The 144,179-nt window shown below is 34.2% G+C and overlaps 7 protein-coding genes, 3 long non-coding RNA genes, 2 other non-coding genes and 2 pseudogenes across 14 annotated transcripts in view; 3 read left to right on the forward strand and 11 right to left on the reverse strand.

The window, feature by feature from the left end:
- Positions 1-4,673: 4,673 nt before the first annotated feature.
- Positions 4,674-6,262, reverse strand: LOC105779964 (probable E3 ubiquitin-protein ligase RHC2A). Its single transcript, XM_012603995.2, has one exon. The coding sequence runs from the start codon at positions 6,026-6,028 to the stop codon at positions 5,030-5,032; it is 999 nt and encodes a 332-aa protein (XP_012459449.1). The 5' UTR covers positions 6,029-6,262; the 3' UTR covers positions 4,674-5,029.
- A 12,444-nt stretch (positions 6,263-18,706) lies between these two features.
- Positions 18,707-20,442, reverse strand: LOC105779963 (glycerol-3-phosphate acyltransferase 5). Its single transcript, XM_012603994.2, has 2 exons — positions 19,829-20,442; positions 18,707-19,756 (listed from the first exon to the last, which is right to left on the reverse strand). Exons 1-2 carry the CDS (start codon positions 20,375-20,377, stop codon positions 18,839-18,841), a joined length of 1,467 nt encoding a protein of 488 aa, XP_012459448.2. The 5' UTR covers positions 20,378-20,442; the 3' UTR covers positions 18,707-18,838.
- A 1,655-nt stretch (positions 20,443-22,097) lies between these two features.
- LOC128040364 (uncharacterized) lies at positions 22,098-23,028 on the reverse strand. The gene is made up of 2 exons (XR_008194986.1): positions 22,743-23,028; positions 22,098-22,299 (listed from the first exon to the last, which is right to left on the reverse strand). It is a non-coding gene; the product is annotated as an uncharacterized LOC128040364 (long non-coding RNA).
- On the reverse strand, positions 22,847-22,949 carry LOC128040696 (U6 spliceosomal RNA). Its single transcript, XR_008195502.1, has one exon. It is a non-coding gene; the product is annotated as a U6 spliceosomal RNA (small nuclear RNA).
- Positions 23,029-26,091: 3,063 nt separating the features above from the next.
- Positions 26,092-26,194, reverse strand: LOC128040707 (U6 spliceosomal RNA). Its single transcript, XR_008195513.1, has one exon. It is a non-coding gene; the product is annotated as a U6 spliceosomal RNA (small nuclear RNA).
- A 1,477-nt stretch (positions 26,195-27,671) lies between these two features.
- LOC105779962 (pentatricopeptide repeat-containing protein At3g58590) lies at positions 27,672-30,382 on the reverse strand. The gene has a single exon (XM_012603993.2). The coding sequence runs from the start codon at positions 30,073-30,075 to the stop codon at positions 27,877-27,879; it is 2,199 nt and encodes a 732-aa protein (XP_012459447.1). The 5' UTR covers positions 30,076-30,382; the 3' UTR covers positions 27,672-27,876.
- Positions 30,383-38,245: 7,863 nt separating this feature from the next.
- On the forward strand, positions 38,246-42,386 carry LOC105779966 (uncharacterized). The gene is made up of 3 exons (XR_008195312.1): positions 38,246-38,424; positions 41,783-41,989; positions 42,248-42,386. It is a non-coding gene; the product is annotated as an uncharacterized LOC105779966 (long non-coding RNA).
- A 3,831-nt stretch (positions 42,387-46,217) lies between these two features.
- LOC128040575 (uncharacterized) lies at positions 46,218-47,449 on the reverse strand. The gene is made up of 2 exons (XR_008195313.1): positions 46,763-47,449; positions 46,218-46,486 (listed from the first exon to the last, which is right to left on the reverse strand). It is a non-coding gene; the product is annotated as an uncharacterized LOC128040575 (long non-coding RNA).
- Positions 47,450-48,616: 1,167 nt separating this feature from the next.
- Positions 48,617-53,766, reverse strand: LOC105779908 (protein INVOLVED IN DE NOVO 2). 2 transcript variants are annotated; one of them, XM_012603906.2, is made up of 8 exons: positions 53,600-53,765; positions 52,416-53,352; positions 51,760-51,941; positions 51,193-51,282; positions 50,812-51,099; positions 49,962-50,177; positions 49,233-49,491; positions 48,617-48,999 (listed from the first exon to the last, which is right to left on the reverse strand). In XM_012603906.2, exons 2-7 carry the CDS (start codon positions 53,338-53,340, stop codon positions 49,255-49,257), a joined length of 1,938 nt encoding a protein of 645 aa, XP_012459360.1. In that variant the 5' UTR covers positions 53,341-53,352; positions 53,600-53,765; the 3' UTR covers positions 48,617-48,999; positions 49,233-49,254. The 2 variants fall into 2 exon arrangements, with proteins under 2 accessions (XP_012459360.1, XP_052485564.1); XM_052629604.1 differs by lacking the exon at positions 48,617-48,999 and having other exon boundaries at positions 49,232-49,491; positions 53,600-53,766.
- A 7,558-nt stretch (positions 53,767-61,324) lies between these two features.
- Positions 61,325-89,400, forward strand: LOC105778741 (AP3-complex subunit beta-A-like; annotated as a pseudogene).
- A 5,613-nt stretch (positions 89,401-95,013) lies between these two features.
- Positions 95,014-144,179, reverse strand: part of LOC105779987 (uncharacterized) — a 54,012-nt gene continuing 4,846 nt past the window's right edge. Inside the window, exon 6 of the mRNA XM_052629607.1 lies at positions 95,014-95,031. The gene's annotated coding sequence lies outside the window, so the exon portion shown is untranslated. The remainder of the gene's footprint in view (positions 95,032-144,179) is intronic.
- Positions 95,671-96,543, reverse strand: LOC105781056 (uncharacterized). Its single transcript, XM_012605628.2, has 3 exons — positions 96,346-96,543; positions 95,871-96,230; positions 95,671-95,736 (listed from the first exon to the last, which is right to left on the reverse strand). The coding sequence occupies exons 1-3, from the start codon at positions 96,391-96,393 to the stop codon at positions 95,695-95,697; spliced, it is 450 nt and encodes a 149-aa protein (XP_012461082.2). The 5' UTR covers positions 96,394-96,543; the 3' UTR covers positions 95,671-95,694.
- LOC105779985 (probable serine/threonine-protein kinase PBL9) lies at positions 128,043-131,098 on the reverse strand. Of its 2 annotated transcripts, XM_012604031.2 has the most exons (7): positions 130,885-131,098; positions 130,699-130,792; positions 130,280-130,596; positions 129,761-129,896; positions 129,517-129,659; positions 129,063-129,186; positions 128,043-128,746 (listed from the first exon to the last, which is right to left on the reverse strand). In XM_012604031.2, the coding sequence occupies exons 2-7, from the start codon at positions 130,748-130,750 to the stop codon at positions 128,283-128,285; spliced, it is 1,236 nt and encodes a 411-aa protein (XP_012459485.1). In that variant the 5' UTR covers positions 130,751-130,792; positions 130,885-131,098; the 3' UTR covers positions 128,043-128,282. The 2 variants fall into 2 exon arrangements, with proteins under 2 accessions (XP_012459485.1, XP_052485565.1); XM_052629605.1 differs by having other exon boundaries at positions 130,699-131,098.
- The window catches only part of LOC105778944 (AP3-complex subunit beta-A-like), a 9,282-nt pseudogene continuing 2,932 nt past the window's right edge, over positions 137,830-144,179 (forward strand).

Raw genomic sequence — 144,179 nt, forward strand, 5'->3', positions numbered from 1 at the left:
GTGGCGTATGACCAAAGCTTTATATGGACTACGTCAAGCCCCACGTGTTTGGTTCGATAAATTGAAATGTTTTCTTCTCTCTATTGGGTTTGTCTTGTCCAAATCTGATGTCTCTTTATTTGTTCGTGTTACGCCTGCCTCCACTTTGTATATTTTGGTTTATGTAGATGATATTATTGTTACTGGAAGTCTGCCAGAAAGCATTAATACCTTTGTTCAAAAATTACATAGTGAATTTTTGCTTAAAGACATGGGCGACCTCTATTACTTTCTCGGTATTGAAGTTACACGGTTCTCTACGAGATGTCTACATCTATGTCAGCACAAGTACATTCGAGAACTTCTTGACAGAAGTGGTTTGGCTAATGCAAAGGGTGTTCACACGCCGATGATTAGTTCTTCTATTTTATCAAAGGATGAAGGAGATTGTCTAAGTTATCCCACTGAGTATAGGAGTCTTGCTGGTGCTCTACAATATATAGTCTTAACTTGACATGATATTGCCTGCGCTATAAATTGGGTTTGTCAAGTTATGCATGCTCCAACTACTGTGCATCTAGTTGCATTCAAACGAATTTTACATTATTTACATGGCACTCTTGACTATGGGCTAGTTTTCCGATCATCTGACAGATTGTCCTTAGTGGGTTATACCGATGCCATCTGGGGATTAGGTTTTGACGATATTCGGTCAACGACAGGGTATTATGTGTATTTTGGACATACACCAGTCTCATGGTCATCTAAAAAGCAACAAGTAGTGTCTTGATTTAAAACTGAGGCTGAATATATTTTCTATTACCCAAAATAAATATCACTTAAACAATTAATTAAATTCAATTAATTAATTTCTCAATTAAATAATTTTTCAACCAAATTCTAATTCTATTAAAGTCATAACAACTTTACTGTAATAGAATTTATGAGGAAATATATTTAATTTTAATATTTAATAAATTCATAATGACTAATTGGTTTAATTTCATCTTGAACTCTAATTATTTAATTATAATTAATTAAATGATAATTAGAAGAACCTTAAATTAATTCCTAAGTCATTTCTTTACTTAGTAAGAAAGAGCATTCATTGCGGGTAGTGATACATACGATTTATTTCTCTTACTTTATCATTTCTGTTTTTTTATATTCATTGGTTCTACATGCAATTTGTTTCTGGTTATCTTAAGCTAGTGGGGGGATCGATTGGACATATATAATTAAGGCTAAAATACTTTTTAATTAAATTTCAATTTTTTGTATATTAATTATAACATTATTTAGTCACGAAATCATTCCACTAAAGTATTGTGGCTGAGCTTTCCCTTTTTTATATACCATTACGAAATCTACTTAATAATTGCTTGGTTAACGATCTCATTAAAGTGTGCTACCCTCATAGAATATCCTTAATCTTTTTGGGATGAATTTGTTTTACCAATATGATCCTATCTTATCTTATGGTAATCATTACATCTTCTTCATGAAAAGTCAATTACTATCACATATTAATTAAATCATTTATCATAAATACAAATGACCCGTGACCACATTTACTTTCAATCTATCATGTAATGCTGATGAGAGGATATCATTTACGCTTTATAGGGCTATGAATTCCATTATTGTGAAATGATGCTATATACTGCAAAGATCGTATACCCAACTTACCAATTTTCGGTTCCTTATTAGTTTAAACTCAAGCTTTTGTTTATATCAAAGTATGTGAGTCATGCATACATAGTCTATCATCCACTCAAGATTAAGGTATGTCTCACTATGAACGTCACAAGTGAATAAATCCATAAACAGATCTAGGATTTATTCTACTTAGGTCCTGTTTGATGTATTATTAGTTTAGTTAGTCACATCTATGTCTTTATCTATGGAAGTCATATGCTCTAATACCCAAGACAAGGTATCTCCCTAATTGGACTTGATAGACGATGTATTAGTCTTTTAATCAGTTTCTTCATTTTCAATTAGACTAAAGACTTGTTTTGGCACACCCTCGTTTGGCGAGCCGATTTAGTTTGGGAGACTACACTGGCGAAGACCTCCTAAGTCGCGAGACTTAGACTAGATGAGGATGGTAACTTCATGGCAGAGTTCTTGGTTGTAGTGAGAACCTTATTAGGCGGAATTTTCTGCTAATAAGAATGCCACATGTGTTTTTGTGTTGTTGCTGATGTAAGTATAATAGTTACTGGGACACATTTAAGTTTTCCATTATCCTAATGGAGGTAACGTGTCAACAATTATGATACATGGGGAGCCTTGCAAGATGTGATTAATTAGTGGAAGCGTGTGAGAATGATGACTGATTAGATTTAATCTTGAGTAGGATTTGGGTGTGAGTTACCTATAAATAGGATAGCCTAGTAATGGGGAGAAGACTTATGTTTCATCTTTGCTGCTAGTCTTTGTTATCATCAAAGAAAACTAAGAGAGTTGTTCGTTGTTAATGAATGTGTTGTCTGTTAAGCTTAAGAGAGCATTTGACCTAAGTCATCTACTGGTAAACTTTTAAACCTCCCTTTAAGTTTTACCAGATAGAAAAAAGTTGTTGTACGAGAGGTTCAGTAGGATTTTCATTTGAATACTAGATAAGAAGGAAACTTATATCCAGGAACTGTTTGCATGTCTGCATATTCTTGCTATTTTGTAAATTTTTGGTTTTTTTTTGTATATTTAAAGAAGTCATTTTATTTTGTTTTAGCCAAAGAAACATGAAAAGGTCCTAGTACCAAAGGGAAAGAACCCGTAGAGTAGATAAAACTCGTATGATTGGACTTTATGCTTCTTGTTCTATTTCGACAGTAACTGAAATTGTTGTTAAATTTGGAGCACATTCATCGACGTTGACAAAGTGGGTATATAACTCTAGTATAACCGATCCACTAGAGTAATATGAATTGAGAATTACCTCGACCTCCATGTCACTTCTAAGCTTAATTAAATCATATATACTTGATAGTGGTTATACGATCACCGGTTCAAGTTTAATGCCACCAGAAGATGATGCTTTATAAACCCCATAACTTATACCATAATATAGGGAAAAACTAAGAGTTTTCCAGTATAATCAACTTATTTTTTTGTCAGGCTCTACCAAAGTAATATCATTAGCCTTATTGTTTGCTACTTGTGACAAATTTAGGGGCAAGAAGACTTTCAGGGGGAGGAATGTCTGTGGCGCTGGAGATGGGCAAAAAGAATAAGTTGATTTTACTGGAAATCCTTTTAATTTTTCCTTATGGTTATGATCTTAAACTTTTTTATGGGGTTTATAAAGCATCATTTTCCAATATCATAAAACTTCAACTCGTAACCACATAACCACTGTCAACTAGGCTCCCGAGTCATATTCCAACTCGTGACCGCATAACCATCGTCAATTAGGAGTCTTAGTTATACTTTAACTTGTGACTGTATAACCGTCGTAAATTGGGAGCCTAAGTTGCAATACAACGGGCTTCTATGGTGATGGTTCCATCCTGATACGATAGATGAAATGAATGACTTTTCGCGCTATCGCATCACCTTGAACTCAAATATACCTTAAAACTATCACAATATCAACCTCAAACACAAACACAAATAAATTTTTCTCCTTAAATATTCAACACCCAACAAAAAAAAACACGCATTTTATGTTTCTTTCCTAAAACACCCTATTTCTTTAAATATGAAAAAAAAAACGACCTAAAACATTAAAAAAAAGTAATTGGTATTTTTTTATCAAGTTTGCCCAATTTTTATTTACTTTATTGAAATTTGATGGAGTACAGACTATTCATTAAAGTAATTCAATTAGACTTGATTACATATTTAAAAGGTGACGACATCAAAATGTGTCTTACAATTCAATCTAGCCTCTAGGCTTTGTTTAGCATTATTTTTCAAAAGTATTTTTGGAGTCAAAAGCACTTTTCAAGCAAGAAGCAATGCTAAACAAACAATTTTTAAAGTCAGAAATGCTTTTGAACCTAAAAGTAAAAGCAGTTTTGTTTTAGCTTTTGCTATTGAAAAAAGTATTTTTGAACCGAATGATAGTTTTAACCCTTATAATGTGTTTTATATAATATTTATATTTTGTATGTAATTAGTTTCTTATTAAAATTTATTTTATATAATATAATATTTTAAAATTTTTATTGGTTATATTTTATTATTTAAAATATATTTATTTATATATTCAATTAAATTTTATGAATAATTAATATTAATTTTTTAAAATATTTAAAACTTATATTTCATATATTAAAATATTATCAACAAATTATAATAAATTGTTTTTTTATATTTTTACTAAGATACCATGATATTAACTAATTTAAATATGATTTAAATGCATATTTATTATTTTATAACACCATGTCTAAAATAGATATTTTATTTTTCAAAAGCACTTCTTGACAACAATACTAAACACTTAAATGTTAAACTAAACTTTTTAAAAATTATTCTTAAAATTACTTTTTCATATTACCGCTTAAATGCCCTTCTCAAAAAAGCAAGACTAAAGTAGCCCAAGTCAATCATAAGTCATACCATTGGCTCGCCCCACTGTAAGTATTCATTTTGTCTTATCCCAAATGATTCATTTTGTCAGTAATTGGGTTATGTAATAGCGCAAAGGAGTTTCTTTCTCTATTGCAAGTCAAAGGCAGTGGTTGAAAAGTTCCCACACTATCAATAACAACAGTGGGTGGATTCAAGGATCATGACATTCCCCAATAAACCTCCACATTCACTCCAATAAAGCTAAAAGATGACCCTCACAAGGGAAATGAAAATACACATGCTTGATCATTTGCTAAAAAAAGAATCCATCTCCTTTGCATTTATTCTTCTTATCTCAATCTACTACATCATAGCTGAGTTAATTATCTTACCGTCTATTGCAGCAATCTGAACCTCATAAGCTGGTATATCTACTCCTATTATATATCCAAAGATATATAGAACCCGAATCCTAATCAAATACGATATCATAATTTACAATGATTTTGTGATAATTGAGAAAAAATTACCATATTCTTCTTCTGTCATGATCAACTTCAACAGCCCAACCTCTTCTTCTCCTTGAAGTAGCATTAAAGGAAAGCCTACTGCTTCTACTTATCCCTGAATCCAGCCTTGTTGCAGCAGCTGAACTTGACCCCCCAAATAACCCCACCATATTCCTCCACACCCTTCCCAGAACCCCTCCTCTTTCCCCTCCGACGCTCACCTCTCTATTCTCCCCTCCCATTCTTCCGCCTGTAAACCTCCCCACCGCGAACCCTCCACTCGGTAGCCTCCAAATACTCAATCCCTCCTCCGCATACCTACCACCGGTTTCTGCCGGCAATTCATTCCGGCAAACGGGGCATGAGTTTCGTAACTCAAGCCATGGGAGTATACACTCCGAATGGTACAAATGATTGCAGGGCATGTTTCGGACTTGGGTTCCCAACTCGAATGGCTCCTTGCAAACCCCGCAGTAAAGCTCGTTGAGAATATGGGTTTCGTTTATTTCCACCGTTGCCATTGCTTCCACCGCCGCTTTCGAGGCCGGCGGGTTTTCGTAACGCCCGATGTTCTGAATTTCCATTTCGGATAACTGGTCAAGTAGTCTCTCAAACCCCGAACCTAATAGAATCTCCGACATAGTCGGGGGTAAGGGTCGAAGACCTGCCCCACCACCGTCGTCGTAATAAAGGTCAAACCCTCTCCCGTTATGCTCAACATTAGAATTCTCCCCAGCGGCTGAGGAAGTAGAGGCTCCGCCGCGTAAGACGATGACGGGATTGAAAGGAGACCGATCGCCGCGGTTACGACGGCTTGTGGAAGCAGGAGTAGAGCTGGTATGCCTGGAGACAGCTTGGAATCTATCGGTGCCGAGGCGACGGGATTCGGCGTGAGGATGGTAACCGATCTCTTCGATGAATCCGCCGTCGCAGTCGGGGCAAGCGATGGGATCTCGGTTAAAAATCCGAAGGAATCGACTGCAACGGTAACACCAATACGACGTCGTTGATTCCATAGTAACAGAAGTAAAGGGAAATTGAATACTAATTTCCCAAAAGAGGAAACATTTTGGGGGCAGAAGGAGATGAGAGTTGATGGTGATTCAAAGAGAGGAAGAAATACTGATTTATATGTACAATGGTGAAGGGAAAACGGAAAGAGCGCGTTGAAGTGAGAGTTACGCTGTAAACGTTTGCTAGCATGAGGTTTTAACTACATTACAAACTGTTAGCTTTGTGTTAGTGTGGCGGAATAAAAGAGGGAAGTTTTAACTTCATAACAGAATTTGGCCCCCTACCACCCCATAATTAAACCATTTGTTTACGCGATGATCATCTAAAAAGCATGCACCACGTCATCAATCAATTAAGATACGTGGCACGCTTTTCCAATGGTATCCTTACCACGTCAACATCTATTTAATTAGGGATGTATATTTAATTCATTCTTTTTCCACCATAGACTTTGAATATATTTTTCAATGTACTTTACTCGGTTACAATGACTTTTCATTTACCTTTTTAATATTCTTTATAATTTACCAAAATAACTTCTTCTTCTTCTTTTTAATTTCACTTTGCATGTGATGCTCAAAAACAATCCAAATTCTCTGAAACTTCCAACTCAATTACTTTAGGAATATTAAAACTTTTAATTTTTAAATACCATTTATATCATACCAAATTTTAAAGATATAAAATATTATTATCCACTAATTTCTCTATTTCAATTTAATTTTAATTAAAGTCTTTAAAATTAAATCATTACTCTTTTGATATCTAGAACTAGTTATAGTTCCTCCCAACCCTTAAATAGGAAAAATGTACTCCAATGCTAATGTTAATCAAACCAAGACAGACTCAATCGGTATTTTTTATATCTTTAAAACCATTCACTATTGAAACTAAAATCAAATATTTAAAAGTAAAAAAGTTAACAACTGTAAAAGGAAATAGTTTATTGAGTAAAATTTAAAACTGAAATATTGTTTGTAAATCAAATCATCGTTTTAATTTTTTAAATATTTTAATCGATTTTTATTTTAGGATTTTCAATCCATGGTTTTCAAGATACAAAAAGAATTTCTTAAGGTTACAGGACTTTTGGGTTTAAAGATATAAGTGTTAGAGTTAAGTGACCCAAATCCTTATTTAAATAAAATACGGTGGTAAAATAAAATAAAAATAAAATCCTATAGAATTATACTTCTTTTATTTTATTTTATAATAATGTTTTTTAAACCTTATTAAATTTCATCTATTTGATATTGATTAGAATAAGGTGTTTCAATCTTACTACACTCTTATTAGAATATGGTTTTACAAGCCTATAAATAGACATAGTCTACTCCTCTTGTAATTATTCGAATTCGACAAAGTGAATTATCATCTCCTCTGCCCATGGTCTTTTTCCCAAAAGGGTTTTCACGTAAAATCTGTGTGTTCTTTAATTTTCTCTCTTTTTCTTTGCGATAAATTATCATTACCGACGTTCTATTTTTTAAAAATTGGTATCAGAGCTTCCGGGTTGTTCATCTCAATCACAGTAATTACGTCTTTGAAGCATGAAATTTCGTTGTTGGATCACAACACCAGATTCGCGTTGTGGCAGATAAAGATGCAGGCAATTCTTGCACAGATGGACTTAGAGGAAGCCCTGCTAGGAGTAGATAAGATGCCTTCAACATTGACGGAGGAAGAGAAGAAGGGCAATGATCGAAAGGCATTAACACAGTTACATCTGCATTTGTCTAACGAAATTTTGCAGGATGTGATGAAGGAGAAGACCGCCGCTGGATTATGGAAGAGGTTGGAACAAATATGTATGTCGAAAACTCTAACTAGCAAGCTCATATGAAGCAACGTCTTTATACTCATCGTTTGGAGGAAGGTGCATCTGTGCATAAACACTTAACAATGTTTAAAGAAATTCTCTCAAACTTGGAGGCCATGGAGGTTCAGTATGATAAGGAAGATCTAGGGTTTATTCTATTTTGTTCATTACCCTCGTCTTATTCAACATTTAGAGACACAATTTTATATAGCCGCGAGTCTCTCACAGTTGATGAGGTTTATGATTCTTTAACCTCGTATGATAAGATGAAGTATCTTGTGGCTCAAACTGACTCTCAGGGAGAGGGTTTCATTGTTCATGGAAGATAAGATCGAAATGCTGATGATGGTCATGGAAGGACACAGGAACGGAATCCTCGCGGTAAATCTAAGGGTAGATCGAAGTCTTCAAACAAAGGTAAAACTTGTAACTTTTGCAAAAAGAAATGACACATTAAAACTGAGTGTTATAAGCTACAGAACAAGATCAAAATGGAGGCTTCAAATTAAAATGGAAAATAACCAAAAAATTTCAGTAAAGCCGATGTTGTAGAAGACTACAGCGATGGTGAACTTCTAGCCACTTCTGTCAACAATTCTAAAGTGAGCGAGAAGTGGATCTTTAATTCGGGCTGCACCTTCCACATAAGTCCCAATCGGGATTGGTTTACAACTTACGAAATAGTGTCTGAATGTGTTATTTTGATGGGAAATAACGCTTCATGTAGAATTGCAGGTGTTGGAACAATTAAAGTTAAGATTTTTGATGGAGTTGTCAGAACACTTAGTGACGTACAACATGTTCCAGAATTGAAGAGAAATTTAATTCTGTTGAGTACTCTTGATTCAAAAGGATACAAATACACAGCTGAAAGTGAGGCTTTAAAGATTTCCAAAGGTTCTCTCGTTGTGATGAAAGGGCAGAGAAAGACTACTAAGTTATATATTTTGTAGGGTTTTACTGTTACTAGTGATGCAGCTGTCGCATCCTCTTCCTTGTTAGATGATGATATTACTAAACTTTGGCATATGCGCCTAGGGCATATGAGTGAGAATGGTATGGCAGAATTGAGCAAAAGAGGACTTCTTGATGGGTAAGGAATTTACAAACTGAAGTTCTGTGAGCACTGCGTTTTTGGGAAGTAAAATAGAGTTTCATTCACTAGAGGAACCCATAACACGAAGGAAACATTGGAGTATATTCATTCTGATCTGTGGGGGCCATCCAGAGTGCCTTCGAGAGGTGGAGCTAATTATATGCTAACTTTTATTGATGATTTTTCTAGAAAAATGTGGGCATTCTACCTGAAGCAGAAAAGTGATATGTTTTCCTCGTTTAAGTCTTGGAAAATTACGATTGAAAAACAGAGGGAAAAACAAATAAAATACCTCCGCACAGACAATGGCTTAGAGTTCTATTCTAATGAGTTTAATAAACTGCGCAAGTCAGAAGGGATCGTGAGACATTTGACAGTTCGATGTGTGTTGTCAAATTCCAACTTACCAAAGTCATTTTGGGCCAAAGCAGCCTCTACTGCATGTTTTTTGATCAATCGATCTCCATCCGTTGCCATTGAGAAAAAGACTCCATAAAAGGTATGGTCTAGTAATCCTGCTGACTATTCTGATTTAAAGATCTTTGGGTGTCTTGCGTATGCTCATGTTGATAATGGAAAATTAGAACCAAGATTCATTAAATGTGTTTTTCTTGGTTATAAAATTGGTGTAAAAGGGTATAAGTTATGGTGTCTTGAAAATAGAAAAGTTGTGATTAGCAAAGATGTTGTTTTTGATGAAACTGCTATGCTACCTAACTTTTCTTTTAAAAACTCTTCCAATAAAGAAAATTAAAAGCAGGTGGAGCATCAAATTAATTCAGAATCTACAACAGAGTCGACTCCTTAAGTCAGTACAAAAATTCAGAATAGAGTTGCTTCTTCACCATAATACTCTATCACCAAAAACAGAACTAGAAGATAAATTAAACCTCCAAAGAAGTATGCCGAGGCTGATCTAGTTGTTTATGCTTAAACGTGGCTGAAGATATAGATGCAAACTAAGAGCCATCTAATTATTCTGAGGCGGTTAGTTGTGAAGACTCAGAAACGTGGATGTTTGCTATGTAAGAGGAGATGGAATCACTCCATAAAAACAAAACATGGGATCTTGTGAAACTTCTTAAAGGTAAAAAGGTTGTTCGTTGTAAATGGGTGATTAAAAAGAAAGAAAGGACTCCAAGAGTTGAAGAACCTAGATATAAAGCAAGGCTTGTTGCAAAGGGTTACAGTCAAATTCCAAGAGTGGACTTCACAGATGTGTTATCCCTAGTTGTGAAGCATAGTTCAATTCGAGCTTTGCTTGATATTATGGCCATTGCATGATTTGGAGCTTGAGCAGTTAGATGTAAAAACTGTATTTTTGCATGGAGAACTTGAGAAGGATATTTACATGCAACAACCAGAGGGTTTTACAGTCTCAGAAAAAGAGGACTATGTTTGCTTCATGAAAAAATCCCTTTACGATTTGAAACAGTCACCAAGACAGTGGTACAAGAGGTTTGATTCCTTTATGACTTCTCATGATTTCAAAAGAAGTAGTTTTGACAATTGTGTTTACTTTAAGAAAAACAGTGATGGTTCTTTTGTGTATCTACTCCTTTATGTTGATGACATGTTGATAGCAGCAAAAGATAAAGGAGAGATAAGAAAGGTCAAAGCCCAACTAAGTGAAGAATTTGAGATGAAAGATTCGAGACCAGCAAAAAAGATACTTGGTATGGAGATTCTCAGATATAGAAAAACAAGTAAATTGTACCTAAGTCAGAAAGGGTACATTGAGAAAGTTCATTGCAGATTTAATATCAGAATGCTAAGCCTATTAGTACTCTTTTAGCAGCCCATTTTAAACTTTCATCGGCTTTGTCTCCACAATCAGATGGTGAGATTGAGTACATGTCACATGTTCCATACTCTAGTGCAGTGGGATCTCTCATGTATGCTATGGTTTGTTCACGTCCAGATTTATCATATGCAGTCAGTGTAGTTAGCAGATACATGGTGAATCCCGATAAAGAATATTGGAAAGCAGTTCAGTGGATTTTAAAATACTTACGAGGTACTACTGATGTTTGCTTATAGTTTGGAAAAACCAGAGATGGAGTCATTGGGTATGTTGATGCTGATTTTGCTGGAGACCTTTATAGAAGAAGATCTCTCACAGGTTATGTCTTTACAATTGGAGGTTGTGCAATCAGTTGGAAAGCCACTTTGCAAACTACAGTTGCTTTATCTACGACTGAAGCTGAGTACATGGTGATTACTAAGGCTTGTAAAGAAGCTATTTGGTTGAAGGGACTCTTTAATGAACTCAATGAAGACTTTCAAATCAATGCCGTATTTTGCGACAGTCAGAGTGTTATATTCCTTACAAAAGATCAAATGTTTCATGAGAGAACAAAACACATTGATGTTCGGTATCATTTTGTTCGTGATATTATTGCTTGTGGTGATATTGTTGTGAGCAAAATTAGTACTCATGAAAATCCTACAGATATGATGACTAAGTCACTTCCTATAACCAAGTTTGAGTATTGCTTAAACTTGGTTGGTGTTCATTGTTGAAGTTAAACCCTTAAGGGGTTTTATGGAAAAGGTGGAGAACTTGTTCGTTGGGAGTTCGCGATGAAGAGCTTGTTCATTAAGCATTTGTGTCAAGGTGGAGATTGTTAGAATTAAGTGACCTGAATCCTTATTTAAATAAAATACAGTGGTAAAATAAAATAAAAGTAAAATCCCTATAGAATTACACTTCTTTTATTTTATTTTAGAATAATATTTTTTAAACCTTATTAAACTCCATCTATTTGATATTTATTAGAATAAGGTGTTTCAATCTTACTACATTCCTATTAGAATATGGTTTTTCAAGCCTATAAATAGACATAGTCTACTCCTCTTGTAATTATTCGAATTTGACATAGTGAATTATCTTCTCCTCTGCTCGTGATTTTTTTCTCGAAAGGCTTTCCACGTAAAATTTGTGTGTTCTTTATTTTTCTCTCTCTTTTTCTTTGCGATAAATTGTCATTACCGAAGTTCTATTTTTTACAATAAGAATATTAGTGATCTTAAACAACAAAAGCAGAAGTATTGCAACATCATTCTATTTTCAGTAAAGAAAACAGAAGTAAAACAAAAGCAAATCTTAGTTCAACCATGTAAAATTCTAGGAAAAACGTCAACGACTGCTATCTTATTTATCAAAGACAAATAAAATACGTTATAAAGAATTAATTGGTGAGTTAGATCTTCGGGAATAAAAAAATCACTAATTTGCAAATTTTGAATTAGTCGATTTATTAGATTTTCATTTTGATGTACTTATGAATCTATCAGCTACAGAAAAAGACCTTATGATAGTCAATATGGGGCCTCACCACCCATCAATGCATGGTGTTCTTTGTCTCATCATTACTCTAGATGGTGAAGATGTTGTTGACTGTGAAACAATATTAGGTTATTTACACAGAGAAATGGAAAAAATTACAGAAAATAGAACAATTATACAATATTTGCCTTATGTAACGCGTTGAGATTATTTAGCCAAATGGACCAAAATAGTTAGGAAATATTTAAATCCCTAAAAAGGATAGCTATATTAGAGTAATTATGTTGAAGTTGTATCGTATAACTTCCACTTGGAATATTGATACACAGAACCCTTTTCTATATTATAGAATCCATCATAAGTAAGTTTTTAATCTAAGTAGGAGATTTCTCCAATAAACACCATAAAAATTCGAACCTAACGCAAATTCCAACGACGACCAGTTTCAGACATTGTTTCTTTTTAACATCATTCTTTCAGAACTTTGAATGATCATTATTGTATAGATATGGGTTTTGATTTTAAGTCATTTATTTTATTTTAAAAACTCTTTGAATGTGAACTCAATCAATTCATCATAATATTGCTTTTGCATTTACTAGCTTTGACCGAATTTTAGGATTTTGAATATTTTAAGGATGACTCGTCTTTTGTTAGCATTTGTCATATCAATAAAAACACACAACACGATTGTCATTTGTGTATTAATTCTTTAATGTAATAAATAGCAATTTTTCATAGAAAAGGTTAAGTTTCATGAAAGTCAAGTATTATTAACAATCTCATAAATAATAATCCAAAAAAAAAATCTCATTATGTACAACAAAAGGACATTATTTAATTCAATTTATTCCATACAAAAAAAAAGAACAAACAAATTTATTGAAAAGAGGGTTTAAAAGTCCTCACCACCTTCTTAACTTGATTAACGAAGGAAGTGCGTGAAACTGTTCCATCATTCCCAGCCAATATTTTGTATTTTTCTTTCCTGGTTAAATTTGTACACTCAAACCCTAACGTAGCAGCCAAGATTCTTTGCACATAATTAGCCACATCTTCTGGACTCTTTCCCGATGAACATGTCGCTTCCATCGGAAGTTGGTTTAAGAACGTTACCTCGTAAACCGGTCTAGGGTTCATGAAGAAGAAGATTGGATCCAAAGCTTTCCACCCACTTGCTGTTGTTGCATGGAAAAACCCTACCCTATAGTTTATGGCAACCGGGACTATTCGATCAGTTAATTCAGCAAATAGGGCACTAAACCTTAATAAAAAGGGTTCCCTACAAGTTGTTCCTTCGGGACAAACTACTAAGTCACCTTTAGCTAATTTATTTTTATTTTTTCGTCCACTTCTGGATTCTAGTTAATCTAATCGTCGGTATTGGCGATAGGATTTTAAATCCGTGAAATGGAATATGTATTCTTTGGGATTTTGCGCATTAGAACGTTGGATAAGATCACAGGGTCCATTAGGGTTCTATGAGTGCAAACGAATAGGACACCGGGGCTGTTACGAGAGGCGGGTGGTGGTGGTTTGCCTTTGACGACGATTTTGCCACCGAATAAGTGAGATATGTAGGGAATGACTTGCATTGGAAGAATTAGTCCTATGACAATCCGGATGGTTGCTAGTAAGATGCCTAATGGAAGCCATAGGAGGATTAAGAGAGCGGTTGAGGGTGTCGGCCGCTTGACAAGACGGCCATCATGGAAGATTACCGGAAGTGGTCGGAGGAGCTGTTGATCGTTGAGGTTTTGATTGGTTATAAATGGTGGATGCACTTTTTCCTGCATGGTAATCTTTAATTAGCAAGTTAACAAGTTTTGAAATTGTTGTCAATATGGGGCCTCACCACCCATCAATGCATGGTGTTCTTTGTCTCATCATTCTCTAGATGGTGAAGATGTTGTTGACTGTGAAACAATATTAGGTTATTTACACAGAGAAATGGAAAAAATTACAGAAAATAGAACAATTATACAATATTTGCCTTATGTAACGCGTTGAGATTATTTAGCCAAATAGACCAAAATAGTTAGGAAATATTTAGAGCATGTTTGGTTGGGTGTATTGGCATAGCCAATACACCCCTAATCAGTGGGCCCCACTTAATACTCCTTTAATCCATTGTTTGGTTCAGTGTATTGTTATTACAGGTCTAATCCATTACAGACCTAATCCCCAAAATCTACCGATTTCTATTCCGGATGAAAAGCTCTGTTTTGCTGCGTATTAAGTTCTCCCCATTTTTCTACCCTGTTTTACCCTCCTAATTGCTTCTTCTGATTTTTCTGATTCCATAACTTTTTCCTTCCTTTCGGCCGCCACATTTGCTTCTTCTTCATCACTCATTAGCAGACTGCTTCTTCTTCTTCATCCGCTCGACCCTGTTGCTGTTTCATGGTGGTAACCGCTTGATTCTCAACTTATTGGCTCTCCAACAATGGGAACAAAGACTCCAAACTTCGCCACTTTACCGGAAATGATATTCGGTGAAAGTTGTTTGATTCTCTTAAAGACGTTGCAAGCGGCAACGATATTCGTTTCAATGCATTAGATGCTTTTTTCGATTGGAAGCATGAAGGTTTGCCTCCTGTTGAAGTTCCTTCTGCTGCTCAATGGAAATTTAGAAGGTAAAAGAAATGTCGATTATTTTATTTAACGTTTTTGGTGATTTAAATTCAGTTTTACGATCATTTATTTCTTGAGAACATCCGTCTGGGACTTACATCCGAAGATCTTTGAAGTTCGAGTCCATATTTTTGTCGAATAAGCTCGAGGAGAAGCCCGTAAGCACCGTAATTTCGGATATATATATAGAGTTTCAAATTTTCAGTTAAATCATCATTATTTATCGTAGTTCTAGTTATAAAATTGCAATAGAGTAAGACCTTGCGACCTATTAGCTAAGCTAGTGTAGTTTATCTGGTTTGGTTTGAAGCTTTGTGATAATGCTAGCTTTTTATCATACTCCGGAAAACAAGTTTTTGAAGTTTCTAAGTTTTATGTGGAACCCATTATCATGGGTTATGGAAGTCAGAAGATGATGGCCATTGTCTTTGCCAATGGTGGAGTAAGTTATATATCTTTCCCCATATACTTTTCAAAGCTTGAATGGTCACCCCGATAGCTTTCTGCGGTTTGTTTTGTTTCAGGTGAGGGTCCCTGATGGCGGACTTTGTAGGGATTATATGCCTTCGATTATCAATTCAACAATCGGTTTCATTGAGGAAAACAATCTTTGAAATCTGCGGCCGCACTCATGGCTCGTCGGCTCCTAAAACAAAGGTCCGCAACTCTCTTCAAGTTTCTTTAATGCCTTTGCAAATACAATAATGTCTAAATTTTCATAATCATTTTTCTTTTATGCAGTTCTCGAGATGGTCGGTGGCAAGAGGCAGATCTTTGCTATTTTAGTACCGGAGATATAATTAGCATAAAACTTGGAGATATCATCCTGCAGATGCTCGCCTTCTTGAAGGCGATCCACTTAAAATTGATCGAGCAAGTGCTCTACTTGATAGTGATAAAAGTCAATTAAATAAGCGAAGATATATCATGTAAAAATTCTTGTATTATCATTACTCTTGCAATCGGTTCTCATCGATTGTCTCAACAGTACAACTCTTATTCAATGCACATCATTTTCCAAGAAAATAAGCTAAAACATCCAAAACAACACAATGACAAATGAAATACTTATTCTACATTGTTTACAAATCTATTGTTTGGTTTGTTTTTTAGGGTGCCATTACTAAAAGGATGACTACAATTGAAGAAATGGTGGAATGGATGTTCTATCACGGTGACAAAGCGGAACTCGACCTTGAATCGTCTAACAGTTGATCGGAACCTTGTTGAGGTACAATAGTTGGACTTCAAAATTTGAAACTCCTAGTTCTTGCAATGACTCAATTTTGGATAAAGTTTAAATAGCCATGTTCACCTTTTTCTTAAGGTTTTAGCAAAATATGGACAAAGACTTGGTTGTTACGCTAGCAGAAGAGCCTCCAGATGGAAAATCGGGATGCTATTGATGCGACCATCATTAACATGCTTGCGAGACGAAGGAGGTAATACAACAACAAAATGTTCAATTTCAAGGTTCTCTTTTTCATTTGATTCTTTTAGATGTTCATGTCAAATAATGAAAGAAACCTTGCATATTCAGGCTCGTGCAAACATCAAAGAGGTTCACTTTCTTCCATTCAACCCAGTCGACAAACGTACCGCAATTACATACATTGACTCTGATGGTAATTGCAAAGGTTTATTTTTGTGTCCCAGGATATTTAGGATAGTGATTGATGATGATTTTGTTGTCATTTTAAATTGCAATCAGAACCCAAGGGAAAAAATTTCAAAGGGGAGCTCAGGCCTCCATTGGGAGGATTGCACACTGTGGCTTGCTTATGCAAATCTATGTGGTTGACATTTTCTTAACCATCTCTTCATTTTTTTCACTCTGTATCCTGAAAGAAATGCTAATTTCAGGTTCATCTGGTTGCTTGAAAAAATCTTAATACATAAGCCACTGCACTCTTTTTCTCTCCTGAATTGATTGAATCAATCTTTATCTACTGTAAGTATATAATCATTGACTTCCTCTCTGGTTTTTCGTGTTTGCCTATGCCACACTAGCATGTTCACTTTTATATGTGTTTACTTGGGAATATTATCATCATACTTGTTAATTTCCTTGTAAGTTAAAGTGACAAATCTTATTTCCTTATTATGCAACTTTAAAATGTACCATTTCAAGTAGCTACTCTCCCTTCTCCTTTTGGTGTGATTAGAGTCGAAAGATTGTTTTTCCTGATTTATCAATGCATCATATAAATCCGAATTGGCGAGATTGCTTTTCCCTTAACTTGTGGAATGGACACATGAAGTTGGAGGTTATTTTCAATGGCAACTTTGGACGATGATTCGTTTTCTGCTAGATTGGTGAGCTATTTTGTTTGAAGTGAAGAATTGGTTTCATGGAAGGCCAATTGGAGTTGAGAGCAGGGTGAAAGAGATATTGTATCAGCTTGAATTTCTTCTATTGAATTCTAAGTTTATATTTTTAGTTGAAGTGAGATATTGAGGCAGTACTTCCATTTAATTCGAATTGTTGTAAATTCAATCGAGTTGTTGATGATAATTCGATATGGTTATGTTTTTATTTTATTTTTAGAGTTCAATTCTATATGGTTATGTTTTTTTTTATTTTTAGAGTTCAATTCTTACTCACTTATTAAATTTTATTAGTTATAATTATTTTAAATTTTATTAAATCATATATTTTAATTAAAATATATTTAATATTAATTATTTCAAATTATCTTTTATAGTATAATATATTATGATTTGAGTAAATTCATATAAGAATATTAATTATTAAGAATTTTATTAAATTATATATTTTAATTAAGATATATTTAATAATAATTATGTTAAATTATCTTTTATAGTATCATATATTATGATTTGAGTAAATTCATATAAGAATATTAATTATTAAGAATTTTATTAAATTATATATTTTAATTATAATATATTTAATAATAATTATGTTAATTTATATTTTATAGTATCATATATTATTATTTGAGTAAATTCATATCGAATATTAATTATTAAGAATTTTATTAAATTATATATTTTAATTAAAATATATTTAATAATAATTATGTTTAAATATGATTAAATTATTTATTATTGATAATAATAATCTTATTAAAATTTAAATAACAATAACAATAATCATTTACCAAAACAAATTTATGCTAAGGGTATTCTAGTCATTTTAGTTTTTTCCATTATGCTATTACACCTCTATTCCATTCAACCAAACACAAGATTACTATTACGCCTCTATTCCATTACATTCAACCAAACAGTTGATTTGCTATTACACCTCTATTCCATTACACCTCTAATCCAATACATCTCTAATCCAATACAGCGAACCAAACGTGCTCTTAAATCCCTAAAAAGGATAGCTATATTAGAGTAATTATGTTGAAGTTGTATCGTATAACTTCCACTTGGAATATTGATACATAGAACCCTTTTCTATATTATAGAATCCATCATAAGTAAGTTTTTAATCGAAGTAGGAGATTTCTCCAATAAACACCATAAAAATTCGAACCTAACGCAAATTCCAACGACGACCAGTTTCAGACATTGTTTCTTTTTAACATCATTCTTTCAGAACTTTGAATGATCATTATTGTATAGATATGGGTTTTGATTTTAAGTCATTTATTTTATTTTAAAAAACTCTTTGAATGTGAACTCAATCAATTCATCATAATATTGCTTTTGCATTTACTAGCTTTGACCAGAATTTTAGGATTTTGTATATTTTAAAGATGACTCGTCTTTTTGTTAGCATTTGTCATATCAATAAAAACACACAACACGGTTGTCATTTGTGTATTAATTCTTTAATGTAATAAATAGCATTTTTTAATAGAAAAATGTTAAGTTTCATGAAAGTCAAGTATTATTAATAATCTCATAAATAATAATCCAAAAAAAAAATCCCATTATGTACAACAAAAGGACATCATTTAATTCAATTTATTCCATACAAAAAAAAAGAACAAACAAATTTATTGAAAAGAGGATTTAAAAGTCCTCACCACCTTCTTAACTTGATCAACGAAGGAAGTGCGTGAAACTGTTCCATCATTCCCAGCCAATATTTTGTATTTTTCTTTCCTGGTTAAATTTGTACACTCAAACCCTAACGTAGCAGCCAAGATTCTTTGCACATAATTAGCCACATCTTCTGGACTCTTTCCCGATGAACATGTCGCTTCCATCGGAAGTTGGTTTAAGAACGTTACCTCGTAAACCGGTCTAGGGTTCATGAAGAAGAAGATTGGATCCAAAGCTTTCCACCCACTTGCTGTTGTTGCATGGAAAAACCCTACCCTATAGTTCATGGCAACCGGGACTATTCGATCAGTTAATTCAGCAAATAGGGCACTAAACCTTAATAAAAAGGGTTCCCTACAAGTTGTTCCTTCGGGACAAACTACTAAGTCACCTTTAGCTAATTCATTTTTTATTTTTTCTGCGTCCACTTCTCGGATTCTAGTTAATCTAATCGTCGGTATTGGCGATAGGATTTCGGAAATCCGTGAAATGGAATATGTGACTGCTGGGATTTTGCGCATTAGAACGTTGGATAAGATCACAGGGTCCATTAGGGTTCTATGAGTGCAAACGAATAGGACACCGGGGCTGTTACGAGAGGCGGGTGGTGGTGGTTTGCCTTTGACGACGATTTTGCCACCGAATAAGTGAGATATGTAGGGAATGACTTGCATTGGAAGAATTAGTCCTATGACAATCCGGATGGTTGCTAGTAAGATGCCTAATGGAAGCCATAGGAGGATTAAGAGAGCGGTTGAGGGTGTCGGCCGCTTGACAAGACGGCCATCATGGAAGATTACCGGAAGTGGTCGGAGGAGCTGTTGATCGTTGAGGTTTTGATTGGTTATAAATGGTGGATGCACTTTTTCCTGCATGGTAATCTTTAATTAGCAAGTTAACAAGTTTTGAAATTGTTGTTAATTTTATTGAAAGAAACTTACTTTGCATAGAGAATAGAATTGAAAACTGGATGTAGCTCTTCCGAGTCCTAAAATAGGCTCATCGTCTACAAATAGCTTGGCGACTCTCCTTGAGATAGAAGCGATATCACTTTTAACAAAACCCGTAGCAAATCCGAACCGAGTTACTACAAGTTCGGTTCCGATAACCTCATCAGCTCGTAAATGCTCCTTGGCAAACCTTTCCACCATAACCCTAGGCGTTTTGGTCACCACAACTCTTCTATCATGCGAGCTAAACACTTTCCAAGCCTCCATATCAACATCATCCATGTAAAACTTAGGTAAAACAGCTCTCGAAACCGATTCAATCTCCGACACCCGAAGCCCTACCGTCGCGAAAAAGACCATCAACTTCAACCGAGCATCATCCAACCCTAGCATTTCCAACAATCGAATCACTGGCCAGAACAACAACAACAATGCGAACCGGATTAAACCGGAGGCCTCAAATGCCACCAACATGAAGTAAGAAAAGGGATCTGGGTCTTTCAAAAGAGTGCCCTCAAACTCAGAAACAACAGATTCCATCACTAAAATTTTCCTTTGTGTTTTTTGCTTAAAATATCAAAAAAAAAAATCTGGTTTTTTTTTTTTTTTTTGGCTTGAATGAAAGAAAATGAAAGGATTTGAGAATATATGGTTAAAGAGCAATGGTTTGGATTGACTAATCTCTAATGAAAGAGTGAGGCAGTTTATCAGTTTTACAACAACTTGTCTTATATACTTTCTTTTTTCGTATTTTAAATTTTCTTAGCAGCCAAACAAGTTGATAAATCTGCAAAGAATAAAGGACTATACGCCACGTTAACATACGAAGATTGATCACTTAACTTCACCAAACTTGTCAAAATTTATGAAGATAGAAACTTTTTTGTCTTTTGTTTTTCTGGGGAACAATTTTTGAATTAAAAGTAGGTGAGTGAGCCATCGATTTATGACCCTTAATTAGGTTACTAACTTTGGGTTTACCGTATAGTATGAAGTTATATATATATAAATAATAAGTAAAGGTATTAACTTTTCAGAATGTTCATACCATTGCTTAGCAAAATAAGTAGATGGTATTCCTTAACTACTTTTTTAGAAAAAAGTCATTGTCTTTGTCACAATTAGCTCCTTGGCTGGACTTGTTGAATTGTTCTTGGTATTTGATTAAGTCAAATGAATGTTAAAACTTTTATAACTTTGTTGGGTACTAGAGAATATGTGTGTACGTATACTTCTAATTAAACCCCCATGTGTTACGAGTAATCCAACTTCGATTAGTAAAATTATAAAAAAGTTTTTTCGTATTTAAAATGTAATTTAATCTTTTTATATATAATTTTTAAAATCCAATAAAAATTTGCATATATATTTTGAATTGTTAAAACCTTTATTTTACCAATAACATGATTTTTAAAAAAAAAATTATTATGCATACTTTATCACCTTCATCAAATATATATATTAATAAAGTTGCCGATTGAGTTGATGTCACAAATTAACTTCACATTAACTCAAGATTGATGGCAGCACCACCAGGATAATGCATTTAATATTCTTAATATGATGTATTTACGTGTTTAAATTTCGTTTTACTCACAATTTATTCAATTTTTTCATTTGTTATCATTAATTAGTTTGAAACCATACGCTTCACTATTTATTATATGTTATTTTTAAATACACTTCGTGTTCTAAATATATAATTTCCACATGCGTGCTATTGAATTTCTAATACATATAACTTCGTAGTATCAAAAGGAGAAAGAGTTGTTGTTACGATAAAAATCATAGTTTGAGAATAAAAATAAATGAATGAATTGAGTTTGAATTAAGGGTATTATAATAGAAATGGGATTTTTTTTGCTCTTTTTAAATTGGTTGAAAAATGAAAAAGAAAATGGTGGTTTAATTGGTCTACTTCTTATGGAAAACTTTTCTTGCCTAAGTTTAGGTAAGGTTGGTTAGAAATATGAAAGTGAAAACCCTTAGTTTTCATTTTCTTGAAATTTGAATGTTAATGGTGGGAGAAAACATATATTGTTTGTCAATGAGGTTATCCATAAGTTTTATAGTAGTATTTCAATGGAGATCACTTTGTATTCGCATAAGTTACCTCTCTTTTGTACAAAAATAAGACATCATTATGTACCCAATACCCCCTTATTTTTTGTTCATAAGTTTTGTATTAGTATTTCAATGGAGACTTTATATTAGTATTTTTGTTCATGTCCTACATACTCATGTCAGATGTATATCTATGTTAGGAGGAGTACTCGGAGTTCCATTAAAAAAAGATAAAAACAAGACAAGAGGATGAATGTTGTACAATACCAAAAAAAAAACATCTCAGTTACAATCTTCTTTGTGGACCTTTTCAAAGGAAGCATGTCAACTGCATATCCAAATTCAATCCTCAATGATACCCAATTCCACTCCATCTTGTAGCATTTGGTACTTCAATTCTGTTAACACAAACCACAAGGTTATCAGCAGTGGCAGCAAAAACGATGCTGCTCTGACTCTTCCCATGCATATCCTAACACAAATATGAAGATAAGATGATTTTAAACATATGAAAATCTTGTAAAAAATATTTAAACAGTAACCACATCGGACCCAAACACGAGTCTGAGTAAGATAGCTACAAAATATTAGCTCCATGTATAGAAATTCTGGTGAAGAGCAAATTCTCCAATGTGTCTTTGTCAAAACCCAATGTTTGTCATCGGCCAACCCGGGTCACTCAAAAGAGAAACTTTTTGATAAATTTACAGAACAAACTTTAACCCTAAAAACGTAAGGCTCCTCTTAAGTTTAAACACACCTAAATTACAAGTAGTTAGTGTTCAGTATCAACAATTACCAGCAATCAAAATACTTAGTACTATAATTGTATGGAACTTACAAGGAAAAACCCGGACGCCAAACTTCCTCAAATCTTTATATAATGAATATCGAGACCAAACCCATATGAACTAAAATGCGAAGCAAACTGAGAAAAGGATGAAAAAAAACTTGGACCATTTCTCGATTTGTGCGTGTCATCCTTGCGCAGGGGCCATGCTAATCTTCTCTGTATCATTCCAATTTTATCGGATGTCCCCGAAGGGACAACCCTTGCGGGCTGCTGCTTCCATATAAACGCTTTCGCTGCTATGTTCCTAATTGATGTGGTATATCTAGTTGGTACGCAATCATCCTGACCAAGTCACGTGGGCTGGTTTAGACATCAAAATAAAAGCCATGGGCTTGTGGTGGTAGAGTGGGACCCTTTTGTTTAAACATGGGCTGCTCACTTAACCTAAGAGAGGAAACTTTAATGGTTGCATTAGTAAATAATATATAGTGTGGCTTAGGTTACTTTTTAACCATGATTTGCTGGTATTGCTCATGGTTTGATACATCCCCAACTAGTGCCCTCCTAGGAAAAAAAATGAGAATAAGTTGATGGCGGGTTCCCAACTATCCAGTTAAAATAATTAAGACAAAAATAATCATTTTATGATAATTTTGAACAGATGTATTTAGGGAACAATTCATTTTTACATAATTACAAACTTAGCATATTGGGTTTGATTTCACAAGTAGAAAAAGTGAAAGACAAACATTGATGGCTTAGTCACTTGCAGTGTTTTGGGTCTTCAATTCCTTTGGATGATGAACTCACTCAGCTCATCTGCTTCTTTTTGACTGCCGTTTCTTCCTTCTCTCTATTTCCACAACAATGCATTAATCGGGAACACCTTAGGATACAGGATTACTGATTCGGTTCGGCCACAGCAAACCATCTTCAAAATATTTCACCTCATTCAGACAGTCAATCCCTCTTTTTTATCTTCGCCTTCTGTTGTTGCATTGTGTATTTCAGCCGAAGATTTTATCTTCAATCTGTAGCTTGACTGAGAGTTCTATTGAGTAACAAAACAAGAGGATGAAGGTTCTATCATAACATGTAATATCTCAACTAACATCTTTCAGGTCTTGAAAGGTTCTTTTTTTTCTCAAGTAACCCTGTGGGACATCCATGTCCAATGCATACTCAAACAGGCTTTATGGGGATATAACCCACTAAATGCACACAGAAATTAATATACCTGTTCACCATTCATAAAGGTTCATGCCTCACACTTATGCAGCAAGCATAAACCAGCTACAAACTTGTAATTTATTTGATCAAATTGATTAGAATGAAAAAAAAAACAAGGCAGAGGCTAATTCAGAAAACACAACTAGAAACATTTCAAATGTAATTTACTGTTTAACAGAGTAAAACAGACTGAACCCATAAAACCACTCTATGTTGCAATATTAAGTGAGCGTAATCCATAAAGCAAACAGAGAAGGAACCCCACCTGCAAACGTTCACAAGAAAAATGGGGAAAAAATGAGTGAACCATTTGTCCATTTTCCCATCATGCTAATCATTTATGCTGTATTTGTTGGGCCGCGGGTGGTCCCGGGAGCCCACCCTATATATATATACATTTGTGGGGTTGCTGATAAAAAAAGTGTGTGCTGCAAGTAAAAGAAAAAAAGAGAGAAAAATTTTTCTTTGATAGGAGGTCCATTTGGTGTGTGTTGGTGCTGAGTTTTTTTAATGGTAGTTACTAGTTAGTAGATATCTTTAATGTGCATGGTCCATTTTCGTTTGGGATATTATAGCTTTCAAAAATAATCTCAACTTTTCTCTTAAAGTTTGTTTGAGATTATTTGTTGATAGCTTTATTTGAGTTTTATACTTTTTCTTGTAGTTCGGTTGTGATCTTATAGCAAAACTTTGATTATAGTAGAATTTTTGGTGAACTTTCAAAGTCATATGGTTTTTACCATTTGCTTTAAATGAGTTTTTCACGTAAAAATTATGTGCCTCGATTTATTATTTTTACTTACAATATTGTGGTTTATTTGTATTGATTGTTGATATATATGTGTTATTTGGTTTACCATAATTATTTAATTGACTTTCCGGGGTGAAAGAATATCAATTGTGCTTCCACGGTATTTCCTCAGGTTTAGATTTGTCCCAACAAACTGGTATCAAAGCTTGGTTCTCGTGTTAGATAATCATGGAAATTAACACTAGTAAGATAATTATGTTGAAAGACACAAATTATCAACTCTGGCGAAACAAGATGAAAGATCTTTGATTTGTGAAGGCTTTGCACCTTTCTGTTTTTGCTACTCAAAAACCCAAGTCGAAAATTGATGAAGAGTGGAAATTTGAGCATCAACAGATGTGCGATTTTATTCGGCAATTTGTTGAAGAGAATGTCTATAACCACATTAATCAAGAGACACATGCGGCCACATCGTGGAACAAGCTTGAAAAATTGTATGCGTCGAAGTCCAACAATAACAAGTTGCTCATGCTTAAGAGAATGATGATGTTGAGTTACAAGAAAAAAAACTTCTACAACCGACCACTTCAATGAGTTTCAAGGTTTGTTGACTTAACTACAACCGCATGATTTCTTTAATCTGCACCAAAACAACATTTTCAATCAAGAAAGATGTAACAAAATACCTTTTGTTTCTGTCTTCATATCACGTATAAATATGCATTGTCAAGCTATTTCATGCCATATTATTTTTCAATTTAATCCCTTATTCTTTCAAGTATTACAGAAATTTTCCAATCTATTTAATCCTCTTTTTTTTTTGTTTTTGTTTTTCCTTTTCAATTTAATTCTTCACTTCAGTATATATATATATATTGCAGTTTCTAAATTTTCCTGAGGCTTATTAGCTTATTATCATATGGATTCCAATCAGATGGGAGTAGTAAAAAGAAAATCAAAGATCAAACACAAGAGGTTGCATTTTTCTGAGAAATTGTATTCTGAGTATCAAGGAGTTGATTTTATTCCTTATTAAATTTAATCTCATTTAATAGTATAAAACATAAAAAGTTGATGTATAAAATCTGCTTCTCACTTTTAATTTTTCTATTGCCATATCTTTTTTTTACCAAATTTATATTTTCATTTTACAATATTATATAGATACACTTGCAAAAATTTATTTTCATTTTCTGATATATAGTAATATTTTGTTATAATTTTCAATATTTTAATATGATAAAAAAAATAGACCTCAACAATGATTTATTTACTAAAATTAATGCTGTTAAGTTCATCTTTTGGTAACACAAACCACAGGGTTATGAGAAGCTAATTCACCAAACTCAGCCTTAAATCGAATTTGGAGGCCAAACCCACATTATAACTCTCGATCCTAATCCAACCCTTCAAAAAAAAAATTTGGACCATTTCTCGATTTGTGCGTGTCATCCTTGCGCAGGGGCCATGCTAATCTTCTCTGTATCGTTCCAATTTTATCGGATGTCCCCGAATGGACATTGCTAGCTGCTTCTTAGTATATATACGCTTTCTGTGCTTTGTTTCTAAATGATGTGGGATATCTAGTTGGATCCCAACCAAGTCAGGAACTAGCCTACCTCATCCTATGTCCCCAGGCGCGGGCTCGTTTGGACATAGGCGTGGCCTAAAATAAAAGCAATGGGCTTATGGTTGTAGAGTGGGACCCTTTTATTCAAACATGGGCTGTTGACGTGCCTCAACTCCCTCAACTGGATAAATGGGTCCGTGTCAGCCCAATTGGTCAAGGAGGAACATTTCACGGTTGCACTAGCATATCAATATATTTAGTTAGACTGGCTCAGGTTACTATATTAAGCTTGATTTGCAGGTATTGTTCATGTTTTTCAGTTTTTTGTTACACTTTAACACCAACTCAACTCTCGTAAAGCCTGAATAGAAGAAAAAGGGGAGAAAATTTGACAATAATATGATGATTCCCAGCTATTGGACACAGAAATATCATTTTCAACAGTTGCATTTAAGGATCAATTCTTTTACATAATTACAAATTTGTACATTGTTTTTTATTTCACTAGTAGCAGATGAGCTGGAGTTGAGGCCAATAGTAGATGGCTCAGTCACTTTATTTGCTTATGAGACTTAGGGTTCTTCAATTCCTTTGGATGATGGAACTCACTCATCAGCTCAGCTGCTTCTTTTAGACTGCCTTTTCTTCCTTCTTTCAACTTACAGAACAATGCATTCACTGGAAACACCTTAGAAATGTTGATTCAGTTCCACCAAAATAAATGTTGTTCAAAATATTATACCTCATCACAGACAGTTCGTTTGATTGCTAAGCTTTGTTTGCTTCCTGCAAACATGAACATGGGGGCATGAGTACGGAAAAACTTAGCAAATATAGAGAATACCCATGTCAAACACATATCAACATCTAACACTCACCCCGAGTCCAAGTAACATATGTCTCGATTAACATCTTTCAGGTCCTGCAAGGACTTCCTCAATAGAAGCATGTCAAGTTGTCAACTTGTGCTTAATCTTTGGGCCTTCCTATTCAAATTCATTTCTCAATTCTTGTAACTATTAACCAGAAAATGAGCACTAATGACTACAAAGTTGTTATGACTATATATAGAAATGAGATAAATGATAAGTCCAATTCCCACACAAAGAGATAATACTCGGCATTCATAAAGGTTCATGTTTTACTCTTTGCAGCAAGCATAAACCAGCTAGAACCTTATAATTTATTGGTAAAAATATCTCTTCTTTGTCAATACCATAATTTTCCAGTCACTCAGTTGACTAACAAGGGAATTTATTTGATCAAATTAATTCCATAACCCAATTATGAAGGATAAGTTTTAATTCTCTACACCACAAAAGGCAGAAGCTAATTCTGAAGCACCATATAATTTAATCATTAAAAAAGATCTCTTTCTTCGTCAAAACCCAAAATTCTTCCAATCATTCTCATTGGCCAACTGGGATTTTTCAAGGGAAATTTTTTGATCAATTATTTCACAGCCCATTTATAAAGATATCAGCTATTGAATTTGTTGACGAGGGGTATTAACAAGGGAGGTATGAAGCCAGTGACCGCAGAGATGATACAATAGGAGGTATGCGGTAAGACATGGCCCTGATTCACTAGCAGAAATCATTTCAGTCGGGGTATACAACACCATGTCCAGTTCAGAGATTTTCTCCAGTTGTATGTCTCTTCAATCCTTCAAGGAAATTACGCCATATAATGGCATCAGGTGGGAATGGCATGCTGGCAATAATCTGCTCTGCTTCCCCGAGTTTTCCATATCTAGCCAGTAAGTCTACCACACAATAATAGTGTTCCATTTTGGGTTCAAACCCATAGTCACTTTCAACTCTCCTGAAGAATTCCATGCCTTCTTCCACTAATCCAGCATGCCTGCACACGGTCAAGATTGCAATTAAACTGACCCCATCAGGCTTAAATCCATGAAACTCCATTTCTCGGAATGTTTCCAAAGCTTCATGATAATAACCATGGACTCCAAGGGCTGAAATCAGAGATGTCCAGGTTATGAGGTTTTTGTCCACCATTCCACCAAAGATTTTCACTGCACTTTTGATGCATCCACATTTTCCATACATATCTATGAGTAAATTGCAAACAAATGAGTCACAGAGACTGTAATCAGTCTTTATAATGAGACCATGAACAGAACTACCCAAAGCCAGGTTACAAAGTTTATTGCACACAGATAAAAGGCTTACAAATGTGTAATTGTCTGGATATATTTGAATCATTTGCATGTGTTTAAATAGTTCGAAAACCTCTTTATAGTGGCCAGTACGAGCACAAGCTGCGATCACGATATTCCAAGATACAATGTCCGGATCTTCAAGAATGGAGAGCAGCCTTATAGTTTCATGGTATTGGCCTACTCTATAATAAATTCCTGCAGCAATGTTAGAAGGCACTGTGGAGGGTGGTCTTCCAAAATCTGTAATGAAAGTAAGGGCATCGGACAGGAAACCATTTTTAGCATATGAAGTCATGAGGGAGCTCAAAACATATATATTATCTTCATGGCCCATTCTTATAATCAAACAATGAAGCTGCTTTAGCTCTATGGTCGCTGAAGATTTAAGAATTGCAGAAAATGTAAACTCGTTAGGCCGGTAACCTTGGTGTAGCATGTCTAGCAGTAAAGAAGCGGCAGTACTCGAAAATTTACTAGCATAGCCCAAAATTAAAGCATTCCAAGAAACTACATTCTTCTCACGTATACCATCAAAACATCGATGGGAGTCTTGCAATTTATCACATTTAACATAAAAGTCAACTAGTGCACTACCTACAACTACATCAGATTGGAAGCCCTTCTTGATTGTTTTAGCATGAATGTATTCCCCTAACATTGGGATCCGCAAATTACTACAAGAAGCAATTATAATAACGAAAGTAGTATGGTTTGGCATCATTCCTTCCCAGGACATTTGGAAGAAGAAACCTAAAGCTTTTTGAGGATGTTCATCCTTTTCCAATGCTCCAATAATTGTATTCCAGGACACAACATCAGTAATACGCATCCCCTCAAAGACTTTTTCTGCTAAGCAGATTTGCGCACATTTGACATATGCATTAATAAGAGAATTTGTAACAGTAACTTCATGATCAAAACCACATTTAATCACTAAACCATGTATCTGTTCTCCAAATTCCAAATCAAGCTCACCTTTCAAGCCAGACAAAACGCCCACAAATGAAGAGTCAGACAAAGAGGCCTCCACCCTCTGGAGCTCACGAAACAAAAGCATACAATCTTTAACCAAACCATGATGTGCACACAAAGAAATAATTGAGTTCCATGTTACCAAACTCTTCCTCGGCATGTGATCAAATGCCTGGAGTGCCTCGGAAACGCACCCGTACCTTCCATACAGACCTAACAAAGCAGTACCGACAAAGGAATCTGCGAAGAACAATCCATTCTTGACAACCAATGCTTGTAATTGAACCCCACCAGAGAGACTCAATGCCTGAGACGATAAGAGTCCCGCCAACACATAGGGAGTAGGCAAAAAACCATAACTCCTCATCGAAGAAAACAATTCGCAAGCGGCCCAGAGGTCCCCAGATTTACCATAGGCAGTGATCATCGAACTAAACGATACTGTATTTCTGTTGGTCATATTGTCAAACACTTTGCGTGCCACTGGTAAATGCCCGAGTGATGCATACAGAGAGATGATATTGTTGAATAAAAAGATGGGTTGGGAGGCGTAAGGGCCGAAGGTGATGGCAAGGGCGTGCAGAGACTGGGTGGATATAAGGGAAGGAAAAGCTGAGCTAGATTTGAGTAATTGAAGGAGACGGTGTTGGGTTTTTAAGAAATCGTAGCAGCTCATGCAGGCGGGAAAAGGTGGTCGAGAAGCACGTTGAAGGTTTTCCGGTGTTGGTCTTATCGTAGTAGACCAAGCACAGACAGCAGGCTATTGCAAATCTCTACATAATACATATCGAGACATTCACTGTTCAACAGTAAAAAAAACAAACCAAACCCCGACCAAAACTGTAAATTGTAATCCGTTCCGAGCAAAGCCGAACATCAAACCAAGGTTTTTTTATATAAATAATCTAAAAATATTAATTAATTACAAGAATAACTATATACAAAAATGGTACTAGTTGGTGTCACTTCACTAACCAGCAACACCATTCCTTTTACCCTTATCATGAATTTTTTGGTATAATCACTATTATATATTTTTTAAAATATCTGTGAAAATATGAAATTCACGGTGGAGAAAAATAATATATTTTAAAAAGAAAATGATCAGTTAAAATCAATTGAAAAAAAATGCTAAGGGAATGAGTATCGCATCAGTTAATTTTTAAAAGAAAATGGTCAGTTAAAATATATTAAAAATATTTTTTAATGTGCATAGACGAGGATTTAAAAAAAAGTGAAATGAAACAATTCAATTGGGTATTTTACTAAAATAATATTTAAAAAATAAAAAATACCAAAATAGTATAACTTTTTTTTACTTACTAAAATCGTGCAAAAAAAAAAACAGTTAAAATCTGAATGAAGGGCCTACCACAGGCGGCGCCAATGGTGCCTGTGGCAGAGGCGACACCAACATGTTCGTATTTCAGCTATTTGTTCGTAATTTTTTCCTCGGATTTTATTACTTTAAAAAAAATACTATTTTCTAATTTCATTATTTTACATTATTTCAGTACATTATGTTTGAAATGTATTCATTTAGTGTGTGTTTTAAAATTTTTTTTAAAACCCTTATTTCGACCCTTTATTCGTATTTTTCCCAAATTTTATTATTTTAATAAAAATATATTATTTTCGTATTTTATTATTTTACATTATTTTAGTACATTATGTTTGAAATGTATTAATTTACTGTATTTTTAAATAAATTTAGTAAAACCCTTATTTGCCCTTTGTTCAGTATTTTTTCGGATTTTATTACTTTAAAAATATGCTATTTTCTAATTTTTAATTTTACATTATTTTAGTACATTATGTTTGAAATGTATTCATTTAGTGTGTGTTTTAAATAAATTTTAAAAAACCCTTATGTCGGCCCTTTGTTCGTATTTTTTTTCCGGATTTTATTACTTTCAATAAAAAAACACACTAAATGAATACATTTCAAACATAATGTACTAAAATAATGTAAAATAATAAAATTAGAAAATAGTATATTTTTTAAAGTAATAAAATCCGGAAAAAAATAGGAACAAAGAGTTGAATATCTTAACATGTTGGTGCTTTGTGGCGTATGTGCCCTCCATTCAGATTTTAACTATTTTATTTTGTTTTTTGTACCATTTTGGTAAATAAAAAAAGTTATACTATTTTAATATTTTTTTTTATTTTTTAGTATTATTTTAATAAAAAACCCAATTCAATTAGAAAAGAAAAAAATAAAAAAAAATAAAAGGAGAGCCCATGACCGATGTTTACTTCATAAGTGCTCCTTTCCTTTCTCGTATTTGACTTTCTCTCTCTCATCCCTCTATTTTTGTCTCATATTTCTTTTTTTTCACTCTCATCTAATTATTTTATATGAAATAATATTTCATCTATTTAAATTTAATGTTGACAGCTAGCTTCCACTATATTTCTCTATTATTATTTTTTCATTTCAAGGTGTCCCATAAGAGCAATCGTATCATCACCATACATTTTTCAGTTTTCTAAGAGTGGATTTGGATGGACGATTAGGTGCGGTGCGGTGCGTTTAGCTTACTTTTTATCTCACGCTACAGTATTTAATCTCACCGCCATCGCTGTTTTTACACTAACCACAGGTAAACGCACCGCCCATCTAAACTCACCCTAAGTTTTATATTGTTATTTTTTCAGCATTTTTTTGTTTCACCTGTATTTTTTTTAATTCTCACCGATGTCGGTTAATATACCGGTAACGCCCATTAAAAAATATTTTTTCTATTATGAATTCTTATATTTTTTATAGATATTTCAAAAAATACATACGAGTCTCAGACGACACTGAAAAAATCATTTCTAAACATTGATTATTGCATTATGATTAGGAAAAAATAAGAGATGCCGCCTACTGAAACTATAAAGTCATTTTCGTATATAATTTTTTACTCCAAATTATTTTCGTAATTAATTAATATTTTTAGGAAATTTATATAAAAAACCTCAAACTAAGAACTAGAATGCAAAGGAAACAGAGAAATGGATGGTAAATGGCTTGAAAAATACTTGGACCGTTTCTTGGGATGAGTTGTGCCGCCTGCTGCTTCCACATAAACGGTTTCTCTGGTCTATTCCTAATTGATGTGGGATATTAGTCGGATACCAACGAGCCTACCTCACCATTTAGACATAGGCCATGGGCATTCACACGTGGCCTGTAGATATGCCTTATTAATGGGAAGATTGGCTCGGGTTACCATTTAAGTTGGATTTGCAATTGCTAAAACGTAACATGAATTAAATAAATTTAAACATATAACATTGATTATAATTAGTAATACAAATATAATAGGAACGTTTAGATTATCAAAAATAATTACAAACTTGCATATTGGGTTAACTCATAACAGCAAAAGTGAAAGACCAATTCCTATACGTCCATATTTAAGAGCAAGGAAAGCTTTGGATGAGCACACAAAAGGCTGAAGCAGACATTTTGATATTCTAAGCACCAGAAATTAGTTCCCAAATCGATTAGCAGTCATAAACCTCGCAACTCTTGGTAAAAAACAGATTTGAAGTAACCAGATATGAACATTTCCTTTTAAATGGTTATAAAGCAAGCAGATCATCTCATACAAGGCATGGAAATAGGACTGTGGTATTCCTGGCAAAAACCATTTACACAATTAAAGGAAGTGTTCAAGCGGTCTAAATATTAAAGTTGGAATGCTCCACCAATTCCCGATTGATTTTAGGTTCCAGGTTCTGTTATGTGTAGGCCTAGTGAGCTACACGTGAGAGGGATCCTATCCCATATTTGTTTAAGTAAGGTTAATGCAGTAAACGTCAATAGCACTTAGAAAAATGAAAACAACAAAAAAGAACTCACCTAAATCTGTTCTTTGCGAGCATCCTTGAGGTCATTGTTGCTCTTATTCACCCTGATAAGATAATAACTGAATAATTCTTCTACTTCCTCAAGCTTAATATCCATTTCTCTCAACTTCTTAATACTTGCCTCAACCTGCTTCAAAACAGTCAATCTCTTTCTTAGTTGCTGAAGTTCCAATTCTAATGCCCGTTTTCCATCTAATTCTTTCTCCATTTGAATTATCCTATTATGGAGTTCCTCTGTATAAACGATGGTCAAGCCATATTGTCAATTCTCGCAATTCCGAAACCAACAAGAAACTATGTAGAATTGAAGATAAAGGCATGAGCAACAAACAAACCTTGAGATCATCAGCCAGTTTCCTTGCATTTTCATCAGCTTTTGCACTATTTTCAGAAGAATATGTTAGTTTCTCAATAGTTCTTTGAACAATATTCCTTAGCAAACACGGAACCAGCACAAGTAACCTAAATTGTTATTTCTTTATACAAAACAAATTCATTGATTGAAATCATCAATGGTAGACTCCTAGCCTGCAAGTAGGAACTTGTGCTTACCTTAGAAATATATGCACTACATTTATATTCAAGAGAAGAAAAGATCAACTTGCAAAGCCTACATAAAAACTACAATCTATATTACTTGGAATCAGATTTGAGTGTCGGATATGTTTAGCAATCACTTACCCCGCTCGCCTTGCTGTTAAGAACATCATCCGCTCCTTCTTGAGGCCGCCTATGACTGCCTGATTTGAGTTGTCGAGGCACACTGGTCTTTGATGTTGTTGCCATGGAAGGATCCTCCCCTTGGATATGAGCTGCAGTTGCTTCAAGAACCACTTGGCCTAAGCTCGACTGCGCCCAAGGCAGAGTATTGGAAGTGGCAGGATCTGAAGATAGGGCTGCAATTAGAGGTGCAGCTCAAACGACGACTGTAAGACTGCGAAAGACGCTTACACACATGCACCACCACACCAAAAACATTGATTAAAACATCTCAAATATGACACAAGTGATTTACGTATCAAAATATTAATATTTTAAACATGATTTTTATATTAATAACACAAAAATACATAAACTGTTCCATCAAAAAAATTTCCAGTTTTTTATTTATTTATAGATGTAGTCACTTATCTGTAATTTAAATTACCTTTTAGTTATTAAATTTTGAAAATTTATAATATAATCATTAATGTTTTCGAAAGTTATGATATGATTACTAAATATAACAAATCAATGGCATTACCTAGTGACCATATTGTAACTTTCGGTTACATTAATGACTATATCGTAACTTTTTTAAATTAAGTGGCCAAAACGTAATTTAAAGCATATATAAGTCACTAAATCTATCATTTATCCCTTTTTTTACAACGCAAAAGCATAAGCCGAAAAGGTAAGGCCCATTAATTGGTGTGGGTTATGGAAGATTGCTTAGCTAGTTGAACAGTTTCTTTGAACATGAGGTGTGATCCATGTGTCACGGGACACACAAAGAACGATCAAGGCACACTTTGTTGTTTTCTTTTGTTTATTGGAGATCATTTGGCCTAATAAGATTTGATACATTACTTGGAAGAGATTCGAGGCTCGTTTATTTAGATCATCGCTAAAATATATTATATTTTAGCAGGATAACTATTGTAAATTCTTCTGTAGATGGGAATTAATCTCCGCCATTGAAGTAATTTAATTTGTACCGTTGGATTTGGAGAAGCTCAATTATAAATAGAGTCATCCGCTTTCATTTGTAATAATTTCATTCTTGAGATATTTAGAGCATTTACTCAAATCCTTGGAGTGCGATATTTTCCTTTGGCTTTTCTACTTCTCATTGCTCTTTTTTGTGAGTTTGCTTCCGCTTTGTTTAGGTGCCTTAAAGAAAAAATGAATTCTCATTGTTCTAGAGTAGGCTAACTTAGGCAGAATTTGAATCCAAAAAATGACTTGACTGCGTTGTTTGTCAAATTAAAATTCTAATCCCGTGACACATGCTCCTTGTTAATATTGATGTCACGGTTCAAGTGGTCAACGTTCGATCAAATTAAATAAATAAATAAAAATTTAAATTAGTTGAGTTAGCAAGTCTTATTTTACTTTTTTTTAATTCATTTTAAAAAATTTAATCTAGTCCTATTATTTTTAGTCCGATTTTTATAAAATTATGATAATCTTTGTTGTTATTAATATTTATATATTATTAAATAAATATATGGTGTTGAATTAAATTTATAAATAATTCATTAAAATTATCACAACTAATTAACTTTTAAATTGGTTGAAAAATCATTTTAATAATATTAATAATAAACAAATTGGTTAAACAAAATTTGAAAGTGAACCTTCATTGAATTCAACATATATTTTATTTACATAAAAATGAAAGTGATTAAAATAATAAAAAAACAAAAAGTTATTCAAAATTTAAGAATTGCCAAGATATAAGATTTTTTTTATCAAAATGAGCCCAAATGTCACTACCTCATATTAACAAGCATCAACAAATACAAGCCCATAGATACCTCTCATATATCCATATTAAAAGGGAAGGTACAATGTTTATTAACATTAAGTTTACAAAGACAATCAGCCACTCTATTGCTCGAACGATCTACCCACTCAATCTTAAAATCAATGAAAGCATCCAACAAATCGAAAATTTCCTTCAAATGAAAATCAAATATCGAAATGGCCTCACGATGAAACTTAAACCGATTGACTAAACTAGCACAGTCAGTCTTGAAAAAAGACCTTGTGATATTATTGTTATGAGCCAATATAATCCCTTCCCTCATCGCTTCCGCCTCAGCCCATTCAACATCCATCCTATAATCCAAAATAATCACACGACCACATAACACAAAACCATCATGATCCCTCGCAATAATTCCAATGCCCACCACCAAGTCAAGAATCGCCACATCAACATTAACCTTAATGGCATCATTTGAAGGCCTGATCCACCTATGAGACCTAGGGGAGCTAGGGTTCATCGGCGCATGCAAAAGATTAAAGATCCTAAAATCATCCCCCCAAGGTTCTGGCCCACTTCCAAACCAATCGAGGATCATCCTCTTTACCCTGAAACAATGCATTGTTGTGACCATTTCATACATTCCATAAAACTGTGATGAGATTCTCAAACGCCTTAAGATCCAATAAGTGAGTAGCGTCCTCGAGCCAATCAATACAACTCTTATAAGAAGAATTAAGTAAACGTCCGTCAAGCCCTCCAAAAGAAAGAACCGCACGGGCCTTAAAACAATCTCTAAAAGCATGGATAATAGTTTCATCCCTAAGCCTGCACCGGTGGCAAGCCCGATCAAAGCCTTAAAAAACCTAGCCTATCTTGACATTAGTCAAAAGTAAGTTATGACCAACCCTCCGTGCAAAGATACATATTTTAGGAAACACATGAAGTTTTCAAATAGTCCTCCAGAATAAACAATGTAAAACATAACCCATCTTCTTGAGAATAAGCCAAGAGCAACCAGATTTTGATGAATAGCACCTGAACTTGTTGTGAAACCAAACAATCCAATCCGGTGGACCATGCTGAACAATCAGTAAGGTCCATATATGATCACTTAACCCTTCGCATAAAACTCCTCCACCTAATCTCTAAACCACTCACACGAGTTAGACCTCCACAACTCACTCACCAAATCATCCAAAATGCCATAAATTATCAAGACCCTCAAAGCCCTATCTATCAACGCCGAACCTAGCAGTCATGCCATTGCTTATTTGCCATCCAAACTCGGTCTGAAGTGCTTTAACTGCATGCAGAATACTCATCAAGAGAATGAGGGTGTATCAACTGCTTTAGGGTGGAGCACATCCCTATTCGGAAAGCACTTAGAGCATAGAACACGATAATATAAAGTATCCTTATTGTTGATAAGCCGCCACACTGTCTCCCGAGGAATGCAATGTTGAAGAGCCTCAAGTCCTTAAAATCGAAACCACCCATACCCTTAGATGTACATAGAGAGTCCCATGCCATCATATCCCAACCAAGATCTTTGTTTTTTTTGCCCACCAAAAGCTCCTTATTCTCGAGATCATCACATCAAGGGTGCCCCTAGGAGTAAGAAAAACCAAAAGCACACAAGTAAAGATTGCAAAACCGATTTAATGAAAATTTTCTTACCACCATAAGATAAAAGACTTTTAACCTTCTATCCTAAGAGAAAACTGATCAATAATGTGCTGAAAAACCCTCGTCCATTCTTGCCAATGATCAAAGGCAAGCCTAAATAGTTATCCATGGACTAGAAAACCTGCATACCCGAGATACCACACAGCTGCGCCCTTTGATCTCTTGGAGTTTTAAGGCTGAGATAGACAATGAACTTGGACAGATTAACCTTTTGCCCCGAAATCATCTCGAAGTAGTGGAGGACATTCTTAACGGTGTCAAACTCCTCCTTATTACGAAAAAAAGAGTGTCATCCGCGAAGAAAGGATGATTAATCTTGGGTCCATTCTAATTGGCCCTAATCCCCCGGATCTTCTCATCCATCTGGGCCCCCAAAAGTAATTTAGAGAGCGCTTCCATGCAGAATAAGAAAATATAAGGTGAAAACAGATCTCCCTGACGAAGCCTTCTCTCAGGAATAATCACATTAGTGAGGGAAGCATTACATTTAACTAGGGGTGTGCATAATTCGGGTAAAACAGAAAAAATTCGGTTAACCGACCGAATTCAGTTAATCAATCGGTTAACCAAATTTTCTCGGTCGGGAGTCGATTATTATTTTTTACTATTTTGGTTAACGATTAATTCGGTTCGAAACCGATCGATTAACCGAATTTTTTCTATTTAACCAAAAAAATTAATAAATAAAATTATCCAACCCAACCCAATTACCCAACCCAATAAAACTAAAACTAAAATCTACCTAATTACCCAACCCAATAAAACTAAAACTAAAGTCTACCCAATTACCAACCCAATAAAACTAAAACTAAAGTCTAAGTCTCTAACAGTTGTAATAGTCTAAAACTAAAACTAATAGCCTGCCATTCCATTCCATCCGCGTCCAGCCAATAGCCGTCCACCCGTCCGCCAGTTCCGACTATTGTTCTTCTTTTTCTCTAATTTTTCTTGCTCTTCTCTGCAACTTTATCAACCTTCAACTCCTTGCAACTTTCCAAAAAGGTAATAAATCTCCATTTCTCTGCTTTTATTTATTTGTTTTTGGACTAGGGTTTCTTGAGAATCAGGTATCTTTGTAATTTGTTCTTATCCTCATTTTTCTTTTTTGTCTTTTTTTCTCTGTTTCTAAGAGAAAAGTTTGTGTTGGGCTCTTTCTTTCTTGTTAGCTGGTGTTTGTTTCCTGAGAAAGCTAAAAAAAATGCAGGAATCTTTTGTTCTTAGTTAAGCTTTAAAAGTTGAAAGTTTAAATTCCAGTTCTTTCTCAGCAACCAAACATGTTACAACCCTACAAAGCTTCTTTAATGTAGTACTATCATTTCTTATTTAAAAAAAAAACCTCTTTTGCTCTTATTTCCCCTTTTGGCGTGTGCGTACGGTTTGGTGTTCTAATTTAATTTATTTTGTTCACGCATTTTACAGTTGTCAACTCTTAATACAAATCCGAAATTTTTATATATATTATGGTTTAATTTATGCTTCGTTTAGTTACAAGAATGCTTGAAATTTCTTCAGCTTTAATAGTTTAAGTTCATTCTTTTACATTTGTCTTTATGATCTTAACTATTTCACTGGATTTTGTTAAAAGAAAAAAAAAGTATTTAATGATAAGTTTCACTGTGTTTAAGGATATATTTGAAAATTTTTGTTGTTTAATTTGATTGGAGATAATCAATAGTTAATCATAAGTTTCACTGTGTTTGTATATACGCAGCTTTTAGTTCAATTGATTGTTTCATAAACTTTGTTTCTCTTTAAAATGAGCAGGTTGTGAAGTATTGAGGGTGTTTATTTTTTGTTTTTTGGTTTAATCATGGCCTTGGCGCTGTTTTTTAATTTATGCAGTTGATATGATCAACAAGGACGGGGTCAGAAAATATTTTAGGGGCTGAAATTAAATTAGTAAAAATATAATTTTACTATTTTAATATTTATATCTTTATAATTATTAAAGAATTAAATCAAAATTTTATTATTTTAATAATATTAAAGTATAATCTTATTTTTACTAATTTAAATTTTTATAAAATTTAAAAGTATCTAAATGAAAATTTAGCTGCACATTATGGATACTGGTTCTGTGCTATTCAAAAGTTGGGTTCTATGATAGGCTCAAAACTACTAAGCAAGTGATATGGATTTATCATTTATGATGTTAGTAAGCTAAAAATTTATGTGTTAAATGCTGCAATTTATGGTGTCTGAAAGTTGTGGTTTATGATATTCGAATGATGTATTTTAAGTTGTTCGGATGTGTTAAAGAGTTGATTTAATATAATGCCTAATGGTTGTTTATTGTTGTTCAAAGCGTGATGAAATAAACATGTTAGGCGTAGTTTAATATATGCCTTGCTGACCCGTAAGGTTGTCCAAAACAAGACAAAATTCAATTGTCTAAATTTTTAACATTTTTAACATAATCCAACTCAACTATGTTTTTTCTAAAACTCAACATCAAAATATGTTTAATATTATAAATGTATTTTAATTTATTATATACTTTTTTTCTAGCAGAATGTTAACCGAATCAACATCTATTAAGGGTAGTGTTACACCTCCTACTTTGATAGATTCTAAAAATTCGGGAGTTAGAGCTTCAAGCCAAACAAAGGGGATTACTGGGAAAAGAAAAGTCAATTCTCAAAGGTCAGAAGTTTGGTCTCACTTCACTAAGATTATTAATAGTGAGGGTGCAAGTAAGACTAAATGTAATTATTGTCAAAAAGAATTTTGTTGTGATATGAAAAAAAAAATAGTACAAGGTCATTAAAATATCATATTGGTTCATGTAAGAAAAATCCTAGTAATGTTGTTGACAATACTCAAGGACAAATAGCTTTACCTAGAAAGGGAGTTGAAGGAGGGGAAGAGAATCTTTCAACTTGGAGATTTGATCAAGAAACATGTAGGAAAGGATTAGCATAAATGATTGTGATTGATGAATTACCTTTCAAGTTTGTTGAAAGTGAAAGTTTTAAGAAATTTATATTTGTGGCATGTCCTAGGTTTCATATTCCTTCATGAACTACTATGACTAGGGATGTTTATCAATTGTATTTAGATGAAAGGGTCAAGATAAAACAACTTTTGAGAAGTTCTTGTTCTAGGGTTTGCTTAACTACTAACACATGGACTTCTTTGCAAAGAGTTAATTATTTGTGTATCACTGCTCACTTTATTGATAACGATTGAAAATTGAATAAAAAGATTTTAAGCTTCTATCCAATTTCTAGTCATAAAGGTGAGTCCATTGGGATGGCGATTGAGAAATGTTTGTTGAATTAGGGGATTGATAAGTTGTTTACTGTTACTGTTGATAATGCAAGTTCAAATGATGTTGCTATTGGTTATTTGAGAAAGAAATTTAACCCTCGAGGGGGTTTAGTTCAAAATGGTAAATATATTCATATGAGATGCATGACACATATTGTGAATTTGATTGTTGTTGAAGGCTTAAAGGAAATGAGTAAATCTTTTGAACGTGTTAGGGGGGATGTTAGATATGTAAGACAATCTCCAGCTAGATTACAAAAGTTTAAGGAGTGTGTTGTGGTAGAAAAGATAGAGTGCAAGAAGATGTTGTGTCTTGATGTTTGTACTAGGTGAAACTCGACCTACTTAATGTTAGACACTGCTCAAAACTTTGAGAGAGCTTTTGAGAGATTTGAGGAGCAAGATACAAACTTTAAGGCTGAACTTGAAAGGGGAGAGGGTTGGCCTAATGTGGATGATTGAGATAATGTTAGAAACTTGAGGGATTTCTTGAAACACTTTTATGAAGTCACTTTGTGTATTTCTGGCACTTCATATGTCACGTCCAATAATTTTTTTGATGAGCTTTCTAAAATTGATATTCTTTTACGAGATGCTCAGTTAAAAAGTAATGTTGGTTTCAGTGTTATAGCCATCAAGATGAAAGAGAAGTATGAAAAGTATTGGGTGATATTGATAAGATGAATTTGCTTATGTTTGTTGCTTGTATTTTAGATCCTAAACAAAAGTTAAAGTATCTTGAATTTGCACTTTGTGAAATGTCTAGTTCTGAAAAAGCTTGTGAAATGATGCAAAAATTGAAGGAATCTTTGTATGAATTGTTTGATGAGTATAAGCCTCCACTTCATAGTATTTGTAGCCAATTGAGTGTGCCAACACATGTTTCTCTCGGTGAACCACAACAAAAAAATGAAAAGGCGAATGCAAGCTTTGTATAAAAAACGTGAGTTGGAAATTTGTGGTGAGGATAAAACATCTGAGTTGGATAAATATCTAGCTGAGGCTAATGAGGAATTTGTTGAAGATGATATTTTATTATGGTGGAAAGTTAACAGCCCTAGATTTCTCACTCTTTCAAAAATGGCCATAGATGTGTTAGCTATACCGATTTCTACGGTTGCTTCAGAGTCTGCATTTAGCACTGGGGGACGTGTGCTTGATTAATATAGGAGTTCTTTAACTCCTAAAATTATACAAGCTCTTGTGTGTACTCAAGATTGGATTCGAAAATCATCATCACAAGAAGACATCAAAAAGATTGAAGAACAAGTCCAATAGCTTGATAAGATCGAAAATGGTATATTTTTTGTTTTATTTTAATAGTTTCAATTTTTTTTACCATATCACTCCTACTTATTTAATTGATTCAATGTTTAAACTTTTCTTGGAATGCATCAGAGCTTACCCTAAATTCATGAGCTTTCATGAGTTGAAGGGTATACTTACTATCTTATTCTTGTTAACTTATAATCTATTCGCTTGTTTATATTATTTGATTTTTTTAAATGTGTATATTTCTATTATATGCTAAATTTTTGCACATATTCTTTTGTAGGTTTAATGCAAATGGAGAATATTGAAGACTTACATTTCAATTATGTGTTAATTTCAAGACTTATGTAATGTTTTTAATTATGTAGTGATTCAAAGACTTATGTAATGATTTTAATTATGTAGTGATTCAATTCAGGTAATTCGGGTAATTCGGTTAATTTTTAACCAAAAATAAAAAATATATATAATTTTCGATTAATTCGATTAACCGACCTAATTAACCGAAAAAATTTTAATTCGGTTAATGTTTTTTAAAAACAATTCAATTCGGTTAACGGTTAAAAATTTTGAAAGGTCGGTTAATTCGGTTATAGCTATTTCGGGTCGGTTAACCGAATGAACACCCCTGCATTTAACAACGTAGCTTACAGTACGGACACACTACATAACCAAAGTGACCCAAGAAACAAAAAAAACCCCATATAAATCATTACTTTCTCTAAAAATTCCCATTCAACATGGTCATAAGCTTTACTCATGTCGAGCTTAATAACAAACCCTTTATTTGGCCAATTTTTAGAACTCTAGAGGTAATGCAAAAACTTGTGGGCGATGAGAAAAGTATTATGAATCATACGCCCTGGTACATAGGGGTGTTCATTCGGTTAACCGACCGGTTAACCTACCCGAAATAACATTAACCGAATTAACCGACCTTTTAAAATCTTTAACCGTTAACCGAACCGAAATGAAATTTTTTCAAAAAAAATTAACCGAAAAGAAATTTTTTCGGTTAATTCGGTCGGTTAACCAAATTAACCGAAAGTTATATATTTTTTATTTTTGGTTAAAAATTAACCGAATTACCCGAATTGAATCACTACATAATTAAATTATTTTTAGGCTTTTAGACTTTAGTTTTAGTTTTAGTTTTAGAATTTTATTTTTATTTATTAAATTATTTGTAATTTTTATGATTGGGTTGGGTTGGGTTGAATACTTGGGTTTGGATTGGGTTTAGGTGAATAGTGGGCCTATTAACAGACCCCCGACTAAAAAAATTCGATTAATCGACTGATTAACCGAATTCAGTCAATTAACCAAATTTTTCGGTTCTACCCGAATCTTGCACACCCCTACTGGCACAAAAGCACTCTGGTTCTGATTATGCAAGCTGAAAGAACAGTTTTTAATCTACTAGCTAAGACCTTAGAAATCATCTTGTAGATAACCCTACAAAGATTGATGGGCTGAAAGTGAATCATATCCTTAAGATCATCAAATCTGGGGATAAGAACAATAATGATTTCATTAATATCATTGATGTCTCTATGCCCATCCAAAACCTCATGACAAAGTTGGAGCACATCCTTACCAACCACCTCTCAATTTTCCTTATAAAAAAGGCTTGAAAGCTCATCAATACCTAAAGCCTTGCAAAGATCCATTTAATTAAAAGCTTCAATGAGCTCATTATCTGACACACAACTATCCAACGCACCATTCATATCAGAAGTGATACAATTTGGGATCAAAACCAATGCCCTCTCAAGGTTACCACAAGCCTCAGTTTTAAAAAGAGAGTAAAAGTAATCCCAAGCCACCTGGCGAACACCTCAAAGATCAGAAACCCAATTACCATTAGTCATTAGTCATGCAAACCCTCAATCTTATTTTTTTATTTCTCCTGAAAACCCAAACACGAAAGATACAGGTGCTCGGGTCTCCCTTTTTAAGCCACTAAATTCGAAACCTTTGAGCCTAATATCGCTCATCCTCCACATACAAGCTACCCAATCCGCCTAAGAGGCTCGTAATCTCTCAACATTGGACTCCAACAACGGCTCATCCATAAGTTTATCAATCCTATCAATTAAGCTCCGCATGCGATCTTGCCCTTTTTTAAATCGCCTAAACTGTCATCTACCTAAATGAAAGCGGATACGGTCAATTCCAGTCAACACATCCCCATTACACTAATCCCAAACTCTTTTGATCATATCTTTAGCCTCATTCTCCTTGGCCCAACAAGTCTCAAACTGGAAAGATAGCCTCGGATCCCTCATGTCCTCCCTCGGCTTTCATTATGGTCCGAGCAAGTCTGACAAAACACGCTTGAAGATAAAAACGGGACAGGGCCCAACCAAAAAGCTGAAACCAAGAATCTGTCAAGACGTTCCCTAACCTTCCTATTCCCCTCGCAATTGTTTGTCCAAGTAAACCACCCCTTATCGAGCTTGACATCAACCAAAGCAAGCTCATCCATAACCATCTGGAAATTATCCATGGCCACTCTAGGTCTGCGTCTCCCCCCACACTTCTCTGCATCATCCATCACCTCATTGAAATCACCCCCAACAACCCAATCCCCACTCATAAATGTCCTAACCCTTCAAAGAGTGCTCTACGACAAGGGTAACCATAGAAGCCCATAAAACGAATCTAGTCATTCCCCTCCATCTTAACCATATAATCCATGCTCAAAGTAATTCTGAATAGTCACGTCAACCCTATCCCTCCATAATAAAGCAATACCACTTTTATGACCATCCTGATCCACAACAAAACAACCATCCATTTGAAAACGAACCCAAATACGCTCAAACTCGTTAGCCCGAAGCTAAGTTTCACTTTGAAAAACAATATCAGGGTTATTGACAGCAAGAAGCTGTCTCAACTCCCAAGCTGTCGCAGGGTTCTGGACGGGGCTGATCGCCAGCCGCCGCCTTGAGGGGAGACCCTTCCTCGGATAATTTTCTACGGACCATTCTTATCGGGCTCTCATCAATAGCTTCCCCGTTCCCAACCTTACTCTTATGTTTATTCCGAATTCACCTAATCCGATCAATACGCATACCTAACAGGGAGCAAGAATATGATATCTCATCCCTTGTCCTAATCATATCCTTCCCCCTCTGTCCCATCACGTAATCACCCTTACCAGCTGTGCTTTCAAACCTTCCCCCTTCATGTCCACTCCCAACCTCAAAAGTTTCAATCTCATTCCGCCATATGCCCATGCCCACATTTGGTTGCCCTATTTGGGCCCTTAACCAATTCTCAAATTGAAATTTCAAATTTTCAACCCACCTTTTCATACTGTTTATATTTATAAGTGTGATGTCCTATACAACCACACAAAAAGTAAAAAGTTGGAAGACATTCATACTTGATAGTACACAAAATCTCTTCTCCATCAGCCCCAACCAAATAAACCACCCACCTCAATGATTTAGAGATGTTCAATTTAACTCTTATTTTAATATACTCCACCCAACATCCATCCTTATCCCTCCAATTGATGGCCAAAACCTCTCCTATGGCTTTCCCAACATCAAAGGCCACCTGGCGATCCATTTTTTTCAATGGAATATTGAAAATTCGAACCCAAAAAGGCACATAAATAAAGTTGTAGCAACTCGTACCTTGTCCGTTCACAAAAGGGATCATGGAAAATAAGCTTTGATCAAAACTCCAACAGGCCAAATTAAGGATCCTATCCCAATCATCCCTCGAGCCGAATTTCACCAAAAACAGACCACCTATCATAGCCACAAAGTTAACCTGTACCATAGTGATTTTAGCACCCGATACATCGCCTCTCGATTAATCTTTCCCCCCGACATAAATTTCCCAACAGCCCAAGCTTTAAATCCCTACATGTCTGATTTTGTCGAGCCTTGGCAGACCACCCTTTCTTTTTGAGATTCTGAAAACTTAAGATTCGCTAGCAAGTCATTTAACTCGTCAGCCATCGCACCCCAACCCAGCAACACTCAAACGGATCACACCAAACCAGGACCAGCCCACCGCTTAAGACAGAAACACAACCCCACCGAACCCACAACTGAAGAAAAACCAATCACGAAAGGCTACCACCCTCCACCACAGCCAAGTAAAGACCACAAAACCAAAAATGAAACGCAGAAAAATCCCAAAAAAAGACGGGTAAAAACAATGAAAGAAAATATCAGTTCAGCAATAATCATGCAATCACCCGGCAGGCCAAGCCAAAACATTAACAAAGAGAATAAGGCTCAATGAAAAAAGAAAATTATAAAAACAGTCCCTGTACAGTCCTTTTACAACCCAAACAATAGAACTAGCTTTACAGGGAAATGCAAAAAATGAATAAAATAAACAGAATACCGAATGAAGAAGGCAGCACGAGCAAGAAGGCCTCCACCGCCAGTCCCGTATCACCACCCGTGTTAGGTGCGCACTCCGTCGAAGAAAACAGCGCCAAGAACATCAAATCGAAACAGGGGCCACCTCCCCCAACCCCCGCCGGAAAGAGCCACTGAACCACGACACCAAAGACAAAAGACACAAGAAAGTAGAGCAAACCGCACAAGAACCAAACAATAAGAAAGAAACTTAAAACTACAGCAGAAAAACACCATGAACAGAAAACAATCGAAAAAACCAAGCAATCACAAGAACAAAGCAACGAAACAAAAGGGAAAAATCTCACCAAAACAAAATTAAACAGTCCCTTATACAGTCCATATACAAAACATCAAAACTGGAACAAAATACAAAAAGCAGAAAAAACTAAAGAGAAAAAAAAGAGAACCGAGGAGAAGCCCGGGCAGGAGGACCTCCACCAGCAATTCGAAGCAACACTAGCCCAGATGCACAAGCCGTCAAAGAGAAACCAAGAAAACGTCCACCCCAAAACACCGAGAGCGAATTACCCCCCGATCAGTTCACCAACAGAAAGGAAAACAAGAAGAGAACGAAGCAAAACCACACAGTTGCATCAACACCGATCAAGAGGCGAACGCAAGCTTAAGGGGACCAGTCTTTAAAGAACACCAAGAAAGAGCATAGACGTCCCACCTTCTGCTTCGAACGGAGCAGACACCCTGATCAGAAGGCGAAGCGAAGCACAACGGAGAAAACTCGCAAAAACCACGTCAGAAAGAGATAAAGAGGGAAAAAAAAAAGAGATGCAGTTCGAAACAAAAACCAAAATAAAATCAAGAATGAAAAACAGGAAACAGATCAAGGATAAAACAAATGAAAACGCAAAGTTAAAACTACCTAAAAGCAAAAGACAATAAAAGCCAGTAACTACCAACTAAACGTTAAAACCTAAAATAACGACTAAAGAAACGAAAGAACGTAAAAAACATGCAAAAGAAAATAAAACGTAAAACATGTAAAACATAAAAGACAAAAACCACCGCTCAACGTCACCGTCAAGAAACAATTGCCGAAGCTTAGCAACTCCCCACCACTCCTTCCCGAGGAAACGACAAAAGCACCGCCACCGCAACACAGCAACAAGACACAAAACACCCGAGAGAATAACCTCGAACCACAAAACACCCTACTCAACCGTCCAATTGTTCATAAAACGAACAAAGTCGACGGACCAAAAAAGCCAAACAAAACAAGGATGAGAATCGCCAAAATATAAGATTAACTACGAAAGAGGTGGTATATTTCAAAATGTTAACAATGTTAAGAATGTAAAATTATTCTTATATTTCAAATGACATTAATAGAAATGTGAAATAATCGATTCTTTTTTTTAAATTGAAATATCATAATCACATTTCCAAAATCTAAATATAAAATTACGTTAATCAAACAATTAAAAATATCTTCTAAAAATAATACTAAGTTAATCCTCAATAATTTCTAGATGGCTCTTATCCTTTTGTTTCAATTTATATCTAATTTAACATTGAAGCATTTGTACGAATGGAGTGTTGGATGAGAAAATTAATAATCATCCTACGTTGGCTCACTAAAAACTTTATTCAATTAAATAGTTAAACATAACATAAAAATAGAAAGTTTAAATTTAAATTTAAAATTAGAATAATATGTAAAAATATAGTAAAAATTAAAATTTTTTTGAAAAGAAATTAACATAATGATAAATTTAACCTTTAATATATTACATATTTTATCAATTAAGTCTTTATTTTTTTAATTAAATATGACCCTAAACCTTTTTTTTTAAATGTCAAATTTAACATAAGTCTTTTAAAAAGAATAGATCTATATAACAATACAAATTAAAATTTTAAAACTTTAAATTTTTAAACATGATATGTAGTTCATACTGACTTTTAATTTTTATAAAATTTTATAATTTTATTTGAATTTTAAATTTTTTAATATTTTATAATTATTAAATTATTTATTAATATGACATAAAATAAATAGTACAACAATAACATGAAACACATGTATGCCGATAATGTCATACCAACATCGTTAAAAGACTAACATTTTAATCAACATTTCTATAAAAAAAATGATTTGATTACTATTTCAAAAAGTTAATAACTAAATTTAACTAAAATAAACCAAATTAACAAAAGATGTAAAATCATTCAGCAATTAAATTTATCATTAAACCAAAAATAATTAATAAACTTAAAATTTAAAAAAAAATGAGTGAATCTCGAGGTTAACTTAAAACACACAATACAATATATTAAAAACATGTCCCTGTTTGCGGGGCTGCATCATGGCTCGACTCCCATGTTACCAAAGGAAGTTCAAGTTGGACATGAGCCTAATCTGTAAACTATACTGCATAAGCAGTTCTTAGTTGACATGAGCTTGAATTCTAAATGTTACATGAATGCAGTTTCTTCCCAGTAAGGAACCTGTTTCCTGGCTTGGGAGCTGAATATTATTTAACATGGAATTCAATTATGTAGAACACAGACAACAATAAAGACAGCATTAAACACTACACTCGGCAAACCTAATCCGATATTATGGAGATGCATTCTTTGCTTCCCCCCCATGGGTACTGCTCCTTATAGGCAGTCAGCAAATTATTTCCTGAGATAAAAAAAAAAAAAAAAAAGAAGAAGAAGGAAAATGATAAGTTATTCATTGTTTGCTAACGACTGCCTTTAATAGGATTAGTTAACATATTGTTTATAGTAACAACATTATACTAAATGCAGAAGTTGACAACTTTATTCACCATTTCTAGATCATGACTGAAGATATTATAATTCTATATATATAGTAACCTTTAAGAAAATTTCACTCCTTTCAACAATAACTACCTGAAAAACAAATTAGCGACCTTCAGGTCATTCCTCGCTTGCGTTTAGCGTTGTCCCAAAGCTTCAGTAAGAATGTAACACCCTCTTTCAGGGTTGCCTTTCTTCCTTCTCCGTAATTCCACAACTCAGAAATTATATACCTTCCACTTGGATTGTATTCATTTATTTCCTTTATGGCTGAAGTAACTGACTTATACGCTTCAATACCCATCTGATCCGTCAAATCTCTCAACTTTTCATCTTCATCATCAATCACTTCCTGACAGGGAAATACCGACACTGAGCAAATCGTTCACACTGATGGAAACGGCACAAAATGGAACAAGAAACAAGCAAGATGTATTTCACAAAACAACTTTGCATGGACTTCATATCTATTATATTAAAGATTTTACATCAGGAACTGCAATAACATATCCAACTAACAGAATATATATGTGTATATATATAATTTTGGGCATGGTTCACTTACATGCTTCAAGGTTTACCAATATTAACTACATTTACCTTTTAGGCTAGCAGGATTTAAGTGTTAGCTTTACTGGTTGTTGGCTTGGCTTATGGCTGCCTACCTAAATTTACACTGTATACAAGCCCTCTCTCTCTCTCTCTATATATATATATAATATCCATGCAAACTAACATGGTTTATCATCCAACCTAAATTTGAGGAAAGTAGAAGGGAGGGAATTAACAGCAAAAGTTTCATGAGAGTCATGAAATGAAGACCTGATATTCTTCTCCTCCTTCAAGCTTAATGCGTTTAAAAGGATGCCAGTCAGGATCCTTCAGATATTCTTCCCACAATGAGCAGACTTCTGAAGCTCTCTCCTCTGCTAGTTCCTCATTATACCTTCTTTTCATGGCTTCAAGGAACGGTTTACTGTCAAGCTCTCCCATTCTCTTGACACCAATTTGTGAACGGGTGGATATTTCTTTTAATCCCTACAAAGTGAATGAATCAGTGCTTCCTGAATTGGCAAGAAAAGCTTGGGATGAGCACACAAAAGGCTAAAGCAGACATTTTCAGGAATGATATTATAAACACTAAAATACTTCAGAAATCAAGTAGCAGTTATAAACCTCACAATTCTCAGTAGAAAACAGTTAATAGAGTAACCAGTTACGATCATTTCCCTTTAAGAGTTATAAAGTGAGCAGATCATCTCATAAAAGGCACAGAAATAGAACTGTAGTATTCCTGGCAAAAATCATTTACACAATTAAAGGAACTTGCCTGATCAAATTAAAAACAAGCGCATCATAAATTTTTTTGAATGTTATCAATTAATTTTTAATGAAGAAAAGCATTCAAATGCAACCAATATGATAAATGCCAAGAGAAAATAGTAATTGCCTGCACTACTATCCATTAGACATCATTTATTCGGCTTATTTATTTTCTCTTTTTTTTCTTTTTTTGCAATAGAAATCACAGTTCCGATATCCATTATCTGGAAGACTTTCAAAATGAAGGACATCTCTATGATCATACAAATAAGATGGGAGTTCACAAGACCTTTTGGGTTCATGCAGTAAGATTTTAAAAATTGAAAAGAAAAAAGAAAATAGAACTCACATTAATCAATTCTTTGCGAGCATCCTGCAGTTCATCATTGCTCTTGCGCTCTCTTACAATAAGAGTTTGGTTTAATGCTTCTAAGTCTTCAAGCTCTGCCTCTTTTTCTCTCAACTCTTTAAGACTTGCATCCACTTTCTCAAGAACTTCTATATCATCTTCATCTCCCATGTGCCTAATTACATTCAGTGATCCTCGCAGTTGCTCAATTTCCAGTTCCAATGCCTGTTTTTGATCTAATTTTTTCTCAAGCTGAATTATCCTGTTGTGAAGTTCCTCCTTCTGCCTCTGTATAATTAAGGGTCATAACAACGCTCAGCATTCCAAAACTGACAAGGAGTATTCTGATATCAAAGAAAAAGGCATGAATAGCAAACAAACCTTCTGATCTTCAGCCAATTTCATTACATTTTCATCAGCCCTTTTTTGCTCCAAAGCAGCCAAATGTAGTGCACTATTTTGAACAGCATTCTGGAAGAAGAAATATGTTAGTCTTGATTTTCAAGAGACTTTTTTGACTGAAATTCCGAAGCATACGACTAGAAACAAAACACATCAACTGGTTCTGCAAAACAAATTCATGGTAGGAAATAGTTAACTGTAGATATGTAAACTGCAATATGTTTACGTTCATATTCAGGAGAAAGAAATTTGAAGTTGAAACTTCCAATTTTGGTCCATAACTTTGAAGATCAACAACTATATCCACCACATGCAATTCTATCAAGACTGCCAATGAGGAACAACAAAGTTAATTTCAGCACCTGATGCTTCACAAGGATTGTTGCAAAACCAAAAACTCTGTACCAATACTATGAGTTCCGATGGCAGCCATTCCAGAGTGGTCATACGACCTGACTATGAGATGAAAGTAGTGCCAAACACACTTGAATATAAAACTGAAGGGATCAACAAGCAAAAGTGAAAATCAAGAATGAAGCACAGCACCTCTTCAAGCTCCTCAGCCAACTTTTTCCTTTCACTTTCATTCAGTGCCTCACGCTTTTCAAGTTCAACTCCACGCAACTCTAGGTCTTTCTTATGGGATTCTAACTGTGACTTCAGTTTTTCATGGTCACTAAAAATCCTCTGGAAGTGATCCCTTGCACTTACTTGAATCTTTTTAATCTCTGCAAACAGAAGAAACATAAGTTTATACCATTGAGACACAGTAATACCCGAAAACACTTTCAAACATAAAAATTAAATGTAACTCCAAAATGTAGTAAAAGAACAGTAATAACATGTAGCAGACTAGAAAGGTGGAACAAAATGAAGACACTGGACTGTTTAACACAGAATAAAACCAACATATGAATAGAATGCATACTTCACAACCAGTTTTTTTTTTTTTTTTTCACTAAGAAACCCAACCTACATGAGGTGACCAGTAGTATCAGAAAACACTTCCAACATAAAATTTGAAGTCATTCCACAATGTAGCTAAAAAACAGTAATGACACGTAACAGATTCAAAAGTGGGAACTAAACTAAAGACACTGAACAAATTTAAAAACAAATAAAACCAACAGATGAATACAATGCATACTATACAAGTTTTTTTACAAGAAAACTCAACCTACATGGCAAAAGTTAAAACACACCTTCATTATATGCTTGACTAAGGTTATCCTTTTCTTCCATTAAGGCCTCGAGGGACTTGGAAGTTTCAGAACATCTTTGTTCCATCTCCTGTATGTGTTTATTTTTAGTCTCAATGATATTTGTCAAATTTGTTACCAGTCTGTCTTGTTTCCTGGCTTCTTCCTCCATGAGCTCAGAAACGGTCTTAAGGTCACCAATCTTGCGTAAATGTTCGCCAATAATGGTACTTGACTTGTAGTCATCAGCGCGTGCAACCCAAGCATAAAGACCTTCTTTAACAGCATTATTAGCAAACCAATCCTTTTTACCACGATGATCTGCCTCATAAGCCTTCTCAAATGATAATGCATTATGTAGCCCTGGCCAGTCTTTACGGAACTCGACAACCGCAGTCCCTGAATGACCACGATAATTCCATAGTGGGTGAACTCTTAAGGGGTTGAACCCTCTCCTGATCAACTCATCCCTCAACTTGGATCCACTTCCTCCTACAGATCGCCCGTCCTCTAACTTTTGAGTAGGAATATTAACCACAACTCCAGTCCATGGCCACACGATCTTCTCATCATGGTCACAACCACTAAGAGGGTCCTCCGCCTCTGCTGCCGCCGCCGCCGAAGATGAACTACTTCCCACAGTCCCACGAAGATCATTTTCCAAATACTTAAACAAAGCTAGGTGATTTGCTTTCTCTCTAGCACTTCTTTTATCAGAATTGCTTTTTCCTACACCAGAAGCATGCTGCAGGAGATCCTTATATAAAAAATCTTGCTTTTTCTTCTTGGGACAAAAGGGGCAAGTATACTTTTCATTGGAAATCTTGATTTTGTAATTCCCATTCTTTAATTTTTCATAGTATTTATCTTCATACTCTTCCATTTCAGACTCACTGATGTCTGAACCTTCTCCAGAGCTGATATCCATTTTCAAGGGAACCTAAAATGGTAGGAACAAAACCAACACAATCAAATTAAACCCTAATACAAACAAAACCATGCATTTCCATTTATATATATATGTTTTTCAGCTTAATAAGTCAATTAAATTATATAATGTTGCAGATCCTTCTTCTTCAAACTGAAACCCATCACATTATCAAAAGAAAGAAACATAAAAAGCATAAGGAAATGAAGGACAAAAACGGAAGTATAAAAACAAGGTTAGGCATTTTAGGAGTTCGAACCTGCTGACGGCGGCAAGGATGGAGACGACAACGTCGGACGGGGCCTGGGAGCAGAGAGGGTTTAGAGAGTGCGCCAAGGTTCTTCAGAAGGAGGATGAAAAAAAAAGGGTCTTATTGACTTCAAACTAGGAACAGGCTTGTAAATTGGTATCTAAACTAAGATATAACTAAACTATTTTTTAATAGAATATAAATTTATTCGATACATTTTAAATTACATTTTGCTCCCTATACTTTAAAAAATTAAGATATAATAATTCAGATTATTGATTGATTATATTAGATTTTTATTATTTTTTCTATTCAAATAGGTGGCTCAGATAAGTAAAAAAGAGAGAATTTAAAGACATTTGTTTACTTGTAAAAGATTTTTGAATATGTTTTCGTATTTTCTTGTGTTTGTTTGATGTAAAATAATTTGGTTAATAAAAATGACTTACTTTTGTTTTCTTGAACAAACAAAAATGATTTATAAATCAACATAAAAATCATTTTTCTTATAAGACTTACCTTTTGAAAAGCATAAGTCATTTTTTGAAAAAGAGCTCATAATTTTATTTTATATAAAAATTAACTTAAATTAAGGTTAATATTATTATATTGACAATAATTTTTATTTTATTTTTAAAAATATTTATAATTATTAAAATATTATATTTTTTTATTATTAAATATATATTTAATTATTTATATTTAGTCATATAATAAATTATTAATATAAGTAATATAAATTATTGTTTTAATAAATTATTTAATATTTTAATTTTATTTTAATAATAAATTTTAAAAACAATAATTTTAAATAATATTCTCACATATTATTGAAAATATTCAATATTAATATTTTAATAATAAATATTTATTACAATTATAAATATATAAATAATATATGTTTTGTAGTATAAAGGTTAAAATATGTCATAAGTCTATGCACTCTTCACAAATTTACAATTTAGTCTCTCGTACTTTTATTTTCAATAATTTAATCCTCTACTTTTCGATTTAAAAATCAAGTCCAATTCTTGACATTGTTAATTTTTTGTCAATTTTGTTGATGTCACATTTTAAATAAAAATACTCACTTGGTAGTCATGTAACTAAATAATGATATTGTAATGAACCCGAATTTAACAAAATATTTTTAATATATGGAAAAACAATGTGAAATATAAATTTATAGATATAAAATAAACTCAATTAAACAATGAAAAGATAAAGAAAATCTCAAATGTATGTTTGTTTCATTGAAAATAATTTTTATGAAATATTTTTAAGAAATCTGTCAAACCAATAGAAAATATTTTACATAGATTCATCCAAACACCAAAAAATATTAACTTTTCCAGGAGAGTAAGTCATTTTCCAGAAATCATTTTTCAAAAGTCATTTTCAATGAAACAAACAAACCTTTAGAAAGACATGCTTTTCTAAAAACATGCTGAAATTTTATTAATGGTGTAACACTCCTAACCCGTCATCATGGTTATATTAGGGTTACAGAGTATTACAACATACATTGAATCAACTTTCATCATAAAACTGTTCAACTATTAATTTAAATAACAATATTCAATCTACACAATAAACATAGTATATATACAATTACGGGTCTTATTTTGAGCTTACAAGACCTTAAAAATAGTTTGGAAACAAACAGTGACTAAATTGAAATAAAATAGAAAAATATGGGAAAAATGTGAAATTTTTTAATATAGAGCTCAGGTCGTGTGGCTTAAGGACATGGTCGTGTGGCCAAACCGTGTACAATTCAAAAATAAGATCACACAAACATGTCGCAAACCATGTGCCCTCCCCATGTGCAAATCGAAATAGGGTCACACGGCTGTATCTTCAGACCGTGTAACAACCTATGACCGTGTGGGATAAACCTACACCAAATTAAATAGTCCACACGGTCGTGTGGTGCGACTGTGTGTAGCACACGATCATGTGGTGCGACCGTGTGTGGCACTATCTTAACCTTGCTAAAAGATAGAAATTGTAAATGTAACACTCCACACCTAACCGATCATCGGGTTCGAGCTATGGGATGTCACATTCGTTGTCGGAGCCACTACAACCAATTACAACACGATTTAACCATTTATGCATGTTGGTAAGTATATTACACATTCATAATATGTTATACAATCATTTTCGAGTCTTATACAAGCTTTCGAATAAGGAAAAAATCATAAGATTTTTAAACTATCAGGTTGATGTCACAACTTTGGGGGTTCCAAGTCGCGACATAACTCACTGACTTCCCCTTATCGCAACATTGAGAGTCTGACATCGCGACATAACCGTCTGTTTTCAAAAGGTCCAAATTGTACTTATTCACAATGGCCTAACAAAATGGCCAAACTCATATCCACCCTGTTGTAACATATAAACATACTCTCAATACTTCATAAACTATTGTAATTATATCATCATTATCAAACTTATCAAGTTAACTATTCAAAAATCAAGAATCAATCATAATATACAAGGCAATTTCTACCTTTGAACCATTGAAACCATAGACATATATGCATAAGGCAATTTATCATTTCAAAATGTAAACTTCAATATACCAAAAGACCATTTACATTAAGAGACTGACTCGACTATAGGTACATGCCATATATCGAAAAATATAAGGGACTATATAAACATTGCTGAGTTGAGCGTTATAAATTAAATGTTGAATTCACTTCTTGTAACTTTGAGATTCAACTAAACCTCCATATGGAATAAACAAATTGTATGTTGAGTAATAAAACTCAGTAATACTTTCATGATTCAAGTTATTGAAACAATAACATTAGCTAAATGAACACAAACAAATCAAGTTCTAATTCCAACCAATTCATTTTCTATTCATGTCAAATATTTCCATCAATATATCATTTATGCGACTATAAATTTTATATACCAATTCATGTATCATTGAAACAAAGTTACCAAGATGATGCACAAACTCATTTAATTAAGTTTATACATTTATACTAAATCATGCTATATTACAATCAACAATTCAATGTAAACATGCCATGCCATACTTTCTACTATCACATTAAATTCTTTCCCGTTTCAACTCAAATAATAATTTATATCATTATCACATTGGTATTGACTCCATTGATTCATTTTGTTACTAGTTAGCCTTCGGCTCATATAACTAGCTCACTTGATCTATCATAGACTATCGTGAATCACATTTCACTTCGTAAATTTATAATGTTAATACATATCATCATTCAATTTCACATAACATAGTTCATACTATATTCACATTGCACATCATATATCAATTATATCACACACTATTTTATACTATATTCAATTCAGTCTAATTTTCTCAATATTCAATATCATTCAATACGAATAATTTTATACTAAAATATAATACAATCAACATGTAAATATATATATATATATATATATATAATGATCTTAAATCATAAAAGTACAAAACAAATTCTCTCGTCACTTGTCGACGACTCTCACTTTTCCCTTCCCTTGTGACAGTTCGATGTCGTCTTTAGCTACGTTCAATAATTCAATAAATAAAACAATATCATGTTTCATTCAATTCACATTCAAATACAAAACTAAACATATTTTTCATTTTATTCAATTTTAGCCCCTATACTCGGGATATGCGTATTTTTCGATATCTAGCATTGGATCAAAATTTAATTTCACATTCTTTCATTAAGGATCATATACTATCTATTCATAGCCTAATTTCATGACAAGTCTTCCATTTATTCAATTTATCCCTAATGTTTCAAAGTTATCTAACAAGCTTAATTAGTTTTACTATTTAGGCCTTATCATGATCTAAGCTTAACATCTATAAATTTCAAGCCTAATTCATCAATTTCTCTACAATGATAACTTGTTAAAAACTTAAAAATTGGACAAATTGATACATGAGCTAGCTACATCAAGCTCCCATTATCATAAATCTATAAAAATTACATGAAATTAGCGTTATTACCTTATCAATTTTGGTTGGTTGAATGCTAAAGTTTGAACCAAGCTTTTCCTTTCTTTTCTTTTAATTTTGGATTGTGAAGCAAGCGAGGAAGATGATAATCTTCCACCCAATTTAGCTTATATACTTAGATTAATATTAATTTAATTTAATTTAATTAACCATTCTTAATTAATTAATTATAACATTATTATACATATTTTAATCTTAAACTAAACTTAGTGGAATTAACCATCATCATCCGCTAATTCATGATGGAGAATGGTTTAATAACCATTTTAGTCCTTTGAATAATTGTTAATTAGACCCTTAAGCCTTATCTAAATTAAAACTCTATAATTATTAATATTTTATAATTTAATCCCTAAATTTTAATTAACTAATTTCTCACTAAATTTCTTAACTAAACTTTATTATATTTTCATATTCAAATCGTTATTGAAATTCTGAAAATCCTTGGTTGAGGTATACCAAAATAGTAGGCAATTGGGCCAAACCACTATAGATTGAAAGTCAAAGCTTTTCTTCATTTGACTTCTTTTATTTAAGAAAAATGTTAGGGATCGACCCGATTAAGGAACAAGCAAAAATAGCAGAAGAAATTGAGAAATTGAACACACAAATTTAACGTGGAAAAACTCCTCCAAAGAGGATAAAAAACCACGACCAAAAATAATTTTATTATAATGGCAAAAGAACAAAGAGTACAAAAGATGGAGATAAAACTAAACCCTAAAAACCCAAAAACAAAGAATCCTCAAAACGTAAACACAAAATTCTCTAAATGTGTTATGAGTTCTAATCTCTAATGGGTGTTTTTTTTAGGTTGTAAAAAAGCCTATTTATAGGTTAAATTCATATGTCAAATAATAATAAAATAATCTAAAGTGTTTGATTGAACTAGAAGATTATTTCTCAAATTTGACTGAAAATAGGAGTCATACTTAGCAAATCTCCACCTTGACTCATGTTTCTACAACGCCATCTTTGCCAAAGCCCGCCACGAGCCTATCTTGAACTATGCAGAGAATTAACTGAGTCGAATCTTTGCTTAGAAACTGGAAGACTTCTAGCTTTCGACTTGTACATTGCCAAATCAAAACTAACCCGGGTCTGATTTTCACGAATACAATGCCCTAAATTTTCAAAACCTGCATCCAAAAGAGAACCTCTCTTCAACGAAACAGTCATACCTTTTTCCCTCCTATGACCAAGTTGCCTCTGCTCCAAACGAGTTGACTTCGACTCTGTAACGGGCGAGGGACGTTCGATTTCACCAGTTACTGTAGAACCTTCCAGAATATAAAGACTGCCAGTTCTTTTACCTTTTAACAAAATGAGAGCTCCACGAGATACTTTATTGCCGCTCGACTCAATGTTGATTATGTATCCTTTCAAGTCTAAAATACTCAAGGAGATGAGATCATTCGTAAATCAGGTACATACTTGACATCTGAGAGTGTCCTAATCGTCCTATCGTGTATCCTAATTTTAACAGTACCAATACCAATTACCTTACTAGATGAATCCTTTCCCATGTGTACAACTCCACCTTCAACCGAACTGTATGTGGAAAACCATTCTCTATTGGGACACATGTGGAAAGAACATCCCGAATCTAGGATCCACTCAGACGTGAGCTTGAAGTTATCACTCGTTGACACTAACAAGAAATCATCACCGTTTTCATCGATCAAATTAGCACCAGCTACATCTTCTTCGTTACTCTCAGCAGCTCTTTTATTTCGCAGTTTATAACAATCTGCTTTGACGTGACCTAACTTTTTACAATAGCGACACCTTTTGTCTCGTTTCTTTGATGCTATAAAAACGGAAGCTTGCCTATCTACCTTGCTATCCAAATGAAGCTCATTTTTGAGTTTGTCTCTACTCAACAAATAACCCTTCACATCTTCGAACGAGAGTTTGTCTCTGCCATAAATCGGGGTCTTTTTGAAAGACTTGTATGAAGGGGGTAAAGAGCACAATAATAGCATAGCTTAATCTTCATCATCAATATGAACCTCAACGTTCTTTAAATCATTTAAAAGAGTAATCAATTGACTGATGTGATCTCTAAGAAGCTCACATTCGTTCATGCGAAACGTAAATAGACGTTGTTTCAACACTAAACGGTTAGCCAGAGACTTAGTCGCATAAAGAGTTTCTAACCTTTTCCACAATGCGGATGAGGTCTTCTCCATCAATACCTCCTGCAATACCGTATTCGCGAGGCACAACTGGATTGCAGACAAGGCCTTTTCATCAAGCTCTTCCCATTCTGTTTTATTTAGATTCTCAGGCTTTTTCCCGATAACAACTTTTTCAAACTGGATTGAACTAGAATTGCCATCATCCGAACTTGCCACAGATTGAAATTTGTCTCACCATTGAACTTCTCAATTTCAAACCTTGTTGCTGTCATATCTGCATAGGCTGATCTATGAAAATTGAACTAGCCCTGATATCACTTGTTAGGGATCGACCCGATTAAGCAAGGAACAAGTAAAAATAGCAGAAGAAATTGAGAAATTGAACACACAAATTTAACGTGAAAAAACTCTTCCAAAGAGGATAAAAAACCACAGGCAAAGATAATTTTATTATAATGACAAAAGAACAAAGAGTACAAAAGATGGAGATAAAACTAAACCCCAAAAACCCGAAAACAAAGAACCCTCAAAACGTAAACACAAAATTCTTTGAATGTGTTATGAGTTATAATCTCTAATGGGTGTTTTTTTTAAGGTTGTAAAAGAGCTCATTTATAGGTTAAATTCATATGTCAAACTATTTCTCAAATTTAACTGAAAATATGAGTTATACTTAACAAAAAAATTGTTAAAATTTTAAAATACCATTTTCCCCTTCTCTTGATATTTTTGGCCTAACTAATGTTCACTATATACACCTAAATTTCTAGCTATATATATATTTATATAAAACTATATAAAAGATAAGCTTATAATAGTTGTTTTTGAGTATACATATAATAATAAATGTTTTCAAGATATTAACTTAAAAAATAGCCCACTGACTTTTACATGAAAAGATTTCATTTTCTGTTCTTTTCCTTAAATGGGGCTAAATGATGTAATGCTTTTCACATGCCAAATACTTGCACCTAATATATTATTAGTGTGTATGTATGATTGCTTTAAAATTGAAAATATATTAGAATCAAAATATGATAATCTGGTTGGCTAAATTGGTATTTATTTTGAATAGGTGTTTTCCCATAATTTTTGGAACTATTTTTTTTATGTCTTAAGAAAATTTTATATTATTTACGAATGCGATTATCCATCACAAAGTAGAGTCACATGAGCAAGGAAAGGTTGAGGTCAATGTCAATTTGCTCCAAATAAAAAGAGTAAGTACCAAAATTAATAAAGGTATAATGTATAGAACACCAAAATAAACATTTACCAGTATAATTTTAACGTAGGGCTATATTGCTCTAAGGATTAGTTTACCCATTTTTCAGTGGAGGGATCAAAATGGAATCTGGGGTATATTACAGGGACTGTTGTGGTACTTTTACCAAAGAAATCTCAAATGGATTAGTTAATTTGCATGTGCATGATGTAGTATATATATTCAAACGAGTTCAGATGATCATGCTAAAAGTAAATCCAATCCCAACTCAATCTAAAGACATTTCTGATAACAAATTAAAAATAATAATTCTTAATTATTGGAAAAAAGAAAAGGAAAATAGTAATTGAAAATTGTTTCCTCAATTCGAAGCAATGGCGGAGACGTTGAGCAAGGCGTCGACAATGGTGTTTCGGTTCGGAACCGATGCTCACCTTTTCGACGATCCGGATGACGTTAACATAGCGCCGATTTTAGACAGCAAATACGATTCGGAGAAATGCGAAGCTCTCAAGCGACTCCTCGCTCTCATCGCTCAAGGCCTAGACGTCTCCAATTTATTCCCTCAGGTCAGTTTGTTGAATGAATCTATGCAAATTTGAACTGAATTTTAATATTAGAGTGTTCTAAAATTTGAAATTTCTTTCGGAGCTCTGTTACGGAAATAAAGTTAAGCGTTTTAAAGTTTAGATATCATAGTTTAATTCTTAGAAAGTGCATTGAACTTTGAGATTCAATGAATAAGAATCGGTTGTTTCAGTTATCTCTTTGGCTGACGAGAAAGTAGTAGGAAAATGAGAAAGAAAATTAAGCATTTCAAAAATGTGTTCTAACTAGATCCCGCTATTTCAATTTAATATTCATTATCCTTGGCCATGTTTTGAGTAGTTAAGAAATGGTTTTGGAGTCTCTGGAATCTGGCGATTAATTGTTGTTTGTAGTATTAAGAAGGAAATTAGTGTTTGTCAATGGGATATTTTTGGTTAATGGTGTCGTGTATCTTTTTCACTCTTTCACTGATGGAATTGCAGGTTGTCAAAAATGTTGCATCACAATCTTTGGAACTAAAGAAGCTGGTTTACTTGTATCTACTGCATTATGCTGAAAAGTAAGTTCTTCAAACTTCCCATTTTTCGGGTGAATTTTCTCTTAAAATTCTAATTGAGGTTCCCCTGTGTTAAATTAGCAACATTGCTAAACCAAGGGGAATCTAGTACAACTGAAGTGTCTGCTTGCTCCAAATAATTCTCTTTCCCTAATTATAATGGATTATAATGGATAATTTGTTATAGAAGAAGTTAAGATTAGGGTAGTTATTAAATAGTGGTTTTTATGGGGTTTTCAAGGTATAATGATTTATGAATCATTTGGGAGTACTATTTGATACATCACATAAAATCAGTGCTTGTGTAGGTAGCATCTCATTAGCTTGAAATAAGAGAGGGGTGATCAAATGGATTGTATTTGTTGTGTTAAAGCATGTAACATATTCCCAATCATTTCTGTATTTACTTTTGTAGGCATCCAAATGAAGCATTGCTGCCAATTAATTGTTTCCAGAAGGATTTGGGGGATCCGAATCCATTGGTAAGAGCATGGGCACTTCGTACTATGGCAGGAATTCGTCTGCATGTTATTGCACCTCTTGTTTTGGTGGCAGTGAACAGGTGTGCTAGAGATCCAACTGTTTATGTCAGAAAATGTGCAGCCAATGCTCTTCCCAAATTGCATGATTTGCGTCTAGAGCAACAAAAATCCACAATTGAAGAGGTTTGCTAGATAACTTTATTTGTTTATAGTTATTTTTGCTTTCTAGTTTCATTCATTTTGATCAAATTGACATGTTACTATCCGGTGAAAAGTGCTTATTAAGAAGACTGCTTTGAATTTGAGACTAGTTTGTCATGATATTTGCACAGATCATATCTAAAATGTATTTTATGCATACATTTTCCAAGAATTTCTATAGTTTGCAAAGATTATTGATTCTTCTGTTTGTTTATGATTCTTTAATTAGACATTCAAATTTAGATGTCTTTAGTATCATCACACCTTAGGCATCTATCTCTTGTACAATATATTTTGGTAGTGTTTGTTTAGTACTATTAAATATTTAAACTTCGCAGATTGTTCGGATATTGTTAAATGACCTCTACCCTGCAGTAGTTGGTGCTGCTGCTGCTGCATTTGCTTCTGTTTGTCCATTTAATTTATCTTTGATCAGGAGGAACTATAGAATGTTATGTGAGATTCTTCCTGATGTGGAAGAGTGGGGTCACATAGTCTTAATTGGAATCCTTCTACGCTAGGTTATTGCAAGGCACGGGCTTGTGAAAGAATCCATTATGTCTTCTCTGCAATGTACTGACAGCTTCCATTCTGAAAAAGATGTTTCAGATGATGACTTCAGGCTAGCAAAGGAATCCAATCACAGTGGGGCATGTGACTCTGAATTCGTAAATATGGTTTCCAGGTGTTATATTGAGGGTCCTGATGAATATTTCTCTAGGTCAAGTTATGCCAACAGGGTGCCTTTTGAATTAAATTATGCACAATTTACATCTGGAAAAAGTAATGAGGATGTGAAGATCCTGCTGTATTCTACGTCTCCACTGTTACGGAGTAACAACAGTGCTGTGGTACTAGCAGCAGCTTGTGTACATTGGATAATGGCACCAAAGGAGGATGTTAAAAGAATCATTAAACCACTCTTGTTTATACTGAGATCCTCCAATGTCTCAAAATATGTGGTATATTAGACATACTTGTTGACACCATTTTTTTTTTGAGAAAACGGGGTCGACTTGGGTTTTGAAAAATGAAACCGAATGTGGGAGTCGCCACTAATCTTTTTTGATGAGGTGTGATCGGGTCACCTCGAAAAGTGGTTGTTTTTAATAAACGATTTAATTTTTATTAAAACAACGATTTTGGTCTACGAAATTCAGAAAAACGGGTTCGGGAGTCGGTTACGCACGAGGAAGGATTAGCACCCTCGATACGCCCAAAATTGGTACCTAGTTGATTACTTAATGTCTTGGTGTCGAAAATTGAGAACTTTAAAGAGTTTAAAAATACGATCCTTCTTTATGTATGTTATTTTAAAATTACTCGAATAAATCAAAATGGAAAAATGCCTTCTTATCTCGAAGTAACAAGATGTCACATCCAGCAAGTTAGGACACAACACATTGTTTTTGAGGGTAAGTTTGCATTTCACTTTTTAAACCTTATTTATTTCAATTTTAAAAGGATATTCAATTATTTAGAATCAACGAGAAAAATCGAAGCTCAGTAAGTTAAAGCACGATTTCTCGAATTTTCTAATTATAGAACATGACCTTTATTTTGAAATTTTATGCGTTTGGGGATTTAAAAGGATATTTTTCTCTTTAGGTTTAACGAGAAAATTGAGACCCAGTAAGTTAGGGTACAATTTCTAGAATTTCTAAAATGCGAAACATTGCCTTATTTTGAAATTGGTTACGAATTTGAGTGGAATAATAGTGAAATAAAACGTTTAATTCATTATGCCTTTAATAGAATCATTTGACACACAAAAGGAATTATACATGGCTATACAACATGAATTTAAATAACCGTGGCATGATGTGCATAAAAATACAAATATTTGGTATATAAAAGTTTTAATATCAACATGCATGAATAATTTATGTAAGCAACAAATAAAGATAACAATAATATAATAACAAATAAATGTAATACAAAGGAATCTAAATATGAAAAGTATCTTGATAATACAAATAAATAAAATTGCAAGATAATAGAAATAAAGTAAACAAGCCAAATTTTAAAAAGAAAAAAATCATGAATAAATAAATAAAAATAATGTAATTTTGACCAAAGATTGAAAATAAATAAATAAATAACCTTGAAGAAAACATTCAATAACTTATTTTTGTTAAAAAGAACATAAAATATAAAATATAAAATAAATAAAAATAAACAATAAATAAAAAAATTCGGTTAAATAGGCCGAGGATCGAATCGCATCTAGATTCAAATTTTGGGGTCAAAATCGCAAAATATAAAAAAGAGTTGCAAGGGACTGGACTTGAAACGCGCTCAAAGTTCGAAGGACCTACAGAGCAATATTCCCCTAGTCCAAAAACGCAGCGTTTTAACCGAGGGGTCACACATGACCCAAGGACCGAATTGAAACAGAGGCAAAATTTGCGGCCCAATTTCAAAATAAATGAGAAAGGATCAGATTGCGCCATGCTACAAAGCTGGAAGGACTGCATGCGCAAATATCCCCTCGCATCAGAAAATGCGCAGATCCCATGTAGGCGGGTCGAGTCTTCGGGTCCAAAAGCTAAACGACGCCGTTTTGGCCACTGATGCTAAGGCTCAAAACGACGTCGTTTTATACCTAATATAAATACTCTAAAGAAAACAAAAAAAATCAGTTTAAAGCCACTTTTAAAAAAATTCAGAGAGCTTTGAAACACTCTCTCTAACAACCTCAAATCCGGCCAATAGGGCCATCACCGACGCCGCCGTGCCCCTCACCGTCATCGGTGATCCGAGCAACGCAAAGGTCGGGTCTTTTACCCGATTTAAAGGCCATTTGCAGGCCGAAGCTTCTGGGCTCGAAAGCCGAAAGAAGAGAAACCCCCATGGCCTCCCTTTGGTCCCGATTTCACCGACCGAGACGGTTCCGGCGATGGACCTTGCATGCTGCCCTAGGTAAGTTTCTTCCCTTCTCTTTTTCTTCTTTTATTAATAGTTTTTTAAAAAAAAGATTCGTAAAAAAAGATAAATAAAATGAATAAACGAATCGAAAGAAAAAGATGAAAAACAACAACCTTTTTTGTTCTCCTTTTTTATTTCTAATCTCTGTTATGTTTTTTTACAAAGAAAATCGAAGAAGAAAAAATATAAGCAGTGCTTGGGGCTTTTATAACCCAATTACAAATACTTTAATCTCTGTTTTATTTTTTTTACATTGTTTTTTCTCTCTGCTGCGTGTTTATTGCTCTTTGCAGGTGGTGTCAGAGCATGCGGATGAGGCGATAGGCGAGCCATGGCGAAGGGGCAAGGGGCGTCTTGAGGGGAGGTGGCGTCTGAGCAGAGAGGCTTGAAGACCTAGGTGCGGTGCACCTAGGTTTTTCTTAATTGAAATCGTTTAGTTTTTTGTGGGCTAGGGTTTATTTTTGTTTTGGGCCATGGGCTAGATTTGGGCTTGGGTTGTAAGCCCGGTCAAATTTAGGCATTTACAGCTGCCCCTCTTTGCTTATTGTCGTGTAACAAGAATGAAGCAAAGACTTTCAAAATGCCAAATTTGCCGGGTCTTGCAGGATCTTGACTTCTTTTGATGCTTCTCTTCTTCAAGTAGCTTCACTTCAGTCCACCGTATTTTCTTGCTTTGATCCACTTCGCGGCATATTTAGAGAGATATGACTTCCATCTACTCTGCTGTAAATCTATGGGGATGAGACTTGTGGTTTTAATCCGCTCCACTGCAACTTCAGAGAGATAGGATTGGTTTCTTTTGTCTGCTCCACTACTGCTTAGGGAGATAAGACTGTGGTTTTAATTCGCTCCACTGCAACTTCAGGGAGATAGGATTGATAGCTCTTTGAGGAAACATTTGTTATCTTTGGTCTGTTCTACTGCAACCTCAGGGAAGTAAGATTCGCCGTTGCGGCTTCAATCTTTTAAATTGCAATGTCGGGGAAGCAATATTCACCGTCGTAGCTTCAATCTGCTCCACTGTACCGCCAGGAAAAGTAAGATTTACCGTTGTGGCTTCGATCTCTTTAATTACAATGTCGGGGAACAAGATTCGCCGTTGTAGCTTCAATCTGATCCATTACATCGCCAGGAAAGTAAGATTTGCCGCTGCGGCTTCAATCTTTTTAATTGCAATACCAGGGAAGCAAGATTCGCCGTCATAGCTTTAATCTGCTCCACTGTACTGCCAGGGAAGTGAGATTCGCCATTGTGGCTTCAATCTCTTTAAATGCAATGTCGGGGAACAAGATTCACCGTTGTAGCTTCAATCTGATCCACTGCATCGCCAGGAAAGTAAGATTCGCCGTTGCGGCTTCAATCTTTTTAATTGCAATACTAGGGAAGCAAGATTCGTCGTCGTAGCTTTAATCTGCTCCACTGTACTGCCAGGGAAGTGAGATTCGCCATTGTGGCTTCAATCTCTTTAAATGCAATGTCGGAGAACAAGATTCACCGTTGTAGCTTCAATTTGATCCACTGCATCGCCAGGAAAGTAAGATTTGCCGTTGCGGCTTCAATCTTTTTAATTGTAATACCAGGGAAGCAAGATTCACCGTCGTAGCTTTAATCTGTTGCACTGTACTGCCAGGGAAGTGAGATTCGCCGTTGTGGCTTCAATCTCTTTAATTGCAATATCGGGGAACAAGATTCGTCGTTGTAGCTTCAATCTGATCCACTGCATCGCCAGGAAAGTAAGATTCACCGTCGTAGCTTTAATCTGCTCCACTGTACTGCCAGGGAAGTGAGATTCGCCGTTGTGGCTTTAATCTCTTTAATTGCAATGTCAGGGAACAAGATTCGTCGTTGTAGCTTCAATCTGATCCACTGCATCGCCAGGAAAGTAAGATTCGCCGTTGCAGCTTCAATCTTTTTAATTGCAATACCAGGGAAGCAAGATTCGCCGTCGTAACTTTAATCTGCTCCACTGTACTGCCAGGGAAGGTAACTTCATTGATCTGTTTTCTGGGGAACATGACCTGTAGAATCCATTTCATGGACCTACTTATGCATAGTGATTAGGATGTCATGATCAAAATGAATCAAATGCTCCTAACTAAATGTGTATGTATGATATTTACATGGAATGATATTTACAGAATGAGAATGATCCCTTTTAATGTTTGGGTTTCATTCCTCTTTGTTCATTTAGGCTCTATTACCAACACGTCAGAATACCATCTTGCCCGGCTAGTAACACTCATCTCTCACTTAGCCGGATTGCCCCCATTGTAGTCTTCAAAGTTCAATCCGTTGTAATCTTCAAGGTTAAGTCCACGGTAATTTTGGGACATAAAGTTCGAGCCTTCTTCCTCCCACTGAGTATAAGATCTGGCTCTTTCTCAATCCTCTCCCACTGCAATTCGAGGATACAGGATCTGAATCTCTTTGGTCACTTACACCATTCCCAGGGTGTTATACCAAATGTTTATACACAAATGTAGAACTTTTCTCTTCCGAGAAACTTCTTCTTAACACTCGGTGATCATTGCTCGTTTGTTCATTGAAGCATTGTCACCAACACGACATTTTGTCGTTTTGTTCAATCCATGCTTGGACAACAAAATTCGAAAGGATGGTTTTAATTTAGACTCCCTTCTTAGACATTTCGATCTTTAAACTTGGTGTGTTCTAAACAATAGTCCTGTTTCAGGTTCCTATAATATTTAGAAGCTTTCAAAGCAATATGCAGAACTCCTTCTGCTTGAATATTCAGTTCGTAAATCGTTATTTCAATAAAAAATGCTCGAAAAAGTTTATCAAACTAGACAAGATGAAATTTTGTTGAGAGCAAAGCTCAAAATGAATGAATCAATCAAGATAACAAATTTTGCTAGAATACAAAGTGAGAATAAATTAATCAAGAAGGCATATTTTGTCAAAAATACAAAAAATAAAATGGAAATAGGTGCCCCATATATCGTAGTATGAACTTCTCTGCTCCAAACTTCTTGAGGACCCTTTTGAACTTGATATGTGTCTAGAAGTCCTAGAAGACTTTGTTGATGCCCCAAGATGTAGCATCTCTCCTTCTTATTAATTCAGAGAGGACAATACTACCGGATGCCCCACATTTGATCAACATTTGAACTGCCCATTCCTGGGTTTTCAATTCAAAACCCCTTTGGTCTCAAGGCGCCTTTTGCGGGTTTTCACCTTGGCCTCTCCTTTTCTTTTTTATTATTCTTTTCTTTTCTTTTTTCTTTTCGTTTCTTTTTTCAAGTGAAGTATTCAGTGCTTGAATCAGAATTCTCAAGATTAGGCAGGTTCTTGCCATCCATCTTAGTCAATATCGATAATTTTTCAGATAAAGCCTTCCACATAAGGTCCTTCAAGCTTGGCATCCACTTTCTTCTGAAGTACCTTTTGTATAAGAAAAGGATCTTCTCGATATTAGGTGCTCCTCATAGAATTCTCTAGGGCAAACCTTTTTGGTGAGCTCGCATCATTCACTTTTGTTACATTTGACCATGACGGATAGCTTTCAACCTTTTCTCTTCAATCAAATTTTAACTTATCATATCGGGCTTGGATCCATTCTGCTTTATCCAACTTTAGCTCTGACAAGACTCGAAGGGAAAGAATATCAACTTCGATGGGTGAAACTGTCCTTATTTCATATGCCAATGAGAAATGAGTTGCCCCGATAGAGGTTTTTTTTCTCTTATTTTTTTGCTTTTATTTTTTTTGTTTTTATTTTTTTGTTCTTTTTTGGCCTCCACTGAATTGTTCATTTTGGGGCGACATGGTGTTAATCTTGAACAGACTGCAAACTTTTGATGTCGTGCTGTTGCTCAAATTCAATACATGGCCTAATAGGAGCCTTTTGGCATTCCATACTGACATATGATTTCTTTTTCAAGAATTTGCTGACCGTCGAATTAGCATATTAAGTAGCTTCTGCCCACTTAGTGATAGTCGACTACCATGAATGATATCCGTGCCCCACATAGAGAAAATCCATGGCTTCCATTGATTTTTTGTAAGGTAGGATCTTATTCTACCATCATTAACAAATCAGGGGATGAGCTACAGTCTCAGTCATCTTCAAAGTCCTGAGGCTCATCTGGTCACATATCTTGCTCAAAAGGAGATTCTGAGTCAATAGCAGTGTAGCTCATGTCTTTGATATCTGGAGACCTGTTGTAGGGATGAACGCAGATCCAAAGAAAAAAATCTAAGAATATTTATCTGTATAGTATGATTATGAATGAAATGGAAACAATAAAAGAATATTTGCTCAAAATGAGAAACAAAGATGCATTTTATTAAAATAAAGATATTGAACATAAGCCTATCTCACAAAAGGATTCTTATTGCTCCTAGGCTTAGAGCAATAAGCGTGTTTTGGACATTACTTTGAATTAGGTCTAAAAATACAGGGATCTCTTCCACAGTCCTATTGTTCAAAACACTCCCAAATGTGTTAAGGGCAGACGCCTCATAAATTCTTTTCATCAGCTCCCTCTTTGGATACGGCGTTAATGTTCGAATTTCCCCACATTCCTTCCGGGCCTTTGTCTTCTTCAAAGAATTCCAACTTTTTATTATCTATTAGACTTTGCACCAAGGCTTTGAAGTCAGCGCACTCTTGGATTTCATGGCCTTCTTTAGCGTGGAACTCACAGTAGCTCCTCATTCTTTTTGGTCTCTTCTCCAAATTCTGAATGGTTAATCCCACGTCTATCATTTGTTTCAAAACCCATTTCAGTGGGGTTTTTACCTCTGCAACATTGGTTTTGGCTCTTTTTCCTCTATTCTCAGCTATCGCATTTACTCCTGGGTCTGGATGACTGGGTAACGGATTTCCTGCCACATTAGGTCCAGATGGATCGTCAAACTTCACGATGCCCATATTAATGAACCTTTTGACCAACTTTTTAAATGTAGTGCAGTTTTCAATCGAGTGCCCCATAGTTCCTACGTGATACTCGCATTTGGCATTCGCATCGTACCATTTGGGGTATGGAGGTTGCATGGGTTTTGAGTAGAACGGAGCTACTACATGTGCATCAAACAGTTTCTGATATAACTCATTATACGTCACTGGGATAGGTGTGAACTGGAGTCTTTCTGTATTGGGCCTCGAGTTGGATTCTTACCTTGAAGTGTCTTGCTAGCCAGTAGTTACGACCTTCAGCTGGCCTTCAGTGACCGCTTTTGAATACCCTTTATTACACAAGCCTAGATTACTCACTTCATTTTCTTTGTGCTTTGGGGTTGATCTTTTGGCACTTTCCCCCGCATCTATCTTCCCACTTCTTATGGCATTTTCAATCATCTCACCAGGTATTACCATATCTGAGAAGCTCATAGTGGCACTTCCCAACATGTGGTTAATGAATGAAGCTTTCAAAGTATTGATGAAAAGTATTGTTGTCTCTTTCTCCAGGAGTGGGGGTTGGACTTGCGTTGCCACTTCTCTCCATCTCTGGGCATATTGCCTAAAGCTCTCACTTTGCTTCTTTTCCATGTTCTGCAGTGTGATTCTGTCAGGCGTCATGTCTGCTAAATGGTTGTATTGCTTCATGAAAGCTCGTGCTAAGTCCTTCCATGAATGGATGTTAGCACGGCTCAGTTGGTTGTACCATTTGGCTGCAGACTCGATCAGACTGTCCTGAAATCAGTGAATTAACAGTTGACCATTATTAACATATCCTGTCATTTTTCGATAGAACATAGTGATATGAGCTTCAGGACAACTAGTCCCGTTATATTTTTCGAACTCCGGCATCTTGAACTTAGGTGGGAGCACTAAATCAGGGACCAAGCTCAAATCCTTGGCATCAACTCCACAATGATAGTCGGTGTTTTCCATGGCTCTAAATTTCTCCTCTAGCCATCTACATCGGTCTTCGAGTTGTTTTGGCAAGTCCATTCTTACTTTTTCCATTTTTGCCATGTCATCGAGATCAGGGACCACAGGGTTAGTAGGGTTGTCCCTGGGATTAGAACCCGAGCCTACTTGAAAGTGCATTGGTACTGAGGCGCTAGCCCGATATTGAGGTCCGATAGTGACATGTGCTCTTTGGGGGCACATATCTAATTGCGCCTGGGTGCTTGTCGGGGTAAAACCTGGAGGATAAATAGGGTTCTCCTGATCAACTCCCGAATTAATTACAGGGCTCTTTCCTTTATCAGCCAATAATTGTGCCAGTTGGCTCATAATTCTTTGGGATTCCTGTGCGTCTTATTGGATTTTATCCAATTGTTCTTGCATCTTGCATTTCTTTTTGCATTTGTTCCATCCTTTCTAACCTCTGATGCATTTCTTTTGTTTGACATCGAGTACCGTAGTGATATTTGGTTGGTGGATTCTTGTTGGTTTCCAGGGTAACTGAAATAATTTTACCTAATTAGGGTCATTTTGTGAAAATCTAATGCATATGATGCAACGTAATGCGAATGCATAGAATGAATGCAAAAAGAGACATTGATTCTTGGTTTAATTCTATTAGAACAACTTTACTAGAAAATAAATCTCTTTACATAAAGTGGATATATATACGGCTTTGCCTCCATAGGCGAAAGTATCAATCCCTTTCTTCATATCCGGATGTTAAAATCAAATCTCATCAATTTTCTAAAAAAGGTGTCTCTTCTATCTCTTTTTTGCTTGATCCGGGCCGTAGCTCGTTGCTTATTCATCCTCGTGATCCTTATTGGATTCTTTAAGAAAGCTAGTACTAGCGGCCCTTGAATAGTCCTCGTCAGCTTGAATCTTTAGGTAACGAGGCAAAGTCGTGTACTCATTCATCAGACCATCATCCTCCTCGTATTACGTTTTCTTAGATCATATTCGGACAACCATATTGTCATCCACTTTATCAAGAAACCCATTTTCTTATGAAAAGCTCTCTATTTAGTAACTGAACGTGAATCAACACCTCTTTTTTATGATGAAAATGCAATGCAGTCATAACCAAAACAAAAGGAAATAGGTTAGTACAAAGCAAAAGCAAGCAAGAATAAATAGAACACCTATTCGGATGACCACAAGGGGTTTGAAGTGGCCCTACCTAGCGTAGGCTCCTAAGGCTCATTATATGTGGTTCGGCTTTAAAGCGAAGGTACCCAAACCAGTAGATTCCTCGATCCTCACTCATTATAGGCTTATACGGAGCGAGTTCGGTTCAGGGGAATACATTTCCCTATGACTGTACGGAGATGAAAATCTCACGAAGACATAGGTACGGATGTATCCCGAAAGCGGTCCGCTATCCTGCACGGAGGTGAAGACCTCACGAAGGAAATAGCTTCTCACTCCCACTTAAAAGGTGCGACCCAAGGTCATGCAATGCAATGCAGCAATATACCAAGCTTAAACAACCATAGCAATCAAATCACAATGATAAAAACCGAAATAGAGACGAATTAAATGCAAAAAAAAGAATCGTAAATTTAAACCAAATATTCAATTTTTGACGAAAAGAAAAAAAGTAATCAACTCGCGGCTTAACTCTCGTGACTGTCCCCAGTGGAGTCGCCAAGCTGTTGACACCATTTTTTTTGGAGAAAACGGGGTCGACTTGGGTTTTGAAAAATGAAATCGAATGTGGGAGTCGCCACCAATCTTTTTTGATGAGGTGTGATCGGGTCACCTCGAAAAGTGGTTGTTTGCAATAAACGATTTTGGTCTACGAAATTCAGAACAACGGGTTCGGGAGTCAGTTACGCACGAGGAAGGATTAGCACCCTCGATACGCCCAAAATTGGTACCTAGTTGATTACTTAATGTCTTGGTGTCGAAAATTGAGAACTTTAAAGAATTTAAAAATACGATCCTTCTTTATGTATGTTATTTTAAAATTACTCGAATAAATCAAAATGGAAAAATGCCTTCTTATCTCGAAGTAACAAGATGTCACATCTAGTAAGTTAGGACACAACACATCGTATTTTGAGGGTAAGTTTGCATTTCACTTTTTAAACCTTATTTATTTCAATTTTAAAAGGATATTCAATTATTTAGAATCAACGAGAAAAATCGAAGCTCAGTAAGTTAGGGCACGATTTCTTGAATTTTCTAATTATAGAACATGACCTTTATTTTGAAATTTTATGCGTTTGGGGATTTAAAAGGATATTTTTCTCTTTAGGTTTAACGAGAAAATTGAGACCCAGTAAGTTAGGGTACAATTTCTCGAATTTCTAAAATGCGAAACATTGCCTTATTTTGAAATTGGTTACGAATTTGAGTGGAATAATAGTGAAATAAAACGTTTAATTCATTATGCCTTTAATAGAATTATTTGACACACAAAAGGAATCATAAATGGCTATACAACATGCATTTAAATAACCGTGGCATGATGTGCATAAAAATACAAATATTTGGTATATAAAAGTTTTAATGTCAACATGCATGAATAATTTATGTAAGCAACAAATAAAGATAACAATAATATAATGACAAATAAATGTATTACAAAGGAATCTAAATATGAAAAGTATCTTGATAATACAAATAAATAAAATTGCAATGATAATAGAAATAAAGTAAACAAGCCAAATTTTAAAAAGAAAAAAAATCATGAATAAATAAATAAAAATAATGTAATTTTGACCAAAGATTGAAAATAAATAAATAAATAACCTTGAAGAAAACATTCAATAACTTATTTTTGTTAAAAAGAACATAAAATATAAAATATAAAATATAAAATAAATAAAAATAAACAATAAATAAAAAAATTCGGTTAAATAGGCCGAGGATCGAATCGCATCCAGATTCAAATTTTGGGGTCAAAATCGCAAAATATAAAAAAGAGTTGCAAGGGACTGGACTTGAAACGCGCTCAAAGTTCGAAGGACCTACAGAGCAATATTCCCCTAGTCCAAAAACGCAGCGTTTTAACTGAGGGGTCACACATAACCCAAGGACCGAATTGAAACAGAGGCAAAATTTGCGGCCCAATTTCAAAATAAATGAGAAAGGATCAGATTGCGCCATCTTTCAAAGTGGAAGGATTGCATCATAAATATCCCTCGCATCAGAAAATGCGCAGATCCCATGTAGGCGGGTCGAGTCTTCGGGTCCAAAAGCTAAACGACGCCGTTTTGGCCACTGATGCTAAGACTCAAAACGACGTCGTTTTATACCTAATATAAATACTCTAAAGAAAACAAAAAAAATCAGTTTAAAGCCACTTTTAAAAAAATTCAGAGAGCTTTGAAACACTCTCTCTAACAACCTCAAATCCGGCCAATAGGGCCGTCACCGGTGCCGCCGTGCCCCTCACCGTCATTGATGATCGGAGCAACGCAAAGGTCGGGTCTTTTACCCGATTTAAAGGCCATTTGCAGGCCGAAGCTTCTGGGCTCGAAAGCCGAAAGAAGAGAAACCCCCATGGCCTCCCTTTGGTCCCGATTTCACCGACCGAGACGGTTCCGGCGATGGACCTTGCATGCTGCCCTAGGTAAGTTTCTTCCCTTCTCTTTTTCTTCTTTTATTAATAGTTTTTTTAAAAAAAAGATTTGTAAAAAAAGATAAATAAAATGAATAAACGAATCGAAAGAAAAAGATGAAAAACAGCAACCTTTTTGTTCTCCTTTTTATTTCTAATCTGTTATGTTTTTTACAAAGAAAATCGAAGAAGAAAAATATAAGCGATTAGCTTGGGGCTTTATAACCCGATTACAAATACTTTAATCTCTGTTTTATTTTTTTACATTGTTTTTTCTCTCTCTGCGTGTTTATTGCTCTTTGCGGTGGTGTCGAGCATGCGGATGAGGCGATAAGCGAGCCAGGCGCAAAGGGTAAAGGCGTCTTGGGGAGGGTGGCGCGACAGAGAGAGAGCTTGAAGACCTAGGTGCGGTGCACCTAGGTTTTTCTTAATTTGAAATGCGTTTAGTTTTTTGTGGGCTAGGGTTTATTTTTGTTTTGGGCCATGGGCTAGATTTGGGCTTGGGTTGTAAGCTTGGTCAAATTTAGGCATTCTGTTGCCCTCTTTGCTTATTGTCGTGTAACGAGAATGAAGCAAAGACTTTCAAAATGCCAAATTTGCCGGGTCTTGCAGGATCTTGACTTCTTTTGATGCTTCTCTTCTTCAAGTAGCTTCACTTCAGTCCACCGTATTTTCTTGCTTTGATCCACTTCGCGGCATATTTAGAGAGATATGACTTCCATCTACTCTGCTGTAAATCCATGGGGATGGGACTTGTGGTTTTAATCCGCTCTACTGCAACTTCAGAGAGATAGGATTGGTTTCTTTTGTCTGCTCCACTACTGCTTAGGGAGATAAGATCTGTGGTTTTAATCCGCTCCACTGCAACTTCAGGGAGATAGGATTGATAGCTCTTCGAGGAAACATTTGTTATCTTTGGTCTGTTCTACTGCAACCCCATGGCCTCCCTTTGGTCCCGATTTCACTGACCGAGACGGTTCCGGCGATGGACCTTGCATGCGGCCCTAGGTAAGTTTCTTCCCTTCTCTTTTTCTTCTTTTATTAATAGTTTTTTTTAAAAAAAGATTTGTAAAAAAAGATAAATAAAATAATAAACGAATCGAAAGAAAAAGATGAAAAACAACAACCTTTTTTGTTCTTCTTTTTTATTTCTAATCTCTGTTATGTTTTTTTACAAAGAAAATCGAAGAAGAAAAAATATAAGCAGTGCTTGGGGCTTTTATAACCCGATTACAAACGCTTTAATCTCTGTTTTGTTTTTTTTTTACATTTTTTTTCTTTCTGCTGCGTGTTTATTGCTCTTTGCAGGTGGTGTCTAGAGGTGTTCATGGTAGGCATTTCGGCCCTTGACGGCCCGCCTGAAATATGGGAGGTTCGGGTAAAATATAGGCCGAAATATGGGTTTGGGCAAAAAATGAGGCCTGTTTAAAAATGGGCCAGGCCTGCATCGACTTATTTGGCTGGGCCTACTGAATATATAATAAAAAATATATTTTTATATTTTTTAAATTTTAATTTTTTTTTAAATTTTTTTTAAAAAATTAGTGTTTATTTTTTTAAAACGGGCCGGGCCGGGCTTGGGCCTAAGAATTTTTTCCCGAGCCGGGCTTGGACAAAATTTCAAGCCCATTTTTTGGGCCGGGCCGGGCCGGGGCATAATATGAAGGTCAAAATTTTTTATGGGCCCGGCCCGAACCCGGGTCGGCCCATGAACACCTCTAGTGGTGTCAGAGCATGTGGATGAGGCGATAGGCGAGCCATGGAAGGGCTGGGGCATCTTGGGGAGGTGAGAGGCATGTGAGCAGAGGCTTGAAGACCTAGGTGCGGCACACCTAGATTTTTTCTTGGCTGAAATGCGTTTAGTTTTTTTGTGGGCTAGGGTTTATTTTTGTTTTGGGCCATGGGCTAGATTTGGGCTTGGGTTGTAAGCCCGGTCAAATTTGGGCATTTACAATACTTATTTCTTCTATCTCATGCATTTATATTATGCCATCATGCTATGTTTTTCACTTGTGCATACAAACTATGTAACATGGGTGTACATCTATGTACCCATGTATGTTTATGTAATGCAATTATTCATTGCAAAGTTTTCTATTTTAACAGCATTTAAGATTTTGCATTGTTCTCTGTTTACTTGTCATCATTTCGAGGAGCTATCAATTTTAGTACTTGACTTTTACTTTTTATGAATTGCACCAGAATTCTGACCAGAAAAGTTTTGTTTTGAGGTGGTAAGCAGTTTTTGCTCGCTAAAGTTTAGAGGCATAAATGTAATAAAATTTGTGTTATCTTACTCGGAAGTGAAATGTGATTTAATAGTTTTGTTTCTTTTTTTGAATTCCTAACATGAAAGTACCAAGAGATAACTAACCTTATTATTATTTTAGACACAGAAGTGAAATTGTGTTAAGTATATGAGTTTCTCCCAAGACGCTTGCGGAAAATTATGTTTAAGTGTAGATTAGCTAGTACAGTTAGATTTATAATATTCTAGAGCAAATATTCTGCAGTAGAATATTATAGTTTAGTCTTGCTTAGTCCATTCTGAAGCTGGCTGCACATTATAACATATTTATTCTCTTGTAATTGAAATTCAATATGTTTACTGTTCTGGAATTCATACAGTTATGTTATTTCATTTGGCAAAACCAATTTTAGATTTGGGTTATCTGCCTAGTTTATGTTTCAAGTTGATTGCTGGAGATGGTAAGAAATGGTTATGTTGATTTGAATGAGTAGGTCCTTTGCAACATTCAAGTATTTGCTAAAGCAATGCCATCTCTCTTTGCTCCATACCATGAGGACTTCTTCGTTTATTCTTCTGATTCATATCAAGTCAAAGCCTTGAAGCTTGAGATACTTTCATCCATTGCGATAGACTCGTCCATTTCTTCTATTTTCAAAGAGTTTCAGGTATTGCTGTCTTCATAAGGAATTCCTTATCATTGTTGATATTTGCAATATGTAGAAATGCAAGATAGTAGAAATAGAAGTCACATTAAAACTTCTGTATGGTATACCATAATGAATTTCCTTTGCATCCATATGTTCTAAGAAAAAAGGTACTATTGCAGTCACCGGTATTGGAGAGGATGGTATTTTTGGGCCATTTTCATCCTATGCAAATCATTTTGTTTAGGGAATTTTCTTCTGATTACTGGATCTGATGTGATGCTATATCATTTAAATTATGTTTCCTCTGGCAAAAGCCAGACCAAAATAACTGAAACTGAATGCCATTAAACAATTTTTCGGTCAATGGAATATAGAGTTATTTCTTTTTGGACTGTTCAGATTCTCTTGAAAGGGGGTGTGGTTCCGTTTGAGCTCACGTGAGTTACCAAAGGTGCTTAACCTGACCGTTTCAACTGTACATTTGGTGCTTGGCTCTTCAAGGTCTCAATCCTTGCACTGCCAAGCCAACCTTAGAGATCTGGAAAAAAGAGTAATTCTCAGTCCTTGTGTTATGTTAGGAAGAAAGAAGTGATATGGACAGAATGGAATTCAAAATAATAATAATAATAATAATCCTTTCTTCGCCACTTTTGAGTATCTTACACTAAGTCATTTCCTAGTCTTTGGCACAAAAGAAATAATTGAGGTCAACTGACCAGTTGAAATTGCATTGTTATACAAGTATTGATACGAGATCAAAGGCCCGACAAATGTGTTCCAAACTAAATGGGACCATTCAGGAGTTTGTTAGCAAGGCCTTAGATGCGTACACAAAAAAAAGGGAAAATCAAGATTTCAAATATTGGGAATCTTGGTCCAAGAAACCAAATCTTGCAGCCAAAGCGCATTGGATCTCCGTTACGAGCATCAACGATTCAATTTCGGTAGGAGACGGATCACAAGCCCAAATTCTTGAGGGCAAGGCCTAATAAGAAGATTCCAAGCCCAATCAAGAAATCCACCCATACTTAGTTGAAAATCAGGCCAAATTGTCAATGTGGCCCAAGTTGTAAAGTTTTATTTATTTATTTATTTATTTTACTTAGTTTAAATTTTTATATTCAGTCCAAGAGTCCCAAATAAAAGACCATTGGCCGAATTTCCATATTAAAATAATTAGGAGTTTTTTTTTAGTTTTAGTTTTAGTTTTCTAATTAGATTAGGAAAACATTTGAAAGGCCTATTTATATGGCTTGGCCAGCCACCCTACATTACATTACAATTACATTGAAAATTTCAGATTTGATTTGAGTGAAAATTCTCTTTGAGTTCTCCAAGAATTTTCTCTTGAGTTTTCTTTAGAAGTTGTTTTAACAATCTTTTTGATTGTGGGAGCCATCTTCAACCTTCTTCTTGCCATTGATATTCTTTGGAGGGAAGATTAGAGCCGTTTGAAGGGAGTTGTGAGATCTTTCGGGATTTCAAGGCTTCTTAGGACTTATCTTTTAATTTCTTGCTGTCAATTCTTTCTTTATTTCTGCTTGTGCTGAATCTTTATCTAATTTATTTGCTTTTCTTATTGTGTTTCCAGTCTTTTTTCTATCTTAAAGAATCAGCCAACAAATCCCCAATTTCTAGGGTTCTTGCCGATTCATCCATACTCTTTTTGGGTGAAATTAGATTGCCGAAATTTGGGGAAAACTATCTTGGTGTTTAATTGGGCAGAATCGCAATCTCCTTTAGGGTTTCAAGAACCCTTATTAACACTTATTTCTATTCTCAATTTGATTCTTTGCTCATTTGGGGATTTTTAATTTCAGATCTGATTCGTTTTAATCTTATTCTTTGTTTTGATTTTCAGATCTGCTCGTTTAGGGTTTTCGTAGGAGTTTCCCGTGACTTGGCAACTCGATCTTGGTCCGCGAGCAAACTCCCTATCATTTGGTATCAGATTTTGGGCGTTTTGGGTGTTCTTAGGTGATTTCTAAACTGATCTCTATTTTTTAAAGCAAAAACAGCAGTTTTACCCAGAAAAATTGTTTAAAAAAATTCATTTGAGTGGGTAAACGTTGTCCGATTGATCTGAAATTTTACATACATATTTGTGGCACTGTGATTGAATATAAAAAAATTATTCCCGCAAAAAAAATCAGTCAAAAAAGTCAAAAATAAAAAAAAGATGAAATTCAATAAAAATTTAAAAAAAGATTCAGCGGGTTGAATTTGGTGCCCAAAATTTCCAGATCAAAAATTCAATATTTAAGGACATTCCAGATTTAATTTCGTTATTTTTAGAGATTGGGAACACCTCGAACGAAGTTGTCAAGTTACTCCGCAGTTTTTCGGGTTTTCTGTTTTCAGCAATTTTTATTGATTCTTAGCGGTAGGTTTTCATTTGTTTGCTTTTATTCTTCCGTTACGTTATCTAACACCTTCTTGTTTCTTGTGTTAGTAGGATTTACACGTGTGCACAACTTCTTCCTCGGTGCAACACGAATCAATTGGTGTCTCGTCAGTTTTTGGCATCCTAGTGCAAATTAGGATTCTTTGGTAGATCGGTTCAGCCACTATCTAATTGATTGAGATAAACTCTCCTAAAGGACTCACAAGACTGAATTCTAGCTCATTGAAAATTTAAATTTTCCTTTTGAGTGATTAACGGTGAGGTTTGATAACTTTTATTTTTGAGTGTTGAGTGTTTTGCATGTTTTAAAAAAAATGTCTACAGGTGATAATAATGGTGACATATTTAAAAAATTCCAACAACAGTTGGATGAACAGGCTGCTGCTCTTCGAGCTTTGACTGCTACCATCAATGAGGTACGATTGAATCAAGAACCTCAATATCGAGATCCAATCAAAGAAGATAGGGATAACCAACCCCAGAGGCGCGGCCCTCGACGTGTCACTAGAATGGATGATGATTTTCATGATCGTGGGCAACCTTCTTTGGCAAAACCGAAATTCACAATTCCCCAATTTCGTGGTAAAAATGATCCTGACGCTTATTGTGAATGGGAATCTAAGATTGAACTTATGTTTCGGTATTATAAATGTCCGGATGATGAAAAGGTAGCGTTAGCAACACTGGAATTTTCTGATTATGCATTAAGTTGGTGGACTCAACTTGGGGTAAACCGCCATCGGAATTATGAAGGTGAGATTTCGACATGGGATGAGTTGAAACAAATTATACGTAAAAGGTTTATTCCACCTCACTACTATAGAGAAATTAAAACAAAGCTGAGAAGACTTATCCAAGGTAGTAGGACGGTGGATGAATATTTTAAAGAGATGGAGATGCTCATTCAGTGAGCTAACGTAGAGGAGGATGAAGAAACAACTATGGTTCGATTCATTGATGGTTTGAACAGGCCGATAGCTAATACATTGAGGCTACAAACTTATATTGATTTGGAAGAAGCAGTTCACAAAGCCATTGAGATCGAGCAACAATTAAAGGAACAAAGGTTTGGGTCATTCTCTACTTCACAATATTACCGAGGTAACAATTCCAATTTTGATTTTAAGAGTTCAAAACCACCTTTTGTTACTAATAAGTCTTCTTTGAGTAACAAGCAGTCAGATTGGAAAAAAGGGGCTTCTGCTAAAACGCAAACACCTTTTAAGCAGCCCAATTTAGGTGATTCGAGTGTGAAGAGGACTCGTGAGGTTGAATGTTTTAAGTGCAAAGGGCGTGGTCATTATAGTAGGGAATGCACTAACACGAGATTCCTTCTTCTAAAAGATAATGGTGAGTATACTTCCGACTACGATAAAAGCAGATCCAGATATGCGAACTTGTTGATGCGGTGATAATGGCGAAGAGTTGGTTGAACCACCCGAGAAGGGACTTTCTGATTTTCAATGCCTTGTAGTTCGTCGAACCCTTAACATTCAGATGAAAGATGATGATAGCCAAAGGGCCAATATTTTCCATTCTCGGTGTTTTATTAAAGGTAACTTATGTTCACTCATTATTGATAGTGGTAGTTGCTCAAATGTGGTGAGTAGCTATTTGGTTGATTTTTTAAAGTTGCCTTGCACCAAACACCCTAAGCCATATCACCTTCAGTGGCTTAATGAATGTTCCGAAGTTAAAGTTACGAAACAGTCCTTGGTCACTTTTAAACTCGGCAATTATAAGGATGAAGTATGGTGTGATGTAGTCCCAATGCATGCGGCATATTTGCTCCTTGGACGACCTTGGCAATTTGATCGCGATGTTACACACCAAGGTAAACTTAATCGATACTCCCTTGTATTTAAAGGTAAGAAATTCACTTTTGCTCCTTTAAATCCTCTTGATGTATATAAAGATCAATTGAGGATGATAAAATTTTGTGAGGGGTAAGGAGAAAGAGCAAGTACAAAAGACAGAGAGAAAAGAGGCTAATAGTAGTGGAAAAGTCAAAATTTAAAAAGCCCAAAGGTGAGTGAATCCTCTAGTGGTAAAATGAGCGGAAAAAATATTTTGGCAACAAAAAGATGTGAAGAGAGCCCTACTTAATAAATGACCTTGTATCCTTGTGAGGTTTAGGCAAAATTATTTATCTTTATCTAACATTAACGAAAATTTGCCTAGTGTGTTTCAATCTCTTTGCGGGATTATGAGGATGTTTTAGTGAGGCCCTAAAGGTTTACCACCTTTACGAGGATAGAACATCAAATTGACTTAGTACCGGAGCTTCAATCCCAAATCGACCAGCCTATAGATGCAATCCTGAGGAGACAAAGGAATTGCAAAGGCAAGTTGAGGAATTACTAGACAAATGGTACATTCGTGAGAGCCTAAGTCCTTGTGCTGTTCCTGTCTTATTAGTGCCAAAGAAAGATGGTACGTTTCGTATGTGTGTTGATTGTCGCCCAATCAACAAGATAACGGTAAAGTATCGACACCCAATCCCTAAACTTGATGATATGCTTGATGAATTACATGGTTCAATAATATTTACAAAAATTGATTTAAAAAGCGGTTATCATCAAATTGAATGAGGCGGGGATGAATGGAAAATGACTTTTAAAACAAAATTTGGATTGTATGAATGGTTAGTTATGCCTTTCGCCTTACTAATGCACCTAGTACATTTATGAGATTAATGAATCATGTTTTAAGGCTTCACTTGGGTAAATTTGTAGTAGTTTACTTTGATGATATTTTAATTTACTCCAAGTCATTAGATGATCATGTTTTCCATGTTAGGACCGTTTTGGATATTCTCTAACTGAAAAATTATTTGCCAACCTTGATAAATGCACATTCATTGTGATAAACTAATATTCTTAGGTTTCATAGTTAGTGCTCAAGGTATTCATGTCGACGAGGACAAAGTCAAGGCAATTAAGGAGTGGTGACTCCTAAATCGAGAATCGAGGTGAGATCTTTCCATGGTTTAGCTAGTTTTTATAGGCGATTTGTGAAAGATTTCTCTACTATTGTTGCCCCATTGACAGAGGTTATAAAGAAATCGATGGGTTTCAAATGGGGTGAAACCCAAGAAAAGGCCTTTCAAACTCTAAAAGCTAAGTTATGTTCGCTCCTTTGCTTAAATTACGATTTTGCTAAAACTTTTGAACTTGAGTGTGATGCTTGAGAATTGGAATTGGTATTTGTTTTAATGCAAGATAAGCAACCTATTGCTTATTTTAGTGAGAAATTGAATGGTGCAGTTAAACTACTCGACTTATGACAAAGAACTATTAGCATTAGTTCGTGCACTTCAAGTATGGCAACATTATTTGCTGCCTAATGAGTTTGTCATACACACAGATCACGAATCTCTTAAATGGTTAAAGGGACAAGGTAAGTTGAGTAAAAGACATGCTCGATGGGTAGAATTCATTGAAACATTCCCTTATGTGATACAATATAAAACAAGTAAAGATAATGTAGTTGTAGATGCTTTGTCTAGACGATATACTTTAATAACTACATTGAATGCTAAAGTCTTAGGGTTCGAACATATTAAGGAACTATATGATGATGATGCTGATTTCGCCATATCTATAAGAATTGTGGACATCTTGCTTTCGATAAATTTTATCTTGTAGATGGCTTTCTTTTTCGTATGAACAAAGTTATGCATACCAAAGTGTTCCATGAGAGACTTATTGATTCATGAGGCCCATAGTGGGGTTTAATAGGACATTTTGGAGTGGCCAAAACACTGGATATCTTGCAAGAACACTTCCATTGGCCACATATGAAAAAGGATGTCGAAAAGGTATGTTCCAAGTGCATTACATGCAAACAAGCAAAATCTAAGGTAATGCCTCATGGCCTTTACACTCCTTTACCGATTCCTACTTCACCTTGGGTAGATTTATCCATGGATTTTATTCTAGGTTTGCCTCGAAATAAGAAAGGAAGAGATAGTATATTTGTTGTTGTTGATGTGTTCTCAAAGATGGCACATTTTATTTCGGTCACAAAAGCAGATGATGCTACATGTGGCGACTTATTATTTAAAGAGGTGGTAAGACTTCATGGCATCCCTAAAACAATTGTTTCTGACAGAGATGTCAAATTTCTTAGCCACTTTTGAAAGGTATTGTGGGGTAAGCTTGGTACTAAATTACTTTATTCCACTACATGTCACCCCCAAACTGATGGCCAAACCAAGTAGTTAATCGGATCTTAGGGACTTTATTACGATCTGTTGTGGGAAAGAACATTAGAAATTGGGAAGAATGCCTACCGCTTGTTGAATTTGCATATAATAGATCTATTCATTCTACAACTGGTTATTCTCCATTTGAACTTGTTTATGGTTTTAACCCACTAACGATTACTTGATCTTGCGCCATTACCACTTGAACACATTGTTAATTTAGATGGTGAGCAGAAAGTCGAGTTGGTGAAATCCTTACATGAGCGAGCTAGGCAACGAATAGCCAAAACAAATGATGCCAACACCAACAAAGCAAACAAGGCATAAGCGGGTTGTCCTAGAACCCGGAGATTGGGTTTGGGTCCATATGAGGAAAGAACGATTTCTGCAAGAAGAAAGACCAAGTTGGACCCAAGGGCGATGGGCCTTTCCAAGTACTCGAGAGGATCAACGATAATGCCTATAAAATTGATCTACCGGTGAGTACAATGTAAGTTCTACTTTTAATGTGGTGACTTGTCCCCATTTGATTTTTGATTCGAGGTCGAATCTTTTTGAGGAAGGGAAATGATACGAGATCAAAGGCCCGACAAATGTGTTCCAAACTAAATGGGACCATTCAGGAGTTTGTTAGCAAGGCCTTAGATGCGTACACAAAAGAAAGGAAAATCAAGATTTCAAATATTGGGAATCTTGGTCCAAGAAACCAAATCTTGCACCAAAGCGCATTGGATCTCCGATTCGAGCATCAACGATTCAATTTGGTAGGAGATGGATCACAAGCCCAAATTCTTGAGGCAAGGCCTAATAAGAAGATTCCAAGCCCAATCAAGAAATCCACCCATACTTAGTTGAAAATCGTGCCAAATTGTCAATGTGGCCCAAGTTGTAAAGTTTTATTTATTTATTTATTTATTTTACTTAGTTTAAATTTTTATATTCAGGTCAAGAGTCCCAAATAAAAGACCATTGGCGAATTTCCATATTAAAATAATTAGGAGTTTTTTTAGTTTTAGTTTTAGTTTTCTAATTAGATTAGGAAAACATTTGAAAGGCCTATTTATATGGCTTGGCCACCACCCTACATTACATTACAATTACATTGAAAATTTCAGATTTGATTTGAGTGAAAATTCTCTTTGAGTTCTCCAAGAATTTTCTCTTGAGTTTTCTTTAGAAGTTGTTTTAACAATCTTTTGATTGTGGAGCCATCTTCAACCTTCTTCTTGCCATTGATATTCTTTGGAGGGAAGATTAGAGCCGTTTGAAGGGAGTTGTGAGATCTTTCGGGATTTCAAGGCTTCTTAGGACTTATCTTTTAATTTCTTGCTGTCAATTCTTTCTTTATTTCTGTTTGTACCGAATCTTTATCTAATTTATTTGCTTTTCTTATTGTGTTTCCAGTCTTTTTTCTATCTTAAAGAATCAGCCAACAAATCCCCAATTTCTAGGGTTCTTGCCGATTCATCCATACTCTTTTTGGGTGAAATTAGATTGCCGAAATTTGGGGAAAACTATCTTGGTGTTTAATTGGGCAGAATCGCAATCTCCTTTAGGGTTTCAAGAACCCTTATTAACACTTATTTCTATTCTCAATTTGATTCTTTGCTCATTTGGGGATTTTTAATTTCAGATCTGATTCGTTTTAATCTTATTCTTTGTTTTGATTTTCAGATCTGTTCGTTTAGGGTTTTCGTAGGAATTTCCTGTGACTTGGCAACTTGATCTTGGTCCGCGCGCAAACCCCCTATCAAGTATGCTGATCCTTGATCGCATGAATTGATGCTTATATTATGGTATGTTGTTAGGATTATATTAGAGATCCAGACAGGCGATTTGCTGCTGCTACTGTTGCTGCAATTGGTATATGCGCACGACAACTTCCAAAAATGGCACATATATGCGCAGATGGGCTGTTAACTCTGACTATACAGGGTTTATTCCTCTTTTCCTACTTCTTGTTGTCTGGTAACATTCAGAGAATTCTTGTTTTCTGAAGTGATACCAAATTTTGCAGAGCTCTTGACTAAAGATTTAGGGTCTAGATATCAAGAAGCAGATGTTTTGGTTCAGGCAATTATCTCTATAAAATCAATCATAAAGCAAGACCCACCAATTCATGAGAAGGTATCTCTCTCTTGCTTATTTCATTCAGCTTTAGCTATGCGTTTTTTGCATACCTCTCTGTTTATTTTGGCAGAATCTTTAAATTATTTTCATTCCTGCTGTGTTTTCATATTAATTGGCTGATAACCAACATCTTATTTTTTATTTAAAGGTTATAATTCAGTTAGTCCGTAGTCTGGATTCAATCAAGGTGCCTTCAGTTCGTGCAATGATTATTTGGATGGTGGGAGAATACAGCTCTTTGGGGGAGATAATTCCTAGGATGTTAACCACGGTGCTGAAGTATCTTGCATGGTGCTTTACTTCAGAAGCGTTGGAAACAAAGCTTCAAATTCTTAGTACAGTGACTAAGGTATTTCCAAGAGCTATAATATTCTTGATCAATTCTAGCCTAGCTTTGGACAAATATTTCTGGGAAAAGATATTTGGCCTTCCTCCAATAATCTGTTTTACTTATGAAATGGGATGGAGGTTGTCAGTCAGGATTAGTTGCAGCAAGTAGCCATATCATATTAAAAAAAAGTAAAATAAATAAATCTCGAAAACTCTTGCTGTTGCATGTCATCTTTAATTCATTTTAAGTTTTGTAGTTTATCAGTAGTTCTTTTTCTTTCGCTTGCTTGTTGTTAATGTTCAGAGAAAAAGCCTGTACTTTCTGTTTGTTTGTACTTGCAGGTTCTATCAGGTGCTACAGGAGAAGGTCTGTCGACATTCAAGAAAGTTTTCAGATATTTGGTTGAACTGGCTGAATGTGATTCGAACTATGATGTCCGTGACCGAGCTTGTTTCCTAAAGAAACTTTTATCATACAATTTCATCTCTCAAGGGTCACAAGGAGTGTATAGTCTTCCTGAAAAAGACCTACACATAGTTGTGAACTGCATATTTAGGAAACAAGCTCGGTCACGGATCTCAAGGGTCACAAGGAGTGTATTGTCTTCCTGAAAAAGACCTACACATAGTTGTGAACTGCATATTTAGGAAACAAACAAGAGAAGTGAAAACTGAATCAATTAATTACCGATTTTATCTACCTGGGTCTCTCTCACATATGGTTCTTCATACTGCTCCCGGGTACGAACCTCTTCCAAAGCCCTGCAGTTTGCTCCTTGATGACATTAATGAGCCTGAAGGAATACGTATAATTATGAAGGAGGCAGCAGATTTTAGTGGGACAGATGATCATGGCACATCATCTGATCCTTCAGACAACGAAAGTGCTTCAGATTGTGGTTCACAGCACTCTTTCTCTGGCTCGAGAAGCAGTGGCCATGGTGATGATGGTGAATCAAGTGAAGGCAATGATAATGCAGACCTGTTGCTTCAGATTTCCGACAATGGAAATGCTTCTGAAAATCAGAGTGGAGTTTTTCATTCTTCTCCTGCTAATCTAGGGGAATTAATGTCAAATCGAGCTCTAGTCATGGTTGGAGGAACAACCTGGTTCATCAAACCCAGGCACGTTGGAGCAAAGTCAAGTCCGTAAATCTTTGTCAAGAATATCTATTGGGGATGTTGGAAAGCAGATAAAACCAAAAAGCTATTCTCTCTTGGAGCCTGCAAATAGAAATGATTTGAAGGTTGATTATTCTTTTTCATCAGAAATATCAAGCATATCGCATCTACTTGTCTGCATAGAAGTTTCTTTTAGGAACTGTTCATCATAGACCATATCGGGAATAAAGTTGGTCAATGTGGAGTCTAACAGAGCCTCATCTGATAATGTGCCAACACTTGTTCCAATGGAAGAGATTGCTTCTTTAGAACCAGGTCAGACAACAAGAAGGATTATTCAAGTTTATTTTCATCATCATCTATTGCCTTTGAAGCTAGCTTTATTTTACGATGGTGAGAAGCTTCCAGTTAAGTTGCGGCCCAATATTGGATATTTCTTAAAGCCACTGCAGATGGATGTTGAAGCTTTCACTGATAAAGAATCCCGTCTCCCAGGGATGTTCGAATACTCAAGGAGGTTTGTCACATCTTAGTGGAGTTGAATTTTATTTGTATTTACGACTTATTTCAATCGAGAGCTTAGCAATCATCTTTTCAAACTTTGTACTATTATTGTTTCTTTTGTTTTTCAATTATCATATCCCAGATTGTTCTTAACTGGATTTTCTTGGCTTATCTATGACAGTTGCACATTCACTGACCACATCGAGGAGCTAAACAAGGAATCTGGAGATAGTTTGTCAATGGAAGACAAAATTCTTGCAATATGTGAGAGCTTGGCAATGCAAATCTTTGTCTTGTATCTATTGATATGCCCATTGCTCCTAATCAAGATGATGCATCAGGTTTGCGCCTACGGTTCAGCTCCGAAATTTTGAGTAGCTCAATTCCTTGTTTGATTACCCTTACTGTTGAAGGTAAATGCTCTGATCCATTAAACTTATCCATTAAAGTTAACTGCAAAGAAACTGTATTAGGCCTAAATCTGTTAAACCGAATGGTAAATTTCTTAGTTGAGCCTGCCCATTCTTAAATCTTTTATTTTTCTTTCTATTTTGCGGTTAGGGGGAAATCTGTGGCCTGTTTGAAAGCCTTAAGAATAAGTTTTAATTCATTATTCTGAATGTTTGAAGTTGAGCAACTTTATGTTGCTATGTTTTGGAAATATCTAATATATTTTAATTTCAAGGTCTTTTTCTTTTTAATCCTTGATATAGTGTTGTTTCTGTTATTGAATTTCTGTGTTTTGTGGTATTTTTGGTCTTATTGTGTCAGTTAGAAAATTAGAATGACATAATAAGAATAAAGATGATGACTGATAATATGATTCTTTTGTGTATTTTTCATATCACAAACATTACAAACAGTAATGGATTTATACATGAAGATAGTAGAGAGAAACCATGATACGTGTCAACAAATCATTGACAAAGGTTGTTAAGAAATGTGCTGATGACAGCTCATTGAGTTGGTTGAGATAAAATCACACATGTTGATCTTTTGATGATGCAGAAATTTCATGGTATTGAGAAATTCTGTTGCAGTATAATATTTGACATTCTCCCGTCTTCTTCTTTTCTATGTTACAAAATTTGTGGAGTCAACAAGACATAGCCGATTTCTAAAATGAGAAAAATTGCGAGGTGATATTGGCTTTGTAAAGATATCAGCTAGTTGATCTGCTGAGGGAACATAATTTACGCTTAATTGACTAGCAAGAACTTTTTCACGAACAAAGTGTAGATCAATACCTACGTGCTTCATTCTAGCATGATGTGTAGGATTAGCAGCAACTGAAACCGTAGCTGAGTTATCACACCAAACAATGGGTGTATGGGAAGTCTTTACTCCAAGTTCTTCAAGAAGATGTTGCAAGCCAATAAGTTCAGACACACAATTAGCAAGACTACGGTATTCTACTTCAGAAGACGATCGAGATACAACTGATTGCTTCTTTGCAGACCATGCCACGGGGGTTGACCCAAAGAAAATGCAAAAACCCGATGTAGAACGTCTATCTTCAATCGAAGAAGCCCAATCGACGTCAAAAAAGGCAACCAAAACAGGGTCACCCGGTGTGATACATAGACCATGATGAAAAGTGCCAATGAGATACCGAAGAACACGTTTTACAGCTTTCTAATGTGTATCCAACAGATTGTTCATATATTGGCTAAGTTTGTTGACACAATAACAAAGATCAGGACGAGTGAGGTAGATATACTGAAGTGAGCCAACAATACTTCGGTAAAGGTGTCCATCGGGAAATGGTGACCCATCAGTGGAAAATAGCAAGGGACTTTCAACCATAGGTGTTGGAGCAGGAGAAGCACCAAGAAGTCCGGCTGTAGATAGTAAATCAGTGATGAACTTGTGTTGTGTTAGGACAAGACCCGAAGAATTACGAGTAACTTCGAGGCCAAGAAAGAAATTGAGATTACCAAGATCCTTTAAGAAGAACTCAGCATGCAACTGTTGCACAACATTAGAAATTTCACTAGGAGAACTTCCCGTAATAACGATGTCATCAACATAGGCCATAAGATATAGTTTTGAACAAGAAGAGAGCCGAACAAACAAGGATGAATCAGTCTTGGAGGGCTGAAAACCAAGTTTACCAATAAGAAAACTACGAAGAGTATTGAACCATACTCTGGGAGCTTGATGTAACCTATTTATGACGTTCTTTAATTTGTAAACGAGTTGAGTACCATTGTCATCAAAAATTTCAAAACCCGGTGGTTGAGTCATATAAATCTCTTCATCAAGGGAACCCTTAAGAAAAGCATTATTTATATCTAATTGTCTTAAGGGCCAATTATTCATCACTGCTAAAGTTAAAACAGTACGAATGGTAGTCGGGCGAACAACTGGACTAAAGGTTTTGACAATATCTGATTCAGCTTGTTGTGAGAAACCTTTTGCCATCAATCGAGCCTTGTACCGATCAATAGAGCCATCTGACTTTTTTTTGGTTTTAAATAACCATTTACAACCCACTGCTCGCTTGTTAGGTGGTAGAACGCATAAAGTCCAAGTCTCATTTGCCATCAAAGAACTTAACTCATCATGAACTGTTGCCTGCCAGTGTGGAAATCTCATGGCAACATGTATGTCAATAGGGATATCAATGGAAGAATCGATTGCCTCCGTAAGGTATGTTTTTGGTTTGAAGATATCTGCTTTACTACGAGTGAGCATGAGATGTTGATTAAAACTGGGTTGGGGTAATAAAGATGACTAAGACTTGGGATTAGTGATAGCTGCAGATGGTGTAGGTGAAGATAAGGGGCATAAATGAGACGTGAAATTGGTGGATGGTGTTGTGGTGGGATCCATAAGAGTGGGAAGATTGTTGGGTGGTGTTGTGATGGGGTCCATAGGAGTAGGAATATCGGTAGGTGGTGTTGTGGTGTGACCCATAGAGATAGGAGAATGTATGTGGGATGAAGGGTTGTGTGTAGGAGATAATGAGGGGTGAATAACGTGTGGGGGTTGTAAAGGGGTACTGGGAAAAGGATTAAGAGTAGGTGGTGGTAAAGGGAACATGGGTGTAGAGTAATATATAGGTGACAGAGGTGGCAGATTTTTTTTAAAGGGAAATTCATTTTCTGAAAAGGTTACATTGCGTGATATGATTGTTTTACCATCAGGGGTTAAGCATTTATAGCCTTTGTGAATGAGAGAGTATCCAAGAAATGTACAGGAGGTCGATCGAAAGTCTAATTTGTGGGAGTTATATGGTCTAAGGTTTGGAAAATAGAAACAGCCAAAAACACGAAGAAAAGTATAATCAGGTTTTCGAACAAATAGTTTTTCATAAGGTGAAATATTACCGAGAGGTGCAGATGGCAACCGATTGATCAAAAATACAGCACTACTGAAGGCATCGTACTAATACGATAGAGGCATAAAGGCATGAGCAAGTAGAACAAGACCAGTGTCAACAATGTGTCTATGCTTGCGTTCAACCAATCCATTCTGAGTCGACGTATGGGAGCAAGAGAACTGATGAAGAATGCCATGCTGCTGAGTATAAGAATTAAGTGCCTTAAATTCTCCTCCATTATCAGATTGAAGGGTTTTTAACTTACAACCAAGAAGCCTTTCACCCTGACTATGAAAACTCATAAAGGCAGCCAAGACATCTGAATTATTTTTAAGAAAATAAACCTAAGTGTACCGAGTATAAGCATCTGTAAAGGCAACATAATAACGATACCCATTTGAAATCATTGGAGCTGGCCCCCATACATCCGTAACAACAAGCTCAAGGGGAGAATTATACACCGTGTGAGACAGAGAAAATAATAAATTATGTTCTTTTCCAAGATGACACGCAACACAATTACTAAGTTCCTTATTGCCATGAATGGAAACATTACAATCATTTAAAGCTTTCTTTAGTATTGAGCTACATGGATGACCCAAACATTGATGCCACAAGTCCAAAGAAGTACGAGTCTCCGCAGCACAACAACGAGAAAAAAATTTAGATGAAAGAGCGAATAACGGTGTAGATGGCAATCGATACAGCTCATTGTGAATAGAACCTTGAAGAAGCACATCACTTGTCTTCAAATCATGAACAAGACAATAATTAAGATGAAATTTAAAAACAAAATTATTGTCCCTTGTAAACTTTGACACAGATAACAATTTTTTTGTTATTCCGGGGACATGAAGGAGAGAGTTCATATAAAGTGGACGAATAGAAGACAAGAGTGATAACTGACCAACATGAGCTATAGGTAAAGAATTTCTATTACCAACAAACACTTTACCTAAACCGAGGTAAGGAACACTAGAGGTTAAAGAAGTCTCGAAACTGGTCAAGTGATGAGTGGCACCAGAGCCAGGGTACCAAGCATTATCATCTAGGAGAGCTGGAGTTGCAATATGCGCTTGAGGAGTTTGAGAGATTGATCTTGTGGAAGCATTTGAAGTCTCAAAAATAGTAGTAGCATTTGGTCCTAAGGTAGTAGCGCCAGTAGGCCAAGATAAAACAAATGGATTCTGACTAGTTTGTGGAGGAAGTCCCGTATTCAAATGTGTATTTGGACTAGGTGTCATGGTGGACCCAATTAATCCTGTGTGCATCAAGGCAGTTGTATGATAAGGACCAGGAGTAGCCCAAGATGAAGCATAACCACCCAAAAGAGATGGAGGGGCACACATGCTGTACATAGCGTGAACCAACAATGAAGTGGGCATTGATACGACAGATGGTGGTGATGGAAATGGTCGAGAAGCATTTCCTTTAAAGGATGGATCAAACCTATGGTAACATCGATCAACAGTGTGGCCAATTTTACCACAAAGTTGACATTGAAGACGAGATGACGATCGACCCCTCCCTCTACCTCGAGAACCTCCACCAGACGACGACCCATAACTTGGAAAAGCAGACAGCGAAGAGGCAGTAAAAGCAGTATTAGACTCAACAATATTAGCTGATGGAGGAAATTCAGTTACCATAGATTGTTGACGGGATTCGGCATCAAGTAGCATTGTAGAAACAACATGAACTGTGGCCGATGTGGGAGTGGCAGAAATAATAGTGATCATAGAGTCAAATTCAGAGGGAAGTCCATTGAGAATGGCTGTGACTTGTTCAGGTTCACTTATAGCCTCCCCACAACTTGCAAGTTGCTGGAAAACAATTTTGATTTTCATAAGGTAGTCATTCATTGCTAGATCCCTTTTTTATTTAGACTGTAATAGCCGACGGTAATGCATGAGCCGTGATGTAGTTTTTCTTCCAAAGAGAGTTGTAAGAGCACTCTAGATTTGGGAGGCGGAATCAAGACCAATTAGATGAGGAAAAACAGTGGGGCCAACAGAAGAAAGCAGCCAAGAGGCAAGAGCGCTGTCCTGCTGCTCATACACTTCAAAGGCAGGGTTGATCTTGACACTCCCAGATGAATCCACAACAACCCGAGGCGGTGGCTCAATCGAACCATCAAGATGCCGCTAGAGTTTGAAAGGTTTGACAGCAAGAAGAATCTGTTGTTTCCAAAGCAGAAAATTTGTATCATCCAAAATGAGAGTAAGTTTCTTAGAGGAGAACATCTTACTGCCAGAAGAAGAATCAGTAGAGGTTGAGAGAGAACTGTCATCCACCACCAACGATGGTGGGTCAGACTGAGGAGAGGAAGGCATTGAAAACCTGCTCAGATACCAAGTTAGAAAATTAGAATGACATAATAAGAATGAAGATGATGACTGATAATATGATTCTTTTGTGTATTTTCCATATTTTTGTGTATTTTCCATATCACAAACATCACAAACAGTAATGGATTTATACATGAAGATAGTAGGGAGAAACCATGATACGTGTTAACAAATCATTGACAAAGGTTGTTAAGAAATGTGCTGATGACAACTCATTGAGTTGGTTGAGATAAAATCACACGTGTTGATCTTTTGATGATGCAGCAATTTCATGGTATTAAGAAATTCTGTTGCAGTATAATATTTGATACGGTCATGTCCAATATTTTGAAGTCTTTGTATGTGGCGCCCACATTTTCCAAATGAAACCATTATCCAACAAAATAAAGCTAATTTAGAAATGTAATTATTAATGATGTGGATTTTGACAAGGGATATCCACATCTGCAGTAGATAATAATGATGATAGATAAAATATATAGGGAACTGCTCCCATGATTCTATGCCCTAGATACTCATTTGCAATACAAATCTCAAATATCAATTAATGAATAGTCACTGTAGAACATGAAATGAAATATACAAGAAAGAAGTCCATTGTAAAATACAGAGCAATGCAATAAAGGAAGGCAGCACCTCATGAAAACCGTAGCCAGTAGGGGTCATCTACTGCTGCCTCTATCCCTAGACCTCAATTTTGGTCGTTTTCCAGGCCACACTGTTTTCCGCAGTCTTCCAACAAATGTGATCATTGAAGCAAAGTTAAAAAAATGAGAGTCGGAAATGGGAATAGACACACTGTTCATATAACACCAAAAGCAAAATGAAATAAACTTGTGCTTACTCGTTTCTGTAATCATCTTCGCTCTCTCTTGGAGATCTTGAACAACGCCTCACCCTACTTGGAGATCGATGCCTATCCATATACCTATCCCTAGATCTTGGGAAGCACGATATGACAAAATTAATTGATATTAGAGATGGTAGTACAAATTTACAGAATAAAACTAGTAGTAAATTTTTTTTTACAAAATAGGGGAGAATGGTGGATGAAAAACAACTTTGAGAAATATTTCAAAACTAACTTGAATGTCTTTCTTAGGCTTCTTCCATCTCTTTTTATAGGAAAAATTTTGAACTCTATTTTATTTCATTTGAATCCCGTACAATTTTTCTGATAAGGATGATGTCTCATATTTGATTTAATAATATTTTTTGTCCTAATATGGTTGTTTCTGCATTGCTAATAACCACTCAAAAAGGTATGTATGTATGTATGTGTAACATCAATTTCACAGTTTACTTTGATCTACGAGTATTTGGGCTGTCATCCAACTGCGGCTGCACAAGCAAGTAGAACAACACTTTATACTTAAAATACAAGCAAAAAAATTCATGGTAGCAGCCATCAAAATTTTAAGATACGATGTTTAAAACACCCATCCAATACATGACTAATGCTAGTACACACTCACACCCGAGCCTAAGTTCAAGCTTCTTAGCTTTTCCCAAGTCATCAAGTTAGCCATCTCCTCAACCTTATTGATCATTGTGCCTACTTCCTTTTCTTTGGCCTTGAGCTTTTTCTCGAGCTCAAATACCTTCACATCATGTTCCTTATTGGTTTTCTCCAGATTCGCCCTCAATTCGTTTGCCTCTTTCTGAAGCTCACGGCACAGTTGTTCGTGTATGCGAATTTTTTCATCTTTGTCTGCAACCATGACTTTCAAACTATTGATCTCATCTAGCTGAGTTGCTTCAGTGTCAACCAGCTTCTCGTATTTTGCTATTAATAAGTCGATCTGATTCGTGAACACTAGGAATTCATTGATAAACTGCAAAATAAAAAAAAAAAAAAAAAGGATAAAACATCATGTAATGAGATTGAAAATTATATTCAAACTTGCAAAGCTTACATGAAAAAAAGAAAAAGAAGCAGTGATCAGTTACCCTGTTGGCCTGAGTGTTACCATCTGGATTGGATCCTCCTTGAGACATGAACAAGAGAAAAAAAAGTCAAATAAAAGTGGGGTGTTGCAAGAGAAGATGAGGACTTGTGGTTGACTTATGTTTCCTGCAGTGATTTTGATTGAACAAAGCAGTGGAACCAAGTTTTATCCCATGTTTTAGGTGTTATAAAAGCCCAGAACCAATAGTATTATTAACAAACAAACCAGTTGGGCAGTCCAATAAGAATCTGGTTGTTTTAATATTTTGAGTGGTCGGCTTACTTTGATGTTGAATGATTGATTGTTTCTTGAATAAATAAGAAATATTGAATATATATATATATATGTTTTATATTCATCTTTTATTATATTTGGAATTTAGTTTTTCTTTTACTTTTTTTAGAAATTTATTTTTATATTTTAATTTTAAAAATTAAGTCCAATTATTAATTTTAACTATTTTTCTCAGTTAAATTTGTTATTGTAACATTTAGAAAAAAATTAGATTACCTTTTGGATTACCTTTTAGTTATGCAGTTGGGTTTATATAAATAGTGATGGAACCAACAATAGTATTTTTCAATGCTATTTTCTTATTATTTTCTCCTTATTTTGCTACAATTTCACTATTATGTTGCTATTGTTTGGATATTGTATAACTTTGATTTTATTGTTAATTTTGTTACTATTTTAGAGACATTTGCTTGTTTAATTGTATCTATCTTACTGTTATTTAAGTATACATATTTTTAAAGATTTATTTTCAATTTGTTGGGAAATATTTATTTTAATATTTTTAGTAAGTTTGATGTGTTCTATATATATTAATATATATATATATATATAAATTAATATGGGCGAGCTGGGTCAGACCAGGTTTTAGCATTTTTATCCAGGCTAGACCTGGGTAAAATTTTAGACCTATTTCTCGGCTTAAAATTTTAGTTGGGCCAGACCCGAATCATAAACACCTCTAATACATAGAACTAAAACATATTATAAGAGAGAAAAGTAAAAATTGTTGAAGTAAAGTCAAACATCTCTTAATAAAATAGTTATTTATCAACAAGTTGTATAAGATTATTTGTAAACAATATATAATATTTAGTTGGATTGTTTATTTTTCTTAGAAAAATATACACCGAAATTTAGTATGAAATAAATCCGAAAACCCCCACTATTTACTGCTGCATTCACTTTCACTTCAACAAGATGTTTAAGAGGTAAGTGAAGCCTTCATTAGCTTCAAAATTATTGAATTTAACATGGTAGACATATACTTCAGTTCAACATACCATGCAACGATAAAAAGCATGCATCCCATTTTTTTTTTGGCTTTATGTACTCAATGGAAACACATGAAATATGTACGTTATTAAAATAAAAAATTAGGTTAAATTATTTATCATGATGTTATCATCAATCTTAAGTCGGTATTGAGTTAACTTGTGACACCAACTCAATCAAATACATTATTAATAAATACAACTAATGAAAGTAATAAAATGTGCATAATAAAAATAAAATGTATAAAAATATAAAAAATTTAGTTGAATGGTAAATTAAAAGTTTTATTAATGCAATTGGCGTGGCTTTAAAACCCACCATATCTATATTTTTATTAATTTATTTTAAATAAAATGATTAAAATATCCTCGAATAATATTAGGAAAGACATTCTCGTAATTTCTTAACTGAATTAATGACCTAATTGAAAGTGGCATCAAGTCAGTCAAGAGCTTAAATAATAATATAGATAAATGATAAAAAAAATGGTAAAAAACCAAAAACGACAGGTCGGTGATCTTGACTTTTATAAACAGACTTCATATTTTATTTTTTTCAATTTTTATTTATTTTCTTTGTTGAAAAATGAAAATGTTTAAAGTCGAACGTGATCGTGATGGAAAGACTAAGGGTGAGTTTGGCTGGGCGGTGCGTTTACTTGCGGTTAGTGTAAAAACAACGGTGGCGGTGAGATTAGATATTGTAACGATATTGTAGCGTGTGACAAAAAGTAAGTTAAACGCACCGCACCGCACCCAATCGCCTATCCAAACCCACCTTAACTCTTCACACATCTCTTTTGACTTTGGTATTAGGGTTGTTCCCACCGAATTTATTTTTAGTTAAATTTGTCTTTTATTTTTAAATTCTATTTAATGTTTTTTATTTGGTTAAACTAAAAAATGTCACTAAACTGTTTTTTTTCTATTTTAATTATTGAATTTTTTTTAATTTAGTCACTAAATCTTTCAAATTAAATATTTTGGTCAATTAAAATGACTTTTTATTAGTCTAATAACAAATTTAGCCCTTCAATATTTACACATTATATCAATTTGATCGTAAATATAAATTTTTCTACAAAATTTGTCATTTTAGTTAGAATTCTAAAAATTCAATAAATTTAGCCTCAAAATTTTAAAAAAATTCAATTTAGTTCTAATTTTAAAAAAAATCAATAAATTAATTCTAGTTCCTTTACAAAAATTAATAATTTAAGCTGTATACCCAATAATCCATTCGCCGTATCTATCACAAAGAACTCCCCCGGTCGTAGCAAACCCGAATTCCTCTTTTACTGCTCTGTCAGAATTTAATTGGGTCCAATTCCCAATATTTGGCACAACAACTATTGGAACTTTTCGGTCAGAGATATTTACCTTAAAAGCTTATTTGTAATGTTTAGCCCAGCTGAATGAGATTTTAATAAATTCCTTAGTACTCCATGTTATGCCTTGGAAGATAAAAAGGTTCCGATTTTTCAAAATACGCCAAGCTACCATACTAAAGAAGTATTGCCAATCTATCCCATCCAGTTGTAAATTGAGACAATTTTGAAGATTACTTGAAATCCAATCCTACAAATTACTTGAAAAAAAAGAATTATATTTGATCTATGGAATAATACGTTTCCAAGTCTCCTTAGTAGAAGGACAATCACAAATGGCATGTAAAATGTCTTTATACTCATTGTTGCATATGCCACAAGAACCATCTGGCCCGATTCCTCTTTTTGCACACTCGGAATTAGTAAGAAGATGTTTTTTAAGAACGAGCCAAATAAAATATCTAGCTTGTTGAGGGCCCTGAAACTTCCAAGGTATTTTCCATATGCCATTCTTGGGATTCCAAGTCTCTTGCTGAATTTTCCAGAATGTGCTCTTGATTTAAAAGGAACTATTAGAAGATCCTGCCCAAGTGATTATATCCGAACCAACTTCCGAATGTGGTGGAGGAATACCTATAATGCGCCTAATTATATCCTCCGACACCTATGGGCAAAATAAATCAAAGTTCCAATGCCCATCCTCCGAAACCACACTGTTCAACACGTTCTCCCTTTCCATATTCGAATGAAATGGAATATGATTTGACAAAGGGCCAAAATTTGGAATCCAAAGGTCACTCCAACATTTGATCGAGTTACCATCCCCAACTGACCATAAAAGATTTTCTTTAACCAGAGGCCATACTTTAGAAAGACTTTTCCAAAGAAAAGAACAACATCCCTGAGTTAAGGATTAGGTAGACCAGTATGTACTCTATACTTGGCTTTAAACACCCGAACCCATAGAGCATTCATGTTGGAAACAAGATTGAAGCCAAGTTTCATTAGGAAAGATGTATTCTGGTCTTCCAATCGCCTAAAACAAGGCCCCCATGGGATCTTGGTTGACAAATAGACTCCCAAATGAAAAGCGTCATCTTCATTTCCCTTTTAGATACTCCTCAAATGAATTGTCTAACTAATTGTTCAATCTCGTCACATAAGCCTTTAGGGATCCTTATTGATTGCATGAAATAGCTTGGTATCTTTAATAAAATAGACTGAGCAATAGTGGCCTCGCCTGCTAAGGATAGTTTCCTAGCCTCCCAGCTCTGTAGTCTAATGTGAACTTGATCGACAACAAATCTCAAAGTACTATTAGTCACTCTCTCATAAAGAAGTGGAATCCCTAGATAAGATATGAGATTTTGCACCTTATTGAAACCCAGAATGTCAATAAGGATCTTTCTCGTCTCTTCACTTACACCTTTAGAGAAAAAGATGTAAGATTTCCTTGCATTTACCCGATGTCCAGAGAAATTACAGAACTCTTTTAGAATCCCCCCAACAATCTAGCTTGATTTTTATCAGCTTTCTCAAATATGATAAGGTTATCTGCAAAAGATAAATGAGAGATTGCTGGACCTGAATGACTAATGCGAATAGGTTGCCACTAACCCCTTTGAATTGTTGAATGTAGGTTGTGTCCAAGCCACTCTGTACACAAGACAAATAAATACGGGGATAAGGGGCACCCCTGACAGATGCCTCTGGCCTGTTTAAATTTTGGGGACAGAACACCATTCCAGAGAATCTGCATAGTAGAGTTAGAGATAGTAAACATGATAACATTATTTAGGAGCTCAGGAATACTTGCGGCTTTAAGAGAAACCTTAATAAATTCCTAGCGAACTCGATCATATGCCTTCTCCAAATCGATCTTCACAACCATCCATTTTCTATTCTTTTGTTTGCTCCCCATAGAATAGATGTCTTCTTGTGGAACAATGACATTATCTATTATATTACGCCCTGTTATGAATCCCGCTTGTTCCTACGTAATAATACTTGGAAAAATCGTCTTAAAGCGATAGAAATAACCTTCATAACCAATTTATACAAGACCAAGCATAAGATGATGGGCCTAAATTGGGAAAAAATTTCAAGGGCATGAACATTAGGTAATAGAACAACTAAAGTGTTGTTAAGATCTGAATCAATGATTTCCCATCGAATATCCTTTTAACCCACCCACAAACGGAACTACCAATGTGCTCTCATCGGCTTTGGAAAAACAAGGCATGAAGACCATCACTCCCTTGAGCTTTTATGTTGGAAGAAACAAGTTTGGAAAATGCAACGAAAAATAATTTAGGAAAAGACCAGAGTTTTAAATTTTTTTCCAAAACAAGATCTTGGTTGTGATATCTAAAGTAATAAACACTTAATCAAAATTGTACCTTTTCAATTCGTCTAGGATGAGCGCTTCGACCGAGTAATCTTCTCTGCTATCCTCAAGCTCACGTCTGTCAAGTGTGGGCTTGCTTCGAATCAAAAAAATTTTCACAAAAATTATCAGTGGGGTGATATTGCAATTTCTCTAAACTTTTGGATCAAATTATAAATTAGAAAAATATCTCTAGAAATTTTCTAGAATAATCTGTTTATAGAATTTTCTCTCTACAACTTTATCTTGAATTCAAGTGTGTGTAAAGAATGACCTAAAACTCTCTTTATATAGGGAGAGTTTAGAGAGTTCAACTATAATTAAACTTAATCACTTTAAAATTAAATTAATAGAATGTTTATCTAGAAGATAAACATTAAATTAAATTTAATATTAAGATAATCACTTTAATATTAAATTAATAAAATACTATTAAGATAAATATTAAATTAAATTTAATATTAAAATATTAAAATAATATTATTTTTGGAATAATTAATTTGAAATCAAATTCTCTAGTAGAATTCCAATAGGAATGTAACTCTTCCACTACTCAACCATCAACGATCAACTGCTGTCGTAGCCACTGGCACCACTGTGTATGGTGATGCAAGTGCGACACCCATACGATACCCTGAGCCAGTTCAGTTGCTGTCCGGTCCCGACCGGTCGGCTCGGTTTCACATACTGGGCCTGGTTCAACAAGTTTTTAGGTTTTGGTCTTGGTTTTGGGCTCCCAGGCTCAATTTACGATCTCAGGTCCAATTTCCAAGTTTAATTACCCATTGGGCCAATTGTCTGACTTGAAAATTAATTTCTAAAAATATCATATTAATTTTAATTAATTAGATTAATTTAATTTTACTTGATCGAAATTAATTTTTCCAAAATTCACTTAGATTTTCCAAATTAATTTTTCAAGAAAATTTTTTAATCAAATTCTCTAGTTGAACAATTCTTACGACCACCTAATTTAATTCTAAATCGAATAAATTAACTCAATTATATTATTCCCAAAGTCATAGAATTTTCTTCTGATTCAAATGTTGTCCGATCAAGCTTTTATTGAGCTAGCGGAGGAACCAATCGGACATATACAATTAGGCTCTAATGATTGCAGTTATGTCTAGAAGCATCATTCCGATAATTCACAATTACTTAATCATTGAGTTAGTCCACAAGAAGTACCATGATTGAAAACTTCTTATTGTATACTCTTTGCGAAAGCAATTCATCCAACTGATTTGTCCAATGACCTTGTCATGGTGTGTTACCCTTATATGATATCATTGATTTCTTTGAGTTCAATCCGTTCACTCAATACAATCCTATTTTATCTTATTGTCACCACTGTGTCTTCTTAATGATTAATATGACCACTGTCAACAAATGACTTGATAAATTGCTCGTTTGAGAACAAGCAACCCTTGACCACGTTCCATATTTATCAATCCACACAATGCCAATGAAAGGATATTATTAACTCTTTAGTTGAGCTATGAATTCCACTGTTGCTAGTAAAGACATGCCATACATAAGTCATATACCCAACATACCGGCTATGGGTTCGATCATCTTTAGAGCATAAGCATCCACTTATATCAAAGCACATGAATTGCATATGCATGGTCAGTGACTAACTCAAGATTTAGGTAAATCACATCATGAACGTCACAAGTGAATTAATTCACAAGTGGATTCAGAATTAATTCATCTTGGGTCCAGTCTGATGTATTATTCTACCAATGAATACATCTATATCTCTACTCGTGGAGTCAACTGCTCTGATAGCCAAGACTAGTCTTCTCCCCAATTGGAATTGCAGACAATATAATAATCCTTCATAGTATTTGAATCAAATGATCGCTTTTATTCTTTTACGAGATTACAAATTCATTTAAATTATCTACTGAAGTAAGTTATCTTTCTCGCAATGTAAACGTTCTTTACAGTGCCATTTATCTTCAAGTTGAACTTTAGACAATCAATGAGCTAATATTTGTTTGTCATAATTTCTCTATGCATGTAAAATATAAAAGACAGAAATACAAAAGATATAATAGTGAAATGTGAAATTAACTTTATTTATTATTCATCGTTCAAATAAATATAAAACAGTTACATGTTTACTATAGTATGAGTACATTTCCTAACATTTTAAGGGTGCCATGTCAAATAGAGCAACCTTAATTTCCTCATCAGTGGTTGTCATACCCAAAGACTGAACATCTTATTGAGATAATTTAGGAAAAGAGCTAGGGGCAGCCCTACCATGGGTTCCGAATGCTCCCCATAAAGTCACTAGAAAAAGTTAATAGCTTCCATCTGTAGGGCCTCATCATCATAAACCTAATCCCCTAGATCATTCTTCAGGGTTGATATCTTATTATGCTTTCTTCTCTGAAGAGTGCGCCTATGGAAGAACTTTGTGTTTCGATCTCCGATGATAAGCTAAACGCACCTAGCCTTCTGTTTCCAAAGCAGCTCCTCATGGTGGAGCATGCTTTATAAATCCTCTCTAACCTTCATTTCAGCAATGGTCAATTCTTCGAAGTCCATTTTATCCATCGCTTTTTGAATACTAGCTAATTTCTGTAGAAGATTTTTTTTACGGTTGCTGATATGCCCATATATATTCTTATTCCAATGCTTCAGGTTATTTGAAAGCAGCTTAATAGAAGACCCCATGTTACCATTAAAAGTCCAAGCATTCTTAAAAAATTGAGAGAAATCTGGATGTTCAACCCAACCGGTAAGGACTCTGAAGGGTCCATCTTTGAAAAAAGTTGAATCCTGCCTTAAGGATAGAAACAGAGGCCGATAGTCCGATTTGAGCGTAAGGAGATGAGACATTAAACAACTCAGGAATTCTAAAATCCACACATCATTACAGATAGCTCTATCAAGCCTTTCAAAGACCTCACCTCTCTGCCAAGTAAATGCTGAATCTTTAAACCTGAAATCATGAAGACTATCAGAGTCAACAAAATTATCGAAAGTTGAACACCTTTTTCCTTCTCTTCGTCCTCCTCTCTTCTCACTGAGAGAGAAAATGGCATTAAAATCTCCAATCGTCATCCATGGAACATTATCATTTGGTAACATCGAATTTAGACATTCCCACAAGAACTTCCTCTTTTGCTTATTCAGGCTACCATACACAAAGGAAACTAGAATAGACCTTCGAAATGAATTATCGATGATCCAAATTAGGACAAATTGAGGATGATTGTAGATCATTTCAACTCTAACCAAATCTTTCCACCCAATCCAAATACCATTAGAAAAACCTACGGCCTCAACTTTATGAAAGTACTGGAAACCCAAATTAGCGATAATCAAATAAACTTTTCCACCACTAACTTTTATCTCGAGCAATCCCACAATATTTGGTTTAAATTCCTGATTATATTCCCGAAAAACTCGAGGGAATTTACTATTAGCACATTCATGAAAATTCCAAGAAAAAAATATTTAAATTCATAAATTCAAAAAAGAAAGATAGACAACCAACCTCTTGTAACACCCCTCACCCGTAGTCAACACCGAAATAGGGTACGAGACATTACCAGAACCCATACGCTTGTAAACGTATTTAACCGAGTTATAAATTTCATCTAAATTAAAATTTTCAAAATTATTAACATGCTTTTATAATTTTTCATAATATATCTTCAAAATATTATGATCATAATAATTAGGGCCTGCGAAACCCGATACATACTCATGCAATTTAATGCTTCATTTCCATTTCATTATTTCGATATTTCATGTACCATCATTTTCATGAATTTTGTACATACCAGTAATAGTTCATTTCAAATTCATGTTATCTCACTTCAAAACTTTACCCGTTATATCATTTAAATAACAATGGTTACATTTATTTCAGATCAATACCAATAATAATTCAAATCCATATTTTCTACTACCCTTATTATTTTCCATATTTATCCCGTTGAATTTCTCAGAAATTCGATGGATTTTCAGAGGTACACTTTTAGTGTACAATTCCGGGTCCGTCAATTCATATTCATGTGCACATTTCCACTTCAGAGAGCACACTCATGAACCTCATCTTTACAATGGATTACGGTCGAGCTAAATCCCGCAAGATAGCACACTCATGAACCTCATCCTTACAATGGATTACCACCGAGCTAAATCTCAGTAATATAAACTCATAGAGTATTGTCGGGATTACTAGTCCAGGCTAAATCCCCTGCAAGGACAATTACTCTAATGAGCTTGGATCTGAATTACCAGTCCAGGCTAAATTCAGACCCTAATTCGGATTACCCGTCCGAGCTAAATCCATTTTCCACATATTCTTCGGGAGGGCTATATCAAGATCACCCGTCCGGGCTAGATCTTTTTCGCAAATATTCTTTGGGAGGGCTATATCAGGATAGGATCACCCGTCTGGGCTAGATCCTTTTTACCGTCAATTCCTTTTCAGAGATCCATCGAATTTTCCTTTCATTCAACCGGGATTTATTTTCTCTTTTCATTAAGAATATCAATACTTCATCAATTATCATACAATAAACATCCAAATCATATTCACATCAATAAAAATATATTTCAAGCATTTAAGCATATAATTCAAATTACACGAACTTACCGGGCTAAATTGTAAAAATACTAAAATACAAGAGCATTTTGGTAATTTTCCATTTTCTCGATTTTCTACCTGATCTTGATCTAAATTAATTTTTCATTTTAATAAAACAACTCATTTCATGCAATTTGGTCATTTTTGACATTTTTCCAAAATTGCGTAAAGTTTTACTTTTATTCAATTTAGTCCTCGAACCCAAATCATGTAAATTAACCATTTGTAATGCAAATCCATAATATTCATACATTTATTTTCCTCCTCCTCCTCTCCATTCCACATCCTTAATTTATATAACATGCTTATAAGTAATATTGTCTATAATTTTCACTATTTTCTTGTAAATTTAATCAAAGTTGTCTATTTGAGTCATAGTCACTAAATTATTTGTATCTTGAGCTACAGAAATCCAAATTAAGATCCGTTAATTTTCCCTAAAACTAGACTCATATATCTTCTTGCCATAAAATTTTTAGAATTTTTGGTTTAGCCAAATAGTACAGTTTATTCTTTAAAGTTTCCCCTGTTTCACTGTCTGACAGTTCCGACCACTCTTCACTAAAATGAATTATCTAATTGTACAGAATTAGGATTATGTTTTTGTTTGTTTTATTTGAAAATAGACTCATAAAATATTCTAATAATATAAATTTTATCCCATAATTATTTTTACAATTTTAATGATTTTCCAAAGTCAGAACAGAGGAACTCGAAATCATTCTGACATTATCTCACATAACCTATTATATCTCATAATTTATAATTTCATTGCTTACATTGTTTCTTCTATGTGAAACTAGACTCAATAAGCTTTAATTTCATATTTTATTCATCCTATAATTCGATTTCCACAATTTATGGTGATTTTAAAATTTAACCTACTGCTGCTGTCCAAATCTGCTTTAGTGCAGAATATTGATTACTAAGTCTATAACACTCTTATTTTCTTTTTTACACTATTTCTCAACACTTTCTCTTATTTTCTCTTCACTAACATATCAAGAACATATAACTTTATATAATAAAACCCTACATTAACATCAATCTCACACTTTTTCAATAATATCAAACTCAAAAATATATTGAAATCATGATGTTCTTACCTTGCTCAATTGACTTCAATCTTTAACTTGATTTTCTCTCTCCTCCAGCCTCTATTCCTTGAATCTAACTTGATATTCTAGCTCCCCATAGTCTCTTTGTCAATTTTCTCTCTTGGTGGCAATGGAAATTTCTTTGATTTCTACGTAAAAATGGTGGATTTTTGGTGAAAGGACCAAATTGTAGAGAAAGCAAAGCTTTCTTTCTTCCCCTCTTCTTCTCACGTTAATGCATGCAAAAATGGTGGGGATGGCTACTTTTCATCCTTCTTTCCACACACACATATATATATATACTAAATAAATTAATAATAAAATAATATCATTTAAAAAAATCAAATTAAAATATTAATAAACTAATATTTATTTATTTATTAATCTAAAATATCTCCAACATCATCATTATCTTCTAGATTTCTCTCTCTTCTAATTGACCATTTTGCCCTTTATGATCTTTTAAAATTCCATCCTTGAGTCATCACTTAATTTGGTAAAATTGTGATTTAGTCCCTCAAACTTCTTCACCTTTTTCAATTTGGTCCTAATCCATCCATTTTTCTTAATTTCTAGATTATTCCACCCTTAAAATATTTACACCATTGGTCCTTCAACTTTTTCATATTTACACTTTAACCCCTCAACTTTTAAGTATTTACTCTTGGGTAACAAAACTTTTCTCAGTTTTGCGATTTAATCATTTCTTGAATTAATATGTTATAATTTACTTCCCAATATTGCCATAACTCAAAATTACCCCTTTTTAGCACTTTATTTCCTTATTTTACTATATCAGAGATATTATCTTACTTTCCTTACTGTAAAAATTTTCGGGGTATTACACCTCTACTGATTAGAATCAGTCCCATCACCCTATTGCATGTTCTCTAAAGTCGCAGAAGCCTTATTAATCCCCGTATTAATTTGAGAGTTTATAAATTCTACCATAGAGTTCATCGAGTCTGAAAGTGAAACTTTTGAATTTTTGACTACCTTAAAATGCTCTCCACAATCCTTAATAATTTTATTAAGAACCCTTCCTTTTCTAATAGCAGTCTCTTTCCCAAGTGATACACATATTTTGATGTTTGAACTTCCGATAACAGAAATTTTCGGTTCACCACTCTCTAGTGAGATAGTAGTATTTTCTTCATTATTATCCTTAAAAACCACTATTGTATGCTTTGAAGGATCAAGTAAGTTAGGGTTTAAAGAAATCCCCAATTTGACTAAACCTTTAAAGGTGGGGTTAAATTGTGAAGTAGCATTAAGATGAAAATCTCTTGAATTAATAGGTCATTTACTGTAATTATTAAAATTATTCTCAATACCCGGTGTAGACACCCATTTTTGTCCGAGCCCAATTCGAGGCCCATTTGTATATTTATTCTCTATTGGGCCCGTTCGAAGCCCACCCAGTTTTGGTCAAATGGAGGCCTTTGTTTTTATTTTATTTTTCTTTCCTTTTTGGGCCTATCAAGGGCCCAAATTATTATTATCATTACTACTATTATTATTAAATATTATTATTATCTTTTTTATAAATAAACAAGATTAAAAAACAATATATATACATGAAATAAAATGAAAGAAAAAAAAAAGAAGGCTTTTCATATTTTGTTCTTAAAAAAAAAGGTAAAAACAACAACAAGCATTCTAGTTTCTTTTCTTTTCTTCTATCTTTTTTTTTTGGCCGTAGACATGTCATGAGAGATCGGGTTTTGGGCTCTGATGAAGGAGACGTCACTGGATCGTCGGTCCTTCGCCCCTAAGAGCCCCAAAAATTCCATTTTTCCCTTCCCCTTTCTTAAATAAAGGTTTTTTTTTAAAGGCTTGATCTTAAGAAAAATTTTGATTTTTTTTAAAAGAGAAAGTTTAGATTTTAAAAATAAAAATATGTTTTTTTAGTCATTTCAAAGGAAAGTTTAAAATTTTAAAATAAAGTTTTGCTTTTTTTTAAAAAAAGATAAAGTTTAGATTTTTAAAATAAAAATATGTTTTTTTAGTCATTTTTAAGGAAAAGTTTAATTTTTTTAAAACAACTTTTTGATCTTTTTCAACTATTTCGAAATAAAGTTTTGATTTTTAAGAAAAGTAGTGATTTTTTTAAAGAAATCTTTGATTTTGCAAAAAAAAAAAAATTCGGTCATCGTATGCGGCAACTCCACCATCGGAAGCCAGAGAGTCGTTGGGCTTTCTGATGGTGGAGCCATGGCCAACATAGAAGGAGGAAGAGAAAGAGGAAGATGTTTTTTTTTTTGAAAAAAATGAGGTTAAAATGAGGTTAAAATGAAAGAATGAATAATTTATTTTCATTTGTAGGTGCCAAAAATGGGTAATTTATTCTCACCCCCTTACTTTTTAAATTTACAAAAAATATCCCTTTTTTGCAGCACCGCCCTCACTCTCTGGCCTATTTACACTCGTAATCCTTTTGTTTATTCAAACTTTCAATTTAATCCAAAATTTAAAAATTAAAAGCAAATTAATTGCTACACCAGTCGTCTTCCACATTTTTTATCTTTTAGTCCTAAAATTAAGCTATGTCATTTTGTTTCCATCTTTAATAAATTATTTACACTTCTATCTTCCTTTTCATTTGCATTTATACCTTATATATTTAATGTCAATTATGCACTTTATTTTAATGTTTTATATTTATTCACACTTGTATAGTTTTTATTTATTCTTATTTCATCTTTAATTATTTTCATGTTTATTTATATTTATGTTTTTTTACACATTTCCTTACATATACATTTTAATATTATTTATTTTTGTTACTTTGATTCTTTTATTGTATTATGAATAAGGTGTATTATTGTTATTATTGTCATCATTATGTCAAGGTCTTATTTATTTCATTTATTTAAGTTTTCTTTTTATTATTGTCATTTTTGAAAGAGTTTTAACTTTTATTAACTTTAGGCAATTAAATTAATTTTCCTATTTTATTACTATTCGTTTTAAAAGAGGGAACTTTAGGTCATTTTTCCATCCTATGATTGTTGACATGAAGTTAATTAAGTAGTTGCTATGTTTTAATGAAATCATTGAAGTTTTTACATTTTAATGAAACCATAAGGTTTTTACATTTGAAGTTAGGTTAGTCTTTAAGATCTTTTCGACCATTTACCCTAGAAAATTATAAACAAGACGTAGGATATTTTTTAGGGTTTTAAACTAATTTTAAATTCAGTATAGAATTACTCTTTAGAATCTTAAATTAATATGTAAATATTCTTTAGGAATTTGTTTAAGATTAAAACTAAATATTTTTGTAGGTGAATTGTAAATCATGAGTAGGTCTGTCTAAGTATTTTACTTTAGAACTTTTTAAGAAAGCTAATAAATGTTATTTAAGATATATTATTTTAAGATTTTGACTAATTTAAACCTTAGATCAAAAATTTTAAAGTAAGATAAATCATAAATCCAACATAGGATACTTTTGTAAGATCTTGATAGGTTTAATGTTATTAATTAAATCATTAAAATAATAAAAATAAAAATAAAAGATCGAATAAGTTGTAGATGTATTTTAATATTTCTCTTAATTCATTGGTAATTTTACGTTTTTTAAGAATTCTAAAATAGAATTAATTTTAAGAATTGAAGGTATTTTACTAGAATTATTTAGGTATCCTTTAGGGTTCCCGTTAAAAGTAAAAATCTATAATTTAAGTTTCAAATTAGATAAGTTTGGTGAACACATCTTAATCGAGTTACAATTGAATCGTAGACATTTTCTTTAGAGTTTTTATTTAAGATTTACATAAGATTTTAGCCTAGATTAAGACATTAATATGCTTAAATAAATAAAAAACCTAGCTCTCAAGACCCTGTAGGACTATCCCCAGATAGGCATTGTGGGGTGCTATAACCTTCCCCACACGTAACCGTACTCCCGAACCCAAAATTTGGTGATGAGATCGAGTCTAGACTCTTAGGATTTTTCGTAGTATTAATTCTAAACTTTTAGACGATAGGTGGCTAACCAATCCAGCCCTAATTGGTTAGTGGCGACTCTACATTAATTTAAGCTCTTCGTGTCTAGCTTTGCTTACTAGACCCTCGTACTCTTATGTAGGCAACATTATGATACCCGGCTCCATTGCTGCATCTTTAATAGGTACCGAAAGTAACCCAGCTCCATCGAGCTTGTCCAAAGTATTGATGATGCATGGCCCAGTGAAGTGGTAATTTCACATGAGCCAGAATTCGCCGCCCAAACCGCTAGAACTTGGGCCTTGGTTTCCAATTAATTCCTTCCCATCAGCTACCCCTAGGGGTGAGCATTCGATCGAATCGAATCGAATCGAATCAAAAATTTTCGAGTTAATCGAGTTTTCGAATCTCATTTTATCATCCTAACTTTATTTGAAGTTTTCTCGAATCGAGTCGAGTGAGATGGAACTCGAATCGAATCGAATCGAATATATTTGTTCGAGTTAAATTTTAAAAAATAATTTTGGGTCATTGTAACCATTGTCACCCATCGTAATAAAATTTGTCCACCTTAATCAAATTTTTATTAACTTTCATCACCTCATAATTTATTTATTAATTTTTTATATACTGGTTAGCTTATTTGTTTGTTTAGTTGTTTCAATTATCTTCGGATTCTTGTCACTATGTATTTTGGAATTAAAATATATTAAATATAAAATATGATTTTTAATAAAATTTATTTTAAAATAAAATTTAAAATTGATACCAATATAAAATTTTAACACGAAGATTTTATGGCATAATTAAGAATTCAATTTTAATATAAATATTCAATATGACTAAACAATTCAATAATATAAATAATATAAAATGTGAAATTTAATTTAATAATATAAATAGTATATATAAATAAAATTATTACTATTTATGTTTAGTGATTTTTTGGATAATTTTGATTTTTATTTGAGAGTAAATGGTGAGAAGTAAAAGTTTAGGGAAAAATAAAAAGTTTTGGGGAATAAAAGTTTGAGGAAAGTAAATAGGGGAGTAAAATTTTGGAGGAAAAATATTAAAAAAAATTGGAGGGGAGGGTTTGGGGTAGATGGGAGGTGGGATGGGAAGAGAATAAAAGTTTTAGGGAAAAGTGGGAGGAGTAAAATTTTGGGGAAAATAAAAAGTTTTGAGGGTTTTTGAGAGTAAAATTTTGAAAAAAATTAATGGAAGAGTAAAATTTTGGTGGAAATGGATTTTGGGTAGATTGGGGTTGGGAGGAGGGAGTAAAAGTTTTAGGGAAAAGTGGGAAGGAGTAAAAGTTTTGAGGAAAAGTAAAAAGTTTGGCGCTTTAGGGTAAAACTGTAAAATATTATAGTTTCATATTCGAATTATTCAAATTATTCGAGTTATTCGAATTCGAAAACTCAACTCGATTCGAACTCGAAATTCGAAAAAAAAAATTCGAGTTGATTCGAATAACTCGAATAACTCGATTCGTTTAACTCGAAATTCGAATTTTTTTTCTATTTTTTCGAGTCGAATCGAATTTTGCTCACCCCTAGCTACCCCCATTTGACTCAAGCCCAAAGCCGAATTCCCCACCTTAGACGACCCATATTCCTTAGACACAACAACCATATTTTCAGCCTGTTTACTTGACCCAATTAATCTCCCACAACCCACATTGCCTACACCCATTGCTTCCTCATCCAGCCCAACAATCCTGTTTGTTTTCCCTTTAAAATTCTTCCTTTCTAATCTTTTAATGAAATCAGCTTTTCTGAAATTTAATCCCGAAATATCTGCCATTAATTCTTCCTTTTCCCCTTTTTCAATTAACCCTCGTAGAAAGTGCCCTGAATTTAGACTCCCTTTCACCGTTAATCAAAAAATTCACCGTCGGTTTACGAGTATCCTTCACATTCCAGCGAGTACGTCTTTCAACAACCATCCAAGGACCGTATTTGCAGAGTCTTCCACCGAAAAATCTATTACCGAATCTGTGACTTTCAACCCCTCTTTTTCACCAGATCCATCTTTATCCCCATTCGAGAAAGAACAAAGCCCCTTCACATGACCATACCGCCCGCAAGAGAAGTAAATGGACGGTAAGGATTCCTATTCAATTTTTTGAAGTCTATCGTTAATCATAATCTGGGATGTTAAGGGTTTATCTAAATTCACAAAAATAACCATCTTTGTAAAACGTCCCCTTAGTCTATTATCAGTGTTAAAATTGCAGCCTTACTTATTAAGGCTTAGTTTTTCATTACTTTTGAAAAGTGCTGTGGAGATGTACTTTTTAAGAAGTGTTTTTGAAATTTTAAATGTTTTATATTGCTGTCAAAAAGTACTTTTAAACAATAAAATGTCTATTTTAGACATGATATTATAAAATAATAAATATGTATTTAAATAATGTTTAAATTAATTAATATTATATATTTTAGTAAAAATATAAAAAATAATTTATTATAACTTATCGTTAATATTTTAATATATAATATTAATTTTAAATATTTCTAAATAATTAATATTAATTATTTATTAAATTTAATTAGAATATATAAACTAGATTTAAATATTTAAATATAATAATTAAATATTTGTAATTAGATATTGACACAATTATATTAATATAAAATTATTTTTTATTTTAATTAATACTTTTAACACATTTGTATTATTTTATTTTAAAATGTATTTGAATATATAACACATATTAGATATTAACATAACATAGAAAACACAAACCTAACAAATTAAAATATTAGATATATTTGGGTTGAAGTTTTAAAAGGGATAATATTTATATATCAGATATAAATACTAAAAATTTTACAATAGCATTTACAATTTAAAGTGAATTCATTAAACTAGAAGCTATAGCATCTCTTGTCAATTCAATTTCAAAACCACTAAAATTGTTTGATTCACCGTCATCATCACTATCATCGTCGTCGTCGTCATCATCATCACTTTGTGGACCATGCGCATTTTCTGAATCAATATTATTCTCATATGCCGAGTTAATGTCTTCGTATTCTATAAAATCTGCATCATTTCGGCCGACATGTTTTCAGATAAAATTGTGTATCGTTATTGTAGCAACAACGATCATCATTTGCTTTTCAAAACTATAACTTGGCATATCCCTTAAAATGACCCATTTTTTTTTTCAAAACACCAAAAGTTCCTTTAATCACACTACGTAATGATGAATGTGAATGATTGAATATCTCTTCTTTATCAGAAATCGGTCTACCTCTTCGGAAGTCAAGTAAATGATATCATTGACCTCTATATGGTCCAAGATAACCTTTCATTTGAGGATATCCAGAATCAACAAGATAATATTTTCCTACAAGTCATAATATAACAAACAATTAATTCAAGAATTTTTTTAATAAAAAAATAATTAAAGAACTTATACTTTATTATTTAAAAAATCACATATAAATAAAAACATTTAACCATTTGGAGGGTGCGGAAATTTGTATTTTGGATCTCGAATTGCATCAAGAAATATTCTAGTGTCATGTGCCGATCCTTCTCATCCATCCATGACAAATGTGAAACACATATTAAAATCACATACTGCCATAAAATTTTGAGTCGGGATACCTTTTCTTCCAATATAGGGAATTTGTTCATTTGGTGGAAGAATAGCCGCAATGTGAGTATCATCAATTGCACCTATGCAATCCTGAACAAATAATCATATTACTCTCGTGCATATTTTTAGTCGACCAAATATATTAAAATATAATAATATAAAATTAAATTTTAACCTTAAAATGCGGCATATATCTAGAATCATTACGTATTTATTCGGGTATTGAGCTAAAAAAAGGATCTTCGGGTGCAATTAGATCAGTGGTCATCCTTGATTTCTCAAACACAACTGCAAAGTATCGACTTATTGTTGATCCAGACCTTTGAAATCTTTCTCGACATTGGAAAACTTTTGCACCGGTGGCCAGGATGTATAAAAAAATTCCCAATATTTCACTAGAAGATGTGTTTCTTGAAGTTTGCAAGTTGTATCTTGTCTCCAAAACTCTTAGCAAACTTGTGAATACCATTTTAGACATCCTAAAATTAATCATACAACGTGATTCGTGACCGTCAAGGATCTCTCGGATCCATGTCTCACCTGATTGTTTTGAATCCATGCATGGTTGCTTCAATATATACTTCTCGTAATATAATTGCACGGAGGAAGATGCAACAACAAATATTCGGTTAAAACATTCCATGCGTTGTAAAATCTTTCTTTTCCTTTTCATCATCACTTTCATCACCGCTATAATCCTCAACTATACTCATCACCTGTGAATAAATTTTATATCCAAAATCACATATAAACAACTATTAATAAAACTAATTTAGTAAAAAATAAGTGGAACATAAATTCAATATCTAAAGACCAAACATAAACAACTATTAATAAAACTAGATTACACATAAATAAGTAGAACATAAGTTCAATATCTAAAAACTAAACATAAATAACTATTGATAAAAACATATTTTGCTTAAGCCATTATAACTAGAAGATTACACATAAATAGATATATTTGAACCCTAGAAGATAAAAAAAATTTCAACTATCCTTCATTTCCGTTTTAAGCCACAAAGCTCTAATCTTGGGATTAATTGATAAAAACATAATTCGCTTGGCCTTATTGAGCAATAATCTAAGTGCGAAAAAGTATAGCGGACTAGCTTCTGGAACTTCTTCCGACATTCTGTCAAGCATTTTGACTGTTTGTGGAATACCATATGGATCCATAACAGGAGTCAAACTAGATGTGACTTGACTCATATTGTCAGCTGCATTGCATAGTTTTTCTATTTGACTAGACAATCTTGCAGCCCCTCCAATTTGCTTTGAGGATTTCTTTCTTCCAGTTTTAAAATGTGGACTTGACGTCTCAGGATTTTTTCTTTTTTGACCGTTTCCATCAATTTGAACATCATTTGAAATGTGAACATCATTTCTCATATTTTCTTCTTCACTCTCTTTAGGTATTTCGTTGTTAACATCCTCAAAAAAATCACTACGGAGTGTACTAGAAGAAGGTGCCCATGCTTTATCACCTGTTGCAACTATCCCCATGAACATTTGATCCAACTTCCCTTCGAATTCAGGATCAATGCCCGATGTTTTAAATTTTTTAGCTTCAGGCACAACCTGTATATAAAATGATTGATTAATAATAGTAATTGACAATAACCTCATAAATAAAAAAAATAAAAAATATTTAGAATTTTTAATGTATCTGGACCCTACTCTCCCACCATTCATTAGATGCATCAACGGTTCTTTTTATAGGATTCCACCCTAAACCAGTATCTTCGCCTTTAAGTTTCTTCCAAGCTTTCCATTCTTTTTTTAAGGCATCCCACCTATTTTTAAGTTGTCTTTGTGAAAAAATCTTGCCCGTTTCTTTCTCAAAGTTGGTCATTATTTTCAACCATCCATCTTTTGTGAAATGAGTACCAGGCCTATTGCCTTTTAATATCTCTTTAATACAAATATCACAAAATATGTTTGTCAATCTCTTATCCCACATTACTTTCACTTTTTCATCACTAACTTCAATCGCCGAAGTACTCATCTATTTTGTATACGAACAGATTCGTTTCAGCCAGTAAAGCAATGAAGAAAATCAAATGTCACATAAATATATATGTTTACATGTGTATAAAAAATTTAACTATATACATAAACAAAAAACAATATTAACAAAAAACAGTATAAAAAATCTAACTATATACATGATTAAAAAATTAACTATATACATGAACAAAAAATTTAACTATATACATTAACTATATACATGAACAAAAATTTATTGTGAGAATCATTTTCAGCCCACAATTTAATTTCTAAACTCCACTAAAATGTTTACTTGGAAGGAAGCAACTAATAAAACAATTGGCTACTGCATCTGGGGAAAAAAGACCAAGGCCTTGGCTTTCCTTTCAATTTTCAATATGATTCATAATTATCTCAACCTATAATTAGGGGAAAGGCTATAAGAGTCAAGCCCAGCACCAATGGGTACCTGCCTATTGTTTAAATTTTGGCTTGGAATAATCAGCTCGTTTAGTGTATGCATTGAAGAGTTTTTGTTGTCCGATAAAAGGTATTCCCCAACTTGCCAGTCTCTTTGATCCACGTTCATATATAGTTACTTAATTTTCCATCATGCAATGACTCATAGCGTGGAGAATGTATGCTTGTTTCCAACATGGAATGAGTCTAGATATATAAATTTGAATGAGAACTTGGATGAAACTGGGAAGAATAGATTCAATGTCAGGGTGGCATGGATGGGAGTTAGAGTTGACTACTGATTCAATGGGGGTGACTGGTTAGACTTTTGGAATTGGACATGATTTCAACAATTTCGGCAGTTAGTGCTTGGAACCCTACGGCTACCGTTGAAAATCTGACGCAAAATGGACCCTTTTTTCCCTTCTGAGGAAGGCAGCACAGCACAGGAATATTTATGCCCCTCTTCTTTTTTATTCCAATTTTAAATTAAATAAACCAATGACAAATGTGCCTCTTCTAGAATCTCCAAGTTACAGCAGCGGTCACGACTCACGAGATCTAATTCTTTTCTTAGATAAACATTAAGAAAATGTGCCAAAAGAAAAGAATGATCCGTGGGATCTGTCTCCACAGACAAGTTTCAAGGTTTTGTTTTCAATCATAGCTATCTTCTTAAAGATCCAGCAACATAAGTTTAACCAAATATATCCAACAAAAAAATATATCCAACTTAATCCTCAGGAAAATCAATCACAGACGAAAATCAATCAATATACAGAAGAAGAGAAGAAGAGAAGAAAAAGATAAACTCACCAGCAGAGGGCAGAACAAAACAGAGGGCAGAGAGCAGTGTAGCAACAGAGAGAACCAGCAAATAGCAAAGAGCAGAGAGCAGTGTAGCAGCAGAGGGAGCCAGCGTCGTGTGGCTAAAAAGGTAAAGTAACCAACCCAAAAGGACTTTTTGGCTGAAAAGCTAAAAAAATCTACTTTTCATCTGCCCAAAAGTCCTTCTAAGAAGCTGATATTTTGCCATCAAATGGAAGGTGTTCTCCATTGCTTTTTAAAGAAAAGTGCTTTTTTGGCTAAAAGCACATCTCAGCCGCAATGAAGAATGGAGCCTAAACCATCAATCTCCTCAAGGATCTTTTTGTTATATAGATAGCCGAGGAGGCCTGTAGTTGTATCCACGCCATAACCATCGTTGAGAAAGGCTGAAACGTGTTAAATTCCATTGTCCATGGCTACACCGTAAGGTATTGATCGAACACAATCCAAGGTCATTGGGTAAGGACTTTGCCATAATCTTCTTTGCTTTGCAATTTTACGAGGAAATGCCCATTTTCCACGTCCATGATTCGAAACGATTTTGAAGGTCGCCATAGACTCGAGACTCTGTTTAACAGAGTGGCATAATCAATGCTATGCCTTAAAAGCTTGACCATTTTTCAACACTCCTCATTGACCTCCATGCTACAAATACCAATCGTTCATCAGTTCTTTTTTAAGCTTAGCAGTCCCAAGATGCTTTGTTTCAAGCTGACTCTACTTAAACAATTCATTTTCAACTCATCTTTAACCTTCGCCTCATTATCAACAAAATTTGGCTCACACAATTGACTATCCTAGTCTTTTGTGCCAAATATTTGTTCTTCAAATGGAGTCTTCTTGTCCTTCACAGCCTTGGTTGGCAACTTGCCTTCAAATACATCTTGCCTTAGTGTCTTCATGCACATACTTCATCAACTCCTCCTTCAGTTTATCCCAAGCTTGTTTGGGAGTCTCACAGGGGTGAGCTGTTGTTGTCTTTTTTTTACAAGTAGCCCTCAAAGATGATAGGCTTTAATAGCTTTTTGTCTTTCTTAACAAGCAGTAGAAGCAAAAACAAGCCTTCAAAGACTTGGGCTTATTGATACAATTTGTTGGGTTTTTGACTGTAGCAAAAGAAGAGAACAATACAGAGAACAAATGAGGAAGAAACAAAGAACAATTTACTTGCTCACAAACGTGCAGCAAGGAAGCAATCTGCTTTACACAACTGATATGCTTGCTCATTCAATATGAAAACAATACATTTATAGTCAAAATACATCACCAAATATTCAACTAACCCCACTAATTAGCATTGGAATTATTAAAACATTGCTTGTACACATGGATAAGCTGACTTATCACTCACTCATCCTATCAAAACATCAACATCGAAGTTCATTTTCAACCAAACTAAATTACATTACAACTAAAACAGAAAATATGTTGCTACAACATGCACAATTGCTGCAGCATGCATACAAGCTGTATGCATTCAACAAAATCATCATAATAGCATGTACTTTAACAAAAACATAAACATAACAGCAGCATGGTTGACCATTTTTCAACAATATGACAAAATTAATTGGTATCCAAAACATCTTATTTGCTAATAACCACTCAAAAGGGTCTGTATGTATGTATGTGATGCGGAAACCCCGGATCTAGACACAAGAGAAACACAAATTAGAAATAAAACGAGAATAAATAAAATTAGTTAAATAATAATAATATAAGGATAGATTTTCCCTATGGAACCCTTGGTTAACTTGTAACCAAAAACGCCAATGATTGAGCGGCTCCCTACGAAACCCCTAGAAGAAGAACCTCTAGAAACACCGATGAACGGGAAAGAAATTTTAATATTTGTAACTCTGAAATACCCTTGAAAGTAACAAACTCCAAATTAAATAGCAAGAGAAGAATCACTCTACTCTCAAAAATTTACCTCACACAAATTTGGAAGAAAACAAAAACTCTCTTTTTATTCCCCCTCCAATGTGTGGAAAACAAGCCTATTTATAGGCAAATTACAAGAGTAATTGAATCCTAATAAAACTCTTTCAAGAGTAACTGAATCCTAATAAAAACTCTTTAAAATTATCTAAGAAAATAAATAAATAATAACCTAACCAATAAAATTACTTAACTCATAAGTGATGTGTCCCAACCAATGAGAATTAAGTAAATAATAATAATAAGATACATAAAAGATTAATCCACCAATTTATGGGCTTTCACTATTCCAAGATTGGTCCAGTGAATTGCATTCCCGTATTTGTCAACGTCACGAACATGATGACTTAAATTTGTAGCAACAAAGTCTTGGACAAAAGCATTCATCTTTGATTTTAATTGTCGTGCCTTGCTTCGAGTGATTGGACCACTAGGAAAAACAACCTCTTGAGTGTCACCTCCTTGGCTCGTATCATTCTCCCCCTCTTCAAGAAGATTCGTCTTCGAATCTGAACCTGCATCAAATTTAAAAGGAGAAAGATCAGAAACATTGAAAGTAGCACTAACACTATACTCACCAGGAAGATCAATATGATAAGCATTGTCATTTATTTTCTAGAGTACTTGGAATGGTCCATCCCCTCGTGCATCAAGTTTATTCTTTCTCTTAGAAGGAAATCGTTCCTTCCTCATATGTACCCATACCCAATCTCCAGGTTCAAACAAGACTTGCTTTCGCCCTTTATTAGCTCGATGTGCATTGGACTCATTCTTTTTCTCAATGGCTTTACGAGCCTTCTCATGGATCTCTTTCACTAAATCAGCTTTCCTTTCACCATCTAAATTAACAATCTCATTCAAAGGTAAAGGAAGCAAATCTAAAACAGTAAGTGGATTAAAGCCATATACAATCTCAAAAGGAGTAAAACCTGTGGAAGAATGAACAGAATGATTATAAGCAAACTCAACATAGGGTATCCATTCTTCCCAAGATTTAACATTCTTACCTATTATGGCTCTAAGCAAAGATCCCAAAACTCGATTTACCACCTCGGTTTGACCATCAGTTTGAGAGTGGCATGTAGTAGAGTAAAGTAGTTTAGTACCTAACTTACCCCATAACACCTTCCAAAAGTGACTAAGAAATTTTGCATCTCTATCAGAAACGATAGTCCTTGGGATTCCATGTAATCTCACAATTTCACGAAAAAATAGATCGGCAACATGGGTTGCATCATCAGTCTTATAGCATGGAATGAAATGAGCCATTTTAGAAAATCGATCCACAACCACAAAGATGCTATCTCGTCCATGCTTTGTCCTTGGTAAACCTATTATAAAATTCATTGAAATGTCAGTCCAAGGTGAACTAGGAACAGGAAGAGGAGTATATAGACCATGAGGCATCACAGTGGATTTAGCTTGTTTACAAGTAATGCAAGTAGAGCAAATTTTCTCAACAAGTTTTCGCATGTTAGGCCAATAAAAATGCTCATGTAAAACATCATAAGTCTTAGTGACTCCAAAATGACCCATAAGACCACCACTATGAGCCTCTCGAACCAACAATTCTCGCATTGAACAATTTGGTAAGCATAGTCTATTATTTCGAAAAAGATAGCCATCATGCTTATAAAATTTGTGAAATGCACCATGTTCACATGCGTCATAAATGCTTGAAAAATCAGAATCAGTGGCATATAAATCTTTGAGATACTCAAAACCTAATAAATTAGTATGCAAAGTACTAAGTAAAGTGTACCTCCTTGATAGAGCATCAGCCATAATATTATCTTTACCTTGCTTATACCTTATAACATAATGAAAAGATTCAATGAATTCAACCCACCTCGCATGTCGCTTGTTCAACTTACCTTGTCCCTTTAAGTGCTTAAGTGATTCATTGTCAGTGTGAATCACAAACTCCTTTGGTAAAAGGTAATGTTGCCAAACTTCTAATGCCCTTACCAAGGCATACAACTCTTTATCATAGGTCGAATAGTTCAAATGTGCTCCACCAAGTTTCTCACTAAAGTAGGCTAGTGGTTTACTATCTTGCATGAGGACGGCACCTATACCTACACCAGAAGCATCACATTCAATCTCAAAGGTCTTTTCAAAATTAGGTAAAACAAGAATAGGAGCATTACACAATTTATCTTTAAGTTCATTAAATGCTAATTCTTGCTTATCTGTCCAATGAAAAGATACATCCTTTTTAATAAGTGCAGTCAAAGGCGAAGCAATTGTGGAAAAGTTACGAACAAACCTACGGTAGAAACCGGCTAACCCAAGGAAAGACCTTACCTCAGAAACAATTTTAGGGATAGGCCATTTTTTAATTGCCTTTACCTTCTCCTCATCCACATGGATTCCTGTAGAACTTATCACAAAACCCAAAAAAACAAGCTTATCCATACAAAAGGTGCATTTTTCAAGATTAGCAAAGAGTCGTTCATGCCTTAACACATCCAATACTAATTTAACATGCCTAACATGATCATTCAAAGTTTTGCTATAAATCAGTATGTCATCAAAATACACAACGACAAATTTTCCTAAAAAAGGTCTAAGTATGTGGTTCATTAGTCTCATGAATGTGCTAGGAGCATTAGTTAAGCCAAATGACATGACTAACCACTCATACATGCCATACTTAGTCTTAAAAGCAGTTTTTCATTCATCACCTTATTTCATTCTTATTTGATGGTAACCACTTTTTAAGTCAATTTTAGAGAAAATGCATGCACCATTAAGCTTATCCAACATATCATCTAATCGAGGAATTGGATATCGATACTTTACCGTGATCTTGTTGACAGCACAACAATCAACACACATTCTCCAAGAACCATCTTTTTTTGGGACGAAAAGTATAGGGACCGCACAAGGGCTTAGACTCTCACGAATCAACCCTTTCTCTAAGAGATCTTCAATTTGCCTTTACAACTCCTTGGTTTCTTCAGGATTACTTCGATAGACTGGTCTATTCGGAATACTCGAACCAGGCACAAAGTCAAATTGATGTTCAATCCCTCGTAAAGGAGGTAATCCCTTAGGCATTTCAGAAGGAAATACATCCTCAAAATCCTGCAAAAGATCAACAAAACAACTAGGCAAATGTGTATTAGGGTTAGTCAAAACAAAGTTTTCCCTAAACCTAATAATTACAAATGTTTGTTTTGTACAAAGAGCAAATTTGATATCTCGAAACCTAGTGAATAAACTCACTTTCTTATCTCGTGACTTGTGTGTGCAATCACTCACCAATGTTGGGCCTTTAAGTTGGCTTTTAACACTAAGGGCCTATTTACTTTCAGCCTTTTTCAATGGTTTTACCTCACTTCCCTTACCCATCTCACTAGCAAGTTTGAGTTGATCATTGTAGACTTCTTTAGGAGGAAGTGGGGCCAAAGTAAACTTCTTTCTAAGGAACACAAAGGTATATTGGTTAAGGAAACCATCATGATTTACTCGTCGATCAAACTGCCATGGCCGCCCAAGTAATATGTGCCCAGCTTGCATTGGAACAACATCACACAAAAATTTATCAGAGTATCTACCAATGGAAAATGAAACTAAGCATTGTTTAGATACTTTTACCTTCCCACTATCATTCAACCATTGCAAGCGGTATGACCTTGGATGCTTCACACAAGGTAGGCCAAGTTTCTTAACAAGGGAAGAACTTACCACATTGGTGTAACTTCCACTATCGATGATCAATGAACTAGGTTGTCCACTAATCAAACATCTCATGTGGAAAATGTTATCTCTTTGTTCACGCCCTTCCTCTTTAAACTGGACATTTAAAGCCCTTCGAGCAACAAGTGCTTTCTCACCATACTCCAAGTATTCTTCATACCCATCATGAGTATGCACATCATTAGCATCTTCCAAAGGAGGCATCTCATCTTCGTTATCAGACTCAAAATCAACCTCGCCATCTTCTCGAATCACCAATGACTTTTTATTAGGGCATTCTCGAGCATAGTGACCCATTCCTTGGCATTTGAAGCAGGTAATATATTTTGGCTGCTTAATGGCACTAGGAGAAGTAGAAGAAGAAGATGGAGCTCGATTAGTATAAGTAGAACCTTTAAGTGAATTAGGTATACCTATATCTTTGGAGTAAGTTCTAGGCTCATTTGGCTTGAACTGTGCATCTCTCCCATTCCACAATCTATCATCTTGTTTTTGCCAATTTCCTCTCCAAGCAGGATTAGAAACTGAACTAACACCCCTCGTTGTCCCTTTCTTTCGTAATTGCTTTTCAATGGTGAGTGCAGTTTGAAGCATCTCTTCAACATCCATATAGTGTTGTAACTCAACTCGATTTGCAATCTCAGGCTTTAGGCCGGTAAGGAATCTAGCCATAGTCACCTCAGCCTCTTCAACAAGATTGGCTCTAATCTGAATAGTCTCCATCTCTTTGTAGTAGTCATCCACAGATCTATCTTCTTGAACAAGATGTTGGAGTCTTTGATGGAGTTCTCGATAATAGTATGGTGGAACAAACCGTTTTCGCAAGATGCGCTTCATTTCAACCCAAGTAGTAACAGGTTGCTCTCTATAAAGAATCCTGCTTTTACATAATTGATTCCACCATGTTAGTGCATAATTAATGAACTCAGTGACAGCGTATGTTACCTTTTTCTCATCAGAGTAATTGTAACAAGCAAAGACTGCTTCCATCTTTTCCTCCCAATCAAGGTAAGCATCAAGATCATTCTTTCCTGAGAAAGAAGGAAATTTTGGTTTAGGGGTGTCATCGTTTCGTTCCAACCTTTCTCTAGGTACATACTCGGACTCAAAGTCATCATCAAAAACATGGTCCTCCCTTCGTTTAAAAGTTTGATCTTGCGAATTTGATTGGCTTATAAAGGCTTCGTTCAACTTCTTGTAATTATCGGTAATGTATCTCTCTTGAGTTGTAAGTTTTGTATCAAGATACTCCCTTTGCACTTGTAACATCCGGGTCATGCGATGTTGAATTGAGTTTGCAACTTTTCATCTCTTTTGTAACAACTCGACCAAAGGATCGTTCTCTCTTTTTTGCTCATCCTCTTCATTTTTACTAGTTTGGGATCTAGTGAGCGGCATGGTATCTGTGAAAGATCAAACAAACAGGAACAAGAAAGAAAAAATAATAATAACCTCACTCGTTAGCTCTCAAAAGAATAACTCTCTGAATGATTCAAAACTTGTAAATATGTTTGGAGAGGGTTACTAATCAAGATCAAATAACGGAGGTGCAAACTTCAAAGAGACAATGAAGACCCTAATTGCTCTAAGAGGCCAATAAACTAGACGAGGCAATTTGTAATGGAGGCTACACGGATGAAGGAATTGTGCGTGCCTTTAATATCTGCTAACACAAGAAGAAACAAAGTGTTAGAAAGCGTAAGAGAAACAAAAAAAAAACGTAGACCTGCAACGATCCCTAACTCTAGAGTCAAAGAAAAGCTTTAATAAGAAGAACACTTAAGAAAACTCTACCCAATTTAAAAAAAAAAAAAAGTCAGAAACGTTTGGTGTCTTAAGATTTTTAAAAATTGAAGCTTTAATTATACTTGAGTCAAGAAAAGAAGGAAAAAAAATTCAATTTTGAGAAAAATAAAAATAATAAAAATAATAGGAAAAGAAGAAACCTACGTATGAAAGGTAAGCAACTTTTTTTTTGCGGGTTTTTTTTTGCGCTTTTTGCTTTTTTTTTTTTGCTATTTTTTTAAAAGAATAAGAGGAGAATAAACACAAACTTCAAAAAAAAGAGAATCGACGAAACCGATGAAAAATGTTTTTGGTATTTTGACTAGTTTCGGATTTGATTTTAGCTTCAAAAATAACACCGAATGGCCTGAAACTGATACCATCTGATGCGGAAACCCCGGATCTAGACACAAGAGAAACACAAATTAGAAATAAAACGAGAATAAATAAAATTAGTTAAATAATAATAATAATAATAACAATAACAATAATAATAATAATAATAATAATAATAATAATAATAATAATAATAATAAAAGGATAGATTTGCCCTATGGAACCCTTGGTTAACTTGTAACCAAAAACGCCAATGATTGAGCGGCTCCCTACGAAACTCCTAGAAGAAGAACCTCTAGAAACACCGATGAATAGGAAAGAAATTTGAATATTTGTAACTCCTAAATACCCTCGAAAGTAACAAACTCCAAATTAAATAGTAAGAGAAGAATCACTCTACTCTCAAAAATTTGCCTCACACAAATTTGGAAGAAAACAAAAACTCTCTTTTTATTCCTCCTCCAATGTGTAGAAAGCAAGCCTATTTATAGGCAAATTACAAGAGTAATTGAATCCTAATAAAAACTCTTTAAAATTATCTAAGAAAATAAATAAATAATAACCTAACCAATAAAATTACTTAACTCATAAGTGATGTGTCCCAACCAATGAGAATTAAGTAAATAATAATAATAATAATAAGATACATTAATCCACCAATTTATGGGCTTTCACTATTCCAAGATTGGTCCAGTGAATTACATTCCCGTATTTGTCAACGTCACGAACATGATGACTTAAATTTGTAGCAACAAAGTCTTGGACAAAAGCATTCATCTTTGATTTTAATTGTCGTGTCTTGCTTCGAGTGATTGGACCACTAGGAAAAACAATCCCTTGAGTGTCACCTCCTTGGCTCGTATCAGTATGTGTAACATCAATTTCACAGTTTACCTTGAGGAATGACGACTTCTTGATCTACAAGTATTTGGGCTGTCTTCCAACTGCGTCTGCACAAGCAAGTAGAACAACAATTTATAGTTAAAATACAACCAAAAAAAATTCATGGTAGTAGCCATCAAAAATTTAAGATATGATGTTTAAAACACCCATCCAATACATGACTAATGCTAGTACACACTCATACCCGAGCCTAAGTCCAAGCTTCTTAGCTTTTCCCAAATCATCGAGTTAGCCATCTCCTCAACCTTATTGATCGTTTTGCCTACTTCCTCTTCCTTGGCCTTGAACTTTTTCTTGAGCTCAGATACCTTCACATCATGTTCCTTCTTGGTTTTCTCCAAGTTCACCCTCAATTCGTTCGCCTCTTTCTGAAGCTCATGGCACCGTTGTTTGTGTATGCGGATTTTTTCATCTTTGTCCGCAACCATGACTTTCAACCTAGTGATCTCATCCAGCTGAGTTGCTTTAGTGTCAACTAGCTTCTCGTATTTTGCTATTAATAAGTTAATCTGATTCGTGAACACTGGGAATTCATTGATAAGCTGCAAATAATAATAATAATAATAATAATAATAATAATAATAATAAACATCATGTAATGAGATTGAAAATTATAATCAAACTTGCAAAGCCTACATGAAAAAAAGAAAAAGGAGCAGTGATCAGTTACCCTGCTGGCCTTAGTGTTACCATCTGGATTGGATCCTCCTTGAGACATGAAAAAAAAAGTCAAATAAAAGTAATGAGGACTTGTCTTTGACTAATGTTTCCTGCAATGATTTTGATTGAACAAAACAGTGGAACCAAGTTTTATTCCATGTTTTAGGTGCACTACTTTGTGGGTTATAGAAGCCCAAAAACAATACTATGACCTAGATTTCAATAATATTAAATATTTACTCAAACAAACCAAACCAGTTGGGCAGTCCAATAAGAATATGGTTGTTTTAATATTCTGAGTGGTCGGTTTTTTTTCAATGTCAAATTTATTAAGAATGGTTGTTAAAGCTCCTACTTTGATGTTGAATGATTGATTGTTTCTTGAATAAATAAGAAATATTGAATATATATTTATATTAAAATATGTCTTAAATTTGTGCACTTTAATTATATTTGAAATTAAGTTGTTTTACTTTTATTTTTAGAAATTTAATTTTAAAATTATTAAAATTAAGTTAAATTGTTAACTTCAGTTATTTTTCCGGATAAATTTGTTGTGTGACATTTAGAAAAAAATTTGAGCTTACCTTTCTGGATTACTCCGGGAAGAATTGTAATATTTTAACTATATATTATAAGAGAGAAAAGTAAAATTGTTTAACTAAAGTCAAACATCTCTTAATAAAATAATTATTTATCAACAAATAGCTTCAACAAGTTGGGATAATCACTATAAGATTATTTGTAAACAATATAAAATATTTAGTTGGATTCTTTATTTTTCTTAGAAAATATACACCGAAATTTTGTATGAAATAAATCCTCCAAATATATGAAAAACCCACATTCACTTCAACAAGAGGTAAGTGAAGCCTTTATTAGCTTTGTATAAAGGCCTTGAGACCCCATTGATTCAAAATGCACAACTCAGATATTACTGAATTCAACAACTGTACAAATGGTAGACATTTGAACACATATACTTCACTTCAAGATACCAAGTCCATCCAAGTATTGACTGCAACAATAAAAAGCATGCATCTGGTATTTTTTACTTTATGTACACAATGGAGAAGCAGCCGGTCGAGGATATGAGATAGTATTTCTGTTGCCGAGATCATTTGCATTTTTCGCTTGATGTTTGTGAGCATTCCTTGAATGCTGATGAGAATTAAGAACAGATGAATTTCGAGGGGCCCCTTTGTGATCACGGCCGGAGTCTTGAAGTTGCTCAAGTGCTTTCACTACGGCATTCATATTAGGCCTAAGCTTCGGTTCTATAGAAAGGCATTGCAGCGCAAGATAAGCAGCTTTCAATGCTGCATCGAGTGTGTATTGGCTTTCGATACGAGAATCCATAACGTGTAAAATCTTGCGTTTGCTGGTAAGGTAAGGCTTGGCCCAATCAACTAAACTGTGCTCTCTTGAAGGTCTGTTCTTATCCATTGCTCGCTTGCCGGTCAACATTTCAAGAAGAACAACTCCAAAACTATATACATCACTTCTGGCTGTCAAATGACCTTCATAAGAAAGAATGAAACCAAAATATGATTAGGGAAGTCTCATTCTATGTTACTCTAACTCGAGAGTTGTGTCTCTTACACCAGAATATATGGCAGACATAAATACTTAGGGAAAAAAGTCTGCCTAGCAAAGGTTGCATTTGTAAGAATAGTATAAGATATAAAGTTATTCAACTGAGGCACAGACATTTCATTGGGAGGATGATTAGTGAAGTTGCAGTCTATGTTACTCTTACTCGAGAATGAGTGTCTCAAATATCTGAATATATTTCGCACATATATATGAAAGTGAAGGTGGGAATTCAAAAGCTACCTGTGGCCATATACTCGGGAGCTGCATAACCGTAAGTACCCATGACTCTTGTCGAAACATGACTCTTATCACCAGTTGGTCCATCTTTAGCCAGTCCAAAGTCAGACAGTTTGGCATTATAATTCTGCCATTTTTTTACATTGGAACAAAGATGTTAGTGAGCTGCATAAATCTGAAGTACGAGCCATGAAAATTTTCGATATTTACACATGTTTGCATGCGAATCAAGAAAGACATTCAAAGTTCTAAAGTCTCGATATAGTCTTGAAAACTTCAATAATTAACCATGTTAGCATACCGGATTAAACAAGATATTCAAAGTGCTTGAAATAGAGTTATGAAAACTTCGATACTTAAGCATGTTTGCAGGCCAAATCAAGCAAGATATTCTAAGTTTTAAAGTCTTGATGTACAGAGTCAATGAAAATTTCAATAATTAAACATGTTTGCATACCGAATCAAGCAAGATATTCGAAGTTTTGAAGTCTCTGTATATGACTTTGGCCTCATCGGAATGTAGAAATGCTAGGCCCTTAGCAGCACCAAGAGCAACCTTCATCCGGAGGTTCCAGGAAAGTGGTTGAAAATAAGAATTTCCTGTTTCATTATAATGGAAATGTTGGATTAAGACTGTTCCCCTGAAATGTAAGCAACTGAATTGACTCAATAAAGGGAAGATGTAAAGATGAATAACTCACTTCTAAAAAGATGATTCTCTAAGCTGCCCTTTGGCATGAATTCGTAAACCAGAAGTCGATGATCGTCCTCTAAGCAGTAACCGATCAATTTCACGAGATTAGGATGATGCAGTTGCCCCAGGTAGTTGATTTCAGCCTGCAATCCACTTGCATCATTAAATTACCAAACATTGCAAACTAATAAATCGAGATGCGCTCGGTAGTCGATCGAGAGGATGACCGGAGTAGAACTTGAATAACAAGTGAATGGTAATGAAGGCTCTAGGTAGCTGGCTAAAATAACTACAACCGACCCTTTAAAAAGCATATTTTTTATGTTTCAAACGTCAATGCACATGATATTAACCAAGCTGAATTGTACCTTACTCAACCAAGATAACATACATAATACAAATATATATGTGTGTATGTATTTATGTGTATACAGATAAGGTGAAAGCAATGATCTAAGAGCAAAGCAAGGATTTTGAGAAACCTGATGAGCTCAAGGGTGGGAATTAGGGAAGAAATGAAACTTACCAACCATTCTTGGTGACCCTGAAAACCCTCCTGGTTAAGCCTTTTGACAGCAATAACCAAACCAGTACCAGGTTTGGCTGCTGTAAGTGAATTCTCATCAATCCAACCTTTAAAAACACAACCAAAACCACCTTCACCCAAAACACTGTCCGGTCGGAAATTTCTGGTGGCTGTTCTAAGTTCACTGAAGTTGAAACTCTTCAAATTTGAAGACTGTAAAATCTCCCCCTCGGTTCTAGGCATTGACATTGAAGAAACCCTGCTGCTTGAACCACCCATTTCTTCACCATTTTTGCTCCCATATCTTGAATTAGCCCCTGCAAACATAACATCAAACACCTAACAAACATCACAAAAAACGAACACTTTGAAGAAAACCCATCATAGTCGATGAAAAGTTGTCAAATTTCCCAGCATACCGTTGTGAAGAGGGCTCTCAGCTTTGATTCTAGCACTAAAACAAGACCCCATCCAAAATAAAACTCTGGGTCTTCTTGTTGTCACCTGTTTCAACTACAAGAACCAAAAAAGAGAACAATCTGATATAAAGAAGGGTCGAGAAAAACCAAAGAAAAACGAAGCATTCAAGTGTGAAAAAGGAGAACTTTTCTGTCCGCAGTCCAAAGTCTCAGCTGTCACCCACGAGATTATAACAATTGTATTGAAAACTTTGACTGGTGATTAAAAAATGAAGGAGAAAACAAAGATTGAGGAAGGTTGGCAAAATTTTGTCCTCTTTTTATGGAAGGTTCGGAAAGACAAAAGTAAAAAGGTTGACTTTGCTTTTAAGCTAAAGTTTCATACTTGAATTTGTCTGCAAGTGGGGGGATTAAAAGACATTTGCTGTAATAATTTAAAACTTTCATGGCTTTTGTGGGGGGCTGTCACCAATTTGATTATGAACTACTTTTCCCTTCTTTATTTTTTTTCCTTTTCTGGTTGGGTTTTCATACACGTGAAAAGACAGCCATGCAAGGACGGGATTTTGGGTAAAAGTATCCACGTTCGGATTGCATTTCTACTTTATACTAAAAATAAATAAATAAATTAGTTGAATTACCTTCTATTAAAAAAATAAATTGATTTTTTATTAAAAAATTTATTATTAAAAATTAATGTGGTCGACAAAATAATGAAATAATTTCACATGACATGTTAAATGTATATCCTATTGATGTTTAATGATAAGTTGTTTGCTCTTTTATTTAACGATACAAATTAATTTGTCTATTTTTAGTAAATGAGATAAAATGCAATCTAAATTTAATTTAATAAACATATTTTATTTTGATAGAAGATATTATAAATTAAGTTAAAATAAATCTAAATTTTAATTTTTAAAATATTGATCAATACCAAAAATTAAATCAATAGGATTTTATTATCATCTTGTTCTTTTAGAACCCATGACTTATATAGGTCGCGTATTTATGTTTTTAGGAAGGTTAGAATTATAATTGTATTGATTTTTTTGTTATTTCTTTTAATAATTTTTAGTCTTTAGTTCAAAAAATTAGTTAATTTGTGTTTTCATAGATTAAAATCTTAATGATATTAATGTGATATTTCGTGTACTTATTAATATCGACATGTATTAATGTATATCAATTCATATCATTTAATACAAAGTTTTCATTTATCAATTATTTTAATTTTAATTAATTTAAAATTTATATTTATATAGGTTATATTTGTATACATGAAAATATTTTTAAATATAGTGGTAACACACCCATATCTAGTACCAAATCGAACTTTATACCATATATAAGTTTAATCCGATTTTTCGTTGGTTGGAGTGAGAAATTATTGATATGGGAAAAATATGTTTGAATTAAAGAAAAGGGAGTTAGAAAAGTGGGGTTAAGTTTTTAGATAAATGAACTTTTAATGTCAAATCGTTTTGAGAGATATGGACTACTTTGTCTTTTGTATTTACATAAAGTTTTATCAATCTTAAGTCGGTGTTCAGTTAATTTCTGACATAAAATCAATCAAATATATTATTAATATATACAACTAATGAAGGTAATAAAATGTGCATACTAAAAATAAAATGTATAAAAACAAATAAAATTTTTTTAGTTGAATAGTAAATTAAAAGTTTTATTAATGCAATTGACATAGGTTTAAGGCTTAGGGTGAGTTTGGATGGGCGGTGCGTTTACCTGTGGTTAGTGTAAAAACAGCGATGGCAGTGAGATTAGAAACTGTAGCGTGAGACAAAAAGTAAGCTAAACGCACCGCACCGTACCCAATCGCCCATCCAAACCCACCCTTAGTTTGGATGGGCGGTGTGTTTACCTCCGGTGAGGTTAAAAATAGCGGTGGCGGTGAGATTAGTTACTGTAGCGGTGAGATTGGATACTGTAGCAGCGAGATTAGAAACAATGGTGGAGTGTGTGTTTGGATTCAAACGTAGCTGTAGCGGTGAGGTGAAAATAAAAAATGACTATTAAGGACATCAGATTAGAATTGATATATAATAGAAGTTTTTTAAATTATTAAAATATGTGAATTTATAAATTCATTTAATAAAATATTAAAATGTATCTTTCGATATTTTATTTTAAATATTTTAATGAATTATATAATCAATTTAAATTATTTATTAGATAAAATGATAATTATTTTAAATTTTTATAGTTAAATATTCTTTTATAACAATGATAAATATTATTTTCACAAATAGTAACATTATACTTGGATCAAATTTTGAAGTATCTAAACGGATGGTTTTTAATAAAAAATATATAGTAACATAAGACATAACAAGTTTCATTATTACTAGAAATTATGTTATGATACAAAATGTTTTTACAAATATGGATTCATTAAACTAGTTGTAATGGTTTCCCTTAACATAGCGATTTCAAGGTCACTTTCACCGTTAGAAGAACTCGATTCACCTCAATCAAAATGGCCTGAAAAGACTGGCAAGTCAGGTATATTATCAAATTGTCGAAAATCCTCATCATTTGACCAAGCATGTCTTCGAATGTAATTATGCAAAACCATTGTTGCAATAACTATTAAAACTTGTTTGTTGAATGAATAACTTGGAATATCTCTTAATATTTTTTCCACACTCCAAATGTTCGTTCAATCATAGAGCGTAACGAAGAATGGGCATGATTAAATATTTCTTTTTTTTTTTCTAGATACTTGATGATTACCTCGACGAAAATTAGGTAAATGATATCATTCCCCCCTATATGAACCTAGAAAACCTGCCATTTGTGGATATCCTGAATATACAAGATAATATTTTCCTACAAAAAAGTAAAATGTAATATCAAGTTTAAAAAAAATTTAAAAATTTTAATTTTTTTATGTAAAGATTAATTAAAAAATTAAAGTTCAACCTGGTGGAGGGTGTGGAAACTTTAACTATTGTTTTCTAAGTGCTTGCAAAAAAATTCTACTATCATGTGCTGTTCCTTCCCAACCAGGAAATGCAAAAATAAAGCACATGTTGAAGTCACAAACTGCCATAATATTTTGAGTTGGTTTACTTTTCCGTCCGATATAAGGTATTTGACAAGAAGGCGAAATGCATGCTTTTATGTGTGTTCCATCTATGGCCCCAATACAATCCTTTAAAATAAATACAAGTAATGAGATAAAAGTTAGAAATAATTTATATTTTAAAAATATAAAGATTGTGTAAATTTTACCTTAAAGTGAGGCCAATATCTTGTATCATGTCGAATATGGTTCAGTACTTCCTCGAATTGACCTTCAGTGGATTTAATCGTGTCTATTCCCATTTGAGCAAATATATGCAACATATCAGTAAAAATTTAACTAACAGTTTCCCCAGATCGTTGAAATCGCTCTATTGCATTTGAATTTGATTCTCTATTTCCAAGAATGTATAATGATAATGCTAACTTCTCCATCGCCGATACTTTCCCATGCTTTAAGCCATAATTTGTTTGCAAATCACGCAACAAGTTGTGAAATATATTTTTTGGCATCCTAAAACTATTCATGCAACGATCATCATGCCCATTTAATACTTCGTCCACCCACATTTGACCTGTATAATTTGAATCCATACGCGGTTGCATAGTGAAATAAGTTTCATGGTGTACCAATACACTGCTTAACACACATTCTTCCTTTTCATGAAAATTGTTGTGTTCAACTTGGGTAACAATTGTGGCTATTCTTCGTTGAGCTTCTTCACTTAATTCAGGGGTATCATAATTCATATCAAAACTATTATACATATTGTTAAATTCATCCATAACCTAAAAAAGTAATCAAATGAAAATAAATTAATTTGTTGTGACATTCTATACAACACAGAAACTTGAATAAAAGCATAGCATAAAAGTACCAAACATAAAAAATATCATACATTAGTTTTACATATAAAAGAGTAGTATAGTTATATTACAATAATAATTCTAAGGAGCTTATGGTGGAGGTGGTTGATGGTATGGTTGGAAGGGAAATAAGAATGTTGCTACCAAGGATGAAAATGATGCAATTGGATTTTGTTCAGCATACTCATGTCGAAGCCACCAAACCCTAACATCTGGATCTAAGTTCAAAAACACTTCTCGTTTCACCGGTATTTGGAACATTTTGATGGCAAAATAGTACAGTTCATCTTTTTTTTTTTGGAATTTCATCTCCCAAAGCACGCAAAACATCTATTGCATTTGAAATAGTATATTGAGAGTGAGGAAAAATAATTTCATTCACTGACTTCCTTGGACTAGCCATACTCTCACACAATTTCTCAATCTGAGTAGTTAATGTATTTCTTGATGATTTTCTACTTGAACTTGATTTTTTTCATTTACCGTGTACAACCCCAAGTGTTTGCTTTCTTCGATTAAGAGTTTCATGAGAATGGTTTGATGGTACCTCATTAGGAGAGGAATACCTTCATTCTCATTACTATGTTCATCTGAATCACCAAATCCTTCATTAGGTGTATCATCTCCCATAGGAACCCCACTTGGAAGAACACCAGACGAAGGTGCCCAAGCACTCTCTCTAGTGGCTACAATGCTACCAAACATTTGCCACATTAACTCATTCAGTCGTAGTTCAATTCTTTTCTTCTTAAATATTTTAAAATCAGGATTTTCCTACATAACATGTTAAATGTTAAATGTTATATTAAGATTTTTATAATTGTAAATTATTAATTTCAATAAACTTTATGCATTAAAATAATGATAAAGTTAACACTAACCTGTATTTTTTTAGCTCGCCATTCTTCGGTAGCATCAATCGTCTTTTTAGATGGACACCATCCAATACCTGTAGATTCCTTAAGCAACTCCTCCATTCCTTTTTTAATGTATCCCACTTATTTTTCAATTGAGGTTTTCCATAATTTTTTTTTGTGTTTTTGCTTGAAAAAGAGCAATGACATTTTCCTATCCTTTTGAGTGTAGATGAGTTGTCGGTCTATTACCAGCATTGAATTCATTCATGCAAAGTTCACAAAATATCAACGTCAGCTCATCATCCTAAACAGCTTTTGTTGCTAAGGTACTATCTCCCTCCACAAAATTTCGTGTCTTTACCATCTATTATTATTTTGATTTTAAATGTCATAAAACCATAAATATATAATTAGATAGAATAATATAGTTTCATAAAAAATAAGAATAATACATCATGAATGGATGAAAGCCATAAGATGAACACTAAAGAAAAAATTCTCAAAGATTTATGGTAAACAATAACGAGGATATAGAAAGGATAATTGATTATGACTATCTTTTCAAAATGAATAAAGGCATTTTTAGAGACATTAAACTACCTTTTAATTTTGGATGGATTTAGATAGATGCTTTTGTCGCAGCAGACATTAAAAAAAAGGGGGGAAACATTAGGATAAATAAAGAAGAGACAAGAATCACTAGTAGATTCAAGGAGCAACCATCGCTGTGCTGCTTGAAGCGAAATAAAAAAGGGGAAACATTAGGATAAATAAGCAATAAGCTGCTTAGCTCCAGTGTAAAATTGCACTTGATGCTGACAAACCATTTCAGATTCTCTAGAATTTGGATTAAAACAATAGTACGAATAGGTTTCTACCAGAAAAAGTGTAAGCAAACTTGAGTAGTTTGGTTTTTCTTAGCAACACTAGTCATCAAATTTTTACTTTAGTCTAAAAAAAAGCATGCATTTAATCACTCAAGGTTATGGCAACAATCTCATAGTTTCTGAAGGCCGAAACTGTAAAACTACTCATAATATCAAATCATCCTAACCCTTTTTCTTTTAAAAAGGGTAAGCCTTTGCAACATTCTTATTAGAAAATATGAAAACAAGACATAGCCAAACCAGCAGCTTGTTCCACATTAGCTTGTTACGTGGTCTAAAGCATTCCCTATACACTAGTAAATGTGCTTAATGGATATTCTATTATCTGTATAACTAATTATTTAAGATGGTAGTAATTTCAACTAATATACGATGATAGTGCAGGAATAAACAAGTGGAGTTTACAAGTAGGCAATATTAGCCCATACTTTTGACACATTTCATAAATCTAGGTTTAAACAGTAAATTGAAATGTACACAAAGAAAAAAAATGCTATCAGATCAACAAAATCAGAACAAAGGATGAAAGTCATAAGATGAACACTAAAGAAAAAATTTTCAAAGATCCATGGTAAACAATAACGAGGATATAGAAAGGATAATTGATTATGACTATCTTTTCAAAATGAATAAAGGCATTTTTAAAGACATTAAACTACCTCTTACTTTTGGATGGATTTGGATAGCTGTTCTTGTCGCTACAGACATTAAAATAAAAAAGGGGAAACATTAGGATAAATAAAGAAGAGACAAGAATCACTAGCAGATTCAAGGAGCAACCATCATTGTGCTGCTTGAAGCGAAATTAAATGAGAGATTACATAATTGGTTTTCTGAGGACGCCTTCCTTCCCGACTCTTTGTATTACCGTCAGTAACATCAGCAAAATTCGGCTGTCAAAGAAACCATCGTTAGAGCTTTGTTTGCATGTTCTATGCAGAAGTCTATGACAAGAAATTAATGAAAAATACCTTCAAAAAATAGACTCTAACAAAAGCAAAGGATAAAATGTAGCAGCCACAACCAAATACAAAGCAAAAAAGAGGGGAGAAACCAACAATAATCACTATTTTAGTTCTCAAATATGAAAAACAAAACAATTGTTTTGTTCCCAAATCTAAAAACAAATAAGGTTGGGAAAGAAATTAGTTTAACTTTCAAGGATAAAATGGTAAAAAAATAAATAAAAGTATGGGTATTTTTGTCTACTAAAAATACCTATTGCCCCAGTGGGTAGACTGGAGCTTTTAGCACCAGTCAAGATATCTCTATCTAGTGCAGCATGTTTGTGCCACTGCAAGTGTCCCAAACAGCCATTCAAATCACTGTGGTGTAGTGAGATTAAAAACCAAGACAAAATTATATGAAAGATTCCAACGCATTATGTGCGCGATGAATCCAAAGGAAGCCTAAATCCCACCATATCTATATTTTTATTGATTTTTTTCAATTGTGCATACAAACTATGTAACATGGGTGTACATCTATGTATCCATGTATGTTTATGTAAATGCAATAGTTCATTGTGTAGTTTTCTATTTTAACAGCATTTAAGATTTTGCATTGTTCTAGAATTCATACAGTTATGTCATTTCATTTGGCAAAACCAATTTTAGATTTGGGTTATCTGCCTAGTTTATGTTTCAAGTTGGTTGCTAAGATGGTAAGAATGGTTATGTTGATTTGAATGAGTAGGTCCTTTGCAACATTCAAGTATTTGCTAAAGCAATGCCATCTCTTTTTGCTCTATACCATGAGGACTTCTTCATTTATTCTTCTGATTCATATCAAGTCAAAGCCTTGAAGCTTAAGATACTTTCATCCATTGCGCCAGACTCGTCCATTTCTTCTATTTTCAAAAAGTTTCAAGTACCTGCTATTTTCATAAGGAATTCCTTATCATTGTTGATATTTGCACTATGTAGAAATGCAAGATAGTGGAAATAGAAGTCACATTGAAACTTCTGTATGGTATACCATAATGAATTTCTGTTGCATCCATATGTAAGAAAAAAGGTATTATTACATTCACCAGTATTGGAAAGGATGGTATTTTTGGGCCATTTTCATCCTATGCAAATCATTTTGTTTAGGGAATTTTCTTCTGATTACTGGATTTGATGTGATGCTATATCATTTAAATTACGATTCTTCTGGCAAAAGCCTGACCAAAATAACTGAAACTGAATGCCATTGAACCATTTTTTGGTTAATGGAATATAGAGTTATTTCTTTTTAGACTGTTCAGATTCACTTGAAAGAGGGTGTGGTTTTATTTAAGCTCATGTAAGTTACCAAAGGTGCTTAACCTGACCGTTTCAACTGTACTTTTGGTGCTTAGCTTTTCAAGGTTTCAATCCTTGCACTGCCAAGCCAACCTTGAAGATCTGAAAAAAAAGAGTAATTCTTAATCCTTGTGTTATGTTAGGAAGAAAGAAGTGATATGGACAGAATGGACTTCAGAATAATAATAATCCTTTCTTTGCCACTTTTGAGCATCTGACACTAAGTCATTTCCTAGTCTTTGGCATAAAAGAAATAATTGAGGTCAACTGAATAGTGTTGGAACATTTTTAAATATTTATAGTGTTCTAATAACTATAAATGAATGGATGTAATTAATCAAAAGTTATATTATTTGATTTTTTGAAAAAGAATTATAACTATTTAAATAATTTTATTTGAATAGTTATAATATTAAATGAATAATTATGTGTTTATTTTAAAGACATTATTATTAAGAAAGACACCTATTGATGAAAGATGTCTCTATGAAGAGACATGAAAATTCTTATAAATAAGAATGAGACTTCATTTGGAAAACATACCAACAAATTCTAATATTATTTCTTTCCTTCATTCATTTTCTAATATTATTAGATTTATTTTATAAAGTATTACTGTAGAAATCCTTTATAGAAATTGAGTTTCTTGACTGCTTAGTGTGTAGTGGGCTATTCTCGTTAGTGCAAAACGCAAATAATCATTGGCTTCATTGTATCCTCGAGGTTAATTTGCTTGGAACTTATTTGCACACCGAAAATAGGTGAGGGCAAATATAACCTTAAAGATAGTGACTTGATACATGCCTTGGAGCCTTGTCCTATTTCTTCTTTTTCTGTTCGAGTTTCGTTCGTGTGTTTGAGATTTTCTTCACCGGAGATTTGTACTAACAATTTTAAGGTTATATCTCATGATGACTACCACAACACATGAAAGTGGAACACTAAGGGAGTTGGCTTCCAACTTTGTCAAACTTTATCGGTTTGATGGTGGCAATTTTCGACAATGGCAGAAAAAGATGCACTTCTAATTATCAACTTTGAAGATTGCTTATGTTTTGGATACTCTAAGACCTGAAGAGAATGAAAACAAACCTGTTGCTGTAACCCGAGAAAGACAAAAATGGGACAATGCTGACTACATGTGTAAGGGCCACATATTGAATGGTTTATCTGATGGTTTGTTTGAAACTTACCAAAATGAGGTCACCGCTAAAGGATTATGGGACAAATTGGAGACAAGATACATGACCAAAGATGTTACAACAAAAAAATTTCTTGTTAGTCGTTTCAATAATTATCAAATGGTTGATGGTCGTTTTGTTATGGAACAATACCGTGATATTGAAAAGATGCTGAATCTGTTCAAGCAATATGATATGAAAATGGATGAAGTGATTGTTGTATCCTCCATGAAGACAAACTTCCTCCATCTTGGAAATACTTTAAAAGAAGTCTAAAACATAAGAAAGATGAGATATCTCTTGAGGCTTTGGCAAATCATCTTCCTATTGAAGCAGAATATTGAAAACAAGATCAGAACCTAAATTTTGAAACTGCCAAAGTGCATGTTATGGAGGAAGTACAGACTACTATACCATTCAAGAGAAAGTTCAAACAGACTGATAGAGCACCTAAGTTAAAAAAGAAACAAAAGGGCTCATGCTATCATTGTGGAAAGCCGAGACATTTCAAGAATGAATGTCGATTTTTAAAGAAGAAATCATCTTCTGAGGCTGATAATAACAAAATGTTCGTTGCAATGATATCTAAAATTAATATGGCACAAGATGATAATACATGGTGGATTGATACTAGAGCAACCAAACATGTGTGCAAAAACAAAAGCATGTTCACAAAGTTTACACAATGTGAAAATGACAATGTCTTGTACATGGGAAATTCTTCTACCGCAGCAATCAAAGGCAAAGGGTCTGTTGAGCTACAATTCACTTCTGGAAAGGTTTTAACCTTAAATGATGTATATTATGTACTAAAAGTTAGACATAATTTAGTGTCTGGAAGTCTGTTGAATAAGTTTGGTTTCAAACTTGTTTTTGAGGCAGATAAGTTTATTTATTCTAAGGGAGGAATTTTTGTGGGGAAAGGGTATATGTATGAGAGTATGTTCAAACTCAATATCATTAATAAGAATAAAAATACTATTTCTACTTATATGGTTGAATCTTTTATTTGTGGCATTATAGATTAGGTCATTTGAATTATAAAAATTGAATGACATGTGTAAGTTAGATTTAATTCTGTTTTTAATAATAATATTGAAAATGCAATAGATGTAAGTTGACTAAAATTACAGAAACCATTTCCTAAGGTTAAAAGGAAAACAAAATTGCTTGATTTTATACATAGTGATTTATGTGACATGCATAATACTCTTACATTTGGTTAGGTGGAAAGAAATATTTTGTTACTTTTATTGATGATTGTTCTAGATATTGTTATGTATATTTATTGCATTCAAAAGATGAAGCGTTCGATAAATTTAAAGTTTATAAATTTGAAGTTGAACTTCAGTGTGAATCATTTATCAAGTGCTTAAGATCGAATAGAGGTGGAGAATACTATAATCCAAGTTATTTTGAGTCCACTGGAATTGTCCATAAAGTTTCAGCCCTTTACATACCACAACAAAATGGTGTAGCTGAAAGGAAAAATGGAGTTTTGATTGAAATGGTAAATTCAATGTTATCATATTCAGGTCTTGGACAAGGCTTTTGGGGAGAATCTGTTCTAACAACTTGTCATATATTGAATAGAGTTCCTAATAACGAAACTAAAATAACCCCCTATGAACAATGAAAGAAAAGGAAACCAAACCTTAATTATTTGAAGGTTTGGGGTTGTATAACTATTGTCAAAGTTCCAACATCTAAACGTAAAAATTTAGGTCAACAAGGAATTGAATTCATATTTATAGGTTATGCACATTATAGCAATGCATATAGGTTCATGGTAATTAAACCAAATGATTCAATTTCAATTAATACTGTTATTGAATCAAGAGATGCTATTTTTGATGAAAATAGGTTTAATTCTATATCAAGACAATTACAGCCACAACAATTGATTCATTCTTCAAATAAGAATGAGATTCCATTGGAACAAATTGATAATAATGATGAATCTTGTCAAGAATTAAGAAGAAGCAAGAGGGTTAAAAAGGTCAAAGATTTTGGACTAAATTTCATTATGTTTCTTGTAGAAGGAAAATGTGAAAGTATATGTAATAAGTTACCTTATTGTTATAATATGGAATCTGATCCTATTACATTTGAAGAGGCAATGAAATCTCAAGACTCTGCTTTTTGGAAAGAAGCAATAAATGATGAGATGTATTCAATAATGGAAAATCAAACTTGGATCTTAATTGATCTTCCACTAGGTTCCAAACCAATAGGTTGTAAATGGATCTTCAAAAAGAAAATGAAGGTCGATGGAACCATTGATAAATTTAAAGCAAGGTTGGCAGCCAAAGATTTTATGCAAAAACAAGGTATTGATTACTTTGATACCTATGCTCTAGTAGCAAGAATTGCTACAATTAGACTCTTAATATCACCAAATGAATGTTAAAACTGCATTTTTAAATGGTGAATTGGAAGAGGAAGCGTACATGGAGCAACCAAAAGGATTTGTTGTTCCAGGACAAGAGCATAAGGTATGTAAGCTTGTTAAATCTTTATATGGACTTAAACAAGCACCAAAACAATGGCACCAAAAGTTTGACAAGGTTGTTTTAGTTAATGGCTATAAAATAAATGAATCTGATAAGTGCATATATAGCAAATTTGAAATTGGAAAAGGTGTCATAATTTGCTTATATGTAGATGACATGCTCATTTTTGGCACGGATTTGGAACAAATAGAAAACACAAAGAAATTCTTGTCAAACAACTTTGCTATGAAGGATATATGTGTAGTTGATGTTATTCTTGGGATTAAAATAACCCGAGATGAAAATACTATAACTTTATCACAATCACATTACATTGAAAATGTGCTTAAAAAGCTTGATCTTTTCAACTGTATACCAACATCTACACCCATGGATCCTCAAATAAAATTAGTATCTAATGCTGGTAGGAAAATTGATCAATTGAAATATGCAAGTCTAATTAGTTGTCTTATGTACATAATGACTTGTACAAGACCAAATATTGCATATGCTGTTGGAAAATTGAGTAGGTACACAAGTAATCCAAGTAGTTTGTATTGACAAGCTTTGAATAGAGTACTTAGGTACTTAAAGAAAACTATTAACTATAGATTGTGTTATAATGGATATCCTCCAGTTTTAGAAGGGTATTCGGATACTAGTTGGATTACAAGTTTGGAAGATCATGCATCTACTAGTGGATGGATCTTCATTCTTGGTGGATGAGTCATTTCTTGGGGTTCCAAGAAACAAACATGTATTATTAATTCCAACATGGTAGCAGAATTTATTGCTTTAGCCGCTGCATCTAAAGAAGCAGAATGGTTAAGAAATTTGCTTTATGATGTACCTTTATGGCCTAAGCCAATTTCACCTATTTCTATCTGTTGTGATAGTGAGGCTACTCTAGCAAAGGCATATAGCCAAGTATATAATGGAAAGTCTAGACACATTGGATTAAGACATAGTTATGTCCGACAATTAATCTCTGATGGAGTGATCACTATTAATTATGTAAGGTCAAGTGGAAATTTGGCGGATTCTTTGACAAAAAGTCTTGCTAGAGATGCAGTAAAAAGGACTTCAAAAGGGATCGGACTTAAGCCCATTAATTAGAGTCACCCATGATGGAAACTCGACTCAACGCTTGGTATAACGTCAAGTCTTGAGTTCAATGAGGCAAAGTACATCATTACTATGTGATTGTTAGCACTATAAATAAATTCATCCTAAGATTAAAGTGTTAGGTACCCGTAATGATAAGGGAAGGATGAGTAATGTAATCTTAATGGACCCATAACATAAATATGTTAGAATGTTATAATTACGAGAACACTCTTGATGGGATCTACCTATGTGAGTGGAAGTGTGACCACTTTTAGGAGCTCAATGGCTTGGCTCTGGTAGCACTCATGAAAAAAGGATATAGACACATGACCATAATAGTGTCCCTAGATACTATGCATTGACCGATGTTGAAATCATTGTGTGAGATGTGTTCGGTTAATCAAATGGAATAGTTGGTTCAAAGCTTAGTCTACCATGCAATTTCGATTAACTTTAACATGTTTTCACTAAGTGAAGGTTCAATCGTAAGATACCGTCATTTATGCAAATTGATTTTCAAGAATATCAAAATCCAAAATATTTTGAAAATGGGGCGAGATTGTTGGAACATTTTCAAATATTTATAATGTTCCAATAACTATAAATGACTGGGTGTAATTAATCAAAAGTTATATTATTTGATTTTTTAAAAAAGAATTATAACTATTTAAATAATATTATTTGAATAGTTATAATATTAAATGAATACTTATGTGTTTATTTTAAAAATATTATTATTCAGAAAGACACCTATTGA

This window comes from Gossypium raimondii, chromosome 4 (assembly GCF_025698545.1).
Source record: "Gossypium raimondii isolate GPD5lz chromosome 4, ASM2569854v1, whole genome shotgun sequence".
NCBI classification, from domain to species: Eukaryota; Viridiplantae; Streptophyta; class Magnoliopsida; order Malvales; family Malvaceae; genus Gossypium; species Gossypium raimondii.

What these genes read in the sequence shown, in the direction of transcription:
- LOC105779962 (XM_012603993.2), bottom strand. Translation starts at nt 30,075, where the DNA reads ATGAGCTGCTACGATTTCTTAAAAACCCAACACCGTCTCCTTCAATTA.
- LOC105781056 (XM_012605628.2), bottom strand. Translation starts at nt 96,393, where the DNA reads ATGTCTCAAGGAGGATCCAATCCAGATGGTAACACTCAGGCCAACAGG. An exon ending in GTAACACTCAGGCCAACAGG is followed by an intron (nt 96,231 to 96,345) that starts GTAACTGATCAC and finishes TTTATTTTGCAG; the next exon opens with TTTATCAATGAATTCCTAGT. An exon ending in GCTTGAACTTAGGCTCGGGT is followed by an intron (nt 95,737 to 95,870) that starts GTGAGTGTGTAC and finishes TTGCTTGTGCAG; the next exon opens with CCGCAGTTGGATGACAGCCC.
- LOC105779908 (XM_012603906.2), bottom strand. Translation starts at nt 53,340, where the DNA reads ATGGATATCAGCTCTGGAGAAGGTTCAGACATCAGTGAGTCTGAAATG. An exon ending in TAGTCAAGCATATAATGAAG is followed by an intron (nt 51,942 to 52,415) that starts GTGTGTTTTAAC and finishes TTCTGTTTGCAG; the next exon opens with AGATTAAAAAGATTCAAGTA. An exon ending in AAGGAGGAGAAGAATATCAG is followed by an intron (nt 49,492 to 49,961) that starts GTCTTCATTTCA and finishes TTTCCCTGTCAG; the next exon opens with GAAGTGATTGATGATGAAGA.
- LOC105779964 (XM_012603995.2), bottom strand. Translation starts at nt 6,028, where the DNA reads ATGGAATCAACGACGTCGTATTGGTGTTACCGTTGCAGTCGATTCCTT.
- LOC105779985 (XM_012604031.2), bottom strand. Translation starts at nt 130,750, where the DNA reads ATGGGGTCTTGTTTTAGTGCTAGAATCAAAGCTGAGAGCCCTCTTCAC. An exon ending in TGAGAGCCCTCTTCACAACG is followed by an intron (nt 130,597 to 130,698) that starts GTATGCTGGGAA and finishes TTATGTTTGCAG; the next exon opens with GGGCTAATTCAAGATATGGG. An exon ending in AGAGAATCATCTTTTTAGAA is followed by an intron (nt 129,660 to 129,760) that starts GTGAGTTATTCA and finishes ATAATGAAACAG; the next exon opens with GAAATTCTTATTTTCAACCA.
- LOC105779963 (XM_012603994.2), bottom strand. Translation starts at nt 20,377, where the DNA reads ATGGAATCTGTTGTTTCTGAGTTTGAGGGCACTCTTTTGAAAGACCCA. An exon ending in AATTCTATTCTCTATGCAAA is followed by an intron (nt 19,757 to 19,828) that starts GTAAGTTTCTTT and finishes ATTACCATGCAG; the next exon opens with GAAAAAGTGCATCCACCATT.